This window comes from Salvelinus alpinus, chromosome 13 (genome assembly GCF_045679555.1).
Source record: "Salvelinus alpinus chromosome 13, SLU_Salpinus.1, whole genome shotgun sequence".
In the NCBI taxonomy this organism is placed as follows: domain Eukaryota; kingdom Metazoa; phylum Chordata; class Actinopteri; order Salmoniformes; family Salmonidae; genus Salvelinus; species Salvelinus alpinus.
The window spans coordinates 48216297-48359343 of record NC_092098.1 but is presented as its reverse complement, the minus strand read 5'-3'; the positions used below and the strand labels follow the sequence as shown (position 1 = coordinate 48359343).

At 41.9% G+C, this 143047-nt stretch overlaps 8 protein-coding genes across 12 annotated transcripts; 3 read left to right on the top strand and 5 right to left on the bottom strand.

The window, feature by feature from the left end:
• Positions 1-24915: 24915 nt before the first annotated feature.
• Positions 24916-59891, bottom strand: cngk (cyclic nucleotide-gated potassium channel). 2 transcript variants are annotated; one of them, XM_071339651.1, is made up of 41 exons: positions 59321-59891; positions 47221-47500; positions 46853-46952; positions 46595-46680; positions 46145-46229; positions 45683-45860; positions 44470-44634; positions 44198-44344; positions 43876-43938; positions 43644-43758; positions 43363-43499; positions 41545-41643; positions 37279-37414; positions 36991-37104; positions 36715-36887; positions 36487-36629; positions 36279-36388; positions 36066-36198; positions 35858-35974; positions 35671-35770; positions 35236-35382; positions 35054-35116; positions 34833-34954; positions 33485-33645; positions 33290-33398; positions 30538-31193; positions 30014-30117; positions 29697-29840; positions 29433-29594; positions 29232-29324; positions 28977-29126; positions 28699-28832; positions 28361-28557; positions 27836-28068; positions 27550-27621; positions 27048-27322; positions 26757-26878; positions 26319-26545; positions 26028-26185; positions 25756-25859; positions 24916-25522 (listed from the first exon to the last, which is right to left on the bottom strand). In XM_071339651.1, exons 1-41 carry the CDS (start codon positions 59480-59482, stop codon positions 25224-25226), a joined length of 6375 nt encoding a protein of 2124 aa, XP_071195752.1. In that variant the 5' UTR covers positions 59483-59891; the 3' UTR covers positions 24916-25223. The 2 variants fall into 2 exon arrangements, with proteins under 2 accessions (XP_071195752.1, XP_071195753.1); XM_071339652.1 differs by lacking the exons at positions 45683-45860; positions 46853-46952; positions 47221-47500; positions 59321-59891.
• A 102-nt stretch (positions 59892-59993) lies between these two features.
• On the bottom strand, positions 59994-81028 carry LOC139537831 (C-terminal-binding protein 1-like). 3 transcript variants are annotated; one of them, XM_071339654.1, is made up of 10 exons: positions 80858-81028; positions 79920-80091; positions 71475-71629; positions 67959-68103; positions 67628-67834; positions 66878-67092; positions 66495-66625; positions 66235-66362; positions 65894-66014; positions 59994-65755 (listed from the first exon to the last, which is right to left on the bottom strand). In XM_071339654.1, the coding sequence occupies exons 2-10, from the start codon at positions 79975-79977 to the stop codon at positions 65566-65568; spliced, it is 1350 nt and encodes a 449-aa protein (XP_071195755.1). In that variant the 5' UTR covers positions 79978-80091; positions 80858-81028; the 3' UTR covers positions 59994-65565. The 3 variants fall into 3 exon arrangements, with proteins under 3 accessions (XP_071195755.1, XP_071195756.1, XP_071195757.1); XM_071339655.1 differs by lacking the exon at positions 80858-81028 and adding an exon at positions 80730-80847; XM_071339656.1 differs by lacking the exons at positions 79920-80091; positions 80858-81028 and adding an exon at positions 77686-77795.
• Positions 81029-81633: 605 nt separating this feature from the next.
• fam53c (family with sequence similarity 53 member C) lies at positions 81634-95167 on the bottom strand. Its single transcript, XM_071339646.1, has 6 exons — positions 94799-95167; positions 92591-92655; positions 91923-92167; positions 91731-91788; positions 83962-84806; positions 81634-82909 (listed from the first exon to the last, which is right to left on the bottom strand). Exons 3-6 carry the CDS (start codon positions 91995-91997, stop codon positions 82634-82636), a joined length of 1254 nt encoding a protein of 417 aa, XP_071195747.1. The 5' UTR covers positions 91998-92167; positions 92591-92655; positions 94799-95167; the 3' UTR covers positions 81634-82633.
• Positions 95168-95604: 437 nt separating this feature from the next.
• Positions 95605-98897, bottom strand: slbp2 (stem-loop binding protein 2). Its single transcript, XM_071339649.1, has 8 exons — positions 98819-98897; positions 98385-98519; positions 97757-97834; positions 97492-97575; positions 97141-97287; positions 96753-96920; positions 96517-96673; positions 95605-96399 (listed from the first exon to the last, which is right to left on the bottom strand). The coding sequence occupies exons 1-8, from the start codon at positions 98866-98868 to the stop codon at positions 96220-96222; spliced, it is 999 nt and encodes a 332-aa protein (XP_071195750.1). The 5' UTR covers positions 98869-98897; the 3' UTR covers positions 95605-96219.
• A 2613-nt stretch (positions 98898-101510) lies between these two features.
• On the top strand, positions 101511-104521 carry zmat2 (zinc finger, matrin-type 2). The gene is made up of 6 exons (XM_071339650.1): positions 101511-101599; positions 102115-102226; positions 102439-102562; positions 102756-102829; positions 103343-103488; positions 103669-104521. The coding sequence occupies exons 1-6, from the start codon at positions 101582-101584 to the stop codon at positions 103807-103809; spliced, it is 615 nt and encodes a 204-aa protein (XP_071195751.1). The 5' UTR covers positions 101511-101581; the 3' UTR covers positions 103810-104521.
• On the bottom strand, positions 104227-108604 carry LOC139537827 (putative ammonium transporter 1). The gene is made up of 10 exons (XM_071339647.1): positions 108211-108604; positions 107250-107339; positions 106331-106552; positions 106132-106214; positions 105909-106034; positions 105579-105803; positions 105298-105436; positions 105124-105203; positions 104897-105023; positions 104227-104765 (listed from the first exon to the last, which is right to left on the bottom strand). The coding sequence occupies exons 1-10, from the start codon at positions 108275-108277 to the stop codon at positions 104704-104706; spliced, it is 1221 nt and encodes a 406-aa protein (XP_071195748.1). The 5' UTR covers positions 108278-108604; the 3' UTR covers positions 104227-104703.
• A 2110-nt stretch (positions 108605-110714) lies between these two features.
• lcp2a (lymphocyte cytosolic protein 2a) lies at positions 110715-123214 on the top strand. 2 transcript variants are annotated; one of them, XM_071339645.1, is made up of 22 exons: positions 110741-110862; positions 110964-111333; positions 111483-111545; positions 111689-111735; positions 112233-112298; positions 112395-112420; positions 112530-112570; positions 112682-112880; positions 113104-113201; positions 113308-113374; positions 115955-116056; positions 116572-116597; positions 116872-116891; positions 118172-118291; positions 118866-118890; positions 119037-119049; positions 119180-119270; positions 119417-119478; positions 119601-119710; positions 120164-120238; positions 121647-121796; positions 122142-123214. In XM_071339645.1, exons 2-22 carry the CDS (start codon positions 111256-111258, stop codon positions 122292-122294), a joined length of 1632 nt encoding a protein of 543 aa, XP_071195746.1. In that variant the 5' UTR covers positions 110741-110862; positions 110964-111255; the 3' UTR covers positions 122295-123214. The 2 variants fall into 2 exon arrangements, with proteins under 2 accessions (XP_071195745.1, XP_071195746.1); XM_071339644.1 differs by having other exon boundaries at positions 110715-111333.
• Positions 123215-125362: 2148 nt separating this feature from the next.
• On the top strand, positions 125363-128098 carry foxi3a (forkhead box I3a). Its single transcript, XM_071339643.1, has 2 exons — positions 125363-126129; positions 126317-128098. Exons 1-2 carry the CDS (start codon positions 125535-125537, stop codon positions 126862-126864), a joined length of 1143 nt encoding a protein of 380 aa, XP_071195744.1. The 5' UTR covers positions 125363-125534; the 3' UTR covers positions 126865-128098.
• The last annotated feature ends 14949 nt before the right edge of the window (positions 128099-143047 follow it).

Genomic DNA, 143047 nt, shown 5'->3' with positions numbered 1-143047 from the left:
CGTGCGTGCGTGTGTGGACTAAATGGCATTGCCATGTGTAGCCTATAGTTATTACTCCTCCTTCCTCACTCTGAACAACCTCACACCCCATGTGTGTTTTCAAGATCGCAGTTTCACACTGAGATAAAAGTATTAAATCCTTAGATAATGTGGCCTACATATCGTTGACATTAGATGTTGTTTACAGGATGCCTTGGTTCTGTGTGATCAGGGAGAAGTGGGCGGTGCTTGACTACTTGTCTTAGTTGACCCCACCCACAAAGCATAAAAACAGAAAGTTCTAGAATACGGACACAGACAGAACTTTCCAAATTCGATTAATTCTATAAGATGCAAATTACAGTACATACATACTGCATCTGTATTTAGAGTGTCACACGGTTTATTAGGAAATCAGGTCTAAATGAGGATTGTGGTAGTCAGATTGTCAACTTGTATGTAATATGTAGAAACTATCAGTGAATTTAGACATTGCAACACAGTAACTGTAGCCGTTGTTTGGCCAAGAACAACACTGCTTGTTTCTGAAATGTATAACAGTGAAGCCATGTTTACCTGTGGTGCCCACTCTCATTGTTTTCGTGAGAAGAAACAGTTCAGTCTGAAATTACATTGACTTTCCCTCGCCAACCACTAACTGTATTAATCCTGTGCTACAGTACAGATTTCATCTGCCTGCACTGGAACATGAGTGGGGCTGAGGTGTGACGCTGACACATACTGGTTCCCCAGCTGCCCACTCAAACCAGGCCTGAAGTGTACAGTTAGGCCTGACCCGACCACAGCACCCCTCTCCTGAAACTGGCTTGTAGTCCCACACATTTCCACAAGTCAGATCAGACCTTTAGCGGTGTCTTAACTGTAAGTGTGGCTTGTCGTAATGTAACCTTAATTCTAATGTGAGTTAATAATTGCTGGGAGTGGATTAGATAGACAATGATCTCACATGATGTGAGATCGCCTTGCCGGTCTTGGCCTTTTCCCATGAAGTGGATCATTTACTGTATCTTAAAAATGATCTCTGAGCTAAATGTCAGTGACACCATCAGTATTTTCTATTGTGTTGTTTTTTCATGTCTTGAAAAGAAGTCAATATGATGATTATCTTTTATTTAACCCTGTATATGTATTTAAATTGTATTGTACTTCACATGTTCACCACATCTCTGAAAGCAGCTAATGCACAGATGTAGCAAGTCTACTGGGTTGTGCCTACATTACTGAATCCCATATGGAAACCATTGATTTACTGAGCGTAACATCATTAAAACTTTAAATTAAACCAGTGACACAGTCATTTTTTTTTAGAGTGATTCAGAATTTCTGCAGATTAATTTACATATACACTGAGTGTACAAAACATTATGAACACCTGCTCTTTCCGTGACATAGACTATCCAGGTGAAGCTATGATCCCTTTTGATGTCACTTGTTAACTCCACTTCTATAAGTGTTAATGAAGGGGGGGAGACAGGTTAAAGAAAGATTTTTAAGCCTTGAGACAATTGAGACATGGATTGTGTATGTGTGCCATTCAGAGGGTGAATGGGCAAGACTAAATATTTAAGTGCCTTTGAACTGGGTATGGTAGTAGGTGCCAGGTGTACCGGTTCGTGTCGAGAACTGAACTACTCAATATTAGGAAGGTATTCTTAATGTTTGGTTTAATGTCAGTGTTTATTACCTGGGTGGTTCGAGCTCTGAATGCTGATTGGCTGAAAGCCATGTTATATCAGACCGTATACCACGGGTATGACAAAACATTTATTTTTACTGTTCTAGTTATGTTGGTAACCAGTTTATAATAGCAAAAAGGCACCATGGGGGTTTGTGGTATATGGCCAATATACCACATGTAAAGGTTTTCTTCCAGGGGTGAAGGAGAGGACCAAAATGCAGCGCAGTTAGTGTTAAACATGTTTAATTAAAGAACAGTGAACACTACAAACAACTACCAAAATAACAAACGTGACAAAAACCGATACAGACCTATCTGGTGCAGAACACAAACACAGAGACAGGTAACAACCACCCACAACGAACACAGTGAAACAACCTACCTACATATGACTCTTAATTAGAGGAACGCAAAACACCTGCCTCTAATTAAGAGCCATACCAGGCAACCCTAAACCAACATAGAAACACACAACATAGAATGCCCACCCAAAACTCACGCCCTGACCATCACACACATACAAAACAACAGAAAACAGGTCAGGAACGTGACAGAACCCCCCCCTCAAGGTGCGAACGCCGGGCGCACCAGCACAAAGTCCAGGGGAGGGTCTGGGTGGGCATCTGACCACGGTGGTGGCTCAGGCTCCGGACGCTGTCCCCACACCACCATAGTCACTCCCCGCTTCTGTATCCCCCTCCCAATGACCACCCTCCAACTAAAACCACCTAAATGAAGGGGCAGCACCGGGATAAGGGGCAGCACCGGGATAAGGGGCGGCAGGTCCTGGCTGAGGGACTCTGGCAGGTCCTGGCTGAGGGGCAGGTCCTGGCTGAGGGACTCTGGCAGGTCCTGGCTGAGGGACTCTGGCAGGTCCGGGCTGAGGGACTCTGGCAGGTCCGGGCTGAGGGACTCTGGCAGGTCCGGGCTGAGGGACTCTGGCAGGTCCGGGCTGAGGGACTCTGGCAGGTCCGGGCTGAGGGACTCTGGCAGGTCCGGGCTGAGGGACTCTGGCAGGTCCGGGCTGAGGGACTCTGGCAGGTCCGGGCTGAGGGACTCTGGCAGGTCCGGGCTGAGGGACTCTGGCAGGTCCGGGCTGAGGGACTCTGGCAGGTCCGGTCTGAGGGACTCTGGCAGGTCCGGTCTGAGGGACTCTGGCAGGTCCGGTCTGGCGGAAGGCTCTGGCTGATCCGGTCTGGCGGAAGGCTCTGGCTGATCCGGTCTGGCGGAAGGCTCTGGCTGATCCGGTCTGGCGGAAGGCTCTGGCTGATCCGGTCTGGCGGAAGGCTCTGGCTGATCCGGTCTGGCGGAAGGCTCTGGCTGATCCGGTCTGGCGGAAGGCTCTGGCTGATCCGGTCTGGCGGAAGGCTCTGGCTGATCCGGTCTGGCGGAAGGCTCTGGCTGATCCGGTCTGGCGGACGGCTCTAGCGGCTCCTGTCTGGCGGACGGCTCTAGCGGCTCCTGTCTGGCGGACGGCTCTAGCGGCTCCTGTCTGGCGGACGGCTCTAGCGGCTCCTGTCTGGCGGACGGCTCTAGCGGCTCCTGTCTGGCGGACGGCTCTAGCGGCTCCTGTCTGGCGGACGGCTCTAGCGGCTCCTGTCTGGCGGACGGCTCTGTAGGCTCATGGCAGACGGGCGGCTTTGCAGGCTCATGGCAGACGGGCGGCTTTAGCAGGCGTCATGGCAGACGGACAGTTCAGACGCCGCTGGGCAGACGGGCAGTTCAGGCGCCGCTGGGCAGACGGGCAGTTCAGGCGCCGCTGGGCAGACGGGCAGTTCAGGCGCCGCTGGGCAGACGGCAGACTCTGGCCGGCTGAGACGCACTGTAGGCCTGGTGCGTGGTACCGGAACTGGAGGTACCGGGCTAAGGACACGCACCTTCAGGCTAGTGCGGGGAACAACAGGGCACACTGGACTCTCGTGGCGCACTCTAGGCCTGGTGCGTGGTACCGGAACTGGAGGTACCGGGCTGAGGGCACGCACCTCAGGGCGAGTGCGGGGAGAAGGAACAGTGCGTACAGGGCTCTGGAGACGCACAGGAGGCTTGGTGCGTGGTGCCGGAACTGGAGGCACTGGGCTGGAGACACGCACCATAGGGAGAGTGCGTGGAGGAGGAACAGGGCTCTGGAGATGCACTGGAAGCCTGGTGTGTGGTGTAGGCACTGGTGGTACTGAGCTGGGGTGGGAAGGTGGCGCCGGATATACCGGACCGTGAAGGAGGACACGTGCTCTTGAGCACCGAGCCTCCCCAACCTTACCAGGTTGAATGGTCCCCGTAGCCCTGCCAGTGCGGCGAGGTGGAATAGCCCGCACTGGGCTATGCAGGCGAACCGGGGACACCACCTGTAAGGCTGGTGCCATGTACGCCGGCCCGAGGAGACGTACTGGAGACCAGATACGTTGGGCCGGCTTCATGGCACTCGGCTCGATGCCCAACCTAGCCCTCCCAGTGCGGCAAGGTGGAATAGCCCGCACTGGGCTAAGCACGCGTACTGGGGACACCGTGCGCTTTACCGCATAACACGGTGTCTGACCAGTAGACGCTCTCTCACTCCACGGCAAGCCCGGGGAGTTGGCTCAGGTATCCAACCCGGCTTCGCCACACTCCCCTTTAGCCACCCCCCAATAAATTTTTGGGTGTTACTTACGGGCTTTTCAGGCTTCCGTGCAAGACGCGTCCCCTCATAACTCCGGTTCTTCACTCCGGTAGCCTCTGCTCTCCTCAGTGCCTCCAGCTGTTCCCATGGGAGGCGATCCCTTCCAGCCAGGATCTCCTCCCATGTGTAGCAACCTTTACCGTCCAAAACATCCTCCCATGTCCATGAGTCCTGTTTACTTTGCCGCTGTTGTTGGTTCCGCTCACGCTGCTTGATCCTGTTGTGGTGGGTGGTTCTGTAAAGGTTTTCTTCCAGGGGTGAAGGAGAGGACCAAAATGCAGCGCAGTTAGTGTTAAACATGTTTAATTAAAGAACAGTGAACACTACAAACAACTACCAAAATAACAAACGTGACAAAAACCGATACAGACCTATCTGGTGCAGAACACAAACACAGAGACAGGTAACAACCACCCACAACGAACACAGTGAAACAACCTACCTAAATATGACTCTTAATTAGAGGAACGCAAAACACCTGCCTCTAATTAAGAGCCATACCAGGCAACCCTAAACCAACATAGAAACACACAACATAGAATGCCCACCCAAAACTCACGCCCTGACCATCACACACATACAAAACAACAGAAAACAGGTCAGGAACGTGACACCACACCCCCTGGTGCCTTATTGCTTAAATATACTACATACAGTATGTTTTATTGTCACATACACCGGATAGGTGCAGTACGGCGCCCCTGGAGCCAATCAGAAGTAGAGCGTGATGCATAATAATGAGAGAAATCTGGAGAAATTAATTATTTAAAAAATGAAACAAACCTTTGACCTTTTATTCCACTATCAATGTACCGTGACTCACCAGTGTCACCAATTACCTTTGGATTTCATCTTTTCACTAATGACAATTCAGATTGGCTAAATATCACTTTGAAGGAGTTTGTTCAAAAGGAGATGTAACATGTCCAGAGATGGTGTTGTAAAGACATGTTACATATCTAGGGATGGTGTTGTGTAACATGTCCAGGGATGGTGTTGTAAAGATATGTAACATGTCCAGGGATGGTGTTGTAAAGACATGTAACATGTCCAGGGATGGTGTTGTAAAGACATGTAACATGTCCAGGGATGGTGTTGTAAAGACATGTAACATGTCTAGGGATGGCGTTGTAAAGACATGTAACATGTCTAGGGATGGTGTTGTGTAACATGTCCAGGGATGGTGTTGTAAAGAGATGTAACATGTCCAGGGATGGTGTTGTAAAGAGATGTAACATGTCCAGGGATGGTGTTGTGTAACATGTAACATGTCCAGGGATGGTGTTGTGTAACATGTAACATGTCCAGGGATGGTGTTGTAAAGAGATGTAACATGTCCAGGGATGGTGTTGTGTAACATGTAACATGTCCAGGGATGGTGTTGTGTAACATGTAACATGTCCAGGGATGGTGTTGTAAAGACATGTAACATGTCCAGGGATGGTGTTGTGTAACATGTAACATGTCCAGGGATGGTGTTGTAAAGATATGTAACATGTCTAGGGATGGTGTTGTGTAACATGTAACATGTCCAGGGATGGTGTTGTAAAGACATGTAACATGTCCAGGGATGGTGTTGTGTAACATGTCCAGGGATGGTGTTGTAAAGATATGTAACATGTCCAGGGATGGTGTTGTGTAACATGTAACATGTCCAGGGATGGTGTTGTAAAGAGATGTAACATGTCCAGGGATGGTGTTGTAAAGAGATGTAACATGTCCAGGGATGGTGTTGTAAAGACATGTAACATGTCCAGGGATGGTGTTGTAAAGACATGTAACATGTCCAGGGATGGTGTTGTGTAACATGTAACATGTCCAGGGATGGTGTTGTAAAGATATGTAACATGTCCAGGGATGGTGTTGTGTAACATGTAACATGTCCAGGGATGGTGTTGTAAAGAGATGTAACATGTCCAGGGATGGTGTTGTAAAGAGATGTAACATGTCCAGGGATGGTGTTGTAAAGAGATGTAACATGTCCAGGGATGGTGTTGTAAAGATATGTAACATGTCCAGGGATGGTGTTGTGTAACATGTAACATGTCCAGGGATGGTGTTGTAAAGAGATGTAACATGTCCAGGGATGGTGTTGTAAAGACATGTAACATGTCCAGGGATGGTGTTGTGTAACATGTCCAGGGATGGTGTTGTAAAGAGATGTAACATGTCCAGGGATGGTGTTGTGTAACATGTAACATGTCCAGGGATGGTGTTGTAAAGAGATGTAACATGTCCAGGGATGGTGTTGTGTAACATGTAACATGTCCAGGGATGGTGTTGTAAAGAGATGTAACATGTCCAGGGATGGTGTTGTAAAGAGATGTTACATGTCCAGGGATGGTGTTGTGTAACATGTAACATGTCCAGGGATGGTGTTGTAAAGACATGTAACATGTCCAGGGATGGTGTTGTAAAGACATGTAACATGTCCAGGGATGGTGTTGTAAAGACATGTTACATGTCCAGGGATGGTGTTGTGTAACATGTAACATGTCCAGGGATGGTGTTGTGTAACATGTAACATGTCCTGGGATGGTGTTGTGTAACATGTAACATGTCCAGGGATGGTGTTGTAAAGACATGTTACATGTCCAGGGATGGTGTTGTAAAGACATGTTACATGTCCAGGGATGGTGTTGTGTAACATGTAACATGTCCAGGGATGGTGTTGTGTAACATGTAACATGTCCAGGGATGGTGTTGTAAAGACATGTTACATGTCCAGGGATGGTGTTGTGTAACATGTAAAATGTCCTGGGATGGTGTTGTAAAGACATGTAACATGTCCAGGGATGGTGTTGTAAAGACATGTTACATGTCCAGGGATGGTGTTGTGTAACATGTAACATGTCCAGGGATGGTGTTGTAAAGACATGTAACATGTCCAGGGATGGTGTTGTGTAACATGTCCAGGGATGGTGTTGTAAAGACATGTTACATGTCCAGGGATGGTGTTGTGTAACATGTAACATGTCCAGGGATGGTGTTGTAAAGATATGTAACATGTCTAGGGATGGTGTTGTGTAACATGTAACATGTCCAGGGATGGTGTTGTAAAGACATGTAACATGTCCAGGGATGGTGTTGTGTAACATGTAACATGTCCAGGGATGGTGTTGTAAAGAGATGTAACATGTCCTGGGATGGTGTTGTAAAGACATGTAACATGTCCAGGGATGGTGTTGTAAAGATATGTAACATGTCCAGGGATGGTGTTGTAAAGACATGTAACATGTCCAGGGATGGTGTTGTAAAGACATGTAACATGTCCAGGGATGGTGTTGTGTAACATGTAACATGTCCAGGGATGGTGTTGTAAAGAGATGTAACATGTCCAGGGATGGTGTTGTGTAACATGTAACATGTCCAGGGATGGTGTTGTAAAGACATGTAACATGTCCAGGGATGGTGTTGTGTAACATGTCCAGGGATGGTGTTGTAAAGATATGTAACATGTCTAGGGATGGTGTTGTAAAGATATGTAACATGTCCAGGGATGGTGTTGTAAAGATATGTAACATGTCCAGGGATGGTGTTGTGTAACATGTAACATGTCCAGGGATGGTGTTGTAAAGATATGTAACATGTCCAGGGATGGTGTTGTGTAACATGTAACATGTCCAGGGATGGTGTTGTAAAGAGATGTAACATGTCCAGGGATGGTGTTGTAAAGATATGTAACATGTCCAGGGATGGTGTTGTGTAACATGTAACATGTCCAGGGATGGTGTTGTAAAGAGATGTAACATGTCCAGGGATGGTGTTGTAAAGACATGTAACATGTCCAGGGATGGTGTTGTGTAACATGTCCAGGGATGGTGTTGTAAAGAGATGTAACATGTCCAGGGATGGTGTTGTGTAACATGTAACATGTCCAGGGATGGTGTTGTAAAGAGATGTAACATGTCCAGGGATGGTGTTGTGTAACATGTAACATGTCCAGGGATGGTGTTGTAAAGAGATGTAACATGTCCAGGGATGGTGTTGTAAAGAGATGTTACATGTCCAGGGATGGTGTTGTGTAACATGTAACATGTCCAGGGATGGTGTTGTAAAGACATGTAACATGTCCAGGGATGGTGTTGTAAAGACATGTAACATGTCCAGGGATGGTGTTGTAAAGACATGTTACATGTCCAGGGATGGTGTTGTGTAACATGTAACATGTCCAGGGATGGTGTTGTGTAACATGTAACATGTCCTGGGATGGTGTTGTGTAACATGTAACATGTCCAGGGATGGTGTTGTAAAGACATGTTACATGTCCAGGGATGGTGTTGTAAAGACATGTTACATGTCCAGGGATGGTGTTGTGTAACATGTAACATGTCCAGGGATGGTGTTGTGTAACATGTAACATGTCCAGGGATGGTGTTGTAAAGACATGTTACATGTCCAGGGATGGTGTTGTGTAACATGTAAAATGTCCTGGGATGGTGTTGTAAAGACATGTAACATGTCCAGGGATGGTGTTGTAAAGACATGTTACATGTCCAGGGATGGTGTTGTGTAACATGTAACATGTCCAGGGATGGTGTTGTGTAACATGTCCAGGGATGGTGTTGTAAAGACATGTTACATGTCCAGGGATGGTGTTGTGTAACATGTAACATGTCCAGGGATGGTGTTGTAAAGATATGTAACATGTCTAGGGATGGTGTTGTGTAACATGTAACATGTCCAGGGATGGTGTTGTAAAGACATGTAACATGTCCAGGGATGGTGTTGTGTAACATGTAACATGTCCAGGGATGGTGTTGTAAAGAGATGTAACATGTCCTGGGATGGTGTTGTAAAGACATGTAACATGTCCAGGGATGGTGTTGTAAAGATATGTAACATGTCCAGGGATGGTGTTGTAAAGACATGTAACATGTCCAGGGATGGTGTTGTAAAGACATGTAACATGTCCAGGGATGGTGTTGTGTAACATGTAACATGTCCAGGGATGGTGTTGTAAAGAGATGTAACATGTCCAGGGATGGTGTTGTGTAACATGTAACATGTCCAGGGATGGTGTTGTAAAGACATGTAACATGTCCAGGGATGGTGTTGTGTAACATGTCCAGGGATGGTGTTGTAAAGATATGTAACATGTCTAGGGATGGTGTTGTAAAGATATGTAACATGTCCAGGGATGGTGTTGTAAAGACATGTAACATGTCCAGGGATGGTGTTGTGTAACATGTCCAGGGATGGTGTTGTAAAGAGATGTAACATGTCCAGGGATGGTGTTGTAAAGATATGTAACATGTCCAGGGATGGTGTTGTAAAGACATGTAACATGTCCAGGGATGGTGTTGTGTAACATGTCCAGGGATGGTGTTGTAAAGATATGTTACATGTCCAGGGATGGTGTTGTGTAACATGTAACATGTCCAGGGATGGTGTTGTGTAACATGTAACATGTCCAGGGATGGTGTTGTGTAACATGTAACATGTCCAGGGATGGTGTTGTGTAACATGTAACATGTCCAGGGATGGTGTTGTGTAACATGTAACATGTCCAGGGATGGTGTTGTAAAGAGATGTAACATGTCCAGGGATGGTGTTGTGTAACATGTAACATGTCCAGGGATGGTGTTGTGTAACATGTAACATGTCCAGGGATGGTGTTGTAAAGACATGTAACATGTCCAGGGATGGTGTTGTGTAACATGTAACATGTCCAGGGATGGTGTTGTAAAGACATGTAACATGTCCAGAGATGGTGTTGTAAAGACATGTAACATGTCCAGGGATGGTGTTGTGTAACATGTCCAGGGATGGTGTTGTAAAGAGATGTAACATGTCTAGGGATGGTGTTGTGTAACATGTAACATGTCCAGGGATGGTGTTGTGTAACATGTAACATGTCCAGGGATGGTGTTGTCCTTACATGGAGCAGGATGCTATAATATCAACCGCATAAAGCAAAGATATCAACCCAGGCTTTTTCAAATAGTAGCTGTTCAATGATCCCTAATCCCATTTTCATTAATGAGTTATTAAGGTGACATTTGTTATTGTCATTTTATTGGGATCCTATTATCTGTTGTGAAAGCAGCAGCTACTATTCTGGGGTCCAGAAGGACAGAACTACATACTGCACATTTAAATATAAATACAGTACCTGTCAAAAGTCTGGACACACCTACTCATTCAGGGTATTTCTTTATTTGGACTATTTACTACATTGTAGAATAATAGTGAAGACATCAACACAAGGAAATAACACATATGGAATCATGTAGTAACCAAAAAAGTGTTAAACATAGTGTTAAAACATATCAAAATATATTTTATATTCTTTAAAGTAGCCACCCTATGCCTTTATGACAGCTTTGCACACTCCTGGCATTCTCTCAACCAGCTTCACCTGGAATGCTTTCCAACAGTTTTGAAGGAGTACCCACATATGCTGAGCACTTGTTGGCTGCTTTTCCTTCACTCTGCGGTCCAACTCATCCCAAACCATCTCAATTGGGTTGAGGTTGGGTGATTGTGGAGGCCAGGTCATCTGATGCAGCACTCCATCACTCTCCTTCTTGGGCAAATAGCCCTTACACAGCCTGGAGGTGTGTTGGGTCATTGTCCTGTTGAAAAACAGGGAGAGAGAACAGGCTACATGGATCTACACCTCATTCAGTATTTAGTGACGTTAGTGTTTAGAGGCACTTTCTGATCATGGAACTGCATTCTCTTTCATTATATTCTGTTCACGCTCAAATGGAACCAATAATGAAGAAAATCCATGCAATTGAACATATACACCACCGTTCAAAAGTTTGGGGTCACTTAGAAATGTCCTTGTTTTTGAAAGGAAAGCACATTTTTTTGTCAATTAAAATAACATCAAATTGATCACAAATTGATCAGTGTAGACATTGTTAATGTTGTAAATGACTATTGTAGCTGGAAACTGCTGATTTTTTTATGGAATATCTACATAGGCGTACAGAGGCCCATTATCAGCAACCATCACTCCTGTGTTCCAATGGCACGTTGTGTTAGCTAATCTAAGTTTATCATTTTAAAAAGCTAATTGATCATTAGAAAACCCTTTTTCAATTATGTTAGCACAGCTGAAAACTGTTGTCCTGATTAAAGAAGCAATAAAACTGGCCTTCTTTAAACTAGTTGAGTATCTGTAGCATCAGCATTTGTGGGCTCGATTACAGTCTCAAAATGGCCAGAAACAAAGACCTTTCTTCTGAAACTTATCAGTCTATTCTTGTTCTGAGAAATGAAGGCTATTCCATGTGAGAAATTTCCAAGAAACTGAAGATCTCGTACAACACTGTGTACTACTCCCTTCACAGAACAGAGCAAACTGTCTCTAACCAGAATAGAAAGAGGAGTGGGAGGCCCCGGTGCACAACTAAGCAAGAGGACAAGTACATTAGAGTGTCTAGTTTGAGAAACAAACATCTCACAAGTCCTCAACTGGCAGCTTCATTAAATAGTACCCGCAAAACACCAGTCTCAATGTCAACAGTGAAGAGGCGACTCCGAGAATCTGGCCTTCTATGCAGAGTTCCTCTGTCCAGTGTCTATGTTCTTTTGCCAATCTTTTTTTATTGGCCAGTCTGAGATATGGCTTTTTCTTTGCAACTCTGCCAAGAAGGCCAGCAATTGAAAACAATTGGCCCAATGTGATGACATGGGGCTCCATTCAATCACTCACATTACAGTATTTACAATATGCATGTAAACACTAACACACATCTTTTTCCAGTGTGAAATAGCATCACACAGGCTCCGATGAAGGCATGCCGAAATGTAAGCCAAATGTTTACTTGTCCCATCAATAAATCTATCAGATTTATGCAGCAACAGAGTGCTTCTTTATTCTCCTGAACAGTCACGAGTTGAAAGGTGGAGACCTAGTCAGTTGTCCAACTGAATACCTTCAACTGAAATGTGTCTTCTGCATTTAACCCAACCCCTCTGAATCAGAGAGGTGCGGGGGACTAACTTAATCAACAACCACATCTTCAGCACCCGGGTAAGTAAGATGTAGCTGCCTTGCTCACAGACAGAATGACAGATTTTTACCTTGTCAGCTCAGGGATTCGATCCAGCAACCTTTTGTTTACTGGCCCAACGCTGTAACCACTAGCCCACCTGCCACCCCTGAAGTATCCTGGGGTAAGGAATGTTTTTTTTGGGAACATCACACACTGATTTGGGTACTGAAAGAAAGAAGAGTCCTCTCAGATAACACTGTTGTTGAAGCGTATTGTTACGTGTGTGTGCGTGTTTGCAGGAGGTTCAGGAGTATAAACTCATTCATGTTGCAAAATGCAAGAATGATTGAATTCAGCTAGTATTCTGTTGTTTCACTCATCATGTAAATCCTCTTCTCTCTGTGACAGTTGGTACCCTTCTTAATCTCCAGGAGTTCAGCTACAGTATAGAGAAGTGGGCAATGTTTTGTAACTTGCATGCTAGGGGCACAAGCCTCCATGACAACAAACCTCACAAAATATGCACACATTGTGAGAGGTAAAATAAACAGTCGGATTCCAACAACACCACGAGCAGAGAGAGAGAGAAGGGCCTTCGAGAGAGTGCTCATCAAGGCCCTGATTCCAGCCCAAGTTAAGCGCGCATATTCGTTCAGGGTAGAAATCTAAGAAATGAAGGTGTGGCGGAGGTGTGTCTACAGATAAGCCGTATTCTGACCTTGACCTAATTCCCCTCATAATTCCACCACCTTTACACTCCAGAAACCCATGAATAAGGTTGAGCGAACCTGCCGTTTCCAAGTGGAAAAAGCCTCTACTTTATTTTTTCCAATAAAAATAACAACATTCTTTATGCACTGTAATTTATACATGAATAAGAACGGATGTAAATGAGTAATCCGTTTTGAGAAGGGGATTGTAAATACACATTGATTATTTTTCTTTACGATCCCTGGAGACGAATGTGAAACCAGCCTTACGGAAGCAAACTGAAAATCATATCAACTTGACATGTATTGTGGCCCCTTTTCCACAGTGAAATAGGCTACAAATAGCTGTGCCGTAAATTCAGAATTTTTATTGTGTGCCCTCGCAATTTGGACAACCAATCTATAGGCTTCTGTAGGGCTGAACCTGCCAAGCTGATGAATGTTTTAATTATAGCCTATGCCCTGGCTTTTCTCCATTTTACATAGAAATGTGTATTGTGTTAAATATTAGCCACTATCCTTCCTGTTTGGCCCTGTCCGGGGGTATCATCGGATGGGGCCACAGTGTCTCCTGACCCCTCCTGTCTCAGCCTCCAGTATTTATGCTGCAGTAGTTTATGTGTCGGGGGGCTAGGGTCAGTTGGTTATATCTGAAGTACTTCTCCTGTCTTATCCAGAGTCTTGTGTGAATTTAAGTATGCTCTCTCTAATTCTCTCCTTCTCTCTTTCTTTCTCTCTCTCGGAGGACCTGAGCCCTAGGACCATGCGTCAGGACTACCGGGCATAATGACTCCTTGCTGTCCCCAGTCCACCTGGCCTTGCTGCTGTTCCAGTTTCAACTGTTCTGCCTGCGGTTATGGAACCCCTACCTGTCCCAGACCTGCTGTTTTCAACTCTTAATGATCGGCTATGAAAAGCCAACTGACATTTATTCCTGATTATTATCTGACCATGCTGGTCATTTATGAACATTTTGAACATCTTGGCCATGTTCTGTTATAATCTCCACCCGGCATAGCCAGAAGAGGACTGGCCACCCCTCATAGCCTGGTTCCTCTCTAGGTTTCTTCCTAGGTTTTGGCCTTTCTAGGGAGTTTTTCCTAGCCGCCGTGCTTCTACACCTGCATTGCTTGCTGTTTGGGGTTTTAGGCTGGGTTTCTGTACAGCACTTCGAGATATTAGCTGATGTACGAAGGGCTATATAAAATAAACTTGATTGATTGATTGATTGATTGATTGATCAGGAGCCACTGTCAGTAATACCCATTGATTTATAACTGCTACTTTTGTGTTAGTTTCCTTCAATTTGTAGTCTACATTTTGCATCATTCCATTCCAACCTGTTTACCTTTCTTTCCTCTGTCAAGTCCAGGTAAGTAACGTTGTGCAATCATGTAGGACATGTTTCTTATTTTAATCAGAACTACAAATAGCAGGTTAAACCTGGAGCCTGGAGCGCGGTTGACAATGACTGTATCGTTGTCATACAGTTCCATGATTGTAAACTTTTTTCCACCTTCCAATATTTCACGGATTAAACTTGAATATGACAACTTTCAGGATGAATCAAACCACTGTATTCTTTATTCATCAATATATGAATAGGCTCTCCAAACCTGTTTTTTAAAATGATTTACACATGCTTTCCTAACCCTAAAATGTGCATAAATACAAAATCAGAGTATTTTTTTATCTACCAGTTGGTGCTGAAATGGAGACGAAGATACATACTGTAGATGCCATTCTTTCATTGATCCATATATGCTGAACCCGTTCTCTAGATAAACTACATCACCAAAAGTATGTGTATACCCCTTCAAATTAGTGGATTGGGCTATTTCAGCCACACCCGTTTCTGACAGGTGTATGAAATAGAGCACACAGCCATGCAATCTCCATAGACAAACATTGACAGTAGAATGGCCTTACTGAAGAGGTCATTGACTTTCAACATGGCACCGTCATAGGAATGCTGCCACCTTTCCAACAAGTAATTTTGTAAAATGTCTGCCCTTCTAGAGCTGACCCAGTCAACTGTCAGGGTTCTTATTGTGAAGTGGAAACATTTAAGAGCAACAACGGCTCAGCCGAGAAGTGGTAGGCCACACAAGCTCACAGAACGGGACCACTGAGTGCTGAAGTGTGTAGTGCGAAATAAATTGTCTGTCCTCAGTTGTAACACTCACTACTGAGTTTCAAACTGCCTCTGGAAGTAACGTCAGCACAGGAACTGTTCGTTGGGAATTTCATGAAAGCCTAAGACCCCCATGCACAATGCCAAGCATCGGCTGGAGTGGTGTAAGGCTCACCGCCATTGGACTCTGGAGCAGCGGAAACGCATTCTCTGGATTGATGAATCACGCTTCACCATCTGGCAGTCCAACCGACGAATCTGGGTTTGGCGGATGCTAGGAGAACGCTACCTACCCGAATGCATAGCGTCAACTGTAAAGTTTGGTGGTGGAGGAATAATGGTCTGGGGCTGTTTTTCATGGTTCGGGCTAGGCCCCTCAGTTTCAGCGAAGGGAAATCTTCATGCTACAACATACAATTCTAGACATTCTAAACAATTCTGTGCTTCCAACTTTGTGGCAACAGTTTGAGGAAGGCCCTTTCCTGTTTCAGCATGGTAATGCCCCCGTGCACAAAGCAAGGTCCATACAGAAATGGTTTGTCGAGATCAGTGTGGAAGAACTTGACTGGCCTGCACAGAGCGCTGACCTTAACCCCATCGAACACCTTTGGGATGAATTGGAACGTCGACTGCGAGCCAGGCCTAATTGCCCGACATCAGTGCCCGATCTCACTAATGCTCTTGTGGCTCAATGGAAGCAAGTCCCTGCAGCAACGTCTAGTGGAAAGCCTTCCCAGAAGAGTGGAGGCCGTTATGGCAGCAAAGGGGGGACCAACTCCATAGTAATACCCATTATTTTGGAATGAGATGTTCGATGTGCAGTTGTATATTCTATTGAGTCTGTCGACAAAATTCTGATTAAAGGTACATCGTATTCAAAGGGACGGCTTAAGATAAATGCACTGAAATCCCTATTGAATAAAATCTCCACAAGAAAATATGTTGGCTAGCAAGTGGTAGGGTTTTCAGTGGTTTAATTACATGTATTCAGTACTTGCAAGGTAACCACGCCTGCAAAGCCCGTTACGCATCTTCATAAGGTAAGTCTGAATACCAATTACTGAGAAGTGCATAGGAAAGGCGTGTGTAAGAAAGGAGGACAACTTGCTCCGAGCATCTTGACTGCCAGATGTGGCAGAGGGGAGGTCTCTGTTACTTCTGACTGGAGTATACAGGCCAAGGGTGGAGGGATACTTGTAGAATAAACACTATCTGCTTAGCCTCGTCACAGTGCCACCCTCACCCCTTTACCTCCAGATCTCCACACATGGTTTCTATTCTGGTCAGGCGGGGGCCCTCCTTTGGAGTGGATGGTGGAGGGGCGGCATGTGATGTGGCACGTGCCGGCCCTTAGGCGCTCGGCTGCAACACGTGAGTGATGCGAGGAGACAGAGGAGCGACGAGCGGGGTGACATTGTGACAGCAGCCACCCAGAGGTCTTGTGTGCTACCCGTTCCTGGGCTCTTCCTCTTTGGAATAATTCAGAGACACCCATTTGGTTATGAGCCAAGCCTAGGCTGCAGATGACATGTGCTGTGATCTGAGCATGGCTGTGTCTAACATAGAGTCAGAGGGACACTGCTGGCAGGAAGCTGGGAGCACAAGAGCCGTGGAAGAATCCTGCAGCCATACTATAAAAAGCAACAGTCTCATAAGGTTTCAGGTGTGTAAGGTCCCCATTCCACATTTTAATCCACCTAAGTATGGCTGAAAATGTTTATCTGGTCCTGTGGTGTGTTCAGCAACCTGTTAAATCTGCCGAGCACCAATGCATGCTCACTTGCATACTGTAATGGCGCCGGAGGGGATGGCTGCTGTTTTATGGGCTCTTAACCAACCGTGCTATTTTGTTAGTTTTTTTTGCATTGTTTGTAACTTATTTTGTACATAATGTTGCTGCTACCTTCTCTTATGACCGAAAATAACTTCTGGACATCAGAACAGCGATTACTCACCTTGAACAGGATGAATAATTTTTCTTTAATGAGTCGGACGAGAGGGATTTACTCCAGATACCCAACGAGGCACTCATCCCAGTCATTCGCAGGAGAAAAAGACAGAGATATCGCGGAAGGAGATCGGGATGCCTTGTCAGGATCCGGCGTAAGAGGGAAAACTGTAATATCTTATGTTTCACAGAGTTGTGGCTGAACGACGACATGAATAACATACAGCTGGCGGGTTATACACTGTATCGGCAGGATAGAACAGCAGCCTCCGGTAAGACAAGGGGCAGCGGTCTATGTTTATTTGTAAACAACAGCTGGTGCACAATATCTAAGGAAGTCTCAAGGTTTTGCTCTCCCGAGGTAGAGTATCTCATGATAAGCTGTAGACCACACTATCTACCAAAAGAGTGTTCATCTATATTTTTTTGTGGCTGTCTATTTACCACCACAAACCGATGCTGGCACTAAGACCGCACTCAATGAAATGTATATGGAAATAAGCAAACAGGAAAATGCTCCTAGTGGCCGGGGACTTTAATGCAGGGAAACTTAAATCACTTTTCCCTCATTTCAACCAGCATGTTAAATGTGCAAACAGAGGTAAAAAAAACTGTAGACCACCTTTACTCCACACACAGAGACGCATAAAAAGCTCTCCCTGGCCCTCCATTTGGCAAATCTGGCCACAATTCCTGATTCCTGCTTACAAGCAAAAACTAAAGCAGGAAGCACCTGTGACTCAGACAGTAAAATGTGGTCAGATGAAGCAGATGCTAAGCTACAGGACTGTTTTGCTAGCACAGACTGAAATATGTTCCAGGATTCTTCCGATGGCATTGAGGAGTACACCATATCAGTCACTGACTTCATCAATAAGTGCTTTGATGACGTCTTCCCCACAGTGACTGCACGTACATACCCCAACCAGAAGCCATGGATTACAGGCAACATCCGCACTGCGCTAAAGTGTAGAGCTGCAGCTTTAAAGGAGCGGGACTCTAACCCGGAAGCTTATAAGAAATCCTGCTATGCCCTCTGACGTTCCATCAAACAGGTAAAGCGTCAATACAGGACTAAGATCGAATCGTACTACAAAAGCCCCGACGCTCGTCGGATGTGGCAGGGCTTGCAAACTATTACAGACTACAAAGTGAAGCACAGCCGCGAGCTGCCCAGTGACATGAGCGTACCAGATGAGCTAAATTACTTCTATGCTCGCTTCGAAGAAAGTAACACTGAAACATGCATGAGAGCATCAGCTGTTCCGGACGACTGTGTGATCACGCTCTCCGTAGCCGATGTGAGTAAGAGCTTTAAACAGGTCAACATTCACAAGGCCGCAGGGCCAGACGGATTACCAGGACGTGTACTCCGAGCATGCGCTGACCAACTGGAAAGTGTCTTCACTCACCTTTTAAAACTCTCCCTGTCTGAATCTGTAAGACCACCATAGTCCCTGACCCCAAGAACACTAAGGTAACCTGCCTAAATGACTACCGACTCATAGCACTCACATCTGTAGCCATGAAGTGCTTTGAAAGGCTGGTCATGGCTCACATCAACATCATTATCCCAGAAACCCTAGACCCACTCCAATTTGCATACCACTCAAAAAGATCCACAGATGATGCAAGCTCTATTGCACTCCACACTGCCCTTTCCCACCTGGACAAAAGGAATACCTATGTGAAAATGCTATTCATTGACTACAGCTCAGCGTTCAAAACCATAGTGCCCTCAAACCTCATCACTAAGCTAAGGATCCTGGGACTAAACACCTCCCTCTGCAACTGGATCCTGGACTTCCTGACGTGCCGCCCCCAGGTGATAAGGGTAGGTAACAACACATCTGCCACGCTGATCCTCAACACGGGGGCCCCTCAGGGGTGCGTGCTCAGTCCCCTCCTGTACTCCCTGTTCACTCATGACTGCATGGCCACCCTCATTACGTTTGCCGATGACACAACAGTGGTAGGCCTAATCACTGACAACGACGAGACAGCCTATAGGGAGGAGGTCAGAGATCTGGCCGTGTGGTGCCAGGACAACAACCTCTCCCTCAACGTGATCAAGACAAAGGAGATGATTGTGGACTACAGGAAAAGGAGGACCGAGCACGCCCCCATTCTCATCAACGGGGCTGTAGTGGAGCAGGTTGAGAGTTTCAAGTTCCTTGGTGTCCACATCACCAACGAACTAACATGGTCCAAGCACACCAAGACAGTCGTGAAGAGGGCACGACAAAACCTATTCCCTCTCAGGAGACTGAAAAGATTTGGCATGGGTCCTCAGATCCTCAAAAGGTTCTACAGCTGCACCATCGAGAGCATCCTGACTGGTTGCATCCCTGCCTGGTATGGCACCTGCTCTACCGTCCGACCGCAAGTCACTACAGAGGTTAGTGCGTACGGCCCAGTATATCACTGGGGCCAAGCTTCCTGCCATCCAGGACCTCTATACCAGGCGGTGTCAGAGGAAGGCCCTAAAAATTGTCAAAGACTCCAGCCACCCTAGTCATAGACTGTTCCCTCTGCTATCGCATGGGAAGCGGTACCGGAGCGCCAAGTCTAGGTCCAAGAGGCTTCTAAACAGCTTCTATCCCCAAGACGTAAGACACCTGAACATCTAATCAAATGGCTACCCAGACTATTTGCATTACCCAAACACTCTTTTATGCTGCTGCTACTCTCTGTTTATTATCTATGCATAGCCACTTTAATAACTCTACCTACAAGTACATATTACTTCAATTACCTCAACTAACCGGTGCCCCAGCTCATTGACTCTGTACCGGTACCTCCGGTATATAGCCTCGCTAATGTTATTTTTACTGCTAATCTTAAATTACTTGTGACTTTTATTTATTTATTTTTAGGTATTTTTCTGTAAACTGCGTTGGTTAAGGGCTTGTAAGTAAGCATTTCACTGTAAAGTAAGCATTTCACTGTAAAGTCTAAACCTGTTGCATTCGGCGCATGTGATGTCATGTGAACTGTCACTGTTGATAGTAAGCTTGAGTTGAGGTCAACAAAGCAAACTATTTTGTTTGTCATTAGCATCCAATAGAAGATGTGTTCAGGGTGATCTATCAGTTATCTCATACTAGCCTGGTATGGTTCATAGAAGGGGAACACTAAATCAGTGAGAACTATAGTTGAAAAGCAAAGATGAATGTGAGTGCGTGCTTGTATGTGTTTGTGTGACTCTGGGACAATGTGAGCCGTTGTGAAGAGAAGAAAACAAGAGAAACCAGATGGAAAGGTTAAGGTGGAACAAATGGGATGGAAGGATCAGATTAATCATGACAGTGCCGCTAATGACTCATCCCCCATTTCCACAAACACACACTCGGTGTGTAAAGATTCTCTGCTTCCTTTGGGTGATCTAATTTGAATGGTGAGAGCAGCAGTATTACCATGTCTACTGTGTTGTTCACCATAATGGTACACCCTGTTCCAGTGAAAATGAGCCTACTGTAATGCCTGTCTGTGAGTCTGTATTGGGTTCTTGTTTGCTGTGTCATGTGGACATGTCCTCATGTGACAGGAATCCTTTCTTTTTATCAGCTTGAAACAATAAAGCAGTGAAATGGATCTGGATGCATGTGTCTTACTTTATTAGAGTCTCCAACAAGTCTCCAACGAGCATAAATAAGCCTGAAGAAAAACCTGATGTGTTATTGTTAATGGCAGATTTCCAAATAAATAATTGTCACAAACTCCCCATAATTAACCTGTAATTGCATCAGTTTTCATTCCTCAGTATGTTGGAGGAAATAAGACAGCATAGTGAAAGTCAAGGCAGAACAGTAGCCTGTGTTATGTGTTCCGTTGAATTATTATGTAGATGCACACAATCCTGAAATATGAATGAAATAAAACACTTATACAAGTTTGCATAATTTATTTTAGCGTCAAAATAAATAGCCCTAACTATTCCTTGCATTCAGTGGGCTTTGAAAGTGTTAGGGGATGAAGAGTAACTTTATGTGTGATCCAAGATATGATAAATGTCTCTACCATCTACACATCCGCTGAAGTAATGTTACCTCTAAACATAAGGGTCCCATGTGCTAAACTGTTTTCTATACACAGCAGCATTCCTTGTGTGGCAAGTTATATTTTTTAAATTTAACCAAGCAAGTCAGTTATGAACAAATTCTTATTTAGAATGACGGCCTACCCCGGCCGACGCTGGGCCAATTGTGCGCTTCCCTATGGGACTCCCAATCACAGCTGGATGTGATGCAGCCTGGATTGAAACCAGGTACTACAGTGATGCATCTTGTACTGAGATGCAGTGTTGTAGACCACTGCACCACTCGGGAGCCCGATATACTGTATGTCTTTTAGACAATGTATTGTGACTTGATCACATTTACATGTTCTATCAGCATCACTTCTAAAGTTGTCATACTCTGTGGGCGAGTGCTTGTTATGTGACATAAAACATTGTAGGTAATCATTCCAAATGAGTTCATGCTACGGGATGAGACATGGCCGCCGCGTGTCACTCTCTAAACACATTTTTACGCAATGAAGTATTAAATAATTGTCATCCTTTTAACCTATAAATGCAGCCCTAGGCTTTAGCATGGCTATTGGCTGCTCAATACATTTGATGCAGAATCTGAATTAAACTGAGATGCTGGTTCATTCTCTAATGAATTCCACATACCCACACAAACAACCCCCCAGGCGCTCAAAGTTGTAGCTTTGATATAGCCCAGTTTACTCTAGTCATGTCTTGGTGATTGTCTGAAAGTGACAGGGCGTCAATCAGCCTGCAGGGCCAATTATGTATAGTAAATGGGTACGCCAGTCCCTGTTGGGATCTAACAACATGGATCTGAAATGTCAGGTTGGGTGACTGATGGGTAAAATGTTGGGCGGGGTAGGACAAACTGGTCAGCCAGCATACCATCTATTGCTGAACCTTACAGCGGCTACTACTCCAGATAACATGTTTACAACTCCAGATAACGTTTACAACTCCAGATAACATGTTTACAGCTCCAGATAACATGTTTACAACTCCAGAAAACATGTTTACAACTCCAGATAACGTGTTTACAACTCCAGATAACATGTTTACAACTCCAGATAACATGTTTACAACTCCAGATAACATGTTTACAACTCCAGATAACATGTTTACAGCTCCAGATAACATGTTTACAACTCCAGATAACATGTTTACAATTCCAGATAACATGTTTGCAGCACCTTGGCCCAATTATAGCCTATTCTTTTTGATTCTAAACAAATTAAAAATAGGCCTGATTAATTGACCAACCCATTTGCAGCGATAATATATAGCCTAGCAACTGCAACAATTTATCTTATTCATCTTATTCTGTTCTGTGGGTGACGAAGTAGGAAACCCCAACTCAGAAGCTAAGAGATCAACCAGAGCGCAAGACATCAATGGCAGCACCACAATGTAGCCTTTCTCTGATGATATGGTCTTTCTTCCTCCCAGCCAGCATCTTTCCTTGAAATCCTTTACCAGTCATGATCATTATGAAATATAAAGTCTTTGAAGAGAACTAGCCTCAGTAATGTCAAGAACAGATCAATTTACACTGAACTAAAAAAATAAATGCAACATGCAACAACTTCAAAGATTTAACTGAGTTACAGTCAATTTAATCAAATTGATTAGGCCCTAATCTATGGATTTTACATGATGACTGGGAATACAGATATAAATCTGTTGGTCACAGATACATTAAAAAAAGAAGGGGGGTGGATAAAAAAAAAACGTAAGTACCTTTATTTAACTAGGCAAGTCAGATGAGAACAAATTCTTATTTACAATGACGGCCTAGGAACAGTGGGTTAACTGCCTTGTTCAGGGGCAGAACAACAGATTTTCACCTTGTCAGCTCAGGGATTCAATCTTGCAACCTTTCGGTTACTAGTCCAACGCTCTAAACACTAGGCTACCTGCCACCCCATTTGCCTCATGCAGTGCGAAAAATCTACTTCGTATTGAGTTGATCAAGCTGTTGATCAAGTTTCTGGATATTGCCGGGAACTGAACACGCTGTTGTACACGTCAATCCAGAGCATCCCAAACATGCTCAATTTGTGACAAGTCTGGTGAGTATGCAGGCCATGGAGGAACTGGGACATTTTCAGCTTCTAGGAATTGTGTAATGATCCTTGCGACATGGGGCCATGCATTATCATGCTGAAACATGAGGTGATGGTGGCAGATGAATAGCATGACAATGGGCCTCAGGATCTCGTCACGGAATCTCTGAGCGTTCAAATTGCCATCGATAAAATGCAATTGTGTTCATTGTCCGTAGCTTATGCCTTCCCATACCATAACCCCACCATGACCATGGGGCACTCTGTTCACACTCTGTACACACTGTACACACTGTCTGCCATCTGCCCGGTACAGTTGAAACAAGATACAGTTAAAACCAGGATTAATCCGTGAAGAGCACGCTTCTCTATCATTCCAGTGGACATCGAATGCCCACTGAAGTCGGTTACAACGCCGAACTGCTGTCAGGACGTTAAAGACAACGAGCACGCAGATGAGCTTCCCTGAGACGGTTTCTTACAGTTTGCGCAGAAATTCTTCAGTTGTGAAAACCCAGTTTCTTCAGCTGTCGGGGTGGCTGGTCTCAGACGATCTCGCAGGTGAAGAAGCCGGATGTGGAGGTCCTGGGCTGGCGTGGTTGCACATGCTTTGCGGTTGTGAGGCAGGTTGGACGTACTGCCAAATTCTATAAAACGACGTTGGAGGCAGCTTTACGAAGAAATTGAACAATAAAGCAAACAATTCAATGGAAATTCAACAAATTAATCACGTAAAGCTGGCAAAAGGCTTGGATATATAAGTAGTACATTCTATAAGAATTGCAAATACATTTACAAGCAACATTTAAAACAGGTAGCGAAATTAACATTCAATTCTCTGGCAATAGCTCTGGTTGACATTCCTGCAGGCAGCATGCCAATTGCACACTCCCTCAAAACTTGAGACATCTGTGGCATTGTGTAACTGCACATTTTAGAGTGGCCTTTTATTGTACCCAGCACAAGGTGCACCTGTGTAATGATCATGTTGTTTAATCAACTTTCTTGATATGCCACACCTGTCAAGTGGATGGATTATTTTGGCAAAGGAGAAATGCTCACAAACAGGAATGTAAACTAATTTGTTGTCAAAATTTAAGAGAAATAAGCTTTTTGTGCGTATGGAACATTTCTTGGATCTTTTATTTCAGCTCATGAAACATGGGACCAACACTTTACATGTTGCGTTTATATTTTTGTTCAGTGTAAGAAGATATCAAGTTTATCTTTATTTTTGTGGACTGTCCTGTGGAGATTAAGTACAATATAATTGACAATACATAATACTGATAAACAAATGGTAAGTGTACAGAATATGTATTTATTTTCGAATGTCCATGCTTCATCCAGAGATATGAAATTAAAAATGCCTATTGAAATGGCAAAAAAAAAGAGTAATTCACTGCAATGTTATGTTTATGGAATCTGGGGATTATTGGCAGGAAATCACACAATTAAAATGCATGAAACCTAGATCATCTAGGTGCTGGCTATAGGTTCTAAGAGCAGAACATTGAAATGACCTCTACAAACTAAAAAGGCACACGTGGTTAGTGTAACTTGTATGAATCAATTGGGCCCTCTGCTGTTCAAGAAGAGAACTACAAATGCTCCCATCATCCCATTCTTTCCTAAGGGCCATAGTTCTGGAGTGCTGTTTTTTTTTCAGGCAAATAAAGGGTAAAAACACTTAAGTCATTCTTCATTCATTTACTTCAATGAATATATATTGAAGCAATCCAGTTAAACAATAAGTACACTTTATTCACATTGCACATTGCACATGCATATTTAAAACAGTTGGAACACATTTATTTGGTCAATTATTTCTATACATCTAGATTATTTACTTAAACGGATATAAATATATATTCTATAATAGTACATTTACCGAGACAATGTTTTTTCAGTCAACAAGTCATCTTTGGTCACAAAAAAACAACTGTAAACAGAATTACAAAGGAGTTCACATTTGAGCTTTCCTACTATTGATCAATATTGTGACCAGCCTGTATACCTTAGTAGGGAAAGGGGGTACCTAGTCATTTAGTACATGTTGATAACGTTTGAGGCTCTCTTTAGCAGCTTATTCATGACATCTGGGTAATACGACCCAACTTCTTCAAAGTGCTCTTTCGACAGGAAAAATATATCCACATAGTTATCAGCAATGGCAGTGTATCTACACAACTTGGATTTCAGCAGCAAGTCAACTCCCAAGGCGGCTCCAGTTGTAAGATACTCAATGGCCTCCTTTCCAGTTCTCCATGAGCAAAGTTTCACCTTACCAATCAGGATCAGCAACATGCCACGGCCAGAGTCTCCCCTTCTACTGATGTATTCCCCTAGAAGAGATCGCATTTCAGCATGTATACCGAAAAGTATACAATGTTCCCCACTCAAAATACTTGTGAATAACTCATGTGGTAATGTACACACTGTCAGATTATTCCTCAGAAGTGGTTAGGTGCAGAATCTTAGTTAATGAAGTCCATAGAAAATGAAATGGGCAAAATGTGAAGTTATCCCAGTTATCCCAATTTCAAGTTAGTATTTAGCCCATGATGCTCAAGTTTACCAGAGGTGTAGCTTTTCAGCAACATTTTCGTTGCCAAGTGTCGCAGGAATGTTTCTGAGAGGTGAGTGAAGAGCTGATTTTTCTTCAGTAGATTCACGCTTATTCTAAAATGGTGAGAAAATAATAAAGGGTTTTTATAAGCCCATGCTACATGGTCTTCTTTTGTACACATCATTCGTCAAATGAAGTAGTAGTTTGGTACAGTATGTAACAGTTTAACATTTCATCACTAAGCAGTTGCAGACATTAGTATTGATGGCTTGGCTAGTTACCTTGAGAAAATTTCAACTTTCATACAATGAGGTGTATCTTTGAACAATTCTTCTGAATTTATCCCTTTGGTGCGTGTCCATCGGTAATTGTAGAATCGGATTACGCGATTTTGCAGCGCTGATGGAATGTTTTCATCCATCATGTAGTTTTGGACTGCCTGCATTAAAAGAGAAAGATAATGAGTCACTCAAATTCTTAGTTCCCTCGCAACAGTACGTCATTTTCAGTTTTTGAAGACCGAATTGCAATAAATCAAAAGTTGACTCTAGTCTTGAGTATTTTGTTAATACCTGCAGTTTCTCTTCATACGCCACTTGAAGTGATTGCTTGTTTGTTTGAGTGGATGAGAGAAGTCCCATATTATAACTGACTTGCATCTTGGAAAGAATCATTATCAAAATGGAGAATAACAATTCTCTGTATGTCACTGCACGGATATCACCATAGCCTGTTGTTGTGTAAGTTGCTAAAGTCCAATATACGGAGTAGGTGTAAATATCAGGGAGGTAAAACACTTCTGTAAAAACAAAACATTAAAACAACACAAATAAATCTAGTGTTTACATATTTAGAAACTCAGAAATGCTGCATATGTTAGACTAAAACCGCTGTCAAAAGTCTAATAAATGTATTGTAATTAATACATGAATTATATTCATTTATTTATTTTCATTATTAAAAACTAATTTAACCATTCATTATGCCTTATCCATTTTAGCTGACCTTACCTGTGTTGACAACCCACGATTTAAAGCCACCATGCAAAGCAAATAAAAGAAATAAAACTGCGGTACAGTGGACAAACAGGATTGCATGGACCAAGTACTTGATGATTCGTATGGCAAGCAAGCTGTCAATGTAAAACGAGAGAAGAGAAAATAGATTAGAGGCAAAAGACTGGCGATAACACCAATCAACAACTTGACTGTGGGAAATTGTATCACACAACTGTTTAAACACATACTGGTGAAAACAGCATCGAGAACATGCTATATTTAACAAAAACATAATGCATATACTTAGTTATGATGGATTGCTCCTCCTTGTGCATGAAGACAAGTACAGTCAGAATCCGGAGGAGATGAAAAGTGCGAACATATACTATTATGGGCAGAAATGTTGTCGGTGACACTTGATTCATGAGATGCAAAATTGTAAATGCATATGGGAATGAGCATATGACATCATAAATGTATCCCACTTTCCTCGTCATATAGCTCAGTGACACAGATCTGTAGTCTGAGATGTATGATCCACTTTCATCGTAGAAACAAATATGAAATTTCAAAATGATCTGAAAGAAAAATAACATTGTCTATGTAATCACACGCAAAGACCGAAAAACAAATCCGTTCTGAAGGATATTTGCATATTGAGGCAGGCTTATTTAATACAAGGTTAAAACAAAAAGGTGGGTGTAGTGTACATTATAATTTATGGAAACACAATGTATCAACAGACTGAAAGGACCCTAAGGTGGATATTTAGATTACTGACAAATTCGTGAGCTGCGTCTCTCACCTCAATCATTTGAATGTATTCGATAATCATAGTGAACAAAAAGATGCCTCGGTCAAGATCGAACACAGATGGCTGAAATTGAGGGAAATCAATTATTCATATTTTCTTATATAAATCTACTTACAACTCAAGTGTCCCAACACGAATATTCATACAGATTATTATTATATTTGACTGATATTTTACCTTGAGGTCAATAATACAATAAGCAGAACTCCGCTAATGGATATAGCAAACAATTATGCGACAACGAATTCTAATTCCGAGAACAATGTGTACCACCTACCATATATGTTATCGCCCAAAACAGAATGATGATCAGAAGGCAAGATGTGTACTGATACACAACACGTACTGTGCTCTCCGGATTGATTGTTGTGTTGTGGATTCTGATGAAGTTCAACAGAAAACTGATCAAGAATTGAGTGATGCTTGTCTTAATTCGGACATGAAATGGGAAGTCTTTAAACTTTGCTTTATTTTCCTCTTCTGCCATGCAGTGCTTGTAAAGCTTTATATCTGATGGATGAAACAAATGGCTCATGTATAAATGGTGCAACCCATAAAAGCTACAATTATAATAAATATGTTTGCTGCAGCAATACTACACCAAAGAGCTAAGCAAAGCTTTTTCCTATAACTTGAAAGATAAAAAAAAAAAAAAAAGCAATGTTGGCACCAAAACATTTTTGTGGGGCAGTTCAAAAATGTGTGGTAGGGTGCCTCAGTACAAATACTTATTTTGCATGACTTTCTATTTCATCAACACATGAATATAGCAATATTTCTGAAGTAATGCCAGCCAACTTACATCCTGTGTCATTCATAAGTATGTCAGTTGCTGAAACATTCTTCTGAACTTTTGACATGTCCATTGTTCTTTGCAGTAGATGTTCACGTTTCGTTTCTGCAGCTTTCTTTATCTGTTTGCAAATGTCTGGATAGTATTTGACAGTTTCATCAAGGCTTTTCTTGGAGAGGACATACAGATCACAATTTGTGGCAGCCCTGGGACGCACAAGAAAACAGTATAATACTGTTTGTTACAAGACATACAATGCTACAATCTGAAATGTATTTGATCAGAGACACATCATTTTATATTTAAATGAGAGAAAATGATGCTTTAAGTCATCAAAAGTATCATGCCTTATTGTGGTTGCACGAGGTTCTGCAAACAGAAGGCTCCCTTCTCCAAAGTATTGTCCCGCATTCAGTTTGATGATAACAGTCAACTCGTCCTGTGACAAGACTTCTACTTCTCCCTTTTCAATGAAATACATCTAAGGGAAAAAAATGCTAGTAATAACAAAAATGGTGAAGAGAGCAACAGCAACATTCTCATGTACACCCTTTCCTGTCATTAGGATTGAGCTCTGCTGTCATAGAAAATAGAAACCTTAACACAGCAGGGCCGTGTGTCACACCTCAGATCCAAAGTCATTTCTTTTGCATATCAGGTCATTAGCTCTGTAAAGGAACGGTCGAATCTGTCTAGCTAGTAACCGAATGAATCCTCCATCTGTTTCCAATTGGTCCACACTCTCTTTCCTCAGAATTTTGTGAAAAAAGGGTCCCTGTAGAGTTGGCAGAACAAAAATAAACTTAGCTTCCAGAATTCATTTTGAAGAAAATATTTGAAGAAAATATTTATGAGCTGGAAAAAGTACAAATTATTTTACATCAAGCTTTCCAGATAATGTTCTCTCGAGTGGGGATAAATGTTGTGCCACTGAGTTCCTTTGCTGCTTCCTTTTGATATCAAGTCCAAATGCCTAAAATTAAACAATAATAATAATAAGTGCATACCGGTATATTTACTTTAGTCACAACATTAAATCAAGGTAGTCTAAGCTGCTAAAAATATAAATTGATAAATGTACCTTTGCAATAAGGTCAGAGTAGATAATGGTAGATATATCTCCGAGTAGAGACGATGGCAAATACTCAAACAGTGTGTCTTGGTCTATTCCTTTCGTTCTTATCCATTTGAAAGCATAGAAGTTCACAGTATTGTGATATAGAGCCCCTGTAATGTTCTGACTCTAAGGCAGAGAATTGCACATAATGAGACCTCAAAACATACAACAGGTAAGCAACAGATGTTGCTACAAACAATATCACATCTACAAAAATAAAAACCTTACCTTCAAGAATAGTTGTATGCTTTCCTTTTTCTCAGTAAAAGCTGCCCTTGTAGCATCTGCATTGGCTAACATAGCAGCAAATGTACCAGCCACATAACCACAATACAATGCTCCAGACACCATTATGAAGACCATGGTCATTTTCTGCAGACACACACAAAAAAAAAATATATATAATTACTTTCAAATACTGTACATTTAATAATAACCGTATAAACCTTTTACAGTAGCTTTAAAAATATATATATATTGCTGTGATCTTGAGTTGTTTATGACTTAATTGATCCTGAAACTGTTTGTAATTTGAATAACCTTACCATAGAGGTTAGATAAGGATGTATATCACCATAGCCTACACCACTGAGAGTTGCAGTTGCAAAATATAAACTTATGGAATACAGTTCTGTGAAGGTAGCCGTTTCTGAGGGGAAGAAGAGTTGTCCATGACAATACAAAGTTCTCTACACACTTTCCATAACAATTGTTTTTGATAACCTATGTTGTAGTGTAATTTAATGGTATTATACAGTACCAGTAAAAAGTTTGGACACACCTACTCATTCAAGGGTTTTTCTTTATTTGTACTATCTTCTACATTGTAGAATAATAATGAAGACATCAAACCTATGAAATAACACAGATAGAATCACGTAGTAACCAAAAAAGTGTTAAACAAATCTAAATATATCTTTGATTCTTCAAAGTAGCCACCCTTGGCCTTGATGACAGCTTTGCACACTCTAGGCATTCTGTGTCCAAACCTTTGACTGGTACTGTATATGGTTAAGATAGTAGTACAACAATAGTAGCAGTAAAACAAACTAGTTGAGTTAGAACCTACCGTACACTACGTTAAACGTGTAGTCCATGTGATACACCCAGGATTGTGATGAACAGTTGTGCTTTATCATAGGCAGTAAGTAATTGGTTGTGTCACCAAACAAGTCTGCTGGAGGGCATACAATTGCAAAAACGATGCAAGTGCTGAAGTGAAGAAAAAGGACGCTATACAGAAAGAACTTAGCAAATGTGACAATCGTCTTTTCGGTTGCAATCCCTGATTGCCAGAATGAAAATGCAAGAGGAATCCGATATAACTGGAGAAGATGTGGGGCTCTGAGATATGCATATAGGTGCAGCGCTTCACTGTTTGAGTAAAATCCATTCTCATCAAAAGGGGAAACCACCATCCAGCCAATAACTTCCCAGGGAAAACAGCTGATGAGATCTATTAGAAAGCTTGTCTTCACATAGTGTTTTGCCGTTTCCAGCGTGTCCACTTTGAGATTGTCCTTGTAAAAAGCAACATGCAAACGGATATACATGTCAATCCAGCAAAAAAGGCCCAGAATGTAGGACAAAATCCAGAGTTCCTTTTTGTAGTGGAGAAAAGCAAAAAGAAGAGAGCTATTGATGCTGACCGTTATGGCCAAAACAAATCGGAAACATTCCCATCGGATGTACAGTGGATTGCTAGGCAAAATGGCACCCCTATATCTAGAAGAAAAAAACATTTTCATTACAGAGCAGTGTCATACACTGTCATCAAGTCCCATAACATATTATTATTTCAAGTCATTTAGAACACACTGTCTGTCTGTCAGTTTGTCTCAATGAAACATTAAGCATTATATACACTGAAGGACAGGATCTGAAAGAAAACTGCTAATCTCTCTTGCGCAGTTCTAAAAAACAAAGAGAGGTTGTAACTTGAATAACTTCTCACACTATTTTTAATTTACTTTTGTTTATTTAGTAAATGTTTGATTACCTATATTTCTTGAACTGCATTGTAGGTTAAGGGCTTGTAAGTAAGCATTTAACGTTAAGGTATACACGTGTTGTATTCGGGGCACGTGACAAATTCATTTTGATTTGATTAATTTGTTACAGACATTCAGTGCATTCGGAAAGTATTCCAGACCCCTTGACTTTTTCCAAATTTAGTTACGTTACAGCCTTATTTCAAAATGTATGAAATAATTTTTTCCTCATCAATCTACACAAAATATCTCATAATGACAAAGCAAGAACAGGTTTTTCGATTTTTTTGCAAATGTATAAAAAAAAATCGGAAACATAACATTTCCATAAGTATTCAGACTCTTTACTCAGTACTTTGTTTACGTATGTTTGGCAGCGATTACAGCCTCAAGTCTTCCTGGGTATGACGCAACAAGCTTAGCACACCTGTATTTGGGGAATTTCTCCCATTCATCTCTGCAGATCCTCTCAAGCTCTGTCAGGTTGGATGGGGAGTGTCGCTGCACAGCTATTTCCAGGTCTCTCCAGAGATGTTAGATCGGTTTCAAGTCCGGGCTCTGGCTGGGCCACTCCCGGACATTCAGAAACTTGTCCCGAAGCCACTTCTTTGTTGTCTTGGCTGTGTGATTAGGGTCGTTGTCCTGTTGGAAGGTGAACCTTCGCCCCAGTCTGAGAGCATGTTTTCATCAAGGATCTCTCTGTACTTTGCTCCGTTCATCTTTCCCTTCCAGTCCCTGCCGCTGAAAAACATCCCCACAGCATGATGCTGCCACCACCATGCTTCACCGTAGGGATGGTGCCAGGGTTCTTCCAGTTGTGACGCTTGGCATTCAGGCCAGAGTGTTCAATCTTGGTTTCATCAGACCAGAGAATATTGTTTATCATGGTCTGAGAGTCTTTAGGTGCCTTTCGGCAAACTCCAACTGTGCTGTCATGTGCCCCTTACTGAGGAGTGGCTTCCTTCTGGCCACTATCATAAAGGCCTGATTGGTTGAGTGCTGCAGAGATGGTTGTCGTTCTGTAAGATTCTCCCATTTCCACAGAGGAACTCTGGAGCTCTGTCAGAGTGACCATTGGGTTCTTGGTCACCTCCCTGACCATAGCCCTTCTCCCACGATTGCTCAGTTTGGCAGGGCAGCCAGCTCTAGGAAGAGTCTTGGTGGTTCCAAACTTCTTCCATTTAAGAATGATGGAGGCCACTATGTTCTTGGGGACCTTCAATGCTGCAGAAATGTTTAGGTACCATTCCCCAGTTCTGTGCCTCGACACAGTCCTGTCTCGGAGCTCTACAGACAATTTCTTCGACCTCATGGCTTGGTTTTTGCTCTGACATGCACTGTCAACTGTGGGACCTTATATAGACAGGTGTGTGCCTTTCCAAATCATGTCCTATCAATTGAATTTACCACAGGTGGACTCCAATCAAGTTGTAGAAACATCTCAAAGATGATCAATGCAAACAGGATGCACCTGAGCTCAATTTCGAGTTTCATAGCAAAGGGTTTGAATACTTATGTACATTTCTAAAAACCTGTTTTCACCATGTCATTATGGGGTATTGTGATGTCATTATGGGGTATTGTGTGTAGATTGATTAAGTTTTTTAAAAATCTAATCAATTTTAGAATAAGGCTGTAACGTAACAAAATGTGGAAAAAAATCAGGGGGTCTGAATACTTTCCGAATGCACTGTAATTTGTCTCTTGGAGCAAAAAAAATAACTAGATGTAAATGTTTATGTAAATGCTCGTTATATTGTGGTTTTTATTATGAAATGTGGATGGTTTGACAGTGACAAGTTTCACGAGCCTGAGCAGTTGTCTGCATACCTTGGTGTGGGAGGTATCAGTTTAGTTTTGCTCAGTTTCAGAAGTTTTTCCTCAACAGTTTCTTCCTCTGCTCCAGCATAGATTGGGAAGTTTCCAAAGTCCTCAATATCTACAATCGTTGTATGTTTAGTTTTTTCTAGTAATTGAATAACAGAGGCACATATTGTATGCAGACATGGTGAAGGGAAAACTTACAACACTTTGACTTCTTGGCATATCGACGACCTTGATATGTCAACGAGGCATCTTTCTTCTTTAGTGTGTCATCATCCTGTTCCTCAGACTTCATAATTTCTTCAACGCTTTGCAGTAAAGTGTCGTAATACCCTGGTGTTGATTGCAATTCTGTAATTTGGCTAGAAGGAAACAAAATCAGAAATCATGATTTGCATTATATAATTCACTCAATCTGTTTCTCTACCAGTATATGGCATTTATAACGTTTGTGCATACACATTTGAACAGGAAATCTCTTATCACATTTGATAATTCATATGACAATTCATATTATGGACTCTATTTAACAAAATGATACATCTAAGGGCAGGCGGTAGTGCTATAGGTTCAGGTGTGTGTCAGAAATATTTGTGCTATTTTAACTATCACATTTATCGGCGCACTTGCTGGAGTTGGTGCAAATGCGCTGGGTTTTGATGAATAAATAAGTTGTGGGTGTGTCGAGGCTTGGCCTCTCATGCTCCATGGCGGAATATGTGGTTGCTTCAAGTTGTGTTTACGGTCTTTTATGTGTTGCCTTGGAATCAACTCCAACTCCAATTCCAATGTTAGTCCATTATAGTTTGTTAAATGGCTTATGGACACGCAGCCTACATCATGGAGTGTTTTAAGCAAGTCCAAAACGGGACCTGCATGGCTAAAATAATGTGAGTCTGCCTACAATGTATAGATAAAAAAGGGAATATCATCTCACTGTTTTACTCCTCTCAAACTTGATATATTAATAAAGCTTAGATGATTAAGATGTATTTCCAAACGGTCTCAGGAGCCAAACCCTTATCGACACTCTTGACTACTTCGCTATTGCAGTGGGCAGAACAAAAAAAAACTTAATTGAGAGCAGGGGAGGTTATGGTTGGTTTTTAACCAAATACACGAAATAAGAAGAAACATGTATTTTTTATGTTTCTAAATACGAAGTATAAAGGCTACTCATGTTCCAGGCGCGATATGGGCAGTGTGCGTCACCGCTGGATAGGTTGTTTCCGCCTTCAACATTTATCCCATTACCACATGCGTAACCGCTAAAACCAGCTTTTGGTTGGTCTTAAAATCTCTATCAGCGCTGCCTGAAATTAACACTTTGGATCATGATTTTAAGGACATACCTCAAATATGTCTACCCTCCCATCTGAGCACAAGCGAGCTGATATAAGACGGGTCAATTCCCGAACCTGGCTTTAGGGCTTGGAAATGCCATTGCTCCAGTTTTTACATGACGAAATTGCAAACTAACGTGCATTTGACACTGGCGCCGCCTTAACACCAACTGAAACTAGAGCTCCAAGTGTTAAAATAGATGTACCTTTCAATGACCGGGTATCTCTCCAGAACAGATTTAATTTTGTCAAAATCGATCACTAATATCTCACAATGAGTCTTTGCACGGACGGTCATTGTAGCTTGTTTTCCAAACAGAAATCCAGCCTGAAATTAGATCCAACGAGTATTCAGTGTAACATTCCAAATATGAATAAAAGTAGTCAATCAAAACTTTACTTGAGGAAATGTCTTTGTAAATATTACCTCCCCGAAATACATTCCTTCACCGTAGAGTCCAACAATTTCAGACAAGTCATCACTTAGAATCTTGAAAATCAAATCAAAGGATTTACTTGTAAAAACAAAAACAAATGGGGGGTGAGTAACTGTATAATGTGAATACACATTACGTATCATTCATACAAGCATAACTCTTTCATACAAACCTGGCAAGTCCCTTTTCGAATGCAAAATAGTTCTCTGGTAATAGTTTCACTGTACTGGATGATCTCCCCTCTGGGAAAGAAATACATGACAGATGTTGATGCGAGATCCCGAATGAATGCTTGTCCAGCTTGCTCGAAATAAGGAATCTGTTGAGTAAAAATAAATGTCCCTCTTTATTTAAACATAGGTTGATTATGCTGTATAAAACGGATGATGGTTGCAATGAAAGAAGAAATAACTGATGAGCTCATAAATGACTCAAAAGCATAATAGTGTCACCCCTGTTATGATTGTATATTAAGTTAAAGCTGTATGAAAAATCGATTTCCTTTATAAACAGTCTGCAATGTGTTTTTCTTCCTAACTACAAAATATGTGATATGACTGTCTTTATCAGCATACAGGTACATACTGTACAAAACAAATATGGATACCTTTGACAAGAACCTCCCTCTCTCTTTCATCAGGACAATCTGTTGAAGTTCGATTGGCAAGTCATGCATTAAAAATTGGCCTCCTGGGTATGCTTGACCCCTGAAACATAAAAATAATAATACATATTTGGTCTATTGAAAGGAATGGCCTCTGAGATATATTTGAAAAACTTAAAAACAAACTTACTGGTACTTTGACCAAAGAAGACTCATATACTCAGTGACCCTTGTTTGAAGAGATAAACTAAGGTCATGGCTTTCCATGAAGTTGGTCATAGCTGAGAGGAGATTCTGAAATGTAACCCTGGAGAAAAGATAGTCTTGCTTAGGAGTTATAAACCAATGCACATCAATACACACTCATTAAAAAACATACAAAAGTAAAAAATATTCACCTGGCAGCTTTCTGACTGGCCAATGTGGCATAGACTTGACTGATAATGTAGTTAAAGACAAACAAGCCAATGAAGCAAACAAACACAGCAGTAAGTCGCTCTTTCATAGTGCTGGGAACAATGTCACCATATCCTGAGAGAGAAATATTCAGTTATGAAACGTTTAAGGCACTGTACTGTTGTATTTACTGAGCGGGGTGGACTTAATCTTACCAATGGTTGTCATGCTTGTTGTGGTCCAATAAACAGAAATCATATAATGATACAAGTTGCTATGGCTGGCTTTCAGTCCTGTGTTCCAGGCCCATGACTCTTCATCACACCTATGGAAAAATGTAATACTTGTCTAAACATCAATTGAAACATAAGTCATTAACACTTCCAACCCATTGTCTTTTTTTCTAAAAGGTTGGAATATTACCTGAAGTCCTTGCAGCCTGTGAGATACATTACTCCAGAGCAACAGTGCACAGAGAAAATCAGGAGGAAAAGACATTTAGCCGTTCTTAGCTCAAACAGGTTCTTATCCATGTCATTTTCTTTTTTGTTGAAAAACAAACACACCTGAAATGTAAGAACATTTGTGTTCAGGTTCAGCCTCACAATGACCTACATGGTCATAAAAACTATGAGACATTAAACTTGTTACCTTCCGAATCCAAATAAGACGATTCCATCGGACATAGCCTAAAACTTTCCAATGTGCTTCTCCGCTTGTTGTAAAAGAGAAGAAGTCCAAAGGGAAAACAGCCAGGACGTCATAATACAGATTCCAAGATTTTCGATAGTTGTCAAAAATACCCATTATGTCAGCTTGATAGCCTTTGTTAACAGAGAAAATAAACCACAATTAACATGCGTGTTTCTATTCACTGAAATGGCATCAGTATCAAACCTATCAAAACAACAAAGACCAAAACATTACCATCTTTTGTAAAAACTTCTGTGCGGAGGTTCACAAATATGTCGATAATGGCAAAAAAATCAACCAACGAGCTGATTGTAAGATAGAGCGCACCCCATCCTTCGTTGTAAAAGCCTGTAAAGCCATTTTTTAAAAACTTCACAAAAACATTTTCAGGAATCGATTCATTTTAGATTAAGGACTCGCTAACCTTTAGTGGTGGATGCATTTCTTTCAACAAAAGAGTTTACAGTTGTTCTAGTGGTGGTCTGGAAAATCAGGTAATTGAAAAATTCCAACAGGACTCACCCTTTGTGTCTAGATTGTTGGTGAAAAAAAGTACCCATGTTTCAATAAAAATGGAAATGGTGATACACCACAACATAAAAACCTCCCACTTCTGAGCAAAAATGCCATCTGGTCGAATAGTTCTCATCCAAACAGACTGGGATAAAAAAAAAATCAAGATATTAAGCACTCATAGAAGGATATACAGTTGAAGTCGGAAGTTTACATACACCTTAGCCAAATAAATTTAAACTCAGTTTTTCACAATTCCTGACATTTAATCCTAGTAAAAATTCCCAGTCTTTGGTCAGATAGGATCACAACTTTATTTTAAGAATTTGAAATGTCAGAATAACATTAGAGAGAATTATTTATTTCAGCTTTTATTTCTTTCATCACATTCCCAGTGGGTCAGAAGTTTGCATACACTCAATTAGTATTTGGTAGCATTGCCTTTCAATCGTTTAACTTGGGTAAAACGTTTTGGGTAGCCTTCCACAAGCTTCCCACATTAAGTTGGATGAATTTTGGCCCATTCCTCCTGACAGAGCTGGTGTAACGGAGTCAGGTTTGTAGGCCTCCTTGCTCGCACATGCTTTTTCAGTTCTGCCCACACATTTTCTATAGGATTGATGTCAGGGTTTTGTGATGGCCACTCCAATACCTTGACTTTGTTGTCCTCAAGCCATTTTGACACAACTTTGGAAGTATGCTTGGGGTCATTGTCCATTTGGAAGACCCATTTGCGACCAAGCTTTAACTTCCTGACTGATGTGTTGAGATGTTGATTCAATATACCCACATAAATTTCCTGCCTCATGATGCCATCTATTTTGTGAAGTGCACCAGTCCCTCCTGCAGCAAAGCACCCCCACAACATGATGCTGCCACCCCAGTGCTTCACGGTTGGGATGGTGTTCTTCGGCTTGAAAGCATCCCTCCTTTTCCTCCAAAACATAACGATGGTCATTATGGCCAAACAGTTCTATTTTTGTTTCAGAGGATATTTCTCCAAAAAGTAAAATTTTTGTCCCCATGTGCAGTTGCAAACCGTAGTCTGGCTTTTTTATGGCGGTTTTGGAGCAGTGGCTTCTTCCTTGCTGAGCAGCCCTTCAGGTTATGTCGATATAGGACTCGTTTTACTGTGGATATAGATACTTTTGTACTTGTTTCCTCCAGCATCTTCACAAGGTCCTTTGCTGTTGTTCTGGGATTGATTTGCACTTTTCGCACCAAAGTACGTTCATCTCTAGGAGACAGAACGCGTCTCTTTCCTGAGCGGTATGAAGGCTGCGTGGTCTCATGGTGTTTATATTTGCATACTATTGTTTGTACAAAAGAACGTGGTACCTTCAGGCATTTGGAAATTGCTCCCAAGGATGAACCAGACTTGTGGAGGTCTACAATTGTATTTCTGAGGTCTTGGCTGATTTCTTTTGATTTTCCCATGATGTCAAGCAAAGAGGCACAGAGTTTGAAGGTAGGCCTTGAAATACATCCACAGGTACACCTCCAATTGACTCAACTTATGTGTCACGCCCTGACCATAATTTGCTGTGTATGTTTCTATGTTTTGTTTGGTCAGGGTGTGATCTGAGTGGGCATTCTATGTTGTTTGTCTAGTTTGTCTATTTCTATGTGTTTGGCCTGATATGGTTCTCAATCAGAGGCAGGTGTGTGTCGTTGTCTCTGATTGGGAGCCATATTTAGGTAGCCTGTTTTGTATTGTGGGTTGTGGGTGATTGTTCCTGTTACTGTGTTCCTGTGTTTTGTGTTGTCACTTTACGGGACTGTTTCGTCTTCGTTCATTTATTTTGTTATTTTGTTTGTTTCACGTATTCCTATTAAAATGGATACTCACCACGCTGCATCTTGGTCCGACATTTCTTACTCCTCAGACTACCGTTACAGAATCACCCACCACCAAAGGACCAAGCAGCGTGGTAACGGGCAGCAGCAGCAGCAGCGATCGCAGGACTCCTGGACCTGGGAGGAAATTCTGGACGGCAAGGGACCCTGGGCACAAGCTGGAGAATATCGCCGCCCCAAGGCTGAGTTGGAGGCAGCGAAAGCGGAGAGGTGGCGGTATGAGGAAGCAGCACGAAAGCGCGTAAGGAAGCCCGAGAGGCAGCCCCAAACATTTCTTGGGGGGGGCACACGGGGAGTGTAGCTAAGTCAGGTAGGATACCTGAGCCAACTCCCCGTGCTTACCGTGGAGAGAGATGGTCCGGGCAGGCACCGTGTTATGCGGAGATACGCACGGTGTCTCCAGTACGTGTGCATAGCCCGGTGCGGTACATAGCAGTGCCTCGTATCGGCCGGGCTAGAGTGGGCATCGAGCCAGGTGCCATGAAGCCAGCTCTACGCATCTGGTCTCCAGTGCGTCTCCTCGGGCCGGTGTACATGGCACCAGCCCTACGCATGGTGTCTCCAGTACGTGTGCATAGCCCAGTGCGGCCTATTCCACCTCGCTGCACTGGCATGGCTACAGTGAGCATTCAGCCAGGTAGGGTTGGGCAGGCTCGGTGCTCGAGACCTGTAGTGCACCTTCACGGTCCGCTCTATCCGGTGCCTTCTCCACGCACCAGCCCTCCTGTGGCAGCCCCACGCACCAGCTCTCGTGTGGCAGCTCCACGCACCAGCCCTCCGGTGGCGGTACCACGTACTAGGCCTCCAGTTCCAGCACCCCGCACTCGCCCTGAGGTGCGTGTCCCCAGCCCGGTACCATCAGTTCCGGCACCACGCACCAGGCCTACAGTGCGCCTCCAGGGTCCAGTATGCCCTGTTCCTGCTTCCCGCACTCGCCTAGTGGTGCGCGTCCCCAGCCCGGTACCACCAGTTCCGGCACCACGCACCAAGCCTGGTCCTCCTGTCCAGCGCCGCCTGAGTCTCCCTCCTGTCAAGCGCCGCCAGAGTCGCCCATCTGTCCTGAGCCGCCAGAGTCGCCCGTCTGTCCTGAGCCGCCAGAGTCGCCCGTCTGTCCTGAGCCGCCAGAGTCGCCCGTCTGTCCTGAGCCGCCAGAGTCGCCCGTCTGTCCTGAGCCGCCAGAGTCGCCCGTCTGTCCTGAGCCGCCCGTCTGTCCTGAGCCGCCAGAGTCGCCCGTCTGTCCTGAGCCGCCCGTCTGTCCTGAGCCGCCAGAGTCGCCCGTCTGTCCTGAGCCGCCAGAGTCGCCCGTCTGTCCTGAGCCGCCAGAGTCGCCCGTCTGTCCTGAGCCGCCCTTCAGTCCAGAGGCGCCTGAGCCGCCCTTCAGTCCAGAGGCGCCTGAGCCGCCCTTCAGTCCAGAGGCGCCTCAGCCGCACTTCAGTCCGGAGCTGCCCCTCAGTCCGGAGGCGCCCCTCAGTCCAGAGGCGCTCCTCAGTCAAGTGGGGCCCTTTATTAGGGTAAAGAGGTTACTGAAGCGGGCAATGACTATGGTGGAGTGGGGTCCACATCCCGCGCCAGAGCCGCCACCGTGGAGAGATGCCCACCCAGACCCTCCTCTATAGGTTTAGGTGTTGCGCACCTTTGGGGGGGGGGGGGGGACCTGTCACGCCGTGACCATAGTTTGCCGTGTATGTTTCTATGTTTTGTTTGGTCAGGGTGTGATCCGAGTGGGCATTCTATGTTGTTTGTCTAGTTTGTCTATTTCTATGTTTGGCCTGATATGGTTCTCAATCAGAGGCAGGTGTGTGTCGTTGTCTCTGATTGGGAGCCATATTTAGGTAGCCTGTTTTGTATTGTGGGTTGTGGGTGATTGTTCCTGTTACTGTGTTCCTGTGTTTTGTGTTGTCACTTTACGGGACTGTTTCGTCTTCGTTCGTTTATTTTGTTATTTTGTTTGTTTCACGTATTCCTATTAAAATGGATACTCACCACGCTGCATCTTGGTCCGACATTTCTTACTCCTCAGACGGGGAGGACGAAGACTACCGTTACATTATGTCAATTAGTCTATCAGAAGCTTCTAAAGCCATGACATCATTTTCTGGAATTTTCAAAGCTGTTTAAAGGCACAGTCAACTTAGTGTATGTAAACTTCTGACCCACTGGAATTGTGATACAGTGAATTATAAGTGAAATAATCTGTCTGTAAACAATTGTTGGGAAAATTGCTTGTGTCATGCACAAAGTAGATTTCCTCACCGACTTGCCAAACCTATAGTTTGTTAACAAGAAATTTGTGGAGTGGTTGAAAAAAACTAGTTTTAATGACTCCAACCTAAGTGTATGTAAACTTCTGACTTCAACTGTACAATTAAATAAATGTTCTCTTATTTCTGAGCAATTTGCTTCGTTCATTTAACCTACCCTTTTCACATCTGTAGATGTTTTAACTGATGAAGAGACATTGTGGGACTGGTTTGCAAGATATTCCATAAACAATGTAAAAATCTTCTGATCCCTTGGCTGAAAAGGAAAATAATTAAATACAATAACATCACGCCAAGTCTATTTTCCTCAAATAGACGTGCAGTACCAGTCAAAGGTTTGGCCACACCTACTAATTCCAGGGTTTTTCTTTATTTTTTAAAATTTTCTACATTGTAGAATAATAGTGAAGACATCAAAACTATGAAATAACACATATGGAATCATGTAGCAACCAGTGTTAAACAAAGAATTAGAAATTCTTCAAAGTAGCCACCCTATGCCCTGATGAGAGCTTTGCACACTCTTGGCATTCTCTCAACCACCTTCACGAAGTAGTCACCTGGAATGCATTTCAATTAACAGGTGTGCCTTGTTAAAAGTTATTTTGTGCATTGGAGCCAATCAGTTGTGTTGTGCCAAGGTAGGGGTGGTATACAGAAGATAGCCCTATTTGGTAAAATACCAAGTCCATATTATGGCAAGAACAGCTCAAATAAGCAAAGAGGTGCTTTGCTGGTGACACTGTCAGTGATTTATTTAGAATTCAAAGCACACTTAACCAGCATGGCTGCCACAGCATTCTGCAGCGATACTCCATCCCATCTGGTTTGCGCTTAGTGGGACTATCATTTGTTTTCAACAGGACAATGACCCAACACACTTCCAGGCTGTGTAAGGGCTATTTGACCAAGAAGGAGAGTGATGGAGTGCTGCATCAAATGACCTGGCCTCCACAATTACCCGACCTCAACCCAATTGAGATGGTTTGGGATAACTTGGACCGTTGGAAAAGCATTCCAGGTGAAGCTGGTTGAGAGAATGCCAAGAGCGTACAAAGCTGTCATCAAGGCAAAGGATGGCTACTTTGAAGAATATAAATTGTATTTTGATTTGTTTAACATTTTTTTGGTTACTGTAAGAATATTTCAAAGATAAATACACAACGCAGAGGACGAGAGGTCAATAGAGTACTAACGGTCAATAGGGAATTATCAATGGAAATAGTTGGTTTTCAGTTCAACATCTGTTAGGACTGTCAGTCCTGAACTTATAGCTCTACGTGTGGCACGTGCTTATTGGTCCAACCTGAAATAGGATACTTGTTATTTGGCCATTGGCAGTTTTATTGCAAGGAATTGTAATTGGTCAATCACAGGCTAGGGCTGGGTTATAAAACTACATTCTGTCCCTTTGTTCTGTGGCGAGAACCACAGGAGAATCACAGGACAGAATCACTGAGGACAGGGAAGGAACGACCATCTACCATCTACCTCTCAGCATAACATCTATGATTTATCCTCTTTGAATAACCCTATTTACATATTGTGATTTGCTTTGGGGTCTGTGTTATTAAGTGGCGGCAGGTAGCCTATTGGTTAGAGCGTTGGACTTGTAACCGCAAGGTTGCAATATTAAATCCCTGAGCTGACAAGGCAAAAATCTGTCATTTGCCCCTGAACAAGGCAGTGGTTAACTGTTCCTAGGCGTCATTGAAAATAAGAATTTGTTCTTAACTGACTTGCTTAGTTAAATAAAGGTAAAATGAAAGAATAACATCAACTGCTAACATTACTATATGATTCCATATGTGTTATTTCATGGTTTTGACATCTTCACTATTATTCTACAATGTAGAAAATAGTTAAAATAAAGAAAAACCCTTGAATGAGTAGGTGTCCAAACTTTTGACTGGTACTGTTCATCACTGAAGCATGAACACTGGATGAAATGGCTTGTGATAGAACTCATACTTACCAACAGATTTACACTTAAATCCTTCTGAAAAACCACATTCTGGGGGTTCGATGCCACTCCTAGAGCAAAGGCTTCCCTAATAGGATGCTTAACATTATGCAGCCGTTTTTGAGCTGTTCTTGCTATCTTCAAACCAGCTGTTGGAAGATATTATATTTTGAAATATGACAGTATTTGTAATGTCACATAAAATACATATTTCAAAGAAAGGATTTCAAGGGATGTACACTACATTAAACAATATGTTCTATCAAAATGTGATTTAAAAAAACTATACCTACCTTCTGGGTAATCCGCAAACAATGCAAGAAGATCACTTCGTTCCAACACACAAATTTCACACAATGTTGCTGCACAAATCGTAGTGTTTCTCGGAATTCTGTACATCAGATAAGCCTTGAAGGACAATAATCATATTTTACACACACGTGATGCATAAGCCCATGGAATAGCTTTATATTTTTAAATAAATATTTCAAAATATCAAAACAGACGTGATGCTCTTTGCCATACCTCTCCAATTAACGATCCAGGTAGCAAACGGGCAACTTTGTCACAATAATTATCTCCTAATACCTGTAAGGAGGGCATAATAATTTGTAAACGGAAGCAATTTTTTAATGAATTAATTTTGAAATATGGAAATCTAAATTTGGTTGGACACTCAATGTTTACAGCATAGGACTATACATTTTCACTTTAGTTTGGTAAAGACTTGGATGATCGATTAAAGTTTTGTACTAACTAGTTTAATCATGTTGAATGAAAAACTATTATTCATTATGATGGCATCAAAGTGATGACTGCTGATATTCATAGATAAAACTAAATGTACCTGCACCACTCCGTGTTCAATGTAGTATGCATTTTGATTGATTTCTCCAGGCTTTGCCAAAATTTGTCCAGGACTGTATGTGTAGGTGTTGAATTTAAGTGACAAAGCCCTTTTGAAGCCATCTTCGGTATCATGAAACAGGGTTGTCTGAAAGAGAATACAAAACATTGAATACTCATTGTCTCAACAGTTCAAGCCTTTGACTTTATCTTAGTACTATAAGGATCATACATGGCTGACCAAACCAAGGTACACATTAAAACAAATCTTACCTTTTTCATCAGAGGTTTGTAACAAGCAGAGGATATTTCTGAATGCAGCGCAAAAGGAAGGTCATCCAGTAGGCCAGCGATTATACTGCCTTTGCGATGCGTCCACAGATAATAGTAATATTTATGCACCCATGTTTGAACTTCCTCTGGCAATCCCATTTGTTTCTGGAAAAAGACGATTTATCACCATTATTACTTTTTTATACAACGGGTAGGTCCAATCCTGAATGCAGATTGGTTCAAACTGGATTCTAGCCGGTGTCTATTCCACAAGTTACCATCGGCTAAATCTATGACGTTAAAATGCCTATCCACTGTCTCACCAGCCCAGCCAAGCAATTTATTAACTTGATCTCCACTATAAAAAGCATCTAGACATTATCTTACATGTCTTTTAGACTAACATTTAGTTTTCAACAGCAGAGATTTGTATAAACCTTCAGGCAGCGTTTCTCAGCCAGACTAAATCATTAATCAGATGGCATAATTTTTGGGGGATATATACAAAGAAATGTCAATTGAAAAAAGATAAAACAAAATGTATTGCAGCTAGTTTGCAGCCTTTCCAGCTTCAGTTTGAAGTGACTGTGTTAGCTGTGTTGTTGGCTAGCTCCTCTGAACAACAGTGTCCTGATGAGTGAGCACATTTTCTATGCCAGGTGAAATCACGCCTCATTAGCTCATTGTTATGGATGTATCCAAATAAATGTCTTTAGAAAACAGCTTAAACAAATGAAAATGAATCTACTTTGCTGTTATTCTGGCTTGATTGTAAGTTAGCCATAGTTGGCTAGCCAGCAAGTAAGGGATAAGAACGGTGCCAGCCAGTATGGCAATGGAACACTTAGAACGACTGCCATAGATACAGAACAAAAAGACTGAACACCAGGGTCACGTCTCTAGCAACCGAACCGATAGAACGAACGACCAGCAGGCTTGCGTAGCAACCCTAGATTTGTGTCGGGACTATATCTTGTGGAAGGATAAAATAGTATGAATAAGTTAATCAAAATAACATTTTTAATGAAAATATGTCCATTTTTATTTGAATATTGTGGTAACCCGTTGTATAAAAGTGATAATGCCCTCGAAACCGGTGTTTGGAGGACATATTGACAGGGTTTGCCCTAACAACACACGTGCCAATATATCCTCCAAACACCGTCTTCTCGGGCATTATCACTTAATTATGTCAATGGGTGTTGAGATATACCATATGAAGACAAATGGACTCCATTCGATGGCAGAACCTTCCTCTCCGGGCATCCAGATTGCTAATGATGGAGCTCATTCCAGTCGCGATGACTCCAATGAAGGCAAATAAACCAACCACCATTACCAGTGAGGCAACCATAACCTCCGGGATCTTCTTAGCATGTATGTCTCCATAGCTAAGAAAATCTAAATATTATTATACTTTCAGTTCTTTATGAAAAATTACCAGTATTCTAAAGCATTCAATACAAAACACATGTGCCCGTCAAAAACAAACTAATGCAAATAACAGAGGAACACAAATGTATGGAGAACGTCACAAAGCATCCATGTGGTTATAGGTAGCCCAGATGGTTATTTTGTGATGTTTAATAGCCTTTGTCTAACATTGCTCACTATATCCAAGTGGTACTGGTAAAAAATATATATATTTAAACCCACTAAAGAGCAACTTACTTACCCCACAGAACATAGAGTTATTGCAGACCAGTATAGTGACGTGGCGTAAAACTCAAAATCTGTTACTCCAGTCAAATTGGTTGAAACTTCAAGAAAAAACATTGAATTCAATACATAACAGTGACTCATTCATACATGCACCTACAATGATACATTTATTAACATCTTAGTGTTGTTAACATGTTTATCAACACCAATGATGGGATTACATCGTTGGTCAACACTTATGAAACAAATCCCATCTCTGTTTCCAGTCATTAGAGAATGTTTTGCTCTACATCAGGGCTCTATGCTGACTCTTCCCCCCCCCCCCCCCCCTAGATGTAAATTACAGGTCGCACAGCAAAATATTTATGTGAGTAAAATGGTTGCACTGTAGAGCCCTACTCTACATACATACAGTACCTAGCTAACTACCTAATTTTGCAAAGAAGAAAACTCTAAAACGTACACTCTGGCAACAGCTGTAACCAGTTCTCCTCTTTTGGACACTCCCTTGGATGGCCACCATGAGCAGCTATACACGCCTGATTGTACCTAGTATGCAAAAATAAAGAAGATAATAAGGAATTCAACTTTAAAATACAAGTATTTTATCTTTCATCTTGAGACTGAAGGAAAAAACATGTCATAGTCTTACTTGTAAAGGGGCCTTTGAATGGTGGGTGGTTTGAAGGACCATGTAATTTTGACTAAAAGACCAACTCACCAGGCACACGCAGAGACTTGAACACAGAGGACAACAATAGAAAAGGAATTCAGGACTGCAACATGTATCTTGTTGGTGTCAGGTTCTTTTCCAAAGGACGCTTAATTGAAACAATATGAGACATTATATACAGGTTAAGATTAGATTAATTGGCAGTTTTGGAAGAATTTTTACAATATAAATTAAGCTAACCGTTTTTTTGCCACAGTAAATAGAATTCTATAATTTTATCTTGTTGTCATTATGTTAATCATTAACATGTACCATTATTTATTTATTTTTTAACTTTAGGTGGTTTACAAATACAGTATTGATTAATGTCATCACTATTGTACAATAAAACAATCAAATGAAATCAAGAAACTTACATATTATGTCAAACAGCCGTAAGACTCTTAGACATCGATTGATATGCATAAAATGCAATTCAGGCGAGGCGTATCTCAGAGTCTCAAAGGGAAGAACAGCCAACAGGTCCATGATAAACCATGTTTGGAGATATTTTCTCTGCACTGGTTTAGAATCGATTATGACGACACCATTACTTTCATATCCAATGTAAAAGCGTGAGATGATGTTCAACAGGAAGATCACATCCAGGCAGTATCTTATCCCAACAACGACAGGGATAGCGGAGTTGAAGAACAGCTAAAAACAAAGCAAAAAGGTTAGCTGGAGGGGGACCTGTATCCGTGATTTTGACCAGATAGACAGATCATCTGCAGAGATATAGCTGTGTAGCTATGTATTCGCCTAAGATTGTACTTTTCTATACCACATATCATATGGCTGTGTACAAAACCAAAGTAATCTTATTTTAGCGCATATAAAAATCCGCCAATGGATGTTTTAACAAGGTGGTGCTTCTGAGTACGGCTGGGGGGAGGCGCCCTCCTTTGGACTCAGAGATTTTTGAACACTTATAAATGCCATTTCCTGCAATCTAGTGCAAAACACGGCCTTATATGATATATCAGTTTTTTTTTTTAAATGATATAGTGCATATACAGTGGGGAGAACAAGTATTTGATACACTGCCGATTTTGCAGGTTTTCCTACTTACAAAGCATGTAGAGGTCTGTAATTTTTATCATAGGTACACTTCAACTGTGAGAGGCGGAATCTAAAACAAAAATCCAGAAAATCACATTGTATGATTTTTAAGTAATTAATTTGCATTTTATTGCATGACATAAGTATTTGATCACCTACCAACCAGTAAGAATTCCGGCTCTCACAGACCTGTTAGTTTTACTTTAAGAAGCCCTCCTGTTCTCCACTCATTACCTGTATTAACTGCACCTGTTTGAACTCATTACCTGTATAAAAGACACCTGTCCACACACTCAATCAAACAGACTCCAACCTCTCCACAATGGCCAAGACCAGAAAGCTGTGTAAGGACATCAGGGATAAAATTGTAGACCTGCACAAGGCTGGGATGGGCTACAGGACAATAGGCAAGCAGCTTGGTGAGAAGGCAACAACTGTTGGCGCAATTATTAGAAAATGGAAGAAGTTCAAGATGACGGTCAATCACCCTCGGTCTGGGGCTCCATGCAAGATCTCACCTCGTGGGGCATCAATGATCATGAGGAAGGTGAGGGATCAGCCCAGAACTACACGACAGGACCTGGTCAATGACCTGAAGAGAGCTGGGACCACAGTCTCAAAGAAAACCATTAGTAACACATTACGCCGTCATGGATTAAAATACTGCAGCGCACGCAAGGTCCCCCTGCTCAAGCCAGCGCATGTCCAGGCCCGTCTGAAGTTTGCCAATGACCATCTGGATGATCCAGAGGAGGAATGGGAGAAGGTCATGTGGTCTGATGAGACAAAAATAGAGCTTTTTGGTCTAAACTCCACTTGCCGTGTTTGGAGGAAGAAGAAGGATGAGTACAGCCCCAAGAACACCATCCCAATCGTGAAGCATGGAGGTGGAAACATCATTCTTTGGGGATGCTTTTCTGCAAAGGGGACAGGACGACTGCACCGTATTGAGGGGAGGATGGATGGGGCCATGTATCGCGAGATCTTGGCCAACAACCTCCTTCCCTCAGTAAGAGCATTGAAGATGGGTCGTGGCTGGGTCTTCCAGCATGACAACGACCCGAAACACACAGCCAGGGCAACTAAGGAGTGGCTCCGTAAGAAGCATCTCAAGGTCCCGGAGTGGCCTAGCCAGTCTCCAGCCCTGAACCCAATAGAAAATCTTTGGAGGGAGCTGAAAGTCCGTATTGCCCAGCGACAGCCCCGAAACCTGAAGGATCTGGAGAAGGTCTGTATGGAGGAGTGGGCCAAAATCCCTGCTGCAGTGTGTGCAAACCTGGTCAAGAACTACAGGAAACGTATGATCTCTGTAATTGCAAACAAAGGTTTCTGTACTAAATATTAAGTTCTGCTTTTCTGATGTATCAAATACTTATGTCATGCAATAAAATGCTAATTAATTACTTAAAAATCATACAATGTGATTTTCTGGATTTTTGTTTTAGATTCCGTCTCTCACAGTTGAAGTGTACCTATGATAAAAATGACAGACATCTACATGCTTTGTAAGTAGGAAAACCTGCAAAATCGGCAGTGTATCAAATACTTGTTCTCCCCACTGTATATATATATTTTTTTTTACAATCAATATTACCTTACATATATGCTTAGTTGCATTCAAAACAGCTCATAAAAGTCTTTCAGTGGAATGAATACTTAGTAGAACTGTAATACAGAAACCAGCTACCCATCTATATGTACACATAGTGCTGTATTGGTGTGTATTCTCAGATTTTTATTTTATTTTACAGGAAATATTATATAATTCCTATAATATACTCCAATATTCTATATGTGCAACTTATTATGGTATTTGGTTTGCTATAACATTTGATTTAAAGAGACTTGGAGGATTTGGGCATGCTTTTCTAGGTATCCTACCATAAGCCCTAACACACCTATTGATTCTCTAGTAGCGATGCTAATGCTGGATGTGAGGTAAGTAAATAAAGAAAACGAAACCGTATTTTTTGTCATTTTCTCTCAGGATCAATGAATGGATCACTTTTGTCGATAAAATTAAGTATATTAAAATACTGGGTGTACTGGCCCTTTAAATAGCAGTCATTTCTACCACATAAATATGACAAAAATTATATTTACTTAACATTTCTAAAAACTAAATTATACTATATTCAAATTATGGTAAATCAGCTTTTTAGTTCTAGTGTGGGTTGTCCTTTGAAAAGAAAAGCTGCAGATTATTATTTAAGGGAAAATATATATATTTTGGTTTGACAGAATATGCAAATTTACTGTAATTGTGCTAAAATATCATTATTTCTTTATAATATTATATACATGTCTAATGATGTTTTGATAAGAATTAAATTGATATTTTGCTGGAGAAATGTAACCACTCTCAAATTCATAGACAGCGCTATGGATGCAAGGACTAACGATCCATGACATCAAAATTCTAGTTTTAACCATGAGGCCACACAGGGTACTTTGTTAACAAATAGAGAAAAAAACAAGCTATAGCCTATTTTGGGTTCTGATGGGTTACGACAGTTAAACTAAGATAATGAGGCATAAGTTATATTCGTCAAGAATCAATGGGTACATATCATTCATTTATAAGTCCAAAAATAGATGTAGCAACTGCAGATTGCCCCTTTAAATCTGACTTTGTAGTGTTGTAGCACAGCACTTGCCCTGGTCACTAGCTACCGTTATTCTAGCTAGCTACACACATTAAAAGCAAGGTAACATTGAGCCCCACAGTGGACGGGTCATAAAATACCCATAAAACCTAACGTCAAACACGGAAATAGTTCCAATAGTTTTTTCACCATTCATTTTGTCCTTTGTGGATTTTAGAATGTGTTTCGTGTAGGCTTACCCTGACGTGACCTTTTGATAACTGTGTAAATCTCTCTAGGACAAGGTGACTTATATATATATATACTGAACGAAAATATAAACACAACATGTAAAGTGTTGGTCCCATGTCTCATGAGCTGAAATGAAAGATCACAGAAATTTTCCATGCGCACAAAAAGCTTATTTCTCTCAAATTTTGTGCACACATTTGTTTACATCCCTGTTAGTGAGTATTTCTCCTTTGCCAAGATAGTCCATCCATCTGATAGGAGTGGAATATCAAGAAGCTTATTAAACAGCATGATCATTACACAGGTGCACTTTGTGCTATTACTATTGGAACTATTTCCGTGTTTGACGTTAGGTTTTATGGGTATTTTATGACCCGTCCACTGTGGGGCTCAATGTTACCTTGCTTTTAATGTGTGTAGCTAGCTAGAATAACGGTAGCTAGTGACCAGGGCAAGTGCTGTGCTACAACACTACAAAGTCAGATTTAAAGGGGCAATCTGCAGTTGCTACATCTATTTTTGGACTTATAAATGAATGATATGTACCCATTGATTCTTGACGAATATAACTTATGCCTCATTATCTTAGTTTAACTGTCGTAACCCATCAGAACCCAAAATAGGCTATAGCTTGTTTTTTTCTCTATTTGTTAACAAAGTACCCTGTGTGGCCTCATGGTTAAAACTAGAATTTTGATGTCATGGATCGTTAGTCCTTGCATCCATAGCGCTGTCTATGAATTTGAGAGTGGTTACATTTCTCCAGCAAAATATCAATTTAATTCTTATCAAAACATCATTAGACATGTATATAATATTATAAAGAAATAATGATATTTTAGCACAATTACAGTAAATTTGCATATTCTGTCAAACCAAAATATATATATTTTCCCTTAAATAATAATCTGCAGCTTTTCTTTTCAAAGGACAACCCACACTAGAACTAAAAAGCTGATTTACCATAATTTGAATATAGTATAATTTAGTTTTTAGAAATGTTAAGTAAATATAATTTTTGTCATATTTATGTGGTAGAAATGACTGCTATTTAAAGGGCCAGTACACCCAGTATTTTAATATACTTAATAGTCCATCCATCTGATAGGAGTGGAATATCAAGAAGCTTATTAAACAGCATGATCATTACACAGGTGCACTTTGTTCTGGGGACAATAAAAGGCCACTCTAAAATGTGCAGTTTTGTCACACAACACTATGCCACAGATATCTCAAGTTTTGAGGGATCGTGCAATTGGCATGCCGACTGCAGGAATGTCCACCAGAGATGTTGCCAGAGAACTGAATGTTAATTTCTTTACCATAAGCCGCTTCCAACGTAATTTTAGAGAATTTAACATGATACGTCCAACTGGCCTCACAACCGCAGATCACGTGTAACCACTCCAGCCCAGGACCTCCACATGCGGCTTCTTCACCTGCGGGATCGTCTGAGACCAGACACCCGTACAGCTGATGACACTGAAGAGTATTTCTGTCTGTCATGGCCCTTTTGTGGGGAAAAACTAATTGGCTGGGCCTGGCTCCCAAGTGTGTGGGCCTATGCCCTCCAAGGACCACCCATGGATCCACCCCTTATATGAACTGTAACTCAGTAAAATAGTTGAAATTGTTGCATGTTGCATTTATATTTTTGTTCAGTATATATTAGCATAAAAGTAGACATCATGGAAGACTACAAATCCTGCACGTCACCTCTAGCTGACAGCTTTACTGTCAGCTAGCTAGCTACTAGCTACCTTGACTCCCTTTCTAGGGAGTTTTTCCTAGCCACCGTGCTTCTTTCTACACATGCATTGCTTGCTGTTGGGGGTTTTAGGCTGGGTATTCTGTACAGCACTTTGAGATATCAGTTGATGTAAGAAGGGTTTTATAAATACATTTGATTTGATCCAAAATGAAATATTGAACACTTTAATGTACAGTCCCATATTTTTTTTAGGCATTTGGTCTTGTCTTGTACAGAATACTATATGTATAATGTGCCATGAATACTAGGTAAGTTTTCTGCAAAGAAGCTATATAGTTAGCTTGCTACCTACCTACATGATATTAGCGACACCCTTATTTTACCAGATCCTCTTCTCCTTTAGCCGGTGGAGGTCTTTATTTAATCGCTTATAATTTCTGGCAACTATATGAACCAGGTGAAATCTATTTCAATTCATGGTGTCAGAAGGCACCACTGTATTAAAGCAATTCAGAACTAACTTGTTGACATGTTCTGTTGCAGATTCAATGCCAGAGTAACTCATTGCAGAATGTATCCATAATCATGAATAAATTAAGCATATTTATTTGACAAGAATGCACCTAGTCACCCATCAATCAAGTCAAACACCTGCACTCCAACAATTACATTGTTTTAAAGAAATCAAAATAGTAAACAATGCATACATATGCCTTTTATACATAACATATAAACATCTGAATTTAAGTATTCATTCAATGATTTATTAATCAATACCACAAACCTGTGACATTGATGAGCACCATATGAACTGTTATTACTATCCAATAGCGCACAGATTCTTCTGCTTTTCCAGTTTAGGAATTAGACCAGCACAAATAACACATGTAAAACAGCATATTGTGTTTTTGGTGGGCGAGTTACAAATGGAAAAACTGGATGCGTGAGGTAGGTTTTTATATAAAATACTAGGTCAACTCCAGCAGAATGAGAAACACATTTCACAGACTTAAAACAAGGAAGCCATGCCTAAAGATATATCAACACCCTTCTGGTCAATTTAACAGGTCCATGTTGCTGCTGTCAATTGTAAGCAGCACATTTACCACTGTATTCAGTCTTAACCCCAGAATAAGCCGGACATCGTTACACAGGTGAGAAAAAGGTAGCAAAAACAGTACACCGCAACACTTAAAATTGTTAGTGAGTCTAGATGTTATCAAATCAGGAGAAGAACAAGTGAAGAAAGCAGCATAGGCAAAATGGGTGAAGGTAGGGTAGGTTTATAGAGGTTTATAGTGTCCGAAGTTGAGGGACCATAGGGCATAGTGTGAAATAAGAGGCAGCTAGAGAGATAGTCGGTCATGGAATAAAAATAAAATAGGGTGTGCTTTCTGCACCCCTTTTAGGTCGATGTCACAAATATCCGGCCCATGTCCAGTCATACTCGGGGTGCAGGCGTGTCCCTTGACGTTAAGCCGTCTGTTGCAGCATTCAAATCGTGGTCATTGTGTGTCTGTGAATCACAACATTAAAAATTATGATTGATCACAGCATTTCCACAAATTGAGCCATAGACAATACAACTTAAGCATTGAGGACAGCATTTTGTTGACAACATGGTGGTTTACAATGTCTACTGTGTGTGAACGATGAAAGAATGTTAGAATGTAGGTCCATTTGAGTGTGTGTGGTCACTTAGACCTTCACATCAACCAGTACTGGGACCATTGGAGACTTACTCTCAAAGTGCTGCTTGAATGTCTTCTGGTCTGCATCTATAAAGGTCAAGTACAAAATGGAGGAAGTAAACAATCTATGGCTTAGATTGAATTCAAAGTAGACAAAAATGACAAACTAAGCAATATGATGCAACAAACTACTACACATATGAAAGACTGTACCACACAGGCCAGTACAATAGCCTACACATGGAGAGGAACCTAAAGGCACATACAGTACCAACCAATACTACTCTCCAGACAGGGCAGGTGTGTACCAGTGCTGCCATGGCTGCAGTCTTCTTCTTAGCAGCCGCCGCCATGGCATCAGTCAACAAGTTCAGCTTCAACTTGAGAGTGGAGCATGCGTTATATATCAAATACTATCAAGAATTATCAAGAATGCCTAGCCCTAGCTTCACCATATAAGTTAGCTAGCTAGTTAACTAGCAAGCTACAATGTTGGTTTATAAAAGCCAAAGAAAGCTAAACTTGTTTTTATGAATTTTTCATGCATTTAAATGGCTGGACAAATAGACTGTTTATGTAGCCATCTAGCCAGGCTAATGTTGCTAACTTGCTAACCATGAGCTAGCTAGCTAAATAACAGGCATTTTCAATAGAAAAATTGCCCAAGACAGTTAACAGAATTGTCAATTTAAACAACTTTAGCCAATTTAATAATTACAAAATGTAGCTAACATTAGATAGTTAATCCAGATATTCTTACCTTTGCCTCGATTCGGCAGTCTCATCCTGATCATCATGGCACTGGTCAGTGATGTGAAGCTTGAGACAGGCATTTGTAGTTCTGTATGATAGCCACATTATCAGCTAATTAGCATTTAATTTTGGTGTGGGTAAAACAGGCGATTATATTGATAATAAAAGTCACCTTGTCCGAGAGAGATTTACACAGTTATCAAAACTTCACACCTGGGTAAGCCTACACAAAACAGAGCACTAAAATTCTAAAATCCACTATGGATAAAATGAATGGTCGAAAAACGATTGGTACCATTTTCGTGTTTGACCACTAGGTTTTTATTATGACTCGTACTGTGGTAGACTTAAATGAAGGATACGTATATACCCACGGTTATGTGGCCTATTGGATCACTCCAATATGGTATCCTTCCGTGCGGCAGAATACATTCCAAATAAGGATTTCAGATTAGTCCCATGTACTGGGTAGTGCTGAGGCTGAGGCTGAGCCCCTTAAATAGCTGCCACCGCACTAGTTCTACTTCTTCGCACTACAACTCTACTACTACTTATTTTTACGTAGATCACAGACAAAGAGGATTGGATTGATCCAATAGTGCACATAACCAGGTAGGGCTGAGCTCAGGGCAGTCATAGTTGCAGTGTCCCTCCATCCCCAATCAGCAGAAGTAACAACCAGCAACATTTTTTTTTTTTTACCTTTATTTAACTGGGCAAGTCAGTTAAGAACAAATTCCTATTTTCAATAACGGCTTAGGAACAGTGGGTTAACTGCCTTGTTCAGGGGTAGAACGACAGATTTTTACCTTGTCAGCTCGGGGATTCGAACTTGCAACCTTTCGGCTGCTAGTCCAACGCTCTAACCACTAGGCTATCCTGCCGCCCCACATTGACTAGATAGTACCTAGAAACGATGCCCAACTGGCCGAGGCGCAAATGTCACTGAGAAGAACTCCTCGGAGCAGGGCCCACGATGTAGCTACTCCTCTAGTAGAATGCGTCCCTACAGAAGAGGTCAGTGGCCGTTGGCCAGCCAATATGCTGTAGTAATAGTTTCCACAATTCAATGTGAGAGTAGCAAACTAAAAACCGATCAGACTGCTGTATTGCCTGTGTCTGTGTAATGGGGCCCTGACCGGGCACAGCACACTTGGGGAAAAACACCCAGCTCACCCACAGCAGAAAGGCATATGCGGACAAATGTAAGGGCCCGGTTCACATGTCTATCAGACAGGACCTTCGGCAAGAATGAGGGGCCCGAGCGGACCATTGCTGGACAGAGACGTTGATTTCCCTTTATAAATTTGGAGAGCAATGGCCGTCGTCATGGCATGCCAAGAAAGCAGCTAGATACACTCTCAATGTGGATCCTGCTCGGCCCACATCGAGCAGTAACTGTGAAAACCGTCAGAACGATTGCACATATGACTCTCACAACCAGGTACAGAATATGCCCCACCACATTTGATATGACACATTGGTAGAAGGAGCCATTACGCTCCGCAATGTGTTCACCACATTGTCCTGAAGACTGGTCCACTAACACCTCTCAGAGGCCAAGCCCGAAGATGGAGGCGGTGCGGGTCCAGGTGCCACTGTGTACCCAGAGCCAGAAAGAGCAGGTCAGGCCTCAGGGGCAGCTGCTATGGGGTCCCTGAAAGGAGGCACAACAGACCACTTTGGTGGTCTCGGCCAGAATGGAGCTATCAAGAGCAATTCAATTCAAGGTTTATTGGCATGGGAAACATGTTAACATTGCCAAAGCAAGTGAAGTAGATAATATACAAAGGTGAAATAAACAAAAATGAACAGTAAACATTACACTCACAGAAGTTCTAAAATAATAAAAGGCATTTCAAATGTCATATTATGTACAAAAAGGAAAATAAATAAACATAAACATGGGTTGTATTTACAGTGGTGTTTGTTCTTCACTGGTTGCCCTTTTCTTGTGGCAACAGGTCACAAATCTTGCTGCTGTGATGGCACTGGTGGCCCATCACGATGACCCTGTCTAGCGTAGCTGTGATCAGGGGAAATGGTGGGAACGCGTAAAGCTTTGTTGCCGGCCAATCGTGAGTGAGCACCACCTGAGGGTGTCCGAGAGCATGTCCACTGCATTGTTCAGGACCCCGGGGATATGTGCTGCTTGCAGTAATGCCAAGCAGTTCTGGGCCCATGGCAAGAGCTCCTGAGACATTGGACCAGGAAATGCTGTCCTACTAGGTTGGGCTGGAACTGTTGGAGAGCTAGGCGAACCACCCTGAGCTCCAACACATTGAATTGTTGACCACTCCATGGCGTGCTCCAGTGTACGCCATTCCTCTGAACATGGCACCCCAACCCATCAAAGAGCGTCAGGGCACACCAGCTCTCTGCGGAGAACTCTGATCAGGAAGGAGCGGGATAGCAAAACATGCACTCAGCACCAACAGTTGACTGTGTCTGTGTTGTTTTGGATGCCGGCCATCACTGAAGTGGCCTGATGGAGAATGCCTAGTGGAACCAACAGTGAAGCCACCATCAGTAGACAAAGTGCCAACAGTTACTCGAACACCGACATGGCTCGTCCAAGATAGAAATGGTTGAGGTAGGATAGGATTTCAGAACTCTCTCACCATAGTAAAAGAAAACTGATAAAGCTTTCGTATTGGCTCTGTCTGTGAAAAGTAAGTGTCCATTGCCTTAGCCGTGCACAACAAACTGAGGGAAGCCCCTAGTTCACCCGCAACAGAAAGAGGAGCATATGTGGACAATTGTAATGGCCGATTAACGTGTCTGTCAGACAGAACCCGAGGGGTTAGGATGTAGGTTGAAACACTTTTCATCTGAACTCATTCGGAAACATTCAGTCAACCAGGGCTTCAACACCAGAAGACCCTGAGACATTAAAAGGCACCAGAAATAGAGTTTGTAGCCTTCCATTACTGTGTTCAGTACCCATGGGGACTCCACTTGCCGCTCTCAGTTTGGCCTTTGGGCCTGTGAGAAGCTGCCAATGCCAGCGACAAGCCACTCAGGATGACTGCCGACTGTCACCCTTCTTAGACACAGTCTAAGTCTGTGGGCAGGGACACCTTGCATTTCTCAAGGTCGAAACGCCATACTGGAAATTGACATTTCTCTCTGTGTGAAGAAAAGGGCAGTGTAACAGAAACATATGGCAACCCCAGATACACACTGCGTATGACCAGTAGTGTCATCTAGCTGTTATGTGAGTTTCTAAGGGAAACTAGGATAGTTACTGTCTGTACTGTAAAGTAGTGTAAGAGAACTATAGCTCAATCAATCAATCAAATGTATTACTAAAGACATTTTTACATCAGCCGATGTCACGAAGTGCTATACAGAAACTCAGCCTAAAACCCCAAACAGCAAGCAATGCAGATATAGAAGCATGGTGGATAGAAAACAACTCCCTAGAAAGGCTTGAACCTAAGAAGAAACCTAGAGAGGAACCAGGCTCTGAGGGGTGGCAAGTCCTCTCATAGATGACCAGCAGGGTCAGATAATAATAGCTAACCCAGATATACACTGAAATCCTCAGTGTAATAGATATGAGCTGTGAGTTTCCAAGTGAAACTAGCTAGCATAGTTACTGTATGTACTGTAAAGTAGTGTAACAGAAAAACTATTGCGCACCAACCCAGCAACGCACTGTGTGACAAACAGAAGTGTAATAGAGCTGTAATGTGAGTTTAATGGAAACTACTATAGTTACGTCTGTACTGTAAAGTAGAGCAACAAAAAAAACATACTAAACTCAGCTACACACTGTACAATGCCGCAGTGTATATATCTGAAAAGTACATTTCCAAGGAAAACCAGGAGAGTTACTGTCTGTACTGTAAATAAGTGCAACAGAACTATAGTACACACAACTACACACAAACCCTTAGTGTAATACAGCTGAGATGTGAGTTTCCAAGGGAACAGTGAACAGACAAGTCACACAGACAACCCCTCAGCGCCGCAATACTGGTCGACAAAACAGAGTATCGCCAAGGTTTGTACACTGTCACAAGTAATAAAAACAGGGACAAAACCCAAACGAGATAGCTGGCATGAGCCAAACCGAGTGGGGGGGGACAGCAGAGCACCCTGATGGAGAGGCTAGCTAGCTAACTGCTCCAAGCTATTGAATAGCTGCGGGTATACTTCTGCGTTTGTACACTCTTAACATCAAGCTCTTACTAAGCAAATACTCTCTGGAATAACCCGGGAAAATTAAGAGGTGGAAGTATTTAAGGGAGTCAGCCGCAGCACTAACCCATACACTGGACTGATCTGAAATCCTTACTCTAAATGTGGCCTGTCGCGCGGAAGGATACCATATTTGAGTGATCCAATATAACAGTAGTGCTCCATACTGACAGCAACATAGCTACATAAATATTTTACAAGGAAGAACATAGCCTACCTCAAATAAAGACACTGTCACAGCCACCAACGATGTTAGGGCGATGAATAAATTCCATATTCGTACAATGTTCTGTTTCGGAGAAATGATGGTGACCTCATTTTTTTTCAAAACGGTTGTCGGGCATTCCTCCTTGATATTGTACATTTCCTCGAAACCCATTGTTAAGGGACAGTTGGTATGGTATCTGTAAAAATCCGCCAGAAAACCAGGATTTATCTGTTTTACTAACGTTAGCTAGTTAGCTAATTTAGTTAGCTAACTAGCTTTCTTTAGCTAATGTAATCTATCTTCATCATAAAAACGTACCAGATGTTGAATTCAAGACATTTTCGTTTGTATCTTCTATATATAACTACCGTTTCTTCAATGTTTCTCTGAAAAAAAATGGGTAAATGTAGCTAACGTTAGAGAGCTAGCTATGAGATGTGAGGGAAACCGTAATATTTCCGAAAAAATCCGTTGGTGATGCTCTCCTCGCTATTATTCCAAACACTCGTTTGAGCGCGCGAGTAAGGCTTTTTGAAATCTGCAGGTGTACCGTGCAGGATGGCTGTGACAGGAGCTTTTCAAATGCAAAAGTTCATACACACCAACTTGAATTATTGCATGTGAAGCTTTTAACATTGTCAATGAATCATGAGACCAAACCAATGAAAATAAAATTATAAAATGCATTGCCATGCCTGTAACATTTCGGAGGAACAGGAATTTTTTATTAAAATACTTTATTGTAGAAGCTAACATCACAAATACGTGTTTCTATTTAAAAAGTTCAGAATAAATCCTAGTTACAAATGTATTGGGTTTTTCCTCATTTTGCAGTCTGATGGAGATGACATCTAAACATGAAATAAAATAACCTAATGCACACAATGACATTTGTGTACGTTGTAATGTAAATTATCCAGGCATAGAGCACATCACATTTGAACCACATTGATTCCATTTCTAAAGATTTGATATCTCTCTCAATAAGACAAGTAAATCAATGATAAAACTTGATTGATGAAACAGGCAAGGACAACTATTTATTTTGTTATTGTTCCATCAAAGCAAGTAACATTCTCATCTCTATAAAATGTTTTGGATTCTAATTACTAATTAATTCCCACAAGGAGCAAGACATACCACCAAACAACAACTTAAACACCACAAAGCATTGAGATCAACTAAGGTATTTCCCTATACTTGGCCAGAGTGTACCATAATGAGCAGGAGTTGATTTGAAATTCTGTAGCTCATTGTGCCCAAAGATGGCAGAACTCCGTTCCAATGCTTTTCCGGTTGTAAATGACCCGATTACAAGTAGGACTTATAGGAGGCTGCCCACCTTAGGCAGAATTGCCTGTTTGAATAGCCTACTCTCCTCACACACATCCCCTCTCCAGTGACACGCACAACTCTAAAGCTGTGCCTGGCTCAGTGTTATATCTATAAACTCCCTTGATTTTCAATGACTGTTGGGGGTGTTAAGGCTTTGCCACTAGCATATTTTAATCTCTGACTTTATACAACATAGGGACTTCCTTATCCACATCACACTGCTATGCTAAATACACAACCAAAAGTGTACTCGATTTTCCACTTCCTCTGTTCTTATCCTTGACAGTCAGGAAACAGATTGGACATCCCTGCCAAGCATCAATTCTGTCAGATTAAGAAATTAAGCCACATCTAATCAATCAGTTTTCTAATTAATATACTAGTAATGGACCACTGTCCTCCGGTCTTCAAATGTTCTGAATGTGGGTTGTGAACACCCATGTGACCAAGCCACAGATGCAAACACACATCACCACACAGCAGCAAGCCCCAGGTTCACTCAAAAGCTGAAAACAACCAGAATAGTGTGTTCCACATGTGGTCAGGGCCTTGCACTGAACCAACATCAACTGGGCTCCTACTGCCTTAGTAATATTTCTATGGTTGTGACCTCGTTTTGCTAGGATGAAATGTGTTTTAAAGTTAAATTTAAAATGTTCAACTTCATATTCATCATCTTCAGCACCACCCCAACATATGTGAAAATGGCACTTGTCTATGTTTGTAGTAAAAAAATAAAAAGGAAAATAAGTGTTTCCAATAACATAATAAACCAATTAGCGGTGGCAGGTAGCCTATTGGTTGGAGTGTTGGGCCAGTACCCGAAAGGTTGTTGGATCAAATCCCCGAGCTGACAAGGTAAAAATCTGTCATTCTGCTCCTGAACAAGGCTGTTAACCTGCTGTTCCTAGGCTGTCTTTGTAAATAAGAATTTGTTCTTAACTGACTTGCCTGGTTAAATAAATTAGTAGATAATCAAAATGATTTAAAAATCACACAATGGACACCGATGCTGTCATTGGAATCACATCTGGTCTTTGTTACTACAGATCATAGAAAAGCACCATTTTCACTTATGTTGATGTTGTGGTGGGTCTGGAGATGATTATGTTACTTTATCTACTAATGTTACTTTCTAAATGTAATCCGTTACAGTTACCTGTCCAAAATAGTCAGTCACGTAACTTTGGATCACCTAATCTGATTACATTCAGTTACTTTTAGATTACTTTCCCCTTAAGAGTCATTAGAATATGAGATCTATTGCAGGATAAATCATTGTTAAAGGTTACATAGCTGGCCATATATGGATGTTACATTTTACTTTATGGGTTGGTTATGTAGGCTTCTTCTAACCCATCGCTTTCTACTACATATAATAATACGATTAAATTATATCTTTACATTAAAAAACAAAGTCTAATCAGAATTCCAGTCATTACAATAAATGTTACACCCCTTGAGCTTCAAGAATAGGACTTATTAGCCAGCCCTACTCTCTTGTTTATGATTTTGTTGTCATGGAGGACTGATTGGGCTCATTGATTCGAGTTAAAAAATAAATGCTGCGCTCATGGAATGGCATGCTTTCAGCACTACTGAAAAGTGCTATTTACATGTGAAAAATGAATGTCATATGCTGCATTTGCTATAGGTCTATTGTTTACCTTTTAGTTGGTGACACTGATATCTTGACAATATGCAGCTGTTTAAAGGGCAAATCCATATGAAACAATAACAAAATGGCCACCCTGTCTCTGTTTTGGTAAAAAGCTGAGGGATGGGCCTTGAGAAATGTAACCAGTCTCAGATTAATAGACAAAGCTATGGATGCAAGGACTGACCATCCATGATATCAAACTTGTTTTAACCATGTTATGAGGATACACAGTATGTTTACATTTAGAATGTTTACAAACATTAAAGACAAGCTTATATTTTGGGTTCTCATGGAGTGTGACAGTTGAACTAAGCTCATGAGGCATTTATAAGTTATGTTCTTCAAGAATCAATGGATAGATATATATAAAATGTATAAGTAAAATAGCTGATGTAGCAACTACAGATTGGCCCTTTAAGTCTATCAAAAGTGTGCGAGTTTGAGCATGTGTCCATTAGGCCTATGGATTTTTTATCAGCATGAATTAGATGGCGCAATAAAATACCCACTTTTATTCCATAGGCTGGGATCCGCACTACGCATGTGAGCATTTTTCATCGTTTACTCAAATTGGATAATCTTTGGATGCCGACAGCAGTCGCACCATTGGAAGACGTAGCTTGGACTGTAGCCTAAGAAAAAATATATTCCTGCTCTTTTCCCGTGATCCATCAAACACATTTGGTGTCATCATAGTGGTCTCTGACTTGTGGTCAGACTCGCTCAGGTGGAACAATGTTGTCATTGAGACAACAGAAGTGTCCCCCCAAAAAATTTCACAAACATACTTTCTGAATGTAAAAAGTAATCCTCGAGGTAATCTAGTTCTTATTAGAATATTTTTCCTGGTAATGGATTACAGTTTACATGTTCTTTTTTTGTAATCCCTTACATGTAATCTATTACTCCCCAACCCTGGAGATGAATATGAAGTTGAACATTTTTGAAATTTCCCTTTAAGAGTGACATACAAAAATTCCTTGAAGACCGATTATTCTAGTCTATTTGAGATCGACAGCAACTGTGGAATCCATATGGGTAAAATAAGTTTCAACGCCTGCAGTAATAACACAAGATGAAACCCTAAAATGAGTGTCAATGGCAGCAAACACTGTTGGGGGGGACAATGGTGATACCGGAGTACCTAAAGAGGATAGATAATTTGAGGACTTGACAAAGATAATATTGTTTTCATGTTCTATTCATATCCAAAAGGTAACATAAAAAAAGAAGTAGGAAGGTATGAAGACCGTCGTCAAGCAAATCTTAGCAACCACAATGTGCAGAACATCTACACATTTAATCAAAAGAAGAAAAAAAAAGGAAAAAAAGGTTATAAGAGCAAACAACTAGTGTACAGTTGTGGCCAAAAGTTTTGAGAATGACACAAATATAAATTTTCACAAAGTCTGCTGCCTCAGTTTGTATGATGGCAATTTGCATATACTCCAGAATGTTATGAAGAGTGATCAGATGAATTGCAATTAATTGCAAAGTCCCGCTTTGCCATGCAAATGAACTGAATCCCCCCAAAAAACATTTCCACTGCATTTCAGCCCTGCCACCAGCTGACATCATGTCAGTGATTCTCTTGTTAACATAGGTGTGAGTGTTGACGAGGATAAGGCTGGAGATCACTCGGTCATGCTGATTGAGTTTGAATAATAGACTGGAAGCTTCAAAAGGAGGGTGGTGCTTGGAATCATTGTTCTTCCTCTGTCAATCATGGTTACCTGCAAGGAAACAGGTGCCGCCATCATTGCTTTGCACAAAGAAGGGCAGCAAAGAAGCCACTTCTCTCCAGGAAAAACATCAGGGACAGACTGATATTCTGCAAAAGGTACAGGGATTGGACTGCTGAGGACTGGGGTAAAGTCATTTTCTCTGATGAATCCCCTTTCCGATTGTTTGGGGCATCCGGGAAAAAGCTTGTCCGGAGAAGACAAGGTGAGCGCTACCATCAGTTCTGTGTAATGCCAACAGTAAAGCATCCTGAGACCATTCATGTGTGGGGTTGCTTCTCAGCCAAGGGAGTGTGCTCACTCACAATTTTGGCTAAGAACACAGCCATGAATAAAGAATGGTACCAACACATCCTCCGAGAGCAACTTCTCCCAACCATCCAGGAACAGTTTGGTGACGAACAATGCCTTTTCCAGCATGATGGAGCACCTTGCCATAAGGCAAAAGTGATAACTAAGTGGCTCGGGAAACAAAATATCGATATTTTGGGTCCGTGGCCAAGAAACTCCCCAGACCATAATCCCATTGAGAACTTGTGGTCAATCCTCAAGATGCGGGTGGACAAACAAAAACCCACAAATTCTGACAAACTCCAAGCATTGATTATGCAAGAATGGGCTGCCATCAGCCAGGATGTGGCCCAGAAGTTAATTGACAGCATGACAGGGCGGATTGCAGAGGTTTGAAAAAAATGTGTCAACACTGAAAATATTGACTCTTTGCATCAACTTCATGTAATTGTCAATAAAAGCATTTGACACTTTTGAAATGCTTGTAATTATACTTCAGTATTCCATAGTAACATCTGACAAAAATATCTAAAGACACTGAAGCGGCAAACTTTGTGAAAATTAATATTTGTATCATTCTCAAAACTTTTGGCCATATGTGGTGGTCTTGACACAGAAATATACTGTACATATTTCTGTGTTTTATCAGCAGAGGCATATAATGTGATATTATTCAATTTATGTCAAAAAGCTAAAAATAAAAAAAAGTTTTAAAAAATCACAGCCACACTTTTATTGTGATGACTAAATGTAGAGTCCGACATTAGAAAATCCTTTGTAAGGTTTGTGAACAAATAGTGGGGGGAAAAAAATCTTCCATACCGTTCCAGACTTATGCCTCACTTTATAGCATGTCAAACAGCAAAAGAGATAACAAAAGCAAAAAACACAGGAAAAATATTGGAACAGGTCTCCACAAAGGACTGATTTACAAAACCACTGAGCCACATGAACGTCAGACACAGAGGGGTTTAAAAGCAAACTGGGAGAAAAAAAATTCCTTGAGTAATCCACTTATTGCATTCTGGATGAGAGAAAACAGGATGTGTGGAGGGAGTCGAGGATTCTGTCCCTCCTGAAGGACTCTGTTCTGTAGGACGGGACCAAAGCCAGGTCAGAATGGACCTCAATACCAGTGTCTATAAGCTTGAATGAACATGAAGGGTGACGACGGAATGTTGTGGACAAGAGGGGGATTGGGGACAGTTGGGGGGTGGGGTGGAGGGCTACTGGTCCGTTGGCATGTCTCTGTCTGTTTCTGCTTTAGAGGGTTGCCCCGGCGATGGGGTGTGGGGGGGTCGGGACATGGGGGCAATCCCATGTGCCATAGCCAGGTTTCCTGCAACAATTCCCTCCACTGCAGCACCTGCCCCTGTCAGGCCTCCTGCTGTCACTCCCACTAGACCAGTAGGGAACCTGTCGTTCAGGGGGTGGAGTCAGAAGAATTACAACAGCTTTCTAAGGTCATAGAACACAAGCCAGATTCAAATCGAAACCTGGAGTTGTCTTACTGTAATTTATATATTACCTACATGTGCTTAAGTCTAGTCGTACCTGTAAGCTGCAGCTCCGTTCTGTTCTGAGTGCACGGCCCCATGGTCCACACCAGGCCACTGGGGTGTTGCCATCAGATACTCCTTGTTCACACAGTTCTTCAGACTGTCAGGGATGCGGCCTGTCGGGAAAACCATCACAACAGTGAAGCTAACTGATCAAATGATCAATGACAACTCTTGAAAAGGTTCTTTGTGCGGTAATACAAACTATATCACTAAAATGGTAAAGACTACTGTGCCAAGTATCACATGGCTCGACGGTTGTTCACTCTGCACGCCTGGTCTATTTGTGCCTATAAATATTCTGTCATACACCCTGAGGCTTGCATAACTGAATACCTGTGATGGCCCGGCGCACTTCTCTAGCTGCCTCCTCCCGAGCTTCAAGGGACGCCTGCTCACTGTACCAGGATGTGTGGGGGGTGCAAATCAGATTGGGAGCGTCCTTCAGTGGGCCCTGAGAGAAGCTGGAGAGATAAACAGATTTAAGAGTGTACAAGGTGGAGTTTATACAGAGAATCACAACTTTTAAAACAGTTATTGTTTTCAAGTCTTAAATGGCTGGGCTATAAGTCGGAGGAGGCTGGGAGGAAGCTGACCTGAAGGGCTCCGTCTCATGTACGTCCAAGGCCGCACCCCGTATCCTTCCCTCTTTCAGTGCCTGGGCCAGGGCCTTCTCATCCACCAGGCCCCCTCGTGCCGTGTTCACCAAAAATGCCCCCTGGCGCATCTGCACAGAGATCAGTCAGAGGGAATGGGTTAGATATCGCAAAGCAAGCCATGCAGACTACAATAACCAAAACACATGATCTCATTATTGGGGAGAACGGAGATACACTCAAGACTCGAGGTTATGAGGGGTGACTTGTTCATGGAGTGTGAAAGTGAAATCATTGATAATTGGGGGTGTTGTGTGTGTGTGTGTGTGTGTGTGTGTGTGTGTGTGTGTGTGTGTGTGTGTGTGTGTGTGTGTGTGTGATACCTGTTTAATGGTGAAGTCGTTGATGAGGTGATGGTTGTGCTCGTTGAGGCTGCAGTGCAGTGACACACAATCAGAGTGGATGAGAAGGTCCTGCAGGGTGGCCATTCTCTGCAGGCCCAGAGAGCGTTCCACTCCGTCTGGCAGGTAGGGGTCGTAGAATATCACACTGAAGCCAAAGGCCTTGGCCCGCAGCGCTACAGCCTGGCCCACTCGCCCTGCGGAACAAACACAGACACTGTATGCTCAGACTGGAGGACGGAATAGCGGAGAGAGGAACCGCTCACTAACTCTGAGAAAACTAAAATGATTTGCATTAAATATACACTGAAATGACCTGTGAGGCCACCCATAATAATTACTATAAAAACGGTTGAGCGTGAGAAACTCAGCAGTGTTGCAGTTCTTGAAATAAACCGGTGCGCCTGGCACCTACTACCATACCCTTTTCAAAGGCACTTAAATCTTTTGTCTTGCCCATTCACCCTCTGAATGGCACACACACACAATCCATGTCTCAGTTGTCTCAAGGCTTAAAAATCCTTCTTTAACCTGTCCCCTCCCCTTCATCTACACTGATTGAAGTGGATTTAACAAGTGACATCGAGAAGGGATCATAGCTTCACCTGGATTCACATGGTCAGTCTATGTCATGGAAAGAGCAGGTGTCCTTAATGTTTTCTATATACCACGTCCTTTGTGACTACACTTGCAGAGAGCCCATGCTAAGACAAGATCCATTTCCCTCCTCACCCAGGCCAATGATGCCCAGCGTCTCTCCCCGGATGCGGGCAGCGCCGCTGGCCACCTCCCTGATCTGCTCCACGCTGGAAGCCCTGGTTCCCTCTCTCATAGCCTGGTGCATCCAGGTGACGCGGCGGTAAAGGTTCAGGATCAGACACATGGAGGTGTCCGCTGTCTCCTCCACTGACGTGGCAGGCACATTACACACAGCTATACCTGAGGGGGACAGAGCACAAAGGAGACAGTGGTTAGTTCTCATATATATTAAGGTGGATGGATGGGTCGTGTAATAGGTCGACTGGAGGGGTAGGAGAAGCAAAGTAATGATCCAGTAGCCAACCTAGTTCAGCCGCGGCCTTGATGTCCACGTTGTCGAAGCCACTACCTATTCGCACGATGATCCGCAGGCCCTTGAACTTGTCGAGGTCGTCCCGCGAGAGAGTGATGGTGTGGTACATCAGGGCGCCCACTGCTTCATTCAGCACCTGAAGCACCAGAGAGAGAATGGGTGAGTAGTAGGGCTGGGAATTGCCAGGGACATCACAATACTTTGGTGCCGAATCTATATGTAAAGTTCGCGATTCTATACAGTTGAAGTCGGAAGTTTACATACACCTTAGCCAAATATATTTAAACTCAGTTTCTCACAATTCCTGACATTTAATCCTAGTAAAATTGCCCCGTCTTAGGTCAGTTAGGATCACCACTTTATTTTAAGAATGTGAAATGTCAGAATAATAGCAGAAAGAATGATTCATTTCAGCTTGTATTTCTTTCATCACATTCCCAATGGGTCAGAAGTTTGCATACACTCAATTAGTATTTGGTAGCATTGCCTTTAAATTTTTTAACTTGAGTCAAACGTTTGGAAGTGTGCTTGGGGTCATTGTCCATTTGGAAGCCCCAAATAGCGACCAAGCTTTAACTTCCTGACTGATGTCTTGAGATGTTGCTTCAATATATCCACATAATTTTCCTTCCTCATGACTCCATCTATTTTGTGAAGTGCACCAGTCCCTCCTGCAGCAAAGCACCCCCACAACATGATGCCACCACCGTGCTTCAGGGATGGGATGGTGTTCTTCGGCTTGCAAGCCTCCCCCTTTTTCCTCCAAACATAACGATGGTCATTATGTCCAAACAGTTCTATTTTTGTTTCATTAGACCAGAGGACATTTCTCCAAAGAGTACAATCTTTGTCCCCATGTGCAGTTGCAAACCATATAGCTTATTTTTTGGGGGCGGTTTTGGAGCAGTGGCTTCTTCCTTGCTGAGTGGCCTTTCAGGTTATGTCGATATAGAACTCATTTTACTGTGGATATAGATAATTTTGTACCTGTTTCCTCCAGCATCTTCACAAGGTCCTTTGCTGTTGTTCTGGGATTGATTTGCACTTTTCGCAACAAAGTACGTTCATCTCTAGAAGACAGAACGCGTCTCCTTCCTGAGCGGTATGACGGTTGCATGGTCCCATGGTGTTTATACTTGCGTACTATTGTTTGTACAGAAGAACGCGGTATCTTCAGGCATTTGGAAATTTCTCCCAAGGATGAACCAGACTTGTGGAGGTCTACAATTATTTTTCTGAGGTCTTGGCTGATTTCTTTTGATTTTCCCATGATGTCAAGCAAAGAGGCACTGAGTGTGAAGGTAGGACTTGAAATACATCCACATGTACACTTCCAATTGACTCAAATGCTGTCAATTAGCCTATCAGAAGCCATGACATAATTTTCAAAGCTGTTTAAAGGCACAGTCAACTTAGTGTATGTAAACCTCTGACCCACTGGAATTGTGATACAGTGAGTTATAAGTGAAATAATATGTCATGCACAAAGTAGATGTCCTAACCAACTTGCCAAAACAATAGTTTGTTAACAAGAAATATGCGGAGTGGTTGAAAAACCAACCTAAGTGTATGTAAACTTCCAACTTCAACTTTATGTAGAGTGATTCCTTATGTAGTGTGCGATTCAATATGCATAGTGCGCGATTCTATATGTAGTGCGCGATTCCATATGTATAGTGCGCGATTCTATATGTAGTGCGCGATTCCATATGTATAGTGCGCGAGTCCATATGTATAGTGCGCGATTCCATACGTATAGTGTGCGATTCCATACGTATAGTGTGCGATTCTATATGTAGTGCGCGATTCCATACGTATAGTGCGCGATTCCATACGTATAGTGTGCGATTCCATACGTATAGTGTGCGATTCTATATGTAGTGCGCGATTCCATACGTATAGTGCGCGATTCCATACGTATAGTGCGCGATTCCATAGGTATAGTGCGCGATTCCATAGGTATAGTGCGCGATTCCATATGTATAGTGCGCGATTCCATATGTATAGTGCGCGATTCCATATGTATAGTGCGCGATTCCATATGTATAGTGCGCGATTCCATATGTATAGTGCGCGATTCCATATGTATAGTGCGCGATTCCATATGTATAGTGCGCGATTCCATATGGATAGTGTGCGATTCCATATGGATAGTGTGCGATTCCATATGGATAGTGTGCGATTCCATATGGATAGTGCGCGATTCCATAGGTATAGTGTGCGATTCCATATGTATAGTGTGCGATTCCATACGTATAGTGTGCGATTCCATACGTATAGTGTGCGATTCCATACGTATAGTGTGCGATTCCATACGTATAGTGTGCGATTCCATACGTATAGTGTGCGATTCCATACGTGTAGTGCGCGATTCCATATGTATAGTGTGCGATTCCATATGTATAGTGTGCGATTCCATATGTATAGTGTGCGATTCCATACGTATAGTGTGCGATTCCATACGTATAGTGTGCGATTCCATATGTATAGTGTGCGATTCCATATGTATAGTGTGCGATTCCATATGTATAGTGTGCGATTCCATACGTATAGTGTGCGATTCCATACGTATAGTGTGCGATTCCATATGTATAGTGTGCGATTCCATACGTATAGTGTGCGATTCCATACGTATAGTGTGCGATTCCATACGTATAGTGTGCGATTCCATACGTATAGTGTGCGATTCCATATGTATAGTGTGCGATTCCATATGTATAGTGTGCGATTCCATATGTATAGTGCGCGATTCCATATGTATAGTGCGCGATTCCATATGTATAGTGTGCGATTCCATATGTATAGTGCGCGATTCCATATGTATAGTGCGCGATTCCATATGTATAGTGCGCGATTCCATATGTATAGTGTGCGATTCCATATGTATAGTGTGCGATTCCATACGTATAGTGCGCGATTCCATATGTATAGTGCGCGATTCCATATGTATAGTGTGCGATTCCATACGTATAGTGCGCGATTCCATATGTATAGTGCGCGATTCCATATGTATAGTGTGATTCGATACTGTGGTTTTATTGCGATTTTATGTTCCAAACTCACTATATGTCTGCTGCAGAGGGACAAGAGAGACATGAGAACAAGTTTTGATCAGTCATGGAAATAAAGTGCTTAAAACAAATTGGCTCCCTGTTTAAAAAGATGGAGAACAAGCTACAGAAGGAAAAATACAGGAGTGTTGGTGCAAGTACAGCCAACTAGCGCAAAAATAATATTGCGAGAGTCAAACCGATACGATATCTGTATCTGTATGTATCCGTATCGATCTTTTCCCCCCCATCACTGGTGAGTGTTCAGAAGAGGCTATTCAATCGATATCCTTATTCTACCATTGCAATAAAAGAGCAGAGACTTTCCCTAATTCTATCGAGTTGGAAATAAAGCCCACCACAAAAATAGCAGACGTGTTCACGATGCAGACATTTCCCTCGCTAAAAAGTGCAGACAGATACTTAGAGGAGAACCATATAGTTAGAGGTTGGGTACCTTCTCGTGGATCTCCTGGGTGGACTGGGCATCACAGAAGGCCACCGTGGCCACGTCCTTCAGGACAGGCATCTCTACGGTGCAGTCGCGACCATCCAACAGTGCCACTAGGGGGCGCGGGTGCATCGGCCCATTCAATATCGGGGGGCGAATGCCTAAACAAATCAACATAAAACGGACAAGACTTAAAAATAAAAAATAAACACTCTTTGGATCTTTATCCAGGGTGTATCACTTGTGTCCTTTCTAACGGATCAATCAGATAGAGCAATGTGATCATGTAGTAGGTCTAACCGATTGAATTGTATGACAGTTAGACCTATGTGATCATGTAGATGGCCTAACTGTCATACATTTCCATTTATATCAAACTTCCAGTATAAAAAATAAAACCATTCAAAAATATATTACAAATAGCCTATTAAAAGACAGTTAGACAGGGCTTTGACTCTTGTGGGCTAAGGTAATAGCCTTTATAAACACAATGAATAACAGATTCACTACATAGAACAGTCCCCCCCACCAAAAAAAATAAAGGAAGTTTGTTCTGATGTGTCTGTCCTATAACAGAGATAAGAACAGGAAACATGATTTTTTTCTTTACATGTATTTAACCCTTTATTTTTGGCACTAAACAGCCTCCATATATACTTCCATAAATCTTTTCAACTGGTCCTGGGAGACCTTTGGAGGAATCTCGTGACGGCCTACCCCGGCCAAACCCTCCCCCTGGACTACTGTTCAGTCGTGTGGTCAGGTGCCACAAAAAGGGACTTAGCAAAAAATTGCAATTGGCTCAGAACAGGGCAACACGGCTGGCCCTTGGATGTACACAGAGAGCTAATATCAATAATATGCATGTCAATCTCTCCTGGCTCAAAGTGGAGGAGAGATTGACTTCATCACTACTTGTATTTATGAGAGGTACTGACATGTTGAACACCCATGCATACCCAACAAGACATACCACCAGAGGTCTCTTCACAGTCCACAAGTCAAGAATAGACAATGGGAAGCCACAGTCAGTACTACATAGAGCCATGACTACATGGAACTCTTTCCACATCAAGTAACTGATACAAGCTGTAGAACCAGGTAAAGAATTTAAAAAATGAAATACACCTTATGGAACAGCGGGGACTGTGAAGTAACACAAACACGATAACATACGCACACATGGATTTAGTGGTGTAGATGTGGTAGTGGTGGAGTAGGGTCCTGAGGGCACACAATGTGTGGTGAAATCTGTGAATGTATTGTAATGTTTTTTAAATTGTATAAACTGCCTTAAATTTTGCTGGACCCCAGGAAGAGTAGCTGCTGCTTTGTCAGGAACTAAATGGGGATCCATAATAAACCCCAGGAAGAGTAGGCAGCAGCTATTTGGAATCCATACTAAATACAAATACAACCCCAACCAACAGGGCAGACTCCTCCAGCCCGCAACCAACAGGGCAGACTCCTCCAGCCCCGACAACAGGGCAGACTCCTCCAGCCCCGACAACAGGGCAGACTCCTCCAGCCCCGACAACAGGGCAGACTCCTCCAGCCCCGACAACAGGGCAGACTCCTCCAGCCCCGACAACAGGGCAGACTCCTCCAGCCCCGACAACAGGGCAGACTCCTCCAGCCCCGACAACAGGGCAGACTCCTCCAGCCCCGACAACAGGGCAGACTCCTCCAGCCCCGACAACAGGGCAGACTCCTCCAGCCCCGACAACAGGGCAGACTCCTCCAGCCCCGACAACAGGGCAGACTCCTCCAGCCCCGACAACAGGGCAGACTCCTCCAGCCCCGACAACAGGGCAGACTCCTCCAGCCCCGACAACAGGGCAGACTCCTCCAGCCCCGACAACAGGGCAGACTCCTCCAGCCCCGACAACAGGGCAGACTCCTCCAGCCCCGACAACAGGGCAGACTCCTCCAGCCCCGACAACAGGGCAGACTCCTCCAGCCCCGACAACAGGGCAGACTCCTCCAGCCCCGACAACAGGGCAGACTCCTCCAGCCCCCACAACAGGGCAGACTCCTCCAGCAGAAGGGTGGGGTTGGAGGCACAGGCTTCTTTTGAGTTACTATGACCTTAATTTCCCCTGCCCTTCTGCAACAATACACAGTCTGCCCTTCTGCAACAATACACAGTCTGCCCTTCTGCAACAATACACAGTCTGCCCTTCTGCAACAATACACAGTCTGCCCTTCTGCAACAATACACAGTCTGCCCTTCTGCAACAATACACAGTCTGCCCTTCTGCAACAATACACAGTCTGCCCTTCTGCAACAATACACAGTCTGCCCTTCTGCAACAATACACAGTCTGCCCTTCTGCAACAATACACAGTCTGCCCTTCTGCAACAATACACAGTCTGCCCTTCTGCAACAATACACAGTCTGCCCTTCTGCAACAATACACAGTCTGCCCTTCTGCAACAATACACAGTCTGCCCTTCTGCAACAATACACAGTCTGCCCTTCTGCAACAATACACAGTCTGCCCTTCTGCAACAATACACAGTCTGCCCTTCTGCAACAATACACAGTCTGCCCTTCTGCATCAATACACAGTCTGCCCTACTGCATCAATACACAGTCTGCCCTACTGCATCAATACACAGTCTGCCCTTCTGCAACAATACACAGTCTGCCCTATCACCACAAAGCGCACACATCTCAAATAAACATCAATTAGAAACCTAAATTATCAAAGATAGATATGGCTCATAGCTGGGAGATACATACTGCATTGACAGCTGTTAATGCAGTATGTATGTGATATTGATACAGTGCCTTCAGAAAGTATTCACACCCCTTGTTACAGCCTGAATTAAATTAATTACATTGAGTCACAATACCCCATAATGTCAATGTGGAATTATGTTTTTAGATTATTTATTTTTACAAATTAATTTAAAATGAAAAGTTTAAATAAGTATTCAACCCCCTTGTTACGGCAAGACTAAATAAGTTCAGGAGTAAAAATTGCTTATCAAATCACATAACTTGCATAGACTCACTCTGTGTGCAACAATAGTGTTTAACGTGATTTTTGAATGACTACCTCATCTCTGTACCCCACATATACAGATAATTGTTAGGTCCCTCATTCGAGCAGTGAATTTCAAACACAAAGATCAGGGAGGTTTTCCAATGCCTCACAAAGAAGGGCACCTATTGGTAGATGTTTATATTATTTATTTTTTAAAGCTCATGTAGAATATCCCTTTGGGCATGGTGAAGTTATTAAATTACACTTTGGATGGTGTATCAATATACTCAGTCACTACAAAGATACAGGCCTCCTTCCTAACTCAGTCACCGGAGAGGAAGGAAACCGATCATGGATTTCACCATGTGGCCAATGGTGACTTTAAAACAGTTACAGAGTTTAATGGCTGTGATAGGAGAAAACAGAGGATGGATCAACAACATTGTACACAATACTAACCTAAATGACAGAGAGAAAAGGAAGCATGTACAGAATAAAACATATTCCAAAACAAGCATTCTGTTTGCAATTAGGCACAACTGAAAAAATGTGGCAAAGAAATTAACTTTAATGTCCTGAATACAAAGTGTTATGTTTGGGGCAAATCCAACAACACATGACTGAGTATCAAGCATGGTGGTGGCTGCATCATGTTATGGGTATGCTTGTCATCGGCAGGGGCTAGAAAGTTTTTTAGGATAAAAAGAAACTGAATAGAGCTAAGCAGAGGCAAAAACATAGTAGTGTTGCACGGTATACCAGTACCATGGTACAAAAACGTCATGATACTTATAACATTTTAGTATACCTGTAGTACCATTTAATATGATACTACCTAATTGTTCAGCCCTACCAATCTAAAGAACCTGCTGGTGCCTATTATACAATTTTTATAAAGTCAGTTCTGTTTACGAAAGTAGTTGAATCCAAGCAACAGCCACTAGTCTCTTGTATGAGCAGGTTCAATGATATCTACTTCACTTTCATGCCCATAGCACGTGTGGAAGTTGTAATCAGCCCTCACCTGGTTCTCTTCATCTGCATCTATACCTTGCATCAGTTTTTTTTAAATATATATATACATTTAGCCGTGATGGCGAGCTGGGATGCAGAACCTGATGACTCTGTTGTTTATTTTATTGATTTAACTAGGCAAGTCAGTTAAGAACAAATTCTTATTTTTACAATGGCCTACCCCAGCCAAACCCTCCCCTAACCCGGACGACCCTAGGCCAATTGTGCGCCGCCTTATGGGACTCCTGATCACGGCCGGTTGTGAATACAGCCCGGGATCGAACCAGAGTCTGTAGTGACATCTCTAGCACTGAGATGCAGTGCCTTAGACCACTGCTCAACTCGGGAGCCTTAGATGTTCACATTTGTTACATTGGAGCAGCGCGCAGAACCTTTCAAACCTGAAATATTTTGTAACTGCAGGGAAAAAATTATTTTATTATTTTGGATGCAGTATTTGCACCCTACTGAAGTTATACTGCACTCTAACTGCAATCTTTTTTCGTATGAGGAGCTAGCGATTGTTGATAAATTGTATAATTTCATCGCCTGTTATAACCAAGAGCCCAGTCTGAGTAGACTTTGCAAGTTCACCATAAGCTCAGCCTGAAATCAAACCAGGGTCTGTAGTGACACCTCTAGCACTGAGATGCAGTGCCTTAGACCGCTGAGCCACTTGTACTATTGCATGTGTGAAACAGCACAAATACAAGCACCCATCAAATTATTATTACTTGAAGGTCAGTATTATTACTTGAAGGTCAGTATTATTACTTGAAGGTCAGTATTATTACTTGAAGGTCAGTATTATTACTTGAAGGGCAGAGAATGCCAACCCACTCCAATAGTGCAATTCTAAAATCTTGATGCCAGAGTCCCAAGTAGTGACGGCTGAAAACACAAATAGCCTAAACGAACAAGCTCATTCATATGAGATAACATTACCTTAGCCCCCCTAAAAAAACAAGTTAGTTTACCCTCCCCCAAGAACTATGAGAGATTACATGCGTTTAGCAATTAACACATTGATGTGTGTGTGGACTTTTTCAATCTTAATGATGTGTTGTATTGACAGTGACACCAACAATCAAAAAATTGGGCAACAGTGAATGGACAGTAGCCCAACCGGACAATACAAAGTGTAGCAAGTGTACCAACTAAAGCGAGAGTGTCACATGACCCTCACAATTTTTTTTTTTTTTTAAAGGCACACAAGGGGCCTTGTGGACCTAAGATTTCTTCAGAGCTAAGGATAATCATAGAGCAGCCTAGAGACATTGATGGCACTTAATAAAAGAGATGAACATGAGAATTCAACCCTCAAAGCAACAGCACTACACACACAGACCACACCACTCATTGTGACTGTCAATAGCTTCCTTTGATAGATAGATATATATCTATATACACACACACATATAGTACAGCTTAGTGCTCTGTCGCCTAAAAGATTCCTTCATTCATCTTTTTAAAAAAATACAAGTTATGGACAAAGAAATTGCTTTTTGGCTCATTCTAATCTGATCCAGAACATGAAAAACATAGCAGTAATGAGGAGCTAGCCTGACAAATATTCACAGGGGATTGGAGCAGAATTAGAAAACACACTGCATAGCAAAAAGGAGTGTTCAACAAACCTACAAAAATGACCTACTTCTTTCTGGACAAAAAGACGAAGACACGAATTCAAATTAACCTAAGGAAGGACAAGAAAGGCACATTCGACAGGGCAAGAGAGCGGAGCTGGCTACACACATGCACCATATGGTCTGGCAGAGTGTATGACCATGTGACTGTGTGACCGTGTGTGTGTGTGAGTAGAAAGCCTGGTCCGACCAGCAGCAGGGCCATGCACACAATGCTATTCATTCAGCGCTCATTCATTCTCCCCCGTCCGCCTGCCACTCTGTGGGTGTAAGTAAGCGAGCTCACAGGGAGGGGTGGGGGATAATGCTGCAGTACCCCACCCTGCCCCCTGCCACACAGGCTCCAGAGCACTCACACACACAATACTATAAAAGACCAAGGACAAAAATGCACCGGGATGGCGAATCACCTATTTAAATAATAAAAAACAAAATAGCAGATTTGTACTCCTCTGTCCTATCGATCTAACCCCGCCTACTCCTCCTCTCCTTCCTTCCTTCCTTCCTTCCCTCTCGCTATCGCGCTGTAGGAAAACAAAAGAGAAGACATTCATCATCCTAACCTTGCATGCTGCAGTTGACCAGCCTTTCTTCTTCTCCTTCTCCACTTACAGTTACTGTCAGAATGCTTTCGCTTGGCACAATCCCAGGCAAACTCTCTCCTCCTTCAACCTACCTCTTGCTCCAATCAGAGTGAGGAACAATTCAGCCATAGCCAACCAAAACTAAGCTTATTAGCATTGAGAGGCTAGGTTGGGTAGTGTGCAGTAGAGGCAATTTCCATGTTGTTTTTTAAAGAGAAATGTGAGCCAGTGTGGTGCATTGCTCGCTGGAAAAACAACGAAAATGTAAATGATTATGGCCAGTCTATTCAAATAAAATATTTTTAGAAGATCAAATTCAGAAAGCACGTACTAATTCACTAATATAACAAATTCATGAAATTGTAAAATGATCAAAAGGCCACTACGTGCAACATTGATTTGACTGGTCAACAGTAGCTAAGGAAGTGACTGTATAGGCTACTACTTGATACTAGATTCATATTAAATGGTGCATAAAAAGCAAAAAGCTATTGTGGGAAAAAATTATTTTAAAATATAGCTAATTAAAACCCTTGAATGATTTTTATACATTTAAAATAAACACGAGTACAGGATTACAATCATCCCTGTCAAATAAAAATCCTACTATCCCAAAAAATATTTCTGTGGAAACTCAGCAAACTCAGCAGTCACCTGCACCACTGTAACAGACACTGTATCCCTGCCACAGCATACCTGGGGTTCGAACACGTCACAACCAAACAAATGCATTCATCATCAATACCAGTACAGTGGGGCGGCAGGTACCGTAGTGGTTAGAGCGTTGGACTAGTAACCGAAAGGTTGCAAGATCGAATCCCCGAGCTGACAAGGTAAAAATCTGTCGTTCTGCCCCTGAACAAAGTTAACCCACTAGGCAGTCATTGAAAATAAGAATTTGTTCTTAACTGACTTGCCTAATTAAATAAAAAACTGCATTACAATCTCAGAAAGATGAGCTGCGCAATACAAGTTTAGCCATCCACTACACATTTGCAGTCAAATCACTGTCAGGAAGAGCTGAATGGCCATTCACATTGATATCACAACCAGTTCCGCAATTATAAACCGAGAGCTCAATTAAGTCAAATGGGAAAATTCTAAAAATCCTAATCCACAGTTCTTTACCTGCCAGCATCCTCTGGGCACTGGACAAAGCACAGAGCAAATGGTTATTCTTTTATTATATCTAGGTAACTCAAATGACTTTAATCGTGTATATAAGTGCAACTGGAACAAATGTGCCTGTCAGAAATCACATTCCTGACAGTTCCACCACTGAAATTAGAGAGCTCTGTTCAGTTACATGGTAATATATATTTTTTTAAATGCCCATTTGCACTCTACCTATCCAGCGGCGAGAGAACACTGGCACCAACGGATAGCCATAGAAATGAATAACATGGTGTTAATACGGCAGTATTTTGACTGCATATGTGAGCGCCCTTAAGTGACTGGTGTATCAGCAGAAACTCTGTAGGTAGCACATTAACCGTAGAAATAACAACTACATTATAGAAGTTTAATAAATTATTACTCGTATTATTATTATGAAGGGATGGAGGCACAAGGTTTGACAGTGGCATGAGCCAAAGTCAAGCCAATGGTGCAAGTAAGGGGTTCATCAGTGTGTGACTGTCCTAGAAGCAGGTGTGTGATGCAAGGAAAACAGTGCAATGCACTGCATACAAATATACAAGTATCAATGTAATCTAAACTGCCAGTAATGACTTGACAAAGGCAACAGGAAGTAAGTAGGTCCACAGGCCCCCTCCCTCTTTTGCTGTTTATGGAATTAGATCTGTCATTGACTCCGTTATTTGACAACCCTTCCCAACACAGATTAGACAGGAGTATAACACTTTGAAGTGTTATTGTCACATACACTGGGTAGTTGCAATGAAATGTGTTGTTTTACAGGGTCAGCCATAATTGTATCAGGGACAGAAGGGGATTAGTTATAAATATCTTTGGTCGTGTGGCGCTATATGGCACTGTCTGACATAATGAAGTCAAGCACAAATGTATGGTGTCCATCACCTATGTATGTCTACGGTCCATCGGGCCAATGTTTGTCATTTCCCATTCTACATTGGAGAAAATATGAAAATGTCCAAGAATCCTTAGATAGCCAGCTGTTAACTACAAAAGTTTGTACACGTGCATTGTCAGTCTCTAACATGATAATTGGGGAAAAGTATGTTAATACTGACCTTCACAAATTCGGTCAAGCCTCTGTCGCTTGACTTTATGCTTATCCATGAGAGCCATCGGCGTTCTTCACCCCAGCCAAAGCACAAACAAATCAGACCAAAGCTGAGCCACACAAGGCAAATGTCAGAGTCAAACACCTCCCAGGGAACAATTATATGCCCCGGTGAAAACCTGTAAATAAAATTAACAGCGTTTTAATATCTACATGACTGGCTTAGCTACTAAACGTTTCCTAGCTACCATGCCTAAATGTGTAACCACATGACTAGTTGTATGGATAATAAAGTTGTTGATTTGGAATTACATATTTTTATCTAGCTATTTTAGCTAACGCTAGCTAGCATCACTTTGAATGGCTAGTACAGCTGGCCAGAGCCAATACTGTAGCTTGCGCCACAGCCGATTATCGAGCTAGCTAGCTAACGTTCGTTTCTTTTCCTAACTTTCACACTGCACTGGCTTCTTAGTTAACGTTAGTTAGGAAATAAAAAAAACAATTAATTTGAAGCGCCAGTTTATAGCTAGCTAGCTAAATACCCACGCAATTTACACAGTAGTTATCTAGCTAGCTAGCTGGCTAAATGTTGCTAGTTAGCTAAAAAAAAAAGTAACTAGCCTACTAATTCAAAGTCGGTAGCCAATATTCGTGTGGCTAACATGGCTAGCTAGTTAGCTTTTCTAAAATCACGCAAACGTGATACAGAGTTGCACGAAAATAGGCCTGTTTTACAAAACTAACACAGCTACTTTAGCTAGTTAATACTACTAGCTAGCGCCACTGATGGTAATTTACAAGCAAATCAACACACGTTTAGGCGGCGTAAAACTATTTTTGCTTCAAGAGAATACCAAGAAGACGACCACGGAGCAGTAACGTTAGCTGTTGGATCAGATCACAGCACTACTAAGTAGCTAGCTAAGGTTATTGGTTCATTACCAAGTACTGCAGGTTCTGTTAATCTTGGTCTTGTGGGGGTCAATATGAGTTTACGTCTTCCCACTTAACGGATCGTCATGAATCCAAACAGTTTGTTCAGATGAGTCAGGTGACGGACGAGTCGGTGTCACAAAATAATGAGAAGTCTTGATAAACCACGGTTAGTGGAGTGTGGCGCCTTCACGTAACACAGGGGGTATTGCAGACCAGGCTGCACACTGACCATCCGACCCCGATTTCTCAGGGACCACATTTGAGCTTGATGAGGTTTCTTTCAAGATGGCAAGGGTCATAATGTATTCTTAACCACAGGTAGGCTGCTACTTCCCTTTATTGCACAATAATAATCTCTACAGTACCAGTGATCTGAGTGGAGGACAGTCACATGAGGCCGAGTGGACAGTGCTAAAGCATTATGCATTTTAGTCATTTAGCAGACGCTCTTATCCACGATTTACAGCACATATGTTTCACCTAGTCGGCAAGGGAATTCGAACCAGCGACCTTTCAGTTACTAGCCCAACGCTCTAAACCGCTAAACTACCTGCCTTCCTATCCCCCATACTGTGCTAGTTGGGGATGAGGCGCATCAGATGCAGGGCATCCTGGCGAGTGGGATGAGGACAGATACGTGACATACATGCTTGAGATCAAAGGGAATATGATATATAAATGTGCTTAAAATAAGCAAACGTAAAATGGTAAAGACTAGATCACATGCAGTTGAAGAGCCCTTCCCCATAATCTTTTCAAAAAAGCTCAGACTCTTTGTTTCCTTTCCTTGTAAAATAATTTCCAATAAACTTTATTTATACACAAACTGAGTTTGAAATCGCCATCTTTTTAACACATACAATAAAAAACATCTCTAAAAGACAGCAATGGCCTTCCCCGGGTCTGTCAGCTACCATCTTTACACATAACTTGTTTTCAACAAATGATCGCTGTATAATACAATATTACAATGTGCCCTCAGTGGTTGCCTCCCATTTTTAGGTTTTTGTTTAACTTGTCAAACACAGTGCATTCATTATCAATGTCTATACATCTCTATATTCAGAGGACGAGTCCTAGAGATAAGAAATATTAAGAAAACAGCAGAAAAGAAATAACAAAAGGACTAATATCAACTGCTACACAATTCATTTCATTTTCATAGTAGTATTTTTTTTTTTTTTACAGAAAAAAAAGTTGTTCTTAAGGCTTATGCTGAATCATGTGGATTGTTTACCAGGAAATATAAGGACCGCAGAAATAAAACTGCAATGACATACTGCCCTTTTGCATCAAACTTAACAAAACACAGATATTCAATTCATCACCATCATTCAAGAAAGTCTATTCTTACTACTGTACCGAAAAAAAAGACAATCGAGAGGAAAGTCATGTAAAAGAAAGCAAGTGACCAGAAGGTTGTTAGTCTTCCAACATTCCATCCTAGTCTGTTTGAGGGCGCATTAAGAAGCCATTCAACACACACTACGGGAATAGCTGGCATCTCCAGCATTCAGATTATTCACAAGAATGTTTCAGCAACTGGTTCTGGAATGTACTCTGATGGAAAGACCACATCCATGGCTACCTGCATGAATTGTTCTTATTAGTAGTAGTCATTTCATGACCGTTGTCAATGAGATTATATATATACACCCCAGCTCATCCCATGAGAGAGAAGTCGTGTTCCTGAGAGCCCTGCTGATGAAAGCGGAGCAGGGCTGGGGTGGAGTGTTGAATGCTGGGGCTAGAGGGGAAAAACAGTCTCCAATTAACAAGATTTTAATTTTCTTCAATTAGGCTCAAATCTAGTTCTGTACAATCCCTCTCAAAGACACTCGGCTGACACTCTTCTCGATCAGGGTCCTCCTCTTCCTCCCCCTCTTCACCCTCCTCATCACTCTCGCTTAGAGGTCCAATGCTCGTCCTTCCCAGCCCCTCTGCTGGTGAACATGATCCTCTGAAATCCCCCCAAAAAGGCTCAAGGCCCATGCAAACGTCCCCTCCAGAAGCCAGCCTCCCACGCTCCATACAACTCAAGGGGTCGGTACTTCGAGTCTGGAAAGACACAAATAGGAGAGATCAAACAAGGCCTTGTTTACACATTTTATCAGGCCTCTAGAAATACAAGAGCAGTTTACATTCAGGACTGTATTCAAACCACACATGTTCTCTATTTACAATAAAGAAATAGATATATCAAATGAAACCAAGTTGATATAACTGGCTAGGAAGTGGAAAAATGTAGCATCATACATAATATCTGTGATTCTTTTAACATGGGCGCCAAAGTTAGTTTTTCAGTTAAAATGTGACAAACTGTAGAAACAAATGTAATATGATACCATATCTCCCTGAAAATGAACTGTGATAGTATCGAACAAATTGAATATATGGGGCTGAACGGACAAAAAAACTGTAGAGGTCTAAGCCTAGTCTCGTATGCCCGACTCAAACTCTTCAAATTACTGTGGCTTTTGAAAGAGACTATTCTAAACTTAGCTAGAACACAACTGTTTTACATATACCACAGGCACATGTTTTAGTGGGACATTAACAACTTCTTAGTGTAGTATTCTTAGTATTTTTCTAATGTCAGGGGGTGACTGGAAGCACTAAAAAGGGAAGCCAGACTTTCTCAAAGACATTCAGCAGCTGCATGCAAAGTATATGCAAATAAATTCCAGTGAGTCTTGGTGTACAGTACAACAGTGGGCTGCCATTGCCTACAGTCAGGGCCATTGAAACCCTGCCAATCACCCAAACTCAAGGGCTGAGCCTAGGGCATGGGGGGTAGAAGAGACAACTGGCCAAGACATTGGCCTGAGACAATGGGTAACAAGAACAATTATAGGCAGGTGTGGTCTGGGTGACAGTTTTGCCTCATGTATGTCTACTGATGTTATAAAAATGAATGGTCCATCTCACTGATGAATTGGAATGTTTCTTTGTTACAGTATGGTTAAACTGTGTAGTTTGACAAGCTTAACAAGGATGCCTTTTAAGCCTTAACCTTCCTCTGGCTAGAAGATGGCATGTTCCACCTCCACCAATCTACATACGGCAACAATTTATATTCATTTGCTGACCCGCGGTTATCTTTTGTTTACCTGAGTCATCTTGGTGAAGTCCAGTACTGGCCGGGCAAATGGTCTGTCTGGGTCACGGCGTCGCTTCAGGCCCGGTTTGAGAAGAAGCAGGTCGCAGGGCTGGGAGTGGCAGCGTGGGAGCTGAGGGGGGATGGCTCGGCGGAGAGAGGACGGGGTGCTGCAGGCAGAGGAGGGCGAAGCAGGCACAACTGGAGGGGGTGCTGCACGTTGGGGTGGAACTGGAGGCGGGGGCAGGAACTGAGCAGCAGCTTCTCTGATAAGGACAGGGGACAGCGAGAAGCGTCGCTGCGGAGGAGGGGGAGGGTGGAGCGGAGAGGGAGAGGATGAGCAGGACGACGGAGAGGGGAAGAAACAGCAGCAGGCGCCTCCTCCAGCAGTGTCACTTGGGTCCCATGGGAAATTCCAGGGCAGTGGGGAGTCAGGGGAGAGAGCAAGGCTAAAGAATGTGGGGCTTGAAGAGGAGTGTAGAGAGGAGTTTAGAGACGAGCTAGGAGCACGAAGCGGACAAGGCCCCCCCGCTCCCCCTCCACTGTGGCATTGGCGATTCACAGGTGTCCAGACCCTCGACGCGCTGGGTCGCCAGGTGTAACGGCAGCGTGAAAGGTCCTCTGGCACGGACAGTGAGCGACAGTGGCGTTTTGGGGGTGGCGGAGGGGGAGGGGGTGCACCGGGAAAAGACAGGTCCGTTACTGAGGTGCTTGGGACCAGGGGCCGGTGCAGGGCTTCCCCCTCTGGGAGGTGGGTTTCGGGGGAAACCAAAGGGACAGGGCCGGGGGGGAAACTGGAGCTCAGCACACCCTGCAGGCCAGGCTTGGAGGGAGGGCTGAACTGCCAATAACTGCTCTCTGTGAGGATAAAGAAAGATGATACCATTAATATAAACTACTGTCAATATTCATTTAATTAAATTGTGAGAAAATGGACAAAAGGCAATTCATTCCTGATGCAATGTAGTTGCAGCTTGCTCTTGACAACAACCCACAAAGAGAGAAGCGGTACCATGATTAAACTTTTACAGGGAGCTGTTATGCATTAAACACAGTGGACTTGGTCCTTTAAAAGGGAAATTTCACCGCTGGTCTTTCACTGTATATGTCCATTAATACATTAAAAACCAAGAATTTCCAGGCCTCCCGAGTGGCGCAGCGGTCTGAGGCACTGCATCGCAGTGTTGCGGAGTCACTACAGACTGGGGTATCTGTATTCCAGTCATGTGAAATCCATATACTAGGCCCTAATGAATTTATTTCAATTGACTGATTTCCTTATATGAACTGTAACTCAGTAAAATCTTTGAAATTGTTGCATGTTGCGTTTATATTTTTGTTCAGTGTACAGTTGTTTATCTAAACAAAAATCTAGCTAGGTTTCATAATTCGCTGGCTAGACTTTTCAAAGCAATTTGTAACTTTGCAAGCTAACGTTAGCTACATTAGGTTACGTTAGCTACAGCCTATCGGACCGTATCTAACCATTAGCTAGCTAACTAACTACCGCATAAGCTAAAGGCACTGGCTTATGTGTTCTACTTACAGAGTCCGATCCCATCAACATCTGCAGCGGCATCAATATCAAGCTCAGGACCTAGTGTAAGTCACCTTTGCTAAAATTTGTTCCATGACTCCATGATAGGGCAAATAAACACATTGGACCCAGTGGATGAAAGCTTTCAGCCAGGAACAAGCTCAAGCTCAACATCATCTGACTGGGAAGAGGAAAAGACTGCACAGGGCTGGCAAGAGCCAAAGTGTATAGTCTATGAGTCCAAGGTCAAGGAGCTCATGAAGTTCTGCCAGACTAGCTGCCATTGCCCAACACAAGGTTCACCAGTTAATGAACATTCAGGACTCTGCCTGGAACGTGCAGCCAACACAACATCCATATTCAGTAAGACTGATGTTGTAGTATAATACAGAATGCATAGTATGCTCACAACTGCATTGTGGTCTAGATATTGCTAGCTCTTGTACATATGTATATAACAGATTTATTTTATTGAGAATCTTATTTACAAGTGTATTGACAAGTGACTAAACGATTCCAGCTGCATCAGAAACCAAGCAAGTGTTGACTTCAACTTCATGATCAATTTATTGTGATATTCATGTAATGTTTTTTTGGAAGTAACTAACAACAATCTTTATGCGAAAACAAATGATGCAGGTAGTTGGTGTATAATTTACACTTTAATTTGTGGGCAAGTAAACATGTTTCAATAAAACAGCAGATTAGTCAATGTAGCATATAAGTAGACTTGGATTCTATTCAAAACAAAGTTTATTTGCTCTGGAGACCGAGGTGAGTTTACACAGCAGTACGCAGGAACAGTTGTATGACATACACTGAGTGTACAAAACTTTAAGAACACCTTCCTAATACTGAGTTTTGTACACTCATTGTATATATAGTAGAATAAAAATAAAATGAATACTACAGTTTTAAAAAGGGAATATTTGCATATGGTGTGTTTGGTGGGTGCAATGAGGTGTTCGCAGTCACTTTGAAACAAGGGGAGATTGTTGTTATGGACTTTCCACATCTCATCTAAAGTCATCAACTTATTTGTCCATCGTGTGAGGGATTCATTGCTTTAATGGCCCCAACAACACATGCAGGTGTAACGGATGTGAAATGGCTAGCTAGTTAGCGGTGGTGCACGCTAATAGCATTTCAATCGGTTACGTCACTCGCTTTGAGACCTTGAAGTAGTGGTTCCCCTTGCTCTGCAAGGGCCGCGGCTTTTGTGGCGCGATGGGTAACGATGCTTCGTGAGTGACCGTGGTTGATGTGTGCAGAGGGTCTCTGGTTCGCGCCTGGGGCGAGGGGACGGACTAAAGTTATACTGTGACATTGATGCTGTTGACCCGGATCACTGGTTGCTGCGGAAAAGGAGGAGGTCGAAAGGGGGGTGAATGTAACCGATGTGAAATGGCTAGCTAGGTAGCGGTGGTGCGCGCTAGCAGCCTTTCAGTCGGTGACGTCACTTGCTCTGAAACCTTGAAATAGTGGTTCCCCTTGCTCTGCAAGGGCCGCGGCTTTTGTGGAGCGATGGGTAACGATGCTTCGTGGGTGTCAGTTGTTGATGTGTGCAGAGGGTCCCTGGTTCGCGCGAGGGGACGGACGTAAAAGTTAAACTGTTACACAGGCAAAGGAATTCAGTGTTCTGTGCCTAGCTTCTCTCCACATAGAACAAACTCCAAAAATAATCTGTAGGCCACCAAACTGTATTGTCTGTAAGATAATGACAACAAAAAAATGCCTTTCATGGGCAATCGTTGTGTTCTGTCTGTATTCCTACTGTAGCAACACGATGCAGAACATAACACATCTCACAGCCACACATTAGCTAGTTAGCTACAACACACAGGTATAGTTACTCAAAAACTAATATGAGTCATTCCTTTACTCTCCATCCAAATGAATTCCTTTACTCTTCATCATCATCAAAACATTTCTCCAGCTTTGATCCTAATAAGATGCAATGAGGTTAGCTAGCTATAACAGACTACAGTACATTTTAGGTATAGCAAACAAAGCTGGCTAGCTCAACTTGCCTAGCTTGGCTTGTAGTGGTACTAGTAAGCCCCGTTACGGCCGAATCGATCACAAACGTACATGCTGACCAGACCGGACACGTCGTGTGCGCGAGCGTCGCAAAATACATTTAGAAATCCATGTTATTCAATTATTTCACCCACACTGCTCGCGCGCGCCAACCAGCGTCTGCGTTGCCAAGGGCTAAAATAGAACTCATTCCTATTTCTGACGCAGATCGCGCTGAAAGTCCTGCCTCTCCCATCTCCTCATTGGTTTATAGAAGCAGGTACCCACGTGCCATCTCCTCATTGGTTATACCCACGTGGGTGATTGAAAGACAAACTGTTTTGCCGGTAGTCTTGGTAATACTATGAAAGTTTAGATGCCAATCACCATATAAGTTCAAAGATGAAAAAGCCTGGAAGGAGGAGAGATGACTAGAAACGATTAGGTTGGCCGTTTTATGTGTGGATTAATTGGCGGAGTAGAGGAGCTTGTGCATTTCATGTAAAATAACAACTCAATGTTTATATCCCAGGTCAAATTAGCTAGCAACAGCAAGCTAGCTAAATAGGACAAATTAGCTAGCAAGTGCAAGCTAATTAGCTAAATTGCCATACATGTTTAATGCTTTTCGACCTGTCCCCAAATTAATGTCATTGGTTCAGAGTTTGTTTTGATATTTTAACCTGCGTGTCGTGATGGCGTTTGTTGTAGGGGGACAAAATACATTTATGCACGATGGCGCACGATGGCGCACGATGGCGCACGCGCGCAGCCGGTTTTGGTTCCGTGTTATACTGTACTGAACAACACTGCTTCATTTGAAAAAAGAGCTTATATTGCTAGCTAGCTACCGACTACAAAACAACTTACTCGTTTGTCATTTGCCCTTCTGGTCCAGCTGGTCTAGACTGCCGCCACCAGATGACCTTGGAGGTTCTAAAGAACATCTCCAGCACATCCATATGTGAGACGAAACTTCGATGGTCTGTCACAGACACACGATCCATTGGGTCTGCAGTGACCCTCTACAGTAAGAACTGTCCGCGATCTAATTCGTTGTAGCACAGACAATCGTCTTCTGTCGGAAATTCTGTTTGTTCACTTGTTTACAAGGATATGCTTCTTAGTAAAAACCTATTTGAAACAAGCCATTACACTTCGTTATTATCATGCCATTACATTATTATTATTATTCAGGTTATTACTTATAAATATTAATCAACAAATTAAGAAATGCCAGGTTGAAGGGGATCGGTCGCATTTTCGTATTGACAACATTTAATTGAGTCAAAATAAAGAGATATGCCTACCTTGTTCTTGTCTGTTGGCTTTTCTGTATGTACATTATTTTTATACAGATCCTATTTCGATGCACAAAACCATTCAAACGAAGTATGATGGGTTTTCTTCTACTTTTCCTTAAATATTTGCATAAAGTCACAAACACAGCTGCTGCGGTCATTCGATGGCATTGGCATATGTTCGTCAAAGAGAGAACGCCGTATTGAGAGAAGTAATGTAGCCTAAGCTACTGAAAACACGCCTTTTACAAGATTACATAATGACAGGAGCGTTTGATTCTTATTGAAGAGATGGAGTCCAGACAGGCTTTAGGAAACTTTCTGAATGGACATACACTCCCCAGCCATTTTTTTTTAGGTGATTCGGTCTTACAGACAGTGAGTCATGTGGCTTGTTATATAAAGCAAGCAGACAGGCTTCGAGGAATTCAGTTAATATTCGATTGAATGTTAGTATGGGCAAAACTAGTGACCTAAGCAACATTGAGCGTGTTATGATCGTCGGTGCCAGGCGTGCAGGATTCTAGTATCTCAGAAAACGGACGGCCTCCTGGCCTTGACACGACAGTGTCTAGGGTTGACCGAGAATGGTGCGACAAACACACATCCAGTCAGCGGCAGTCCTGTGGGTGAAAACAGCTCGTTGATAAGAGAGGTGGAAGGAGAATGGCAAGAATCGTTGTGCAAGCTAACAGGCGGGTCACAAACAGACAAATAACACTACAGTAAAAACAGCGGTGTGCAGAACGGCATCTCGGAACGCACAACTTGTCGGTGCTTGTCACGAATGTGCTATTGCAACAGACGACTACAGCAGGTTCCACTCCTATCAGCTAAAAACAAGAAGAAGCGGCTCTAGCGGGCACGCGATCACCAACACTGGACAATTGAGGAGTGAAAAAACATTGCCTGGAACATGACAGCGAGTTCAGTTTACTTGAGTGTCCTGCGCAGTCCATCCATCCAACCAATCAACTACCTACCTCATTCCCATATTTGTTTTAGTTTTTCTCATCTTTTGCACACCAGTATTTCTACCTGCACATCCACATCTGCACATATATCACTCCAGTGTAAGTTGCTCAATTGTAATTACTTCGCCACTATTGGCCTATTTATTGCCTTACCTCCTTACTTCATTTGCACACACTGTATACAGATTTTTATATTGTGTTATTGACTGTACGATTGTTTATCCCATGTGTAACTCTGTGTGGTTTTTGTTGCAATGCTTTGCTTTATCTTGGCCAGGTCGCAGTTGTAAATGAGAACTTGTTCTCAACTGGTCTACCTGGTTAAATAAAGCTGAAATATATATTTTTTTTTTAAAGTCCCCAGACCTCAACCCAATAGAGTATCTTATAGATGGGCTGTTCGCAGCATGAATGTAGCGCTGTCCAATCTGCAGCCATATGTACCAACATTCCTGTGGAACATTTGACACCTTGTAGAATGCCCCAAATAATTCAGGCTGTTCTGCAGGCAAAGGGGGGTCCGACCCAGTACTAGATGGTGTTCCTAATGTCCGGTGAGTGTATAGGCTAGAGAGAATCAGCTTCCTTTCCTGAAAGTAGGCTCTAAGATAATGAATTGACAAGGAAAGTACTGTATGAAGGGGACAGCTATGCTATGGTATGAAAATGACATTGACAATCATACCAAATACAAGTATGAAGTGTATGTAGTGATAGCTGACAAGTACAGGCTTTGAGGAATCATCCCTGCCAACTGTAGTTTCTGTTTTAAGAAGATTCCCTTAGCATGATCCGCCCTAAAGTACATGCATGCAATTGACCAGGTAATGTGGTTTCCTGTTTGGGGTGTATATAAAACAAGGGGTGGTGGAGAAGGAAACCCTTCCCCAGGCACCATAGTACTGTTGTTCAGTCTATTTAACTTTATTAGCAGTAGCCTACTTTTTGAGAAGTGGAAAATGCCTACTTTTTGAGAAATGGAAAATGCACGCACCTCTAGCCCCAGTGCCCAGTGGGGTTGCCTAACACACTCTCTCTCTCTCTCTCTAATAATGGCTTGAATAATGGGCTAGTCCGAGAAGTTTTCTAGGCAGAGACCATGGCGTGTTTTTTTTTAAAGATGAGAATGTCAGCTAGCATTCAGACCGTATGACTGTGCACTCTCAGTAGCCTTTTGAACATATGGCTAGCTACGCTACTCCCCGGGATAGGCATTGAGTTGGACAGCTAACAGGTTGTTTGTTGAATGTACATCCCCTGATCAATCCATCCCTGCGTCTCATATTTTACATTACAAAATGACTGTTATTATTATGATATTACAGTGGTTATGATTACCATATTTCAATGATGAATAGAAATACACCTTGCAAATCACCTCGTCATCCATATACCACTCTATCGAAGGACAAGGACATCTGTAAATTATCAAAAACGTTGTGACATGTAATTTGGCTACTGGTCTATTGTGTCACAACATTTTGGTGCAAAATAATTTCCTAGGATAACTATATGAGCTAAAATGCTGAACATGTGTGCAATGTTTGCAGTGCCAGTGCACTCAGTTGTATTGATTTCTATGCCACCAGTTTAGCGAGTGGTTCCCCCAGTGCTGTCACAGAGTAATTGACAGAAACCAACTGTTTTTCAAAACGTCTCTGCAAATGAACATAAAAAGTAGTCTTTTTTTTTTTTTAACAAGGTGAAATTAGATTACTATTGGTTGTGAATAGGCTACTGGGTGGTTGTCGAGTTGTTTTCTAACAGTTGTTTGCCCTATTAAAATGTTTCATATACTCCTTTCAACAACCAATTCCCTTCTGTAATTTGGAATTCACCCCCATTACCCTGTGCTCGTGTCAACATGGCACAGCACAATGCCAAAATTACAAAGCGTAATGCAAGGCATTGCTGAATCACAGGCTAAGTGGCTATACTTGTACATACTCACCAGGCATCAATCCATCTGTAGGCCAGCAAATTCCTAGGTTGTTGGGGTCCAGCAGAGACTGGAAGACATACATGTTCATTTAGAGGAACCACAGCAGGAGAAATAAATGGTCCTAAACATGAGGACTATATTACAGTCAAGACAAGGGCACGCAAGCAGTCATAGGCTAACACAGAAGTGAAGAAACCTTACCACGTTGAGGGCCGTTTGGTGAGTGTTGCCGTCCAGAATATGTTCCCGCAGACGCTCGACGATCAGTGTGACCATGGCATGGTTGCGAGGAGTAGGGGAGGTGGGTAAGGGGGAGGGGTGACCCTCTGTCTGTTCGTCCGTCTGATTGTGAGTAGCCAAGCTATTCTGGCACCTCCAGTACTCCTCTGGGCCAGGTTGCCCTGCCCAGTCTCACTGGGGCATGTTCATCACTGTAGTCAGCTCACCTGAAGGGAGAAATCAGACACACAACAGGAGCCCTGTTGCCACTTTTGTCTTCTCAACAGGAAAAGGCAGTACAAGGGTCACCTTCATTAAGCTCCAAAACAGGAGCAGGTGTTTAAAACGGTGGTGGTGCCTCTTAAATGGGAAATCTGTCTAAATGTTTTAGGACATTTGCAATAATCCCATTTTCATCATATTCTGTACAGTTGGCCATATTGACTTTGGTGACCCATCCCTTTCTCTGTCAAAAGTCTCCAGACCTAGAAGATGGAGACTGACTTTGAGATACTCAACCACTGAACAAACCTTTAGGAAACATGCACATTAACATGTGTTCAGACACACACTATGTAAGTGCAGAAAGATTGGTGACAGGTGCCTGGGGAAAGCATGAAGGCTCAAGGTGCCTGCTGTTCAGGGCTTACCTGCCTGATGAAGCCACTCTGGGTTTCTTGAACAGTCCACGCTATCCGGAATCCCTGGGACGTCCCTATCCCATTGAAATTAAAATGTAAAATGGTTAGGGTAAGGGTTAAGGTTATGGACATCCCCTAGATTCCAGATGGCATTGATCACTAAGCACATGTCCAACAACCAGAACATTTAACCAAAAACGAATATCTCAACCAGTAACCTTAAAAGGATACTTTGGGATTTTGGCAATGAGGAAATGTATCTATTTCCCCAGAGTCAGATAAACTTGTGGATGCCATTTTTTATTTCTCTGCGTGCAGTTTGAAGGAAGTTAACTACAGCTAGCGCCATGATTGGAAGTATATGGCAATAGTAATAGCGTCTTTTTATAGGCACTAAATCCGCCATGGTTTGTTGAACAAAGTCTATGGAGAAAATGAATGGAGTTGTTTTTTAATATTGTAATGAAACAGGCATGGAGCAGGTCTCGAACCCTCGACCTTCTAGCCCGAGGTCCGGCGCGCTATCGACTGTGCCGCAAAAGCATGCTCGTGCGGCGTAGTCGATTTCCGCGCTTATAAACCCAGGGTCGTTACAATATTTTGTTGTTGATAAACACCGAAAATAAGGTCTGTGGTAAGCAGGCTTAGGAGATCTTGTACGTTTTGTTCTACGATATAATCTTCATCAGCTAACGTCCCTTTCTGTGAATTTTTAAGCATGTATGTAATAAAGCACAACAAAGCTCATAAAGGCTTCATAATTCACGAAGGTCATGTTAACTGACTGATATCTCATAGAACAAATCGTATAAGATCTCATAAACCGGTGTTAAACGGCAACAATAATGTCTGAGGTTATTACAAAACCCTATTCTTTCCCCATAGGAATGTCTGAACAAACCAGAGATAAATCATTCCGTTTTTTAGGACTACAAGCTGGCGAGCTCAATGAACTGGAAGCCTATGGTATCTGCTAGCATGCTAGTAGATACCCATAGACGTCCAGTCATTGCACTAGCAGATACTCATAGACTTCCAGTCATTGCGCTAACGCTAGTTATCATTGGCTCGCAAAACTTACTCTTACTTCATACTGGACACCAACATAAAAATGGTATCCACCTGACTCTGGAGAAGATAAACAAAGAGCCTCATTGCCAAAGTCCGTAAGTATCCCTTTAATGATGGATATGTACATTTGAAAGGGGGTCATACTGAGGTCCAATCTTGCAAATTATTTTTGTATTTATTATGGATCCCCATTAGCTGCTACCAATGCAGTAGCTACTCTTCCTGCGGTCCAGCAAAATGAAGGCAGTTAACTTATATACAATGAAAAACATTACATTTCAAAACACATTAAGTGTGTACCCTCAGGCCACTGATTTACAACACAAAATCTATATGTACGTGTGTGTATGGTGCGTATGTTATCAAGCTTGCCATATCTATCAATTGGCTCTTCTGCATGATAAAATTGCCAATGGAACAGATTGAGAAATAGCTAGTTTGTTCGGTAGCTACCATTTTGAGGGGGGGGGGGGCATTTGGAAAGCCAGAATGACGGCTACATAGGGCTAGCTAGTAGATAACACAAACTGGCAACCCTGTAGTCCATTACAAACATATCCAGTGTGCAATAGTAGCTATTCATTCACAATTATTATATCGTAGTTTTGAAGGTCGGTCTAAACCCGTTCACATGATATTAAGCATTCTCATCGCTATATCAAATAAAACTAACGTTAGGTATTCCGCTAACATTGGTAGCTAGTTGTGGATGTAACGTTAGATCCACAACTAGCCGCACTGTGACAATCTGATGCTATGGTAGCTAACTAGCCGGTCAGTTAACGCAAGCGCAAATCGTAATGTCTATGGCTAGCAAGCTAACGTTAGCTCAGCCTACGTCAATTTAACTGATTATGCCGATTTGCAGACAAACACATACACATTAAAATCAACATAGGTTGTTGGCCTTAAATTAGTCAATTACAATGACTCCCTCCCCACCATCTGATTCAATCCCTAGCTATCGAGGCTCGCGAGCTATTGCATGCATTTATTGCTACACCCTAGGACCTCTGCGCTGTGTCTAGGACGCGTGCTAGCAAAACACGGCCATGCAGAATATAATGCAGTGAGCTATTTTTCTGATTAATGAGGCTGGTATCAATAACTTTTTGTAACGGCTACTTGATTTAATGTCGTTCTTACCTTGACCAAGAACCCCACCGGACCTTAGGCCTTGCACACACGGGTTAAATACTGCTCATGAAGGATAAACCCAATTTGTAGCCTGTGCAGCTCCCGACTAGTCAGCCGCGCTAGTGTTCGGCTATGGGTCTCCGATGTATTGACCTATTAAAAAGCATAACATGTACCAGACCATTCGTCGATTCCAATATCTGGAACATAAAATCTAATATGATCAGCGTGTCAAATATCTAAAGATACTATCGCCCTTTGAAAAATACATCGCCTACAATCAATTCATCCAGTCGTCCATTTAAAAAAAACATTCACACGCCCGTAAGCGATTGGAATTCATAAATAACATTTACCGTGAGAAGGGGGGAGGGGGGGCAAGCAGTGAGTATTCAATAGTTCAAACAAAATATAAGTCGACAAATTTAAAATAGCTCGGAATTTATGCTGGAAATAAAAAGTTAGCTCAAAATGTCATTCATGTTTGGAATATGCAAAAATTGGACTGAACCGACAAAACTGTTGTGGGACTTGTAGTTCGCTATATCAGGATCAGTTGTTTACGTGACAAATTGATAAGACCTGACAAATAGTGTCAGGGCCCAACATTGGAATCGATAACTTTTTATATTAGGCTCTAAGACGCATTGATCATCCCACAATACATTTGCGTCAAATTGGCGGGTATTGGTGTGGCAAGTAAAAACAAAACAAAAAACACCCTAAGCGTATAGTGTCATCTTGTGGCTGATTGGCGTAATACAGTTAGTATGTTGGAGCCTAGTGCCATTTCCCCAGAGTCAATTTTCCACATATTCAATTTGGAACATATCTTTATTAATTTCGTTCTGCATCAGTACTCAGGTTGTACAAAAATACAATTAAGAAAAAAAAAAAAAAGAATAAAAAAACTACTAAACAAAGTGATAGCATTTTCCCCATCGACATTGTTTTTAGAAAAACAGCTAGGTAGGCAGGAGAGGATGGTGCATGAGACCGTATAGAGCCTGACAGTCAGTTGGGTCACAGACTGGTGAACATGGTGATGTGGCTGGTGAGCCAAACGCAACAAAGCTAATACATCTTTACTCTTTAGAGAGAAAACAGAATTCAGGCAGGTCAGGATAGAATCCTGTTTTAGAGAGGATGGGGCAGTGAAAACTTAACTAAATGTAATTGTGACAAAGGTAAACGGTGCAAAAAAAGTGAATTACAGTGGGTCCAAATAGACATTAATGTAGGTACATGATTAGTGAAGCAGTTTGAAAATGTGCGATACAAAACCATAACCAAAGTGTAAAAAGTGAACCCAAAAGTTGTAAATATTTTACAGCAATCATCCCTTTCATAGTCAGCACAACACCCAGTGCAACCCTGCAAGTCTATTAGGATATACCCAAAAGATCTACCGCTGTGACTGACAGCAATGATCAGTATGGCTTCCACAGTAGCCGGTCGCCCTGCAGGTGCGCCTGTTGATCGCGGGAGTGGTCAGTTTCCAGGAGAAATCTCAGCCATCCCACCACATTCTCATCAGCTGTTAGATGACTGCTAAAGGCGTACCCCAAGCCTGGCTGGGAGGATGGCACCTGAGGACCCGACACATCCACCTAAAGAGAGGCAAGTCACAGTCTGTACAGTTCTCCAAATACAAGACAAAATCGGGGGGGATGAAAAAAAAAAGAAGTTAAATCCCACGACAGTTAAAAAGAGTAAAACTGACACACCTGAGATCCATGGGGAAACATCCAGGGACTGTTGAATGACATTACTGCAGGTTTAGAGGAGAAGGGGGCTTTGGAGTTTGACAGCATCCCTCTGGTCCTCTCTTTACCACTACAGTCTTCATATAGCTCGCAATTCATCTGCTCAAGCAACCCCTGCCTGCATATAGTCAAGAATTGATCGGGTCAACTTAAGACAAGCAAATACTATTACAAATGTAAAGACACCCAATACCTACAGTTGGTCAAGAGGGTCTTGTTCCTCAGCTTCTCCATGCGGTTCAGACAGAGGGTCCCACGCATGCAGAGCTCTCCGCCAAAGGCGAACCTGCATGTCCCAGGAACGGCGGCTGTATTTTCTATATTTGTTTGGAGTGGATGGGTGCAGCCCAGAGATTCTCAGACGCCTTGTAATCAGATAGGGGAGAAAAGAATGAATAAATATTCCACCTACTCATGGAGACTTACATTTATAGCCAACTTTTAAGTTTCCAAGGTTTCATCCAATAAATAGTTCAGTAAATGTGTTTAGGGCTTTTCGCAGGCCATTAGTTATCCTTTAGAACCTAGTTACCGTGCCCTTTTCTGATTGCAAAAAAATAAACAGATAATAATCAGTTGTCATACTTGGGAACTTGCTCCAGGTAATTCTGGTAGCCAGAGGTGTTCTTGCCGTACTGAACCTGTTTCTGCCGTCGTTTCAGAACAGATTCATTGCCTTCCATGTGAGCTGGATCCAGGTTTCGTGGGGCCAAACGCATCCCTGCCTGGGACCTAGGGAAACAAGCCTTCAGGATTTCTACTAAGATTGCTTGAAATAGTGCATGGAATTTACCATCTAAATAGAGAACATGTTATACATTTCAAAAGAGCAATGGTAAAGGGTTCAATTCAACTGATTAAGGAACTGAGGCCCTTCATATAGGAGTCCTTAACTATGCTCTTTAGGCTGACAAAAATAAATGAGTGGATTCCTACCTCCTGATACCATCCATGTCTTCTGTTCCAACAGCAACACTTGCAGTAGACATCCTAAGGATACATCGCTCAAGGATAGAGGCCCTGATAGGAAAAGCAATCAGACAAAAGTTCAGGTTAGAGTAATCAAGATAAAAATCAGGAAAGAAAGGACCTAAATGTTTTCCTTTGCAAAAAAAATACTCTAGTGTGCACTAACAAATAGAACCGTTATTAGAGCAGAAGTCCAAGGCAGGTGCTGGAATACCAGAGTAATGAAAAATACCTGCGCAGCTTTTGCATAGCAGGGGCAGGTCCTCTTTCTCCATTAATGGGGGAGGGCGGCATGGCTGGGGCTGTATTACTGAAAGGGACAGGAAAATAAAGGAAAGGGGGATACCTAGTCAGTTGTACAACTGAATGCAGTCAACTGAAATGTGTCTTCTGATTTTAACCCAACCCCTCAAACAGAGAAGTGCAGGGGCTGCCATAATCAACAGCCACGTCTTCAGTACCAGGATAACAGTAGGTTAATTGCCTTACTCAGGGGCAGAACAACCTTTTTACCTTGTCAGCTCGGGGATTCAGCAACCTTTTGGTTACTGGCCCAACACTAACCTTAGGCTACCCACATAAGTAACCAGTGATTAGGTGGACTTTTGCCCAGCTGAACAAACATTTAATTTAAGGCAAAATTATGGTTAGGTTTAGGAACAAGGGTTAGATTAAAGAGTTCCGGTAAGGGTTAAATGTTTGGGAAAGGCACAGAAGTTAGTTGGGGTTAGTGCACTGCCTTTCGTTTTCTGCAGGTCAAATATTCTCTAAAAGTACAGAAGACATTTGGGCCCAAACCAGTTTCTCTGGGTAAGTTTAGTTTGACTGTTGTCGTGCTCAAATCAACAAAAGAAATGTACCTGACCAGACTGTCATACACAGAGCTACATCCTGGGAGAAGCCAAGGTTCAGGGCTGCTTGGATAAGAAGGTGGTCTGGACCTGAAGCCAGGGGGCAGCGCTGGAACGCCAGACAAAAGAGGCATTGACCAACCCCTAAAATAGCAGTACACAGGGAGAAAAATGTTATTCAATATAAGTGAATCGTTTTTTTTCCAATTATACCACTTAACATAACTTTGAGGGTAGACTACACAATTTTTCAGAATAAATTACGTGACCTTGTTGTAATTTGTGACAAATAAAAAATATAAGAAAAATGATCTAGCGGTGGTCCGCCACTTTATGGTGATGGGATTTTCGGCCATAAACATAAGAAAACTACCCTAATCATCTTCAATGTAGACTCGACTTAAACTACACCTGATAGAATGACAAACAAAAAAAATACAGACCTCGGCTCCATAAATGGACCTTGAAATGCGGATTCGACGCTTGTCGACATGATATATTTGGCTGCAGCCACGCAGTAAATTTACCATTGCGGCAAGGAAAGGTTTTAAATGAACGCCAGGTGCCATCAGGGCGGGGCGCAGGGGTGTGGCACCTGCCCCATCTTGGGTGCGTTCAGTTCGATTGAACGTTGGATACGTTGCATAACGATTTGTTCTGAACGACATGCTTCCCCAAAACCCCAACACCCGTTTCAAGGTGCATTTATGGAGCCGAGGTCTGTATGTTTTTTTGTCATTCTATCATGTGTAGTTTAAAACTACTGTATATTGGCCGAGTAACATTTTGTTCCCTTCTCCCTCCCTGCTATTTTAGGGGTTTGCTATAACTTTGGTGCTCATGAAAGCACCATGTTATAGAAATCTGTCAGTCGATGACACAGTCGAAGATTTTGAAGCATGCAACATCTGAGCAGGGGAACAAGACCATAGTTATGGCTAAAACCCTTATTTCTACAATTTGTCCTTGTTCAAGAGGATCAAATCATTTACATTTACATTTAAGTCATTTAGCAGACGCTCTTATCCAGAGCGACTTACAAATTGGTGCATTCACCTTATGATATCCAGTGGAACAACCACTTTACAATAGTGCATCTAACTCTTTTAAGGGGGGGGGGGGTTAGAAGGATTACTTTATCCTATCCTAGGTATTCCTTAAAGAGGTGGGGTTTCAGGTGTCTCCGGAAGGTGGTGATTGACTCCGCTGACCTGGCGTCGTGAGGGAGTTTGTTCCACCATTGGGGTGCCAGAGCAGCGAACAGTACATAATGGAGTGTAAGGTTAAAGACGAAATCCGTAATGTATCGTTGGTAAATTGTGACTGACTGACTGATTTACAAATAATAATGAGTAGGGCTAGTTATTTAGAATGCAAGGTTCTTTGTAGATCAGTCAGCAGACACCTGAACTGAAGGCTGCCATGTCATACAAGTCCAAATATAGAGTTATATGGGGCGAGATGCCCCATGGGGTAAGATGCCCCCCACCCCCCTGTAATTCTCACAAAAACCACATGATGTAAAAAAATAAAAATAAAAAATAAAGTTTTTAAATCAACAGTTCCTCAGCCTTCCTTGATCAACTACAAATGGCATAATTCCATCAAAACGATTTTGAGGTAAGTTTATAATTTCAATTGCAATTTAGAAAAAGTTATAGATATAATCCAAGGAAGTTAGATCCATTATTATTTATTAAATGTACATGTAGGGAAGCCTTAAGATAAATCTTCCACTTGTTTAGAGAGAAAAATGTTGATTGTTTTTTAGTGAAGTAGTAATATGTTAGATTAGTATGTTGGGAACAAGATGCCCCTCCTAAATGTTGGTAAGAAAAATAAATGTTTGCACTCATTTTAGGAAACATAAAGTAGCATATAGAGTGATTAGAAATACATGTTTATTGAACCAATACTCATTTGTTCAATAGTTGTCCCCCTGGCCAAGGACACAGGAGGCGAGTCCTAGCAAAATAAAGGCTGAGTCAGCTACAGTCCTGACCGCCTCACCCCACAAGAGGTTCCTGGAGGACAAGGCAAAACAACTTGGAGAGAAGTAAGAATGCAAAAGGACACAGAAAAAAAGCTGTGGTGCCACTGAAAAAGGTTGTTCCAGGTTCCAAAACCACAACAAACACCCTAAATGAGCTCTTCTCTGTTACCGGTGGGGACTGGATACGGTGCAAGCAGTGTCCGAGGTGGGCTCAAGAGCTATGCTCAGATTTAACTGTCGTGGGATTCATTTGTGACCTTTGTGTCAATAAAAAAATCTGGGAAAATGCCATTGTGTTAAGTTATTGTTATGAAATGCTTAATGTGTGTGTGTTTAATCAACATTTAATCAGTTAAATTCCAATGAAAAATATCAATATTACAAACTATTGAAAACCGTTTGCTCTTGGATAAATTTTAAAGACTGCTGGGATATAAAATCGTACCTTATTCAAATGATGATGAGTTTAGTTTAACTGTCCATAATGGAGTGTAAGGTTAAAGACGAAAGATAATGTATGTGCAAAATAGGTCAAATTGTATTTTTTCCAAAAAAATAGGGACACTTCTGTGAAACCCTATGGCATAATCTTCTATTAGCTGCACCTTTCCTAAAAAATAAATGTTAACATTTAAACTGTAGGCATTTATTTTCCTTTATAGTTTGCTACCCTAAACATGGCCAAAAATGTGTGGGGGGGGGGGGCTCTTACCCCATGTTACCCTATCTTCTTAAAATCTGCTAACTTTATGCCTAACGATAAACTTAAATTAAGACCTTATGCCTAAACTTAAACTTGGCCCCAAATGACAACCTCACAACTAAATTCATTAAATTTGACGATATAGCCTATTTTTACTTTGTGGCTGTGGTAGGCTAACTAGTGACAACCCTTTGGTCCGGCATCCCAGTACGCTTAAAGTACTTCATTTAATGGCTATCTAATCTTATCTGATGTACAGTAGATAATAATGATGAATATGATTGTTTACCATAATGCAATGCATTCGATTTTTCCATTTCATAAAAAAATCTAAGAAAGGTGTCAGCTTTTGTTTAGAAATCCCATTATATGACGAATCTATGACTTGATATGAATAGGCCATTTATTTTTCCTAATTAAAACAAGGCGCTCGACATAAAAACGACAATATACTTTACATCCCAAAAATATTGCGACAGTGACGTATTCCAAAACGTTGTTACAAACAAAATGGCGTCCGGCAGTGGGGTATGTATCGTCTAAATTCGCGAGGCTAATTAATCCTTAAGGTTTTAGAGTGAAATCAACACGACTTTTGTATGTCATAATTCGTGTGAGAGTAGAACGTTTGAGATAAATTCTAACTTTGTAAAATCACCAGCCATTATGGACGTAAGCTAGCCGTGCTAACTAACTAGTAAAGCTTGTGACTGTTACCAATGGCTGTTTGTTTGTCTAACTCATTGATTCTCAAAACTCTCCTCTGGACCCCCCCAGATGTTTCACAATTTTGTTGTAGGCCTGAACTAGTTCACCTGATACACTTAGTCAAGGGCTTGATAATTAGTTTACAATTTGAATCAGATTTGCTAGCTCAGGAATATATCAAATACAAGGTACGGTTGTTGGTCCCCAGGAGGTTTGAGAACTATAGGTAGGAAGTAAAAACTATAAGTAATTGTGCTTGAAGAAATTGTTCTGTGTTGAAATGTACTGTCATCATGCATTTCTTAAAGTAACTTTTTTTTGTTTTGTTGCTAAAGTCCAGTGGTGGAGGTAATAGCAGCAAGAATGATTTTCGACGAAAGTGGGACAAAGATGAGTATGAACAACTGGCTCAAAAACGTCTCGATGAGGAGAGGGACAAAAAAGATGGTAATTATCCATTCGCCCCTGTAACTAACACATGGGAGTTAATAATACAGATGAAGTGTTTCTACCTAAACCGTCAAACTATGGAGGCAAAATTCTAAGTGAAAGCTTCCAACTGAAATTGATCGCCACGAATCGATTAATTCCTGTGAGTAATGAATAGAGAACAAACACACCTTGAACATATACATAATTATCATGCCTCCTTCTCTCAGGCAAGCCAGCGCCCCCAGTCAAGCGGGAGCTCCTGCGACACAGGGACTACAAGGTGGACCTCGAGTCCAAGCTGGGTAAAACCATTGTTATCACCAAGACCACACCACAGGCTGAGATGGGCGGGTAAGAGGCTGGCATCCAAAGATGCTGCTGAAATGAAGTTGACACTGTATTGTCACTCCCTTATCTAAGAGCTGTATGCATTATATTATTTATGGATACAGATTAGCCCTAATTGATTTCATTGTCTTTTTGACAAGTGATACAGGTGTCTGATAAAGGCATTGAGTGCTAACCTCTTCTATCTAATGTTCAGGTACTACTGCAATGTGTGTGATTGTGTTGTGAAGGATTCCATCAACTTCTTGGACCACATCAATGGAAAGAAACGTGAGTATGCACAACATTGTCATCTACATTAGAAGTGCAGCGTATGGCCTGCCGAGCGGCGCAGCGGTCTAAGGGACTGCATCGGAGTGCTAGAGGTGTCACTACAGACCCGGGTTCGATCCCGGGCTGTATCACAACCGGCCGTAATTTGGAGTCCCATAGGGCAGCGCACAATTAGCCCAATGTCGTCCGGGTTAGGGGATGGGGTGGTGCTTTACTTGGCTCATCGCGGTCTAGCGACTCCTTGTGGCGGGCCGGGCGCCTGCAGGCTGACCTCGGTTGTCAGGTGAACGGTGTTTCCTCTGACACATTGGTGCGGGCGGGTGTTAAGAAGCTCGGTTTGACGGGTCATGTTTCACAGGATGCATGACTCGACCTTTGCCTCCCGAGCCCGTTGGAGAGTTGCAGCGACGAGACAAGATCGGAAAAGGGTGTAAAATACCAAAAAAAATTAAAGTGCAGCGTAGATGGCTAAATTGGTAATCTGTTTTCTCATCTACTTTCTCCTCACAGACCAGAGGAATCTGGGAATGTCCATGCGCGTAGAGCGATCCTCATTGGACCAGGTGAAGAAACGATTTGAAGTTAACAAGAAGAAGATTGAGGAGAAGCAGACGGAGTATGATTTTGAAGAGCGCATGAAAGAGCTTCGAGAAGAGGTAAGTGATGGGGCTAGAATACTGTCAATCTTACTCTGTCAGTCCAAATGGATGTAATGTGTATTAGTTTAGGTCAGGAAATAAATGCCATTCCTGGTATGTCTAACAAGTGAGTATAATGATCATTTAAGCCATGTTAAAACAAATCGTGAAAGCATGTATCCCTGTCACTTTTCCAAGGAGGAGAAAGCAAAGGCTTACAAGAAGGAGAAGCAGAAGGAAAAGAAGCGTAAAGCAGAGGAGGATCTTTTCGAGGAGGATGATGAAATGGCTGCTGTGATGGGATTCTCGGGGTTTGGTTCCTCAAAGAAAGGCAAATGACCTAAAGACTTTATGCATTTCTTTACACTCTACTCCCTGTCGGCTGATCAAAGTAAACTTTGCTGTCTGTAGTATTCTATCAGCCTGTTCCCAGATGTGCTTAAGCCAGCTACTTGTTGTCATGAGCACAACAAAAGGGTTGGCTATAGAGCAAACCGTTCTGCCACCAGGTCGGTATTCTATGACTCATCATATCCCCAAAACCCCCCCATTCTATTCCCAAACCAGCTTCCCAAAAAAACTAAACGCATGCTGTACATACAGTCTGAGGAGTCCCTGAAACTGCTCGGTTGTGGTTGATAGAATGGGATAACATGTCATAGTAATACAATTAGTAATTTATTGGGAATTTTATATCCGAATTTAGGGTAAATGTCCACAGATGTTTTAAAAATAATAATCATAACTTACAACAGGTTCCCATTGACCTCAAAGATTATTTTGTGTGTTCATTTGCCTACATTCCACTAGTTGCACTACCTGTTTTTTCACGCAAATATAGTGGATGTTTATCTGCTCAAAGATGTCAGTTATTGGACAGTGCATTTCATTTTATTTGCCTTTTCAACTGTTCGGCCCCCAAAATAACAACCTCATAACTAAATGCTTCCCTAGTAAATTCCACCTAGAAACATGGGGCAATTGTGTGTAGTAGGTTTGGCCTTACTCAAGACATCTGTGATTCATACAATAAATTGTTTGACTTTGTAAATATTTTGTACTGCCATCCTTCTCAATATGAAACTATGGTGCAAACAAAAGAGGATTACTCTGGAACATATATGCTTGCTAACAAATGTTTTAGTTATGCATTAAGAAATTGTTTAGAAAAAAACATTCAAATTATCCCCAGGTTTAACTTCATTGCCTCTGGATTGATGTTTCTGTCTGGGGTTAGTTCAGTGACTTCCTGGTGCCGTGAGGGTGCCTTAGCGTGTGTCTGATTTTGTCTATTCCTGTAAAAGACACACCAGGGAGAGAGATCTTACATTATTCCAGAGATAATGCATCATTATGCATACCAAAATGTACCATTCCTCTTAGCTTCCAGTGCTGAAATGAATACTGTTGCTCTGCAGTATCTCACCTTGTTTCTCCATGAAGCGGGGGACTCGCAGCACTCCAAAACACATGAGTATGGAGAGAAGAGGGTACATAATAGCCACTGCCCAGAAGAATAACACCAGTGCCACAATGCAATTGTTCCCCAACACCTGGAAATAATAACAAAAGGAGAACCAACTCCATAAATGTTGTGCACTACAGCAATTATGCAGCAGAGGTAACTCCAGGGTGGTCTGTTTCATTCCTCACCTGGATATGTCCTCCAAGAGCCCCATGATCAGAGAATAAACCAGCAAGCATCAAGCCCCAGGCCCCTGGAATTAAGTACCCTGACAGAGAAAGTGAGACGCATTATGATTCATGTGGGTTTTGGAGATGGGAGGCAAATTTTTGTTGTATTTCAATCAGAAATATGATTCTAACCAGAGATGATGTTAAGGGGGTCATCCACCTTCACAGCACAGAGGAAGCGGCGAAAGCCAATAAAGAGGAGAGATCCAGTGGCCCCACACATGACTGCGACACCAGGCATGTAGGTGTCTACTCCTGCACACACTGCCACCTGTAAACACCACAGAAAGACCGGACTCTGAGATCAGCGTAAAAACAAATGCTTAGTTATTGATTATGCACAGGTCAACACAAGCCCCATAGATGATGTGCAGTCACAACAGACCAACAACTCCCAAGCCCCGAACTGTTACCATGCCAGCAATGGCCCCAGAGAGCATGCTGTCGAGATCATAGTAGTTCTTATCGATGCGTTGGATCATTAGTCCGTAGAGTCCTCCGCTTGTAGCAGCATGCAGCAGGTTGACAGTGCCTAGCCCCAGTAACAGGCCCTCATCAGCATCCAACACACGGGGGTGAGTGCCTATCACCAGGCCCAAGAAGCCCAGCATTTGAAGGCATCCTCCCAGCACCACCATCTAAGAACAGTCATACACATGGGAGACAAGGAGTTGGTGGATGCAGAAGAATGCATCTACTTGTGTAGTCTTCAGATGGCCTTTGCACTTGTATCCATGACTAACAGGCTGTCTGTGCTCTGTCCGTTTGAAATGGGGACTCCAGCGTCCAGCCCGTGATCCTATAACCCGCAGTGAGACAGCTGCCGCTGCACCACCCAGCAAGAAGATCACACCGCTGCCTGCATAGTCCTGAATGGAAATGTGGGTCAATACGAGAATCTCTCTGCTTTTAATGCATAGTTAAATCCTGAATTTGATTATGGTATGTGATGTGACTGGTTCACACCTGTGATGGGTAGGAGGTGGAGGTTGGACTGAAGATGCCTTGCTGGTCCCAGACCCAGTGACAAGCCAGAGGGTAGATTATTCCTGAGGAAACAGAGAGACTCTGAACACAAGCAATATATCAAACCTCACCTTAAAAGTATTGAGTGAAGGGAAAGTGGCCCAAAAACTGTGGTTTTAGAATCAGTGAGTGAGAATACCTGAGAAAACGTATGCGGATATGAGGTAGCCGATTGGTTCTGTCCTCTCGTTGGCAGCCCCTAGTGCCAGAGTAGTGGCCACAGCACAGCGAACATAGTTGAAGAAGAAGTTTACCATGTTTGTCTTGTTCAGTGTGAGGAAGAATTGGGTTCCGATAACAGCGTTGTGCTCCCCAAAGGCAAACGCATAGCCATGGAGAAAGAAAGCCAGCAAGGTGACAACTGAAAACAAAAAAGGGATGGAATGGGTTAAAATAAGTAGTGAACTTAGGTTTACCCATTAGGCCGTTTGTTAAGTCGGTTGCATTGCATAAAAACATGAATACTTTTTTCCAGCAGATTAAAGATCTTCATGAAGTAAACAGTCACCTACTCATTTCCTTCTTTGACCTGTAGGCCTATAGTTCATACTCCTACTCTGCCACATCAGTCACCAGGAAGTGGAAACTGCTATCGAAACAACAAGCAGCATGCATGCTATTGCCACTTCTTGCACTAACATGCAAGCATAAAGCTTGCAACGTGTTTATGGGTTGGTGTTGGTGGAGGCCTGTAAGCATGTGACAGCTACAGTAAGTATCCTGAGAATACAGCCTCATCTCATTCTAGTCACATTTAAAAAAATATATTTAAGATGTGATTCCTGATTCTTCACAGATTAAACACTCACACAATGCTCTCCTTCAAAGTTATCATTTTGATATCGCAAAGAGCGCAGTTGCCTAAAAATGTATTTACAACTATGGTTGTGCAGCTCAATAAAAGCAAACCGGCAAACAATTACACTTTTACACAGTTCAATTTGATAAATTCTAACAATTTGGCATATGTGTTTTCATCCCATGAAATGTATATTTTTATAATCTCCTTGATTATCTTCATACTGGGCAAAAGAAACTACCAAAAAATGTCAACTTACATGTGTCTGCTACATTTTTAAAGATGACATTGGAGACGTTCTTTGGATCTGTTTTGCCTGCCTCCACAAACGCAAACCCAAACTTGAGGCCTGTGCAATCAGAGTTGAAAGTAAAGTTAAAATATATTTTTTTTTATCATCAAATAATAATATTATATTTATTTTATATAGTTAGCGCTTTTCATACAGAATCTCTAGGTCGCTTTATTTAAAAAAAAAAAAATGTTTTTAACAATTCAGGCAGCTGGCAGTTCATTGGAGATGTCTTCCACAGATCGATGATGATCCCGTTCAATAAAGGAGTAGCTTGAGTGGTGGTGGCGTCGATGGTACAGCCAGGGAGGGAGAAACATCAGTCAGACAGGCCAGGAGCTTTTCATCAGGCACTTCTGTCGTTGAAGTTCACAGTTACGGCTCTGTATAGGCTGGATCATCCACCACCGAAAGTGTAACACCCACATGGGTCATCCTTCAGCAGCTATAAGAGCCTGAGAGACCACCACAGTTCGGCAGTTATCCTATGAGGCGAGCCTCTGTAATCCACTCGCACAGTCCACGTCCTTCCAGAAACAGGGGAAGGTGTAATAAAAAGCCGGTGCTGTGTTGATCAGATGTTGGATGCATTATTCAAATTAAATTAGCCAGCTAGCTATAGTTAGCCAAGACAAGTAAACATACTTGCCATCGTCAGTCCTGCAACTCCATGAGTCACCAACATATGTTTTAGCCCAACCCTCAACAGGTTATCAACCCCCAGAAAAAAAATATTTAAAAAATACTTAAAATAACAAAAATATCTACATTTACAGAGCTCTCTGCCAAAGCTTCCTCGCGGCGCCATGGCAACCACGGAACTAAGACGAGATAACAGTAAGATCTTACTTTACTACTCTAGCTAGCTAGCTAACGTTACATTACCTAGCTTGCCTGTCAGACAGACATATTCATGAACAATACTCACACAATGCAAAGAAGCTGCAGAGGAGGATGAACGCATCATGGACAGCTATCGAATCAGGGAAAGCCATGTCAAAAAACTGTACAACTAGCAAGCTGGTAGCATAAATAGCTAGCTACTAGCTTGCAATCTGGTTCGTTAGCGCAGCCGTTAGCTAACTATGCAATGGCAAAACAAACAAGTAGCCTAGCTAATGTTACACGTATAAGCACATTAGCTATGTGTGGTTCACGGTATCAGGCTCGCAAGTGACTGATCGTGATGGAGGCAGACACGATACATACATATATCCAGGCTAGGTTGAAGATAAGTAGCTAGCTAGCAAAGTACAAGTTGCATTTTTTCGAACTCGCATTCGGGTGCTTCTATTACGTCAAAGATCCTTACCTGTGTGATTAGCTAATCATTAAAAAACGTTTTTATTTATTTATTATTATTCATAATACAAAAATCTATTTACATTGCTACATTAAACATGTCTAACAAAACAAAACACAGGTATTAACAAGAAAATACTCAAACATACAAAAAAATATCAATAAAATAATTTTAGTGCAATTGTATTCACAAAATAGTATTCTAATGATTCAGGAACATGTTATTCTTGTTGTTATTCATTAGGGTTAATGTTTTAATAAGATAGTTGAATTCAATCAGAAAAATGTGTAATTTTAGTATAGAATTTTGGAAATTTTGTTTGTGTATGAAGTATTTGGCAACAAGAATACACTTTTTTACAATCATTTGAGTGGTCTTGTTATCATTGCAATAGTAACATATTATATCTTTCATGTCAAAAACCTATGCCGAAGAGAGCGCGAAATGCCTGTGTGATGGGTCGTTCGCGAACGAGTCGGCTCTAAGAGCCTGCTCTTGTAGGTGAACGTTGGGATCCGGCTCGAATATCAGAAGAGCCGAATCTATTTATAAAAAAAATATTGAAAAATTAAGATATAAATAATCAAAATATTTAAATGAATAGAATTAACTAATTCAAAGAACGAAAAAATTTATAAAATAATATAGGCCTAAATGCTCAAGAGCACACATTCGTTCTGACTGTTGACTGTCTGCTCAGACTAACAGCCTCACCTGTTGTTCCTGTCAATCAGACACGCAGTGTCAACCAATGAACCAAAGATGCATGAGGGAGGGCTCTTCAAAGAATAACCTCAGCAGCAGGGACAGCCCCAGCAGTCAGCTGTCTCAGGCAACAGGAAGAAGAGGGATCAGATGGAGCAGAAGCACCAGCAGTAGTGCCACAAACCTCTGCTGTTTGGATGCTGTTTGACGAGAGAGCAACTGGGGATGCAGCACGAAGGAATCCCTCAGCAGATGCCATAATGGAGGTCCGGTCCTATTTGGAGGAGCCCCTCCTCTAAAGATCTGCAGATCCTCTGAGCTGGTGGAAGAACAAGGCCTCTGTCTACCCACAGCTTACTAAAGTCATGACAGGGGGACTCTGCATAGTGGCCACATCCGTTCCCTCTGAGAGGGTCTTCTCGGAAAAATGGGACAAATAATTACTGGGAGAAGAAACCGCATCAGCTCCTCGAAATTGAGGCAGCTTGCATTTCTGAATGCAAATGTCTCATAAAAGCAAAATATGGTCAGCATTGCTGTGTGCTGCTGGTTATAACATGGCAATGAAGAAGAGAGAGAAAAGAGAGACCAGTTGAATGTTTTAAGTGGGATGCTGCAGTTTTGCACATTGTTATTTGTTTTTCTTTGATATGGTGCAATATTCTATTATTATGCTATTCAGATTGTATTCGTTTGAATGGTTATTTATATGGACTTTGTTTATATACATTAAAAAGTTACTTTAAATGAAAATGTTTAATAGCATTCTTTTTCATAACAAACCAATGCATTTTAAAATACATTGTGGTTAAGGTAGAGTATGATTTCATTTAATAATTTAATTAGAATTGTTTTAACACCAATCATAGTCAAACTATCGCAAACTGTTTGAATTGAAAAAAATACAAAACATATATATTTTTTAAAGAGCCGAATGCCCATCACTACTGGCCTTAGTCTTGGATTATTTTCTGTTAGAAGTTAGTGACCTTGCTGAAGTCTCAAGTCATTAAAGTTAAATAAGTTGGCTGTTGTCGTCCAAACCTTTGTCAGATAACATTAAATGTGTGTTCATTTTATGGTTCAAATAAAAGCAAAATAAGATTCATTCTGAATATAAATACGTCATGCATAAATCATTATTTTAGAATAACTGACATTTTAAATGTGTGGCCCTCAAAAGTTTCTGTGTACTGTTCCCCATCTAAACTTATGAAATATGTGACACTTATGTAATAATAAATAAATAAAATAGTAACAACAACAATTTATGTGATTTGTGTGTGTGTGTGTGTTTGTGTGCTTGTGTGTGTGTGTGTGTGTGTCATTAGGTTTATTGTGTATAGTGTTATGCTTCTATGTTAACTGCAATTGTTCTTAGAAGGGGCTGTAACTTCTCTTTGCTATTGCCCCCACTGTCATCGTCAACAGGAAACTCATGAGGAAGTTTGCTTTCTTTCTTTCTTTCTTTTCTCAGAGCTCTCAGATAACTGACTAGCCTACCGTTTAAGATATTGACATTTAAATGTTTGTGTTGATCTTGTCTGGACTTCAGATCATACATAACTCTTGGTGAATAGATTTCATCACTTACCAGACAATTGACACACCCAACATGATTTCACAGAAGAGGAAGGAGACAAAATAGTAACGTTTTTTTCTTCTTTCTGTAGTCCTCAGATTGCACTTGTGGTGGGTGTCGTGCTGCTTTTCTGTGTGGTGAAAGAGTAATATCTTCCTATTTTATTTCTCTGAATACTGGTCAGACTGCAAACTTCCTCGACAAAGGGCCAGACAGAGCATTGCCAGGGCGTAGCAGCAAGATACAAGGAGCCATTTTCTGACAGGCCTCGAAGTCGAACATGCCTGTAGATATGACTGCACCGTAACAGAGGAGGTGTTGCAGCCAATTGTCTTTCAAAGGATTTTGTATTTCATTTATATTCAGAAGAAGAGAAGGGAACAATGAGTTTTGACCGAGTGCCATCCAAGTCAGTGGTAATGGACTGGAATCCACACCAATTGGCAGACTACATGAAGAAGGTAAGTCCTTTTCAGGATAAATTATTGAACCTTTTGTTGACAGTAGTTCACAACCTGTAACATTTTTCCTTAGTTCTCTGTCTTACAACATCATATTCAAAGCTGTTTCCCAGGATCCATATTAATTCATTTGTTCTATGCATTTACAGTTGAATTTAAGTGGCTGCGATAAAGTCATTATGAAATGTAGCATAAGTGGAGAAAGGTTCTTGGTAAGTGATATGAAGCAGATGTGTGTCACTTTTCCCATGTGTTCCTTGTATAATTATGTATCTTTGATCAGGGATTTCATATTCAAACAATGCTTTGACTGTCATGTAATGTATCACTTGATGGAAATACTATCATTTTGTAGAACATGACTGAAAATGACCATCAGAAATTCCCCAAAATCCATGCGCCGTGAGTAATTAATTACTTTCTCTTTCATTATTTTTAGAAAACTGAACATTACAACAATTACATTAAACTATGAATACGTTGGGAAGTATGATAATTGGACAGGGGAAGGAAACTATTCAACAGCAAGAAAATGGAGCTACATTAGTGTTTTAGGGCAGGAAACTGAGTAAGCAGCGAGACCATGAAGAACATGAGAGATAGACAGAGAGGGAGGAGTGTACTAGTGTGCCGTATTTTAGAGAAGATGTGGAGACAAAGACTGAAATTGAAACTTAAATATACTTCAGATACCACATCCTGTCACAGTGGCAGACTCAAATAGAACTCACCAATCACTGCTCACAATATTGAAGATACGGACACATGCTTAGAACATAACTATAAAGCAGTTATTGACTGTGTCGCTACACGACTGTGTGACTAAAGATGGAAGCACTGTTTGCCCCAAAACATGGTAGCTGTATTTACTGCCACAATGTTGTATGCTCTTTCTGCAGACTCATCTCCAAAATCTGCAGTGAAATCAACAGGAAAGAAGAAAAAAGGAGATTCTTTACTAAAAGGTGTGCACTTATTGCCATTCTTAGCTATTCAATTGTAGTCATTTAATTCAAAGCAATATCCAAGCACAATTTTGCTCTCCTCTGTATTTTCTCCAGAACTGCAGCACCAAAATACGAACCAGGTATGGATTATTTCAGACCTTACCTTAGATCAAGTTATTATGATCAACAGAGAAGCAATTGGACCATGATAAATTGCCAATTTTACCATTGTACTGCTACTTACTACAGCTATGCCGCAAGAGGAGCAGCCCTGGGGACCGGATGAATTTGTAAGTCTGTATTTGGTATACCATTCCTTCCTGTTTTATTCCGTTAAAGTGTTCCTCCCTAGATGATTTATCACTCCATCAGTAATCAACTTGGTTGTCTGTCTCTCCCAGGATGAGGGGAGTGACGAAGACTATGAGAATCCAGATGCTGAGGAAGATGATGGCAGTGGGGGAGATTACGAGTCACCAACAGAGGGAGTTGGACATGAGGACAGTGACAACGGCTATGAGTCACCTCCGTCTGAGGCGCCTGAAGAGATTCCCCATCAGCTCCGTGCTGCCAAGCCCATGGCTGACGGGGAATACATTGGTACGGAGACATCAATACAACATTGCCTTGCCGTGCTCAACTCCCCTCAGAAAGAATATGTGTTGCGATTTTCAATTTTAACAACATTTTAATTTGTTTTGTCCCACATTGATACAATTTTGTGTGTGCGCGTCTGTATGTATGTATGTATGTCTGTCTGTCTGTCTGTCTGTATGTATGTCTGTATGTATGTGTTTCTGTCTGTATCTGTCTTTGTGTTTAGATAGTACACCGCACCGCAGTACAGCTAGAAGCCATCCTCCTCCAACAACCCAACGCCCTGGGGCTGGTCCTCCAATCCCCTCTGCCAGTCACCCTAGTGTGAGTATATTCCCTCTGACTACACCCCCCTTTTCACTCCTCCACTCTCTCCCTCCCTCCTTCCACGCAGTCATTCAACATTACATTTCATACCTTGTATCTGCAGCTGCTGCAGCCTCCCCCAACCAGAAGAGAGCAATCTCCCCAGCACCCTGGCAGAATAACTGGCAAGTGTAAGTGTACAATCTGGAATGTTAGTATCTAACTATAATTATAAACCGTGTGGTTCGAGCCCTGAATGCTGATTGGCTGACAGCCCGCATACCACGGGTATGACAAAACATTTATTTTTACTGTTCTAATTACGTTGGTAACCAGTTTATAATAGCAATAAGACACTTTGGGGGTTTGTGATATAACACGGCTAAAAGGTGTATCCAGGCACTCTGCATTGCGTTGTGCGTAAAGAACATCTCTTAGGCATTTGATAAAGTAAGACTGGATTTTATTTATAAATGCCTGGATTTTTTCAATTTCGGTAATTCTCTTATAAAATGGGTAAAAATAATGTATAGCAACCCCACGTGTAAAATAGTAAATAGCGGCTACTTCTCAGAGAGTTTTGAATTGTCAAGATTAGTTAAACAAGGGTATCCGCTGTCATCATATCTATTCGTTATGGCCATCGAAATGCTAGCTATTCAAATCAGATCCAATAACAACATTAGAGGATTAGAAATACAAGGCTTAAAAACAAAGGTATCCATGTATGCCGATGACTCAAGTTTTATATTAAGTCCGCAAGCTAGATCCCTGCAATGTCTCATTGAAGATCTAAATAAACTTTCTGTACTCTGGACTAACACCTAATTATGATAAGTGTACAATATTACATATTGGATCTTTAAAAAAGTAAAAAATTAAATTATCCTGCAGTTTACCTATAAAATTGTCTGATGGTGAAGTAGACATACTCGGTATTCATATCACAAAATATATAAATAAGCTCTCCACAATCAATTTCAATCGAAAACTTGTAAAAATAGACAAGATCCTGCAACCATGGAGAGGTAAATACCTGTCTATTTATGGAAAAATTGCCCAGATTAACTCCTTAGTCATATCTCAGTTTACTCACTTATTTATGGCACTGCCTACTCCTGATGATTCGCTTTCAAATCATATGAGCAAAAAATATTTCGCTTTATCTGGGACGTTAAACCAGACAAAATAAAACGTGCCTATCTATATAATGAATATGAATTGGGTGGGTTGATTAAATATAAAACCACTGAACCGCTCTCTCTCTCTAGCCTCACTCGTTCAAAAGTTTTATTTGAACCCTAAATGGTTCTCAAGTAGATTACTAAGAAAAGCTCATCCATTGTTTAAAAATTGCCTTTTTGCCTTTGTGCAGATTGCCATGTCTCATTCTCGATTAATTGAAAATTAATTGAAAATTAATTAAAAAATCTCTTTTTCAAACAAGCATTGCAGAGCTGGCTACAATTTAAATGTCATCCCCCTGAAAAGATAGAACAAACATTACAACAAATATTATGGCTGAACTCAAATGTGCTGGTTGATAAAATACCTGTATTTATGGAAAAGATGTTTGAAAAGGGTTTTTTGTTCTTAAATTATATTTTAAATTGGAATGGTAGAGTTATGTCCTTCATGGAGTTATCAGAATTGTACGGGAAGGTCTGCTCAATCCAAGAGAACAACCAATTGATTACAGCATTACCCCAAAAATGGAGGAGGCAGGTGGCAGCGGGAGGAGGTATGGTACTGGTCTGTCTACCCAATATGAAGGATCAAAACTGGCAGAGGAGTAAAACTAGCATAAATAGGAAAGTATACCAGTTTCATTTGAGGACCAGGATGTTGACAACTGTGCCATACAGATTGCAAAATAGTTGTGAAGAGATTTTTGATGTACCGATTCCATGGTACAGGGTGTATGACTTGATATATAAAACAATGCAAGATTCAAGACTTTGTGCTTTTCAGCTAAAATTATTATATAGAATTCTTGCCACCAACAAAATGTTGAATATTTGGGGGATAAAGTCATCGAAGCTCTGCAGATTTTGTTGTGAGGATACAGAATCAATAGACCATTTATTTTGGTATTGCCCTCAGGTAGGTAGCCTGTTTCTGGTCTCATGTTCAGAAATAGCTGAAAATGCATGGCATTGATCTAAAATTGACCCTAGAAATAGTACTGTTTGGAGATTTGGAGAGACCGGGCCAGTCAATTACTAATATATGTGTACACATGCATATACACACACTCTCATTCAAATAAACACATACAAGAATAGACACATACATGTAATAGTGCCAGACATGCACACAAACTTATACAGTTGGCATTGCTGTTATGATTTTAGTTGTCCTTAATGTCCTTTGTTTTAAATGTATTATTTTGTTTTATATTTTTTTTGCATTGTTGTTTTCTGTTTTCTTCTGTCTTTTCCTTTTTTCTCTTTAGTTCATTCTCTAGGTTGTTGGTGATTGGGGGGTTCTTGGGGGTGGGGAATGGAATTAATTTTATTTTTATTTTTTATTTTTTCTTCTTGGGGGGGACTGTGGGAGGGGTCTCGAATGGTTGAGGGACAGCTATTGGGGAACTGTGGGTGGATCTTGGAGGGTTCGGGTTCACGTTTTTTGGCCTGGTGGTATCTTAGCCGTGGTATATTGGCCATATACCACATCTCCTCGTGCCTTATTGCTTAAATATAGCATTTGAACACTTTTTATTCCCTTGTATTGATTTGTACCCTGTCTTTTCATATTGTCTTTTAAAGTGCCTGCTACTTCCTCAAATGCTGCCCCCGCTCCACCAGTTGACCGCAGAAGAAAGCCCACCAAACTGGAGCACACAAGACCTGCTGAATCTCCAATACCAGGTACTCTCACACCACAGGAGGCTGCTGAGGGGAGGACGGCTCATAATAACGGCCGGAACGGAGCAAATGGAATGGCATCAAACACCTGGAAACCATGGAAACCATGTGTTTGATGTATTTGATTCCATTCCACGGATTCCGCTCCCGTTATTACCACGAGCCCGTTCTCCTCAATTAAGGTGCCACCAACCTCCCGTGTCTCCCACCAACCTCCCGTGTCTCCCACCAACCTCCCGTGTCTCACACCAACCTCCCGTGTCTCACACCAATCTAAACCTAGCAAGAAAATGTTTACCACTGCAGTGGTCTGTTCCTACACCTGCCTGCCCACAGATACATGTCATGTAACAGTTCCTCTTCCATAAGTATGTGTCACTGTTAGTATAGAGAGGATACTTTCTATTTATGTTAGATTTACATACTTAATCACATTTAGGGGATTTATCATCACCATAAAGCAATAATGTCATGTTTTCTTATGTCCTCATACTGACCTGATCTGTTATTCCACACAGCAATGAAGTTAAACACAACTAATATGGTGAGAATTAACTTTGGTTATGTTTTGATTAGTCCTGTATTGTGTCCAAACAACATTATTGTCATCCCAATGTCAAGTGAACAAACATATGCCTATAAATCTTTGCATGTGCTTGCTGAAGTTATAGTTGGCCTATATAACTGTATAGCTAATAGCTATAAGAATGTCTACCTATGAGTGTTTAAAGGCCATCCCAGACTCTTTGCTAATAGTTTGAAATATGAAGATTTCACAATGAAGTGTATGACATGTTTGTTTTGTCTCTCACACGCAGCCTGCTCCACATTCATGGAGGTATAGAATACTTATTTTGGTTCTATATTGCTTTCCAATCATGTGACTTCTCGCTATTCTATTTCATAATGTCATTGACAATGCACCTCCTTTTCTATTTGAATGATGACTGCACATAAGTATATTCACACCCCTTTGACCTTTTTCAGAAATGTGTGGTGTTACAAAATGGGATTAAAATGGATTTAATTGTCACTACCTTGCTTGAAAATATGAAGAGTGGTACTCGGTGATGTGTTGTTTTTGGATTTGCCCCAAACATAACACTTTTGTATTCAGGACATGAAGTTAATTTCTTTGCCACATTTTTTGCAGTTTTACTTTAGTGCCTTATTGCAAACAGGATGCGTGTTTTGGAATATTTTTCATCTGTACTGGCTTCTTTCTTTTCACTCTGTCAATTAGGTTAGTATTGTGGAGTAACCACAATCTTGTTGATCCATCCTCAGTTTTCTCCTATCACAGCCATTAAACTCTGTAACTGTTTTAAAGTCACCATTGGCCTCATGGTGAAATCCCTGAGCGGTTTCCTTCCTCTCCGGCAACTGAGTTAGGAAGGACACCTGTTTCTTTGTAGTGACTGGGCGTATTTATACACCAACCAAAGCCTAATTAATAACTTCACCATAATCAAAGGGATATTCAATATCTGCTCTTTTATTATTTTTACCCATCTACCAATAGGTGCCCTTCTTTGCGAGGCATAGGAGAACCTCACTGGTCTTTGTGATTGAATCTGTTTGAAATTATCTGCTCGACTGCGGTACCTTACAGACAATTTCTTTCTGTGGGTTACAGAAATTAGGTAGTTATTCAAAAATCACGTTAAACACCATTATTGCACAAAGAGTGAGTCCATGCAACTTGTTATGTAACTTGTTAAGCACATTTTTACTCCTGAACTTATTTAGGCTTGCCATAACAAAGGGGTTGAATACTTATTGACTCAAGACATTTCAGCTTTTCATTTTTTATTAATTTGTAACATTTTGGAAAAACATAATTCTTCTTTGACATAATGGGGTATTGTGTGTAGGCCAGTGACACAACATCTAAATGTAATCCATTTTAAATTCAGGCTGTAAGACAACAAAATGTGGGAAAAGTCAAGGGGTGTGAATACTTTCTGAAGGCACTGTACACCACATTTGTTGTACATACATTCAGTTTCTAAAAACGGTGCCTTTTCTACAAGAAATGAACCAAGCTATAACTTCCTGAATTGGTAACTACACTGTCCAGTTTTGGAACCTCTGACTTCACATTGCTCCTATATCCAGGCCTCAGGCAGAAGAGAGGGGTCCAGATCCTCCCAGAATGCCCAAACCTCCCCTCCCTGTGTCAAGTAGTGTCAGCAGGAGCAGCTCGTCGGTCGGCAGAGCCCCGCTGAACAACAACAGGTCTGCAGTGCACCTAGCCTCCCTGCTTCCTCCATACGGCACAGCTCCAGACACACATCACATATAGACCAAACATCAACTGATCCTTAAATAAACACACTGTGATTCAGTGGTTAGTTAAGCCATGGTATATTGGCCCTATACCACAAACCCCGAGGTGCCTTATTAATGCTATTATAAACTGGTTACCAATGTAATTTTGTCATCAGCATTCATTGCTCGAACCACCCGGTTTATAAGGAAGTACACTCCATCAGAAATACATGGGGTGACGGAGTGGAATTGCGGTTGTTTAGTCAGCAGGAGCTAATTGAGCTGGGGTGATTCACTGCCAGAGAGCACAGCTTCGTAGGACCTTTACTTGTTGTAGAATGAAGGAACTCTTCATCTCAAGATGTGTATTGTTTTATGATTACCCTTCCAGTCTTCCGTCTGCGTTTTGTATGATTTGTTGGTTGTTGCACATACAGGATTTGACTAAATCTTCGTGCTCGCTTGTTGAGTTCAACACTAACAGGCAATATGCAAGTGAATACAGCAACGTATTCAACTGTCATTTCCATTTGTGTTGCAGATATGTGCCTGATGCAAGAAATGAGGTAAGGGTATTTCATAGTGTACACGTGGTGACATCACCATGATGGGAGGAAGTAGCTGATAAGGATTTTCAAACTGTGTCTTTGTCGTAACTGAGAAAAGTCTATTGTTCCTCCTCATAAGATGTTTAATATTATGTCATCAACAGGTACAAGATGATGGTAAGACATTTTCTGAAACCTTTTTCTACTTGTTAAGGGAACTTTACATTGTAGCTATTTAATCTTCATCCTGTTTTACATTGAAGGACTATGCAGTCATAGTGATTGCATGAGTGTATCTCTCTTTTAGTGCCCATGCCCAAACCATACAACTCCAACACATTTCCTAGACCAGGGCACCCTAGAGCAGCGCTCCCCGGACCACTCTTACATTCAGACGGGTAAGATCAGTTTTGTCTTGTCAAAGTTAGGAATTCAAATGGCCTCTAGGCTTACATGGAGGACAGAACTATGCTGGAGGTGATGGAATTAAAAGGTACACACATTTTAATGTTAATCTGCAAACTGTTGTTCCATCTGTCTCCAGCTTTCCTCCTAATATCGCTTCCACTGCATCTCTACCTTCAAAACTGCAGGCACTGCAGGCATGTGAGTGCTTTGTTCTCACTTCAGTACCCATCCTTAAAATATACTGTACAGTGTGTAAATATGACTCACAACTTCTCCTTTTGATAACTGGTATGATTCTAATTTCTTTCTCTCTTTCTAAGCCATCTCACCCAGGGGCAGTTCTAGGATTGTGCCAGACAGACACATTATGCCCGCTCCGCCACCTATGCAAGCTTCTCTCCCCCCACCGGCAGACCTAGAGGATGAACAGGTGATCCGACCGACCGACCGACCGACAGACAGACATGACCGTACATACTTGTATGTTGGATGTGGTCTAGTGATGCAATGACTTGCGTCGCTCAGTAGGTGGCGCCATTGCATTGTTATTCTAAGGGAGTATTGTACATTCAGGCTGCCAACCACTAATCTCAACAGCTGTGTTGAGCAGAGCCCTTTGTCTCTAAGACTAGTCAGCTCTTATTGAATAGATCAAATATTTCACCAGGTCCTCATATAGTACAGTATGTGCAAATAATGGTCATTTGGAGCATTTAACAACTCACTTCTATTGAACAATGTGGAAACATGTTGCAAACCCAGGGATTTTTGTTAATGTGTTTTTTGTTGTTGTCTGAAGCCTATCACAGAAATTAGTAACAGGTCACAAAGTCACAAATCCCATCTGATTGATGTGTGATTGTGTTCCTGTGTGAATATGTAGGACCTGAACCCTCAGTGGTACGTTGGTCAGGTGACACGGGGTCAAGCGGAGGGCTGTCTCAGACAGGTCAACATGGTGAGACATCTTCTGCTGCCAATATCACTCACACACCTGATTAACTGTAATAACAGGCAAACTGACATTCACACTCTGTACTCACAGATTAATCGTGACAATGGTTTTTGAAGGGACAATGCAATATCACATACAGTGCATTTGGAAAGTATTCAGACCCGTTGACCTTTTCCACATTTTGTTACGTTACAACCTTATTCTAAAATGGATTAAATAAAAAATTGTCCTTATCAATCTACACGCAATACACCATAATGACAAAGCGAAAACAGGTTTTTAGAAATTGTTAGAAATGTATAAAATGTTTTAAACAGAAATACCTTATTTACATAAGTATTCAGACCCTTTGTTATGAGACTCGAAATTGAGCTCAGGTGCATCCTGTTTCCATTGATTATCCTTGAGATGTTTCTACAACTTGATTGGAGTCCACCTGTGGTAAATTCAATTGATTGGACATGATTTGGAAAGGCACACACACCTGTCTATATAAGGTCCCACAGTTGACAGTGCATATCAGAGCAAAAACCAAGCCATGGGGTCAAAGGAATTGTCCGTAGAGCTCTGAGACAGGATTGGGTTGAGGCACAGATCTGGGGCAGGGTACCAAAAATGTTTTTCAGCTGCAGGGACTGGAAGACTAGTCAGGGTTGAGGGAAAGATGAACGGAGCGATACTTGATGAGGTACTTGATGAAGTACAGAGAGATACTTGATGAAAACCTGCTACAGAGTGCTCAGGACCTCAGACTGGGGCAAAGGTTCACCTTCCAACAGGACAACCACCCTAAGCACACAGCCAAGACAAGACAGGAATGGCTTCGGGACAAATCTCTGAATATTCTTGAGTGGCCCAACCAGAGCCCGGACTTGAACCCAATTGATCGTCTCTGGAGAAATAGCTGTGCAGCAACTCTCCCCATCCAACCTGACAGAGCTTGAGAGGATCTGCAGAGAAGAATGGGAGAAACTCCCCAAATACAGGTGTGCCAAGCTTCTAGTATCATACCCAAGAAGACTTGAAGCTGTAATCGCTACCTAAGTGCTTCAACTCAGTCCTGAGTAAAGGGTCTGAATACTTATGTAATGGTGATATTTCAGTGTGTATTTTGCTATTCTTTGTAAAAAAAAAAAAAATGTAAACAGTTTTTACTTTGTCATTATGGGGTATTGTGTGTAGATTGATGAGAGGGAAAAACTATTTAATCAATTTTAGAATAAGGTTGTAACGTAACAAAATGTGGAAAAAGTCAAGGGGTCTGAATACTTTCCGAATGCACTGTCCAAAATGACAATATACTGTATAATATATTTTTTATGTGGATAGTTCACCAGTGCTCTTTGTTGATAGAATACAACACAAACACCACTATAATGTACAATGTTTTTCTGTTTCATTTGCTGTTTAGGACGGTGCATTTCTGGTACGGGATAGTTCGAAACGTTCGTCCATTCAGCCCTATACACTCATGGTACTCTACCAGGACAAAGTTTACAACATCCAGATCCGCTGTGAACAGAATGAGTTTCTGCTGGGGACTGGTCTGAAGGTCTCAGAGGTACACAATATCTGCCTCATTCATTCTGACTATGGCCAAGAATTGTTCCTGACCAGGTCACATGGTCAGAAATGAACTCATATCCCTAATTATGACCAGTCAGAGTAATATGTGTCATTTTATATCATATTATCAATCACTCTGAGGACGAAGTAGTGAGCTTTGTGAACTGGATCCATGAATCTGTCATCTGAAAGTTTGTTATATAGCAATTTTTGCCAAAACATCAACTACGAGATTCAATTAGATGTACAGCAACCCGTCTTACCTGTTATGTTTCAACTTCTGTTATGACACAGCTCAATTATGCCCTGCTAATGTATTGGTTCATGTTTTATGTTCCAGACCTATCCGATGGTGGCACACATCATCACCCATTACAGACAATCACCGCTTCTGCTGATTGATGCTAAGAACCGTGGATCACAACAGCAGAGCCAGTGTCCCCTGATCTACCCAGCAGGCGGAGCACTAGCACGTCTCTACCCGTCCTTTTAACAGACAGCAGAGCCAGTGTCCCCTGATCTACCCAGCAGGCCGAGCACTAGCACGTCTCTACCCGTCCTTTTAACAGACAGCAGAGCCAGTGTCCCCTGATCTACCCAGCAGGCCGAGCACTAGCACATCTCTACCCGTCCTTTTAACAGACAGCTGAGCCAGTGTCCCCTGATCTACCCAGCAGGCCGAGCACTAGCACATCTCTACCCGTCCTTTTAACAGACAGCTGAGCCAGTGTCCCCTGATCTACCCAGCAGGCCGAGCACTAGCACGTCTCTACCCGTCCTTTTAACAGACAGCTGGGGGAGTGATAACAATAACATGGAGCAATAGTCAAGATTCACAGTGGTTTTAAAGGACTGCCACTAACATTATGGGTGGAAGGACTTATGCAACCTTTGAATTGCAGTTCATAGTCTTTTACATGTAAGGTAATTTCATGTAAAGACAAGTGACTCTTGGATTGAGATGGTAGGTATGGTACATCTCTGTCAACTGTTCACTGTATGGACCTCAGAAAGAAAAGTCCATATACACAATAATATTCGTAGTTTTTGTCTCAATGTGTATTTTATTATTTCAGTATTGAAAGCACAAAAGCTGAAAATGTGCATGTGAGTAGTTATGTAAATGCCTGTGTTTGCTCTCTGTTATTTCCCTGTTACATGCAATGGAAAGGTCTAGAATAGCAGCTAGCTCTGCAATGAATCAGAAGCAGCATATATTATCCAAGTAAGGAAATAGTGGGGTAGACAGTCAGTCACAACTGCTGAGCTTTTTTAATATGGATTTTGTTTCAATTTCCTGCATTGTTTAATGGTTAAATGAAAACTATATTCTTTAATCTCTCACACTGTATGTTCTATAACATAGCTATTATCAATATTTCAAATAAACGTTTGCAATTTCTTTATTGGAAACTTGTGGCAGAAATTCTACAAATCATTGGTCACACTAGGAAAAACTTTCCTGGCCTCTATGCCAAATTCTCCCTATCTTTTTCATTCAACTTTATATCATCGACGTCCTAACTTCTCTGAAGCATGGACGATTACCAAAGGCTCTTTACAGCTGATCTGGCGCTGTAATATTAGGAAAGTGAATACGAAAGCGTGTCGGATCTGCACTACTAACCTGTTGTAAAATACAATGCCTCACCGTCGGTATCATTATTATAATCAGACCGTATAAAAGCATTATGTCCCTAATCTCTCTCATTTGTCTGTTGTAATTTACACAAGCCTTGTCATTTCGAGTGTGAAGATCTTAAGCATCCAGTATGTAAAATACAACAGCAGACAGACGATATGAACCCCCAGGAGGGACAGATGGGCCGTTACGTCTGTGTCAGCACCACTGGAGAGGATTACTATAATCACACTAACCGCCATCCTTGGTAACCTCCAAGATTTGTTTCTTTGAAATGAATCATGGAACACTTAGCCTGTCCTTGCAGGCAATTTGAGAGAGACACCATCTCTAAACTGATAAAGTAGGATATATCTTTGGAAGGAACTTCCAAGTTCACAAATGAAGAAAAGCAGAAACAATCAAACTGCCATCATGTCTCTGCCCAAATTCAGGCTTGGATTACAGGACACATGACTGTGCAGAAATGTTTGCAGTAAAAAAAGCACATCAACTCTTCTAAGCCTGCATGGATCACTGAACTGAGGCATGTAATCATAACGTTCCTGAATCACTCATCTCATATTTATGTTTCCACCCACCCCGAAAAATTCCATTGCGGTACATACTACCGTCCCAGTAAAAACAAATTATTCCGCATGAAAAAGAAGCCATAGTAACCAATCCGCGCACAATGTGTGCAGATTGCCAAATATCTTCGCGCGCGCTCCGCTCTTGTGTATCCTATTATGGGCATTGAAGAGCACGCTACAATGGAAAAATATTCATTCCTGGCGTCCTGGCGACGGCCATTTATCAATTAAACTACGGGCATAGGTTCCTATACGAGAAAAACAAAACCGTTTAGAGACATTTCAGAACTGCTAATGATATGTCATTATTGTGAGCTTTAAATGTCCATACGCAGAGAAATAACACCATTGTATGTTTTAAAGTAATGTAATATGGAGAACAGGGCATTCTTAAAAGCATTATTTGGCGGAGTAAATCAATTATATTAAAATCATCCATGGCAGGATGGAGAAACAAATCCGCTGTGGCGCCAACCCAAGTTACCAAGCCACGATAATGAAAGGTGTGTCAGGGGAGAAGTAAACGCGAGCAGCTGATGTAAATTTGACACGGGTTAGCTAAAAAAAAGAGCAGGCATAATACAAATAGTTTTAACAATCATATCTGTTTTGACGATGAAGGTGTTAATGGCTACACACCCAACCCAATTCGTTGTAGTATTTATAACACCTGTTTCTGAATAAAAACCTATCTAAATTTCAACAAGCATGATGTCTAAAATGTTTGTGACATCTAAGAAATGGACAAGGGGAAGAAAAAAAAAAACTTTTGGGATAGAACAAATATATAATTCCGAAGCAAGAAAATTATGTATACGAATAAGCCTAAATGCAGTTTCCCCTTGGAATGTTGAGCGCATGAAATCACATGTGAAAGTGATTGCCTATTTGAGCCTATCGTCACAATAAAACAGTTGCACATATTGCCCATACAACTATGTTAGAGGAAAAACAAATAAATGTACAAACTTCAAATTCAACTGACATTCAATTATATCCTTTCATATTACGTTATATTTATATATTATATTTGAGTCTTGAAATTGTTATACATTAAATTACTGTAACATTTGTAAATGTAGCACCCATTATCCCATTCTGCTGTAAAATAATCAACTTTAAAATGTTCTTAAGTAAATGGTTGGATGTCAAATTAAAATAGCTAAACATTTCACAGAGCTTAGACTAACTTCTGGTGGAGAACTGGTGGAATTTCACCTCCTATTCAAAGGGAATTCTCCACGCCTAAACTCACTCAAATGACATAGTCACAGAAACACCCAATGAGAGCAGACATGGGTGTTGCTGTAGTACTATAAATTGATCAGGTGAGACAGGTGTCAGATTGTGATGCACCTGTACTGGACACTAAATACAGAGTGAAAGGAAAATACCTCTCAGCTGGAAACAGAGGAACAGATAATACTGAAGAAAAGCGAGATCCAGATTTTTTTTACCAGAGCCATTTATTAGACTGAAGAGACCAGCTGCCAATCCAAGGATCAGTCTGTGGGTGAGCATGATGTCATTTGTGCCACAGGGCCTCTCCCCACCTCCTTGTGGAACCCAGTACCCTAGCCTCGAACAGGAGCCTCCAGAGTTCAGCCTGTACAGCGACAACTTCTACAGCCCTCCAACCCTGCCTAGCCCGCAGCAGGCCACCCCTACTTCCTACGACCTGGGAGACTACACCAGCCCTCCTTCCAACCCTTACTTGTGGTTCAACGGCCCAGAGCTCAACAGTGTTCCCTACCTAGGTGGGCCCACAGGGCCAGTCTGTGGGCCCTATGTGCCCCAACTCTACAACATGCAGAGGCCCTATCTGGGTGCTGGCGCCCCGAGGGGTGGTGTAGGGGACCTGAGCTGGTTCTCCATGCCCTCTCAGGAGGAGCTGATGAAGCTAGCCAGGCCACCCTACTCCTACTCTGCCCTTATTGCCATGGCGATCCACGGGGGCCAAGACAGACGGCTCACCCTGAGCCAGATCTACCAATATGTAGCAGACAACTTCCCCTTCTACAACAAGAGCAAGGCCGGCTGGCAGAACTCTATCCGCCACAACCTCTCCCTCAACGACTGCTTCAAGAAGGTGCCCCGAGATGAGGATGATCCAGGTAAGAACATTTGGAACTTGGTTTTTAAAATTGTTATTTTAATTTCAAGGTGTTCCATGCCTACTCAATGTTTGGGAAGTGTATACACGTACAGTATAACCTTTAAAAAAAAATACAAATATTAACTCTTGCCTAACTATGTGAGAGCAATTCCTTAACAAAAAATGGCTTATGTGTCTCCTTTTAGGCAAGGGTAACTACTGGACCCTAGACCCCAACTGTGAGAAGATGTTTGACAACGGCAACTTCCGTCGCAAGAGGAAGAGAAAGTCGGACTCCCTGCCTGGTGAGGGGGGCTCCTCAGGTTCTGAGTCGTTAGAGTCCAGCCCCAAACACCACAACAACATGAATGACGTTTCCAGCTCCTCTGAGCGCGGCCCCTCCCCCATCTCCTCAGCCCCCTCCCTCTGCCTGAACAGCTTCCTGTCTCAGATGGCTGAAGTGGGGACGGTATCAAACACAGTAGTGTCAGATACCCTCCACAGACCTAGCCTGGCTACAGAGCTGTCCCAACGCGTCTCTCCGGCCCAGAGATACGGCTCCTACTCGCCCAATGCTGCGATGCCTCAGTGGGAGGTCTGTATGTCCCATCCACAGCAGCCTACCATTTCCTCCTCTCCTCCCCTCTACCCTGCGGGCTACAGTGACTCTGTCCTCACCCAGCTCAACAGCCAACTATACCCAGCCCTGGACTCTGCCTCAATGCTTTACCCACGGGAAGGCACAGAGGTGTAAGGCACAACTGATAGATCTACTGGGTCGTTCCACCAATTAGGTGCCTTCGAGTACTTTAATTTGCCGATTTAAAAACAAAAAAATTCACCTACTTTTAACATTCTTTCATAAAGAGCACTGGTTCAACTTAATAAAAAACACCCTTTCCCATCTCAAGAAGTTAAATAACTAAAATACTATAGTAAGTGCCTGTTAAGTGCCAAATAAAGTAACAGGGTTGACCATCTTAAATCAGCCATAAATCCCCTTGTGACAGGGGGAATGGAAGCGTGTTGTGTGCAACAGGGAAGGGCGATCGAAAGCAAGCTTCACAAAATGTGTATTTATTGTTAAAAAACATTCTAGCCTGTCTATCTCTGGGTAACAGGGTTGACGTGTTATGCTCTACCCGCTCAGTTTTCCACCACAAAACAAATTGTAGAGCCAGCTCACCTGCTTTTACGCTATGATTTGACTATTAGATGTTCAATGTGTCTTTTGAAAAAAATATTTTAAAAGGAATAGCTTCACCATATTATTTTTATTTTATTTCAGTTCACATAACATGATTGACCTTAAAATAAATCACTAATAACATTAAATAAATAATCATCTTTAGAAATTACTTTGCTAAAGTAACAAAATAACTAGGGCTTTACAATGATGGTGAAAACTTGGAGAAATGTTGGGGTTAAAGTGGGTTAAAATCTTCCTAGAAGTCACAGAGGATGAACAGAGGGACGTGTCGAAATGCAGAATTTTGGCACTTTAGCAAGTCCTTATTCGTATTAAAAATCAGATGTATTGAATTTTCCATGTGGTCTATATTAAAGGGCACTTCATTTAATATAACAGGCTTTTAAATATTTGCGCACAATTTCTACTTAAAGTATCAAAAAAAGGCACTCATTTTGTGGAACAACCCGTACTGTGTAGTGTAGACCATAGGACAGCTTGTCTTGGACAAACTCACTGGAATGTCTTCCCCAGCAGAGAATGAAAGTGCACTGAACTCATACTAAACAGTGGGTGATTTACAATAGGGGTTGTTTTTTTACTCTCTTAATTGATTGTACATATGTATATTGTTTGCGGTTTCACATATTGTCTTCATAATATCAACTGAACTATCTGTCAAATGTTTATTGAGGGATTCTTGACTTTAGTAAAAACCTGTGGGTTGTGTAGGAGCTGTACATAAATGTCCTGTCATCATGCTTTTTCATATTGGTCAAATAAAGAACAGCAAAAACAAGACATTCTCACTGCTATTTTTCTGGAAGTATTTATTTAAAACTGAATAAAAGAGAGAAATACAGGATATGGTCACACTTTAAACCCCAAAACGTTATTTGGCTTGTGATTAATTCAGAAATTCCTATTTAGCATGGTGCTTAAACACAGTTTGATCAAGATTTGTGATTGCCAGTGCTTTTGGTTGAGACGACAAGTCAAGCTCCCATTACAGTCAATGACCCACATCACAGAGACAGGTTGTGAAATGAGGGAGATAAAGAAACCGTTAAACTACACTCTGAACAGGGGGGGAAAAGACAGGTTTGACTGCCAGTGAACTAAAAGATACATGCAAAAGAACTTGTTCCTCAAGGTTCCCCTCTGCTCCCACTTACTGCCACAGCTCCCTCTCCTCACACCTATCACCCTTTATTTGCCCCTCTTAGGTTCAGGGTATAAGCCCATGCCTCTCAACATCAGTCAGCCATGCTTTTGGAGACCTAATAACCTATTTAACAGATTTATTTCCTTTTACACTATATGAACAGAACTTCTTAGACGGCTATTTGTAATTGTGTTATTTTTCCCATATTGGCAAATACAATCTTTAAAGGCCCAGTGTAGTCAAAACTCTGTATTCCCTGTGTTTTGTATCATATTGTACAACAGCTGATAAAACTGACACTGTAAAAGTGTGGATTTTTTTATCAGTATTATATCCTGATAGTTGCTGAATAAAAATACAATCTACACAGGACCTAATCAGCCTGTTTGCATTGGCGGGAGTTTCAGCTTGCCTGGTGGCATCGCTAGGCGGTAAATTGGTTAATAGACCAAACACAAAGAGAGTTCCAAACCTCTCTGCCAATAACATCTAGTTTTCAGTTTTCCCCTCCCCACTCAGACCACTCCCAGACAGTCATAGCAAAAATCTTCCTTGAGAAATAGTTTTTTTGTTGCCAAAAAGCAATTTTTTTTGTAAATGGAAAATTACTATAGTAAGGTATTTGATTATTAAACTGAAATGATTTGATAAAGATGGCTGTATTGGCCCTTTAAACAACTCCATTACCTTTTCTGCTAGGGTTTGGAGGTGGTGTGGCATGTCAACTTTGGATGGCCTCAACTTTGGATGGCATCTCCTTCTTGAGTTTTCTCCTAAAACGTACATTCCACACCTGTCCCATTTCTGTCCCACCCACTTCACAATTTAAATTGAGTTCTGTTCACATTCTGAAATGTAGTCTTCGACATCTCTCTAACACACCATTGGTTTGAAGCGTTTTTTAGCTTCTCTATGCTGTTTCGTGGAGGATACACAACTGTACAACCTGGGAATGTGAAAGTAGACTCTTCTCACAACAAGTTTGACAGTTGACAGTATTATAATTTTTTCAGCGCATTACATGTTTGGCATATACAGTGGGGAGAACAAGTATTTGATACACTGCCGATTTTGCAGGTTTTCCTACTTACAAAGCATGTAGAGGTCTGTAAGTTTTATCATAGGTACACTTCAACTGTGAGAGACGGAATCTAAAACAAAAATCCAGAAAATCACATTGTATGATTTTTAAGTAATTAATTTGCATTTTATTGCATGACATAAGTATTTGATCACCTACCAACCAGTAAGAATTCCGGCTCTCACAGACCTGTTAGTTTTTCTTTAAGAAGCCCTCCTGTTCTCCACTCATTACCTGTATTAACTGCACCTGTTTGAACTCGTTACCTGTATAAAAGACACCTGTCCACACACTCAATCAAACAGACTCCAACCTCTCCACAATGGCCAAAACCAGAGAGCTGTGTAAGGACATCAGGGATAAAATTGTAGACCTGCACAAGGCTGGGATGGGCTACAGGACAATAGGCAAGCAGCTTGGTGAGAAGGCAACAACTGTTGGCGCAATTATTAGAAAATGGAAGAAGTTCAAGATGATGGTCAATCACCCTCGGTCTGGGGCTCCATGCAAGATCTCACTTCGTGGGGCATCAATGATCATGAGGAAGGTGAGGGATCAGCCCAGAACTACACGGCAGGACCTGGTCAATGACCTGAAGAGAGCTGGGACCACAGTCTCAAAGAAAACCATTAGTAACACACTACGCCGTCATGGATTAAAATCCTGCAGCGCACGCAAGGTTCCCCTGCTCAAGCCAGCGCATGTCCAGGCCCGTCTGAAGTTTGCAAATGACCATCTGGATGATCCAGAGGAGGAATGGGAGAAGGTCATGTGGTCTGATGAGACAAAAATAGAGCTTTTTGGTCTAAACTCCACTCGCCGTGTTTGGAGGAAGAAGAAGGATGAGTAAAACCCCAAGAACACCATCCCAACCGTGAAGCATGGAGGTGGAAACATCATTCTTTGGGGATGCTTTTCTGCAAAGGGGACAGGACGACTGCACCGTATTGAGGGGAGGATGGATGGGGCCATGTATCGCGAGATCTTGGCCAACAACCTCCTTCCCTCAGTAAGAGCATTGAAGATGGGTCGTGGCTGGGTCTTCCAGCATGACAACGACCCGAAACACACAGCCAGGGCAACTAAGGAGTGGCTCCGTAAGAAGCATCTCAAGGTCCTGGAGTGGCCTAGCCAGTCTCCAGACCTGAACCGAATAGAAAATCTTTGGAGGGAGCTGAAAGTCTGTATTGCCCAGCGACAGCCCCGAAACCTGAAGGATCTGGAGAAGGTCTGTATGGAGGAGTGGGCCAAAATCCCTGCTGCAGTGTGTGCAAACCTGGTCAAGAACTACAGGAAACGTATGATCTCTGTAATTGCAAACAAAGGTTTCTGTACCAAATATTAAGTTCTGCTTTTCTGATGTATCAAATACTTATGTCATGCAATAAAATGCAAATTAATTACTTAAAAATCATACAATATGATTTTCTGGATTTTTGTTTTAGATTCCGTCTCTCACAGTTGAAGTGTACCTATGATAAAACTTACAGACCTCTACATGCTTTGTAATTAGGAAAACCTGCAAAATCGGCAGTGTATCAAATACTTGTTCTCCCCACTGTATCTATTTGCTTTAACAATTTGCTTTCATCTCAGCACAAAGAAAACTGCTGATAGTATCATTTAAAATCTCACACCTCCAATATTCACACGAGCTGAAAAACATGTCACCTCAGCAGATTCAATTGAGGAGGTCTGTGAGATGCAACGGTCAACATCGGTAGCCCAACGCTTACAGACGTGGGAACCAGAGCACCCCATGTCTCCCTCGGAGTTGCAGGCCTCAAATGGGAACTAGAGAACCTCCGTGGAGAGGCCCGAGAGTAAAAATCGAGTGAGAAAATGAAGGGATTAATGGGGCAAATGAGGAGAAGGGTTTAGCGATCACTCTCACAGATCACCCCTTGGAAAGAGGGACGGTGGGATAATGATCCTCTCCACTCTACAGGCCTCAGCGCCTTCAAATCCCTCTCTCCTCTCGTCATACCCCTCATTCCATTCCTCTCCTGTTACTACTAGTCTGGAGGGAGAGGGAGGGGTAAAGACTGATCCCCTAACATGGAGGGAGAGGGAGGGGTAAAGACTGATCCCCTAACATGGAGGGAGAGGGAGGGGTAAAGACTGTTCCCCTAACATGGAGGGAGAGGGAGGGGTAAAGATGGTTCCCCTAACATGGAGGGAGAGGGAGGGGTAAAGACTGTTCCCCTAACATGGAGGGAGAGGGAGGGGTAAAGACTGTTCCTCTAACATGGAGGGAGAGGGAGGGGTAAAGACTGTTCCCCTAACATGGAGGAGAGGGAAGGGTAAAGACTGTTCCCCTAACATGGAGGGAGAGGGAGGGGTAAAGACTGTTCCCCTAACATGGAGGGAGAGGGAGGGGTAAAGACTGTTTCTCTAACATGGAGGGAGAGGGAGGGGTAAAGACTGTTCCCCTAACATGGAGGGAGAGGGAAGGGTAAAGACTGTTCCCCTAACATGGAGGAGAGGGAAGGGTAAAGACTGATCCCCTAACATGGAGGGAGAGGGAGGGGTAAAGACTGTTCCCCTAACATGGAGGAGAGGGAAGGGTAAAGACTGATCCCCTAACATGGAGGGAGAGGGAGGGGTAAAGACTGTTCCTCTAACATGGAGGGGTAAAGACTGTTCCTCTAACATGGAGGGAGAGGGAGGGGTAAAGACTGTTCCTCTAACATGGAGGGAGAGGGAGGGGTAAAGACTGTTCCTCTAACATGGAGGGACAGGGAGGGGTAAAGACTGTTCCCCTAACATGGAGGGAGAGGGAGGGGTAAAGACTGCTCTTACTTGTGCTAAGCAAAATCCACACTTCTACAGTATCTAAAATGTAAGATATAAGAGTGAGTCCAGTTAAAGTCCAGTCATAGATTTCAATTTGATAGCCTGAGGTAAGGAGTCATGCGATATTCAGTAATTACCCCAACTTGCCTCATTAGCCTAGTGAACCCACAGAGAGGCAAGTGTCTCTCTGTCAGTGGATGACAACAGCAGGCTGGTCATTACCCAGTCAACACATGTGGAACTATAGCCCCATCCCTTCCACCACCCCACCCACATGCTCCAGGACCCCCATCCTCATGTGTTTATTGACACAATACTGTGATCCACTATCTTGACATGATGAGACGGCCCATCCCCTTCAGATGTCGAGGTGATGGATAGGCGACCAACGACAGCGTAGGTGTGCCCTGTGTTTATGGTCTTGTGCCTCTTTAACTGTATCTGTCAGTGTTGCTTATGAGGAAATCTAGAGATTTCGCCTTTAGCTTTCTGCATGACAGTAGATAAGAAAAAAAAAAAATCCCCCTTTACATTTTTTTTTTTCATTTAACAAACATTGTTATCCAGAGCAACTTACAGTTGAGCGCCATGCTCAAGGACACATCGATAGATTTTAAACCATGTCACTTCAGAGCATTCGAAAAACCGACAACTTCTCGGTTAATGGCCCAACTAGGCTACCTGCCGCTCTCATCTCATTCCGCATACTGTATACTGTAACCAACTCAGGCCCCCTATCAAAATCTTAGCCAGGCCAATTTAATTAAGGTAAATACAATTAATATGAATACAATTTTAACCAGGTAAATTTTACAGGATTTCACCCCCATTTTTTATGTAAAATGAATTATGTAATTATTATTATGTCTTTAACAAGTCAAATAGATAAACAGCTGCCAGATGGGTGCAAATGAGGGCTTTAATCTGTTCTGTGTGACATGTAGAATATACCTGAGGTTCTTCTCTAGTTCACAGGTGTGTGTGTGTCTAGCTCACAGCATGGGCCTGTCTGAAGCTGGGCTGGCCGGTCTAGTCTATGAGACCAGGCTGTTCTGAGGCCAAAGGGGGATAAACAGCTTCTTAAAACCCTGCCCCCTCGACCTGCTGTTAACATCTCTCTGCTTATCCACAAGTTCAGTCATGTCTATAGTGTATTGATGAAATAGGGGCCAAACGGCAGCCTTGATCAGCTCTACCTGTTGAAATGCGTCTCTCCTGATTCACTGTCTTAAACCTCACCACGCGAGCGTTGCAAAAATAAATGTACACATACATGTCTTCATTCAATCATTTTACTCATACCGCTCGCTCGTGTGAATGAGCGTCTGGGCGGCCAGGCGCTAAAATACAACTTGGTTCTATTTAGATGGTCGACGTGCTGCTGCTCCCCTTCTTATTGGATATCAGGAAGACACAAACCCACGAAAGACAAATGAGGAGAGATTAGGAAAAATAACTAACTTCAGAAAGTAATTGACACCCCTTGACTTTGTTCCACATTTTGTTGTGTTACAGCCTGAATTAAAAATTGATAAAATGCGTTGTTTATTTTGTCACTGGCCTACAAGTCCATAATGTCAAAGTGGAATAATGTTTTCCGAAATATTTACAAATTAATTAAAAAAATAAACGCTGAATAATAAGTATTCTACCCCTTTGTTACGGCAAGCCTAAATAAGTTCAGGAGAAAAATGTGCTTAACAAGTCACATAATAAGTTCCATGGACTCACTCTGTGTGCAATAATAGTGTTTAACATGATTTTTGAATGACTACCTAATTTCTGTACGATCATAACGTTAAAAAGTTGTTTGTGTGTAATAATTGAAGTATAGTACTGTAATACCCCACATACTGGTAATGGTACCATTCATCATGTGAGCACTTTCAATCCAAACAGTGGCACCAATAAACCCATTTTGACACAGAGACGGGTTCTACTACCATCACAACTGGGGCATTCACTTAATGACTGTGATTAAGGAGAGGTGTTGGAGAATAACGTGGATTTCGATACCAAGACCCCAGCCTGGCAACACTGGGGCAATAATCATTGATAAAGCCGTGCCCCCCCCCCCCCACCCCACCCACACACACACACTTATCTGAACCCTCATGACCTCACCCTGTCAAAGGACACACTCCTTCATCTTTATTGACTCAAGACGGCAGGCTCAAGGCTATCTCTACCTGCCCTTGGTAAAACGATATATAAATCTGACGAGACGTCCAACGACACAGTACGTGTGCCTTGTGTTTTACTGACACCCCAGCAAACACGTCATGTAACCCGACAAACCCCGGTTTAATGTATTGGTAATTACTGGTAATGCCAGGACATTACCTTCCCACAATGTGGCAACGTTAACATCATGACCACTGCATTTGGTCATCTTCCTTACTTCCTCAACAACTCGCAGCAACGTGATAAAGTAACATATTGGTCCTGGTTATATAAATCTACACCTACGGAGAACTTCACAGTATGACTGATATAGTTTGTTTAATTGGCTGGCTATTAAGCGCATTTGCATTGCTGTGTTTATTAAATAATTTGGTATGGTTCCAACCTGCTGTATGGTTCCAACCTGTTGTATGGTTCCAACCTGCTGTATGGTTCCAACCTGCTGTATGGTTCCAACCTGCTGTATGGTTCCAACCTGCTGTATGGTTCCAACCTGATGTATGGTTCCAACCTGCTGTATGTGCTGTATGGTTCCAACCTGCTGTATGGTTCCAACCTGCTGTATGTGCTGTATGGTTCCAACCTGCTGTATGGTTCCAACCTGCTGTATGGTTCCAACCTGCTGTATGTGCTGTATGACCAACCTGCTGTATGGTTCCAACCTGCTGTATGGTTCCAACCTGCTGTATGGTTCCAACCTGCTGTATGTGCTGTATGGTTCCAACCTGCTGTATGGTTCCAACCTGCTGTATGTGCTGTATGGTTCCAACCTGCTGTATGGTTCCAACCTGCTGTATGGTTCCAACCTGCTGTATGGTTCCAACCTGCTGTATGGTTCCAGCCTGCTGTATGGTTCCAACCTGCTGTATGTGCTGTATGGTTCCAACCTGTTGTATGGTTCCAACCTGCTGTATGGTTCCAACCTGCTGTATGGTTCCAGCCTTCTGTATGGTTCCAGCCTGCTGTATGGTTCCAACCTGCTGTATGTGCTGTATGGTTCCAACCTGCTGTATGGTTCCAACCTGCTGTATGGTTCCAACCTGCTGTATGGTTCCAACCTGCTGTATGGTTTCAGCCTGCTGTATGGTTCCAGCCTGCTGTATGGTTCCAACCTGCTGTATGTGCTGTATGGTTCCAACCTGCTGTATGGTTCCAACCTGCTGTATGGTTCCAACCTGCTGTATGGTTCCAACCTGCTGTATGGTTCCAACCTGCTGTATGGTTCCAGCCTGCTGTATGGTTCCAACCTGCTGTATGGTTCCAGCCTGCTGTATGGTTCCAACCTGCTGTATGTGCTGTATGGTTCCAACCTGTTGTATGGTTCCAACCTGCTGTATGGTTCCAACCTGCTGTATGGTTCCAGCCTTCTGTATGGTTCCAGCCTGCTGTATGGTTCCAACCTGCTGTATGTGCTGTATGGTTCCAACCTGCTGTATGGTTCCAACCTGCTGTATGGTTCCAACCTGCTGTATGTGCTGTATGGTTCCAACCTGCTGTATGTGCTGTATGGTTCCAACCTGCTGTATGTGCTGTACAGTTAAAACCTGCTGTATGGTTCCAACCTGCTGTATGGTTCCAACCTGCTGTATGTGATGTATGGTTCCAACCTGCTGTATGGTTCCAACCTGCTGTATGGTTCCAACCTGCTGTATGGTTCCAACCTGCTGTATGGTTCCAACCTGCTGTATGTGCTGTATGGTTCCAACCTGTTGTATGGTTCCAACCTGCTGTATGGTTCCAACCTGCTGTATGGTTCCAGCCTGCTGTATGGTTCCAACCTGCTGTATGGTTCCAACCTGCTGTATGGTTCCAACCTGCTGTATGTGCTGTATGGTTCCAACCTGTTGTATGGTTCCAACCTGCTGTATGGTTCCAACCTGCTGTATGTGCTGTATGGTTCCAACCTGCTGTATGGTTCCAACCTGCTGTAGGGTTCCAACCTGCTGTAGGGTTCCAACCTGCTGTAGGGTTCCAACCTGCTGTAGGGTTCCAACCTGCTGTATGGTTCCAACCTGCTGTATGGTTCCAACCTGCTGTATGGTTCCAACCTGCTGTATGGTTCCAACCTGCTGTATGGTTCCAACCTGCTGTATGGTTCCAACCTGCTGTAGGGTTCCAACCTGCTGTAGGGTTCCAACCTGCTGTAGGGTTCCAACCTGCTGTATGGTTCCAACCTGCTGTATGGTTCCAACCTGCTGTATCAAATCAAATTAAACGTTATTTGTCACATGTGCCGAACAGGAGTAGACCTTACAGTGAAATGTTTACTTACAAGCCCTTAACCAACAATGCTTTAAGAAATTTTAAGAAAAGAAATACAAATAAGTGTTAAGTAAAAAAATAGATAAGTAAACAACAAAGCCTCCTTCACTCAGGCTGCTAAACAAACCCTCGTAAAACTGACTATCCCACCGATCCTTGACTTCGGCGATGTCATTTACAAAATAGCCTCCAACACTCTACTCAGCAAATTGGATGTAGTCTATCACAGTGCCATCCGTTTTGTCACCAAAGCCCCATATACTACACACCACTGCGACCTGTATGCTCTCGTTGGCTGGCCCTCGCTACATATTCGTCACCAAACCCATTGGCTCCAGGTCATCTATAAGTATTTTCTAGGTAAAGCCCCGCCTTATCTCAGCTCACTGGTCACCATAGCAACCCCCACCCGTAGCACGCGCTCCAGCAGGTATATTTCACTGGTCATCCCCAAAGCCAACACCTCCTTTGGCCGCCTTTCCTTCCAATTCTCTGCTGCCAATGACTGGAACGAATTGCAAAAATCACTGAAGCTGGAGACTTGTATCTCCCTCTCTAACTTTAAACATCAGCTGTCAGAGCAGCTTACCGATCACTGTACCTGTACACAGCCCATCTATAAATAGCACACCAAACTACCTCATCCCTATATTGTTATTATTTTTTGTTGCTCTTTTGCACCCCAGTATCTCTACTTGCACATCATCATCTGCACATCTATCACTCCAGTGTTAATGCTAAATAGTAATTATTTTGCCTCTATGGCCTATGTATTGCCTTACTCTCTAATCTTACTATATTTGCACACACTGTACATATACTTTTTCTATTGTGTTATTGACTGTACGTTTGTCCAGCCCATGTGTAACTCCGTGTTGTTGATTTTGTCGCACTGCTTTGCTTTATTTTGGCCAGGTCGCAGTTGTAAATGAGAACTTGTTCTCAACTCGCCTACCTGGTTAAATAAAGGTGAAATAAAATAATAAAATAATAATGAAAATGGAAAATAAAAGTAACAAATAATTAAACAGCAGCAGTAAAATAACAACAGCAAGGCTATATACAGGGAGTACCGGTACAGAGTCAATGTGCGGGGGCACCGGTTAGTCGAGGTAATTGAGGTAATATGTACATGTAGGTAGAGTTAAAGTGACTATGCATAGATTTAAACAGAGAGTAGCAGCAGCGTAAAAGAGGGGTCTGGGTAGGCCTTTGATTATCTGTTCAGGAGTCTTATGGCTTGGGGGTAGAAGCTGTTTAGTAGCCTTTTGGACTTAGACTTGTTGCTTCGGTACCTCTTTGCCGTGTGGTAGCAGAGAGAACAGTCTATGACTAGGGTAACTGCAGTCTTTGACAATTTTTAGGGCCTTCCTCTGACACCTCCTGGTATAGAGGTCCTGGATGGCAGGAAGCTTGGCCCCAGTGATGTACTGGGCCGTCCGCACTACCATCTGTAGCCCCTTACAGTCGGATGCCAAGCAGTTGCCGTACCAAGCAGTGATGCAGCCAGTCAAGATGCTCTCGATGGTGCAGCTGTAGAACTTTTTGAGGATCTGAGGACCTGTGCCAAATATTTTAAATGACAATTTCCTACTACAGCCCATAGAAACAAGTAATATATGGTAGTAGTATATGCCTTATGCAGTACATCAAAGAACTTGACATATATTTTTAAATATATGACCATTTTTATATAATTCGTTTTTTTGTTCTACCTTGTTATGTTTAGTATTACATTGTTATTGATTACTACATTGCTGGGGTTAGAAAGGCATTTCACTGCACGTGACATTATAACTTGAAGACAACATTTCTTGACTGGTGAGCTTTACAACGTAACGATAAGGTTTGTAAGTTACGTTGTAACGACCAACCAAAATAGGTCCGTCCCTATTCCGGTTCTAGCGACGTGAGATAGTTACGTACAGTAAGCGGTACGAAAGGTTACGTTCTCAGTAGGTCGTGACAACGTAATATTGTTTGTTGTGGTATTCCACATCAATAAGTCTGTATTTTTGGTAAACACTAGTGCTGATGGGGGCAGAGATATGAACACCTCTGTGCCTCACTACACCCTTGTGCTCATTCAGAAAGGTATGAAACAAATTGTTGCCTAGAAGGCCAGCATCCCGGAGTCGCCTCTTCACCCTTTACGTTGAGACTAGTGTTTTGCGGGTACTATTTAATGACGCTGCCAGTTGAGGACTTGTGATGCGTCTGTTTCTCAAACTAGACACTCTAACATACTTGTCCTCTTGCTCAGTTGTGCACCGGGGCTTCCCACTCCTCTTTCTATTCTGGTTAGAGCCAGACTCAATTTTGAGTCTCATAGCAAAGGGTCTGAATATTTATGTAAATAAGGTATTTCTGTTTTTGATTTTGAATAAATGTGCAAACATTTCTAAAACCTGTTTTCGCTTTGTCATTATGGGGTATTGTGAGTAGATTGATAAAAAAAATTTTTAATCCATTTTAGAATAAGACTTTAACGTAACAAAATGTGGAAAAAGTCAAGGGGTCTGAATATTTTCCGAAGGCAATGTATGTCTCTAAAATATTGCAAAAAGAATCACATGTTTGTTTATACAATATATGTCAGAACATAATCCAGGTTTGCCTCGGGAAATATGATCTTAAATGGGGTTGTTGGTACTATTCCTCTTAACACAGACATACAGTGGCTTGCAAAATTATTCACCCCCCTTGGCATTTTTCCTATTTTGTTGCCTTACAACCTGGAATTAAAATAGATTTTTGGGGGGTTTGTATCATTTGATTTACACAACATGCCAACCACTTTGAAGATGCAAAATATTTTTGGTGAAACAAACAAGAAGACAAAAAAAACAGAAAACTTGAGCATGCATAACTATTCACCCCCCCAAATTCAATACTTTGTAGAGCCTCCTTTTGATGCAATTACAGCTGCAAGTCTCTTGGGGTATGTTTCTATAAGCTTGGCACATCTAGCCATTGGGATTTTTGCACATTCTTCAAGGCAAAGCTGCTCCTGCTCCTTCAAGTTGGATGGGTTCCGCTTGTGTACAGCAATCTTTAAGTCATACCACAGATTCTCAATTGGATTGAGGCCTGGGCTTTGACTAGGCCATTCCAAGGCATTTAAATGTTTCCCCTTAAACCACTCAAGTGCTACTTTAGCAGTATGCTTAGGGTCATTGTCCTGCTGGAAGGTGAACCTCCGTCCCAGTCTCAAATCTCTGGAAGACTGAAACAGGTTTCCCTCAAGAATTTCCCTGTATTTAGCGCCATCCATCATTCCTTCAATTCTGACAAGTTTCCCAGTCCCTGCTGATGAAAAACATCCCTGGTGTTCTCGGGGTGATGAGAGGTGTTGGGTTTGCGCCAGATATAGCGTTTTCCTTGATGGCCAAAAAGCTAAATTTTAGTTTCATCTGAACGGAGTACCTTATTCCATATGTTTGTGGAGTCTCCCACATGCCTTTTGGCGAACACCAAACGTGTTTGCTTATTTTTTCTGTCCACTCTTCCATAAAGCCCAACTCTGTGGAGTGTACGGCTTAAAGTGGTCCTATGGACAGATACTCCAATCTCCGCTGTGGAGCTTTGCAGCTCCTTCAGGGTTATCTTTGGTCTCTTTGTTGCCTCTCTGATTAATGCCCTCCTTGCCTGGTCCGTGAGTGTTGGTGGGCGACCCTCTCTTGGCAGGTTTGTTGTTGTGCCATATTCTTTCCATTTTTAAATATTGGATTTAATGGTGCTTTGTGGGATGTTCAAAGTTTCTGATATTTTTTTATAACCCAACCCTGATCTGTACTTCTCCACAACTTTGTCCCTGACCTGTTTGGAGAGCTCCTTGGTCTTCATAGTGCCGCTTACATAGTGGTACCCTTTGCTTAGTGGTGTTGCAGACTCTGGGGCCTTTCAGAACAGGTGTATATATACTGAGATCATGTGACAGATCATGTGACACTTAGGTTGCACACAGGTGGACTTTATTTAACTAATTATGTGACTTCTGAAGGTAAATGGTTGCACCAGATCTTATTTAGGGGCTTCATATTAAAGGGGGTGAATACACATGCACAAACCACTTTTCCGTTTTTTATCTTTTAGAATTTTTTAAAACAAATTATTTTTTTCATTTCACTTCACCAATTTGGACTATTTTGTGTATGTCCATTACATGAAATCCAAACAAAAATCTATTTAAATTACAGGTTGTAATGCAACAAAATAGGAAAAACGCCAAGGAGGTGAATACTTTTGCAAGGCACTGTAACCCTTGATCAATTTGGTCCAGTGCCCACTGATGCTATTCCTACAGTTATAGCTCCAGACAATTTGCTTAGGAATATGGGTGGTGCAGTACATTACCAGAGTGATACTTGGATTGAGAAAACCTGACCTCAGTTTCCTGTCTGGGTTTACAGATGTTATATTAATAACTACCAAAAATGTTGTCTTACTGACAGTGGTGTAAAGTACCTAAGTAAAAATACTTTAATGTACTACTTAAGTAGTTTCTTTAGATATCTGTACTTTACTTGATTATTTATATTTTGGACTACTTTTACTTTTACTTCAGTACATTCCTAAAGAAAATAATGTACTTTTTACTCCATACATTTTCTCTGACACCCAAAAAGTACTCGTTACAGGAAAATGGTTCAATTCACTCACATATCAAGAGAACATCCCTGGTCATCCCTACTGCCTCCGATCTGGAGGTCTCACTGAACACAAATGCTTCATTTGTAAATGCTGTCTGTGTGTTGTAGTGTGTCCCTGGCTATCCGTAAAAAAATATATATATATATAAATTGTGCTGTCCGATTTTCTTAATATAAGCAATTTTTAATTATTTCTACTTTTACTTTTTAAGTATATTTTTGCAATTACATTTCTTTTTGATACTTAAGTATATTTAAAAGCAAATACTTTCAGACTTTCAGTCATTACTCAAGTAAGAGTCATTTACTCAAGTAGTAGAGTCATTTTCTATGAAGGCATCTTTACATTTACTCAAGTATGACAATTGGATACTTTTTCCACCACTGCTTACTGATTTATCTGAACTTCATTAACTTCATTAATAAAAGGGTGTGTTTATTTGGGGGTTCACAACGGTTAATCTCCACTTCACTAGAACGCTTATTCTGCTGTGTAGCCTCTGATTTAACCAAAGGGCTCTGTGGGTTTCTATGGCCCACTTCACATGTCCAGATCACATAACAAAAATCTCTTGAACACTGTCATGTATACCCTCTTGTACACTCAAGGCTCTTGAACACTGTCATGTACACCCTCTTGTACACTCAAGGCTCTTGAACACTGTCATGTACACCCTCTTGTACACTCAAGGCTCTTGAACACTGTCATGTACACCCTCTTGTACACTCAAGGCTCTTGAACACTGTCATGTACACCCTCTTGTACACTCAAGGCTCTTGAACACTGTCATGTACACCCTCTTGTACACTCAAGGCTCTTGAACACTGTCATGTACACCCTCTTGTACACTCAAGGCTCTTGAACACTGTCATGTACACCCTCTTGTACACTCAAGGCTCTTGAACACTGTCATGTACACCCTCTTGTACACTCAAGGCTCTTGAACACTGTCATGTACACCCTCTTGTACACTCAAGGCTCTTGAAGACTGTCATGTACACCCTCTTGTACACTCAAGGCTCTTGAACACTGTCATGTACACCCTCTTGTACACTCAAGGCTCTTGAACACTGTCATGTACACCCTCTTGTACACTCAAAGCTCTTGAACACTGTCCATGCTGACCCATTTCAAACACAACACATGCAATGACAATACTTTGGAATTGTTTACAACAATTTTATTTCCAATATTCTGTCATGTGCCGTATATCCCCACTCATAGTGACGTTTTTGGGGTCAAGTTATAAACTGTAAATTGGCATTGGTCAAATAGTGTCTGATAACATGACTTAGAGGAAGGTAATGGATCACAAAACATGGATGGCATTTGGATGGTGCAAACCTGAGGACATCCCTGAGCAACCATGCTTGTCAGTTTATGCATACCATCAAATTTCTATTTGGCAGATCACCTGAAGATATTGCAAGAAGGCACTGATGTAGAACTTGAAAGAACAGATAACATGATGATATGAACGCTTTCATTAGCATTAAAGACACTTATGTCGAGTTTCCATCTAAGATATACCCTGGTGTTTGTTTTTCTATAAAATATGGTATGTCTGCCTGTGGTCCTGTTCCAGCCTGCATCATTTGTCACCCTGG

Excerpts from the sequence above, each read along its gene's own strand:
- LOC139537827 (XM_071339647.1), bottom strand. The coding sequence starts at position 108,277 with ATGGCTTTCCCTGATTCGATAGCTGTCCATGATGCGTTCATCCTCCTC. Across the intron at positions 106,553-107,249 it reads TAAAAATGTAGCAGACACAT|TTGTCACCTTGCTGGCTTTC; the intron begins GTAAGTTGACAT and ends TTTTGTTTTCAG. Across the intron at positions 105,204-105,297 it reads CCCCCTTAACATCATCTCTG|GGTACTTAATTCCAGGGGCC; the intron begins GTTAGAATCATA and ends TTTCTCTGTCAG.
- slbp2 (XM_071339649.1), bottom strand. The coding sequence starts at position 98,868 with ATGTCGACAAGCGTCGAATCCGCATTTCAAGGTCCATTTATGGAGCCG. Across the intron at positions 97,576-97,756 it reads GCTATGCAAAAGCTGCGCAG|GGCCTCTATCCTTGAGCGAT; the intron begins GTATTTTTCATT and ends TTTTCCTATCAG. Across the intron at positions 96,921-97,140 it reads TACCTGGAGCAAGTTCCCAA|GCGTCTGAGAATCTCTGGGC; the intron begins GTATGACAACTG and ends TCTGATTACAAG.
- LOC139537831 (XM_071339654.1), bottom strand. The coding sequence starts at position 79,977 with ATGGCTCTCATGGATAAGCATAAAGTCAAGCGACAGAGGCTTGACCGA. Across the intron at positions 67,835-67,958 it reads CAAGGCCGCGGCTGAACTAG|GTATAGCTGTGTGTAATGTG; the intron begins GTTGGCTACTGG and ends TGTCCCCCTCAG. Across the intron at positions 65,756-65,893 it reads AACGGAGCTGCAGCTTACAG|GTTCCCTACTGGTCTAGTGG; the intron begins GTACGACTAGAC and ends CCTGAACGACAG.
- cngk (XM_071339651.1), bottom strand. The coding sequence starts at position 59,482 with ATGGGTTTCGAGGAAATGTACAATATCAAGGAGGAATGCCCGACAACC. Across the intron at positions 35,117-35,235 it reads TTCGAAAAGGGACTTGCCAG|ATTCTAAGTGATGACTTGTC; the intron begins GTTTGTATGAAA and ends TTGATTTTCAAG. Across the intron at positions 29,841-30,013 it reads ATCCTTATCTAACCTCTATG|AAAATGACCATGGTCTTCAT; the intron begins GTAAGGTTATTC and ends GTGTGTCTGCAG.
- zmat2 (XM_071339650.1), top strand. Across the intron at positions 102,227-102,438 it reads GGAGAGGGACAAAAAAGATG|GCAAGCCAGCGCCCCCAGTC; the intron begins GTAATTATCCAT and ends TCCTTCTCTCAG. Across the intron at positions 103,489-103,668 it reads TGAAAGAGCTTCGAGAAGAG|GAGGAGAAAGCAAAGGCTTA; the intron begins GTAAGTGATGGG and ends CACTTTTCCAAG.
- lcp2a (XM_071339644.1), top strand. The coding sequence starts at position 111,256 with ATGAGTTTTGACCGAGTGCCATCCAAGTCAGTGGTAATGGACTGGAAT. Across the intron at positions 111,736-112,232 it reads TTCCCCAAAATCCATGCGCC|ACTCATCTCCAAAATCTGCA; the intron begins GTGAGTAATTAA and ends CTCTTTCTGCAG. Across the intron at positions 112,421-112,529 it reads AGCACCAAAATACGAACCAG|CTATGCCGCAAGAGGAGCAG; the intron begins GTATGGATTATT and ends TACTTACTACAG.
- fam53c (XM_071339646.1), bottom strand. The coding sequence starts at position 91,997 with ATGGTCACACTGATCGTCGAGCGTCTGCGGGAACATATTCTGGACGGC. Across the intron at positions 91,789-91,922 it reads ACCAAACGGCCCTCAACGTG|TCTCTGCTGGACCCCAACAA; the intron begins GTAAGGTTTCTT and ends TATGTCTTCCAG. Across the intron at positions 82,910-83,961 it reads ACTTCACCAAGATGACTCAG|ACTCGAAGTACCGACCCCTT; the intron begins GTAAACAAAAGA and ends GTGTCTTTCCAG.
- foxi3a (XM_071339643.1), top strand. The coding sequence starts at position 125,535 with ATGATGTCATTTGTGCCACAGGGCCTCTCCCCACCTCCTTGTGGAACC. Across the intron at positions 126,130-126,316 it reads CCGAGATGAGGATGATCCAG|GCAAGGGTAACTACTGGACC; the intron begins GTAAGAACATTT and ends GTCTCCTTTTAG.